Raw genomic sequence first — 144,179 nt, forward strand, 5'->3', positions numbered from 1 at the left:
TCGGCACCCGTTTGGGAACACGTTCCCCAGCCTTGGCGGCGGTGGAAGGCCCTCCTCTGGTGTTTGCAGTTTTCTTTGTTTACATTCAGTTTAGAAACATTGGCCTTCGGCCAGAAGAGAGCCGGTCCCCCCCCTCCCCTCCCGGGGGGGGGGCGGAGGAGAAGAGCTTTCTAACTTTCGCGACCCCCGAGTCTTAAAATGTTTTGGTGGTTGTTTTTCCCCCCCCCCCCCTCGATTTAACCCTTCGGCCACCTGGGAAAGAAAACGGGGGGTTGGACGATGAGTGCACCTGCCCTCGGAGCTTTCAACCGAGGGGGTCTCAACAGGTTTCTGACCGGGGGGGGGGGGGGGGGATGGAGGTTGGGGGGGGGGGGGGTTACCGGCGAGGCGAGGCGCGCCGAACCGAGCGGCGGGGCCCCGGGGCCCCGCCGCTCGGTTCGGCGCGCCTCGCCTCGCCTCCCGCGGGGCGGTGCTGTACGGCGGCAGCCGGGCGGGGAAGGAGCCCGGTTCTCCCCGACCGCCGCACCGCTCCGTTTTCCCCCGCCGTGTACGGGGAGGTTGCGGAAAGGGGGATTGGGGAAGAGACCTGAGATCGCTTCTACGCGCCGGGTTTGTGTGTGTGTGTGTCCGTGTGTCTGTCCTCCCCCCCCCCCCGCCGCTCCTCCACCCCGATATCTTCTCCCCCCCCCCCCCCCGCCGCCTCGGCGAGGAGTAAGTGCCACCGCTCCGCCTTCTCCTTTTCGCAATGTTGACGCAATCTATAAATAGTGGAACAAAAGGACCAACTTCCTCGCAGCTTTGCTGAAACTGCACAAAAAAGGCAACCGGGGGGGGGGGGGGGGACACACGGTTATATTTTGATTTTATTTTTCTCCGGTTAAAAGGCGAAACCTCCCTCCACCCCCACCCCCCCACGCTACTGGAAGATTATTTTTTTTTTTTCCTCGCTGTCTCCTATGCTGGCAACGTCCTGCGAGTGGCTATTTTGCTTTTGCACCGAGAGAAGGGCTTCCCCTCCCCATTCCTTTTCTGACAGTAAGTGCCATTTAGCTACTGCCTTTTCTCCGGGGGAGGGGGGGGGGGTGTTGCCTGCTCGCCTACCTGCCTGCTGCCCCGGAGAGCGGGCAGGAGCGACCGGGCGCTCCGGGGACCGGGGGTTTGGAGGAGCTTGGGGGCGGGGGGCGAGCGGGGATGCGCGCACGGGGAACGGGGCGTGGGGGACCCGCGGATTTGTCGGGGGACTGGGGCGGGGGGAACCGGTGAAATAAGGTGATCGGGAGAGGGGCCGGTTGCCGCTGCCCGCCGAACAAAAGCTGACGCTGATATTAAACGGGCTTTTGTTAGGGGGAAGTGTGTGTGTGTGCGTGTGCGTGGGCGCGGGGGGGGAGGACGGGACACCCCGCCCGCAGCAAGTTGCCGTGCGGCGGAGGGCACCTTAGACTTGTTTACCGCTCGGCGCGGCGCTCACCGGCGTGTTTACCCTGCACACACGACGCGGGGCTCCCCCCCCTCTACCCCATTCCCCCCCCAAAACGCTTCCCTCCTCCGCGCCCGGGGGAGGGGGGAGCGGGGTTTAAAGGGGGGGGGGGGGTGCGCGGTCAGGAGATGCTGATACGATCACGCGTAAAACAACCCCCCCCCCCCCAGCTCCCCGTTGCCAGTCGGATCGGTGCAAGCGCAGGCAGTTACTGGCCGGAGGGAGAATTACATCATCCCCTGCTCCAGTGATGCTACCTTTCGTGCCGCTACCATGCGCGCAGGGAAACAAGCGGGGGCGCGCCTCCCCCCCACCCCGGCTCGGGCGCAAGCCCGAGCCGGGGGGGGGGGGGGGAGGCGCGCCCCCGCGTCACTCACACACACACACGCCCGCCCGAGTGTTTACAGCGCTCACACAGGCGTATTGTGACGTCGCCTGAGTGACAGCCCGCCGCGCCAACGGGGGGGGGGCGCGGCCCCCCGACGCCAAGGCAGAACACGGGCCGTGAGCGGTCCCGCGGGGGGGGGAGCCGAGCCCCAGACCGAATACTCCAAAAGTTAAATCAAACTTAGACGCTCCGGTATTGGGGTGGTTTACAGGATGGCGATTAGTTTGCGTTTATGACGTTTTATGACGTTTTAAGCGCTGGCTCTAGGCTCGAGGAGGGATTTCTGGTGAGAGCGGCGAGGTGTGGTTGTGTCTGCGGGCCGTGGGCGAGGTTAAAGCGCTGTCCCAAGCCTTGGGGACCCCGCTGGGGGCGAGCTGGGGCGCAGGGCCGCCCTCCGGCTCCTGGCGGCGTTTGGCACGGGGAAGACGTGAGCGTAGAAGCTGTCAGAGCGGTGGCCTTGTACACCGCATTGTCCAGAGTGGACAATAAAAAGCTGATTTGTTGGGGGTTTGCTTGGTTTCTTTTTTTTTTTTTTTTTTTTTTTCCTGAACGGGAAATAGATTACAGCACCGAGGACAAAATCTAAATTTCACACATCATACGCTTTCCCCGGTGCTACGAGTGTAATGTTAGAAACTTGTTGCAATACGCTGCTGGGGGGGAGGGAAAAAGTGGAGGGTCTTTACTCAGTCTGTGAAAATATTGAAGTAGTACTTACCCACTGCAAAGCCAATAAATCCGTATCACACTAAAAACAACAAAAAGTGCTTTACAAACTGATACTTGTCGAGAATTGTTTGCCAGAACGCGGCGGTTGTAAAATCATTACTAAAACATCAGCGTTTGCTCACTGCAAAACTCAAGTAACCGTGAAGCCCTGTTTAGTACTACACACTGTTTTTAATGTGTTAATGGTTTGGGTTTCTTCAAAGTGTATTACTTTTTGAAGTCTGGGTGTTTCTATTTGTGCAGAAAATAGACTGAGAAGCTTTGAGCTCCTACTGTTACAAAAGTTAAAAGGAAACAAAGTTGAGCTGCTAAGTCGGCAGTCTGGAGTGAGTCAATAGTATCTCCTTTGTCCTGCTAGCTTTCTCTGCCGTGGTGTATCTTTGCTCTATTTCCTCCGCACAAGCAAACGAGCATTTCTACCCTCGGTACGTTTCATGGACTTGATAGGTCTCCTGGCTTTGAAATATTCTGACCCACCAGTAAAATTCAAATGCATCTGCCTTTCCAGGCTGCATACAACAGCTGCAGTAACGTCAATGACAGTACGCGCACTTCTTTAACCACGTAGATACTTACACATTTTCCATTATCTATAATTAATGGGGCAAATTATACTTGCTTTGTTGTAGTAAGCCTTCATAAGGGAACAAATATGCCTTTTGAAAGTGTGCCATCATCTCTCGTTTTTACAAAAAAAAAGACAAAAACCAAAAAAAAGACTGGGAGGGAGACACGAAGGAGGTGTAAATAACTCCCCCCCTCGTTTACTTGGGGATTCCCTGGGAGTCTCAGAGGGCAAGGAGGTAACATAGCTGGCTTTTACAACAGGATCACAGGTCCTGACACAGGGTCACAGAGAGTCTATGCTTGGCTAGCCCTGTGCTCCAGTTTTGTTTAGCTGCTAGCTAGTCCCTTGAGGGATCAATGTCAACTTAAGCATGCTAACTTCTACGAGCAATGGGCTGGCCAGTGACCGAGGGCTGTAACGGGCTCCTGGAGGGCTCCCGAGTTCTGCCGCCCTGGGAGCCGGCGTGCTGCTGCCAGGCAGGCTGCTTCTGCGGCGCTGCAGCTTGTCACAGAAAGAAATCAACGTGGCAACGGTATAGAGCAAACCCCAACACTGCCTGTTTTCTGAAAACAAAAGGTGGGTAGATGTATTGAGTGGATTGGAAAAGCGGCTTGGGTAGGGATGTGGTTTACAGGCTGAGGCACAGAAACTGGAGCCAACTCCCATCACCGTGAGCTAAGTTTCTGTGCACCTCAAACCCACTTTGCTCTCAAATTCTGGCCTTGGGATTGGTATTAGTCGTTCTGCAGATCTGTCACGCTCCCAGAGATGATAAACACATGCTAATTCAATATCCCGCATGTAAAGCTATTAGTGTTCAGCAAATAAAATAGGAGCATACTTTCTCTGTATTACATATATGTCTTAAATCAATCCGTTAAGGAAGGAGGTACGTAAATAAATATGCACACACACATACATATCTCCTCACATTAATAGCCCCTTCTGGTTTAACTATCAAAAAGCACTGGAGACCAGAGTTGGGTTACTAGAGTACAAATAAAAATGAAACTGTATTAACTCACTGGGAGGTTGAAACCTATATTTTAATATATAAGGTACGTGGTTTTTACTTAATTTTATGTTACAATACAAAGGCTTTTTAGGTCTGCAAGATCAAGATAATTTTTATGTTTGTTTCATAAAAATATAGCTTCTTTATTATTAATTTATCTAGGCCTGCTTTTCTTTCAATTACCTGAATTACATAAATGAGTAATTTAGCATATGATTATCTGAATGATCATTCCTTTCCCTTTTCACTCTTGAAAAAGATTATCAGTCAACTTCTGCTGTAGTGTTGTATCTGTGACCATTCTGACTGTATCATTTGATGTCTGATACTTTTTATTTTTTAAATATAATTTTCTACTTCCCCCCCACCAGTTCTTTTAAAAAATGCAGCCTCATAATTCCTAACGATAACAAGCAGTTTTCCCTGGTGACCATAAAGGCCTATGCTATGAATTTCTACAGCTTTTGTTTAAAACTCTAAACACATTTCTATCTTTTCAGTTGTAAAGGGTGTTACTGACTTATGTTTGGAAATTTGACTGACACAGGCAGCATAGTCTTCCTGGTTCTGCAAGCAGGCAGTTCCAGTGTTTCAGCTTTTGCACAGTAGCACTTTAACAAGCAGCAGCCATGCATAACTAACAAGACTGCAAGTCCAGTTACTGCTTTTTAGAAGCCTGTACCCAGTGCTTAAGTTATCTGAAATGTCCGTTTTATGTTGTTGCAGCCATATGACAAAACTATTAACAGCAGGAAAGTGCAGTAGTTACTCACAATGGATAAGATACAGGGGGAGAAAAAAAGTTTTAAAAAATGGAGCCTGAGGCGCAGGAAGAAAGCAGCACAACTCCAGCTATCCTTTTATAGTAACTGATGTTTTATGGAAAGTGAGAAAGAAAAGAAAACTCTCTCTTCCTTCCAGCAGCTAGCCAGTGATGGCATGACCCTTCTAACTGAAGACTGATAGCATTCTTGGAGAAATCTTTGTGCAGGCTTCGTTTCTAGTATCTGGATATGAGAAGTGTTGTTTTCCCCAGTTCCTTCTCTTGAACCTACTTCTGGATTCTGGGTCTTATCCTCTAGCTATATTGATGGATGTCTAACAGAACAGTTTTCAAGTTTGGCATTAATGCTTCACAAAAAGTAATATATTTTTCAGAATATTTTAAAGTACTGTAGTAGTTTTCATTAATATTTTCTACACGTAGAGTTAACACTCTGAATACTACATATGTATAGATGATGTTAGCTCACCAGGGCATTACTTTAAAATGTGTCCATAATGTGTACACAAGATACACCTAGCACAGACTAAAAAAGTGCTTTCAGCATGGATTACAGCTACAAATAAATCTTTTGTAAAAGACGAATGGAAATTAGGAAATCAGTAGTAGTTCATCAGATGAGAAATACGCCCTTTAGACTGCAGGAAGAAGTAGAAAATAAATACGCTGAAAACCAGGCAACACTAGCTGGCAAACAGAATATTGAAACCACTGTACTTTTTCAGGACTCTTAGTATCCTTGTTTCTGGCTGAACGTGGTATGTTCATGAACATCCTTTCTTATAAAATAATAAATTTCACAAAGATTCCACTGTATGACAGTGTACTGATTGGCTGTCACAGCTACTGACTAAATATTAATTTTGGTAGTCTTTCCAAGTTAAATCTATGAACTACTATATCTGGATAACTTTTAAATCCCTACCCACAAGTGAAACTCCAACAAACCGATTTCCTGACTTGCGCATTGTCTGTCCTTGTTTGTAAAGATTTGTTTAGTAATTTACTTTAGTTCGTCAATTTTACTTTTATTAGTTGGTTAGAGAAATATTAGATAGTCTCTTTTGATTTTATTTCATTTTAGTTTCACAACACTAAACAGTGCAAGAAAGACTGCAGACTAACTAGAAGGAGCTCCACATTAGTGCAATCACTTCAGTTTCGTAACTCCTACAGATTTTTATCCCTTACAAGCAATGATTTACATACCAGTGAGGGAAAATGAAAATGAGGGGGAAGCTCATTATAACCCTGTAAGTGCACTTAGCTTCTCCTAACACGGACTAGATTAAACCTGGCCTATGTCACAAGGACTGTGAAGGGTGAGAGCGAAGGGTCCTTTCTCATAATGGTCATGCACAATTAATGCTCTCTTCACTCAACAGAGAAAACCAGACCCAAAATGGGAAGGAGGATCTGGGCTACTATTCTTTCACCTTTGCTCCCCACCCCCACCCTTTGAGCTGTAAAGAAAGGATCAGGTTGCACTATTTTAAAAGCTGGTGCAGTACGCACACTTCCTCGGTGTACTGGAGAGCACTGGGAGAAAATCTCTCTCAGAGCTCCCTGCAGGAGCGCGTACTGCTTCACAACATCCTTTACTCAGGGCTGTGACTTATCAACAGAGCTGAGCCTTCAATTAAGTGATGAAAACTTCCCCTGTAAACGTACGATATTTTTAGGGACGTATACAAGTAAGAATATTATTGAACCAACTTACCTTTGACACGTGGTTTTGAAAGCTTCACGCTTGACGCAAGTCATAAAAACCAATCACAATAGCTCAGCACTACAGGTAAAGTAGACCTGTAAATAAATGAAAAAAGAAATTAAGCGACTTAGCATAATTTCCTGAACATGCTTAAATAAACTGCATTGATTAACGCATTAAAGAATATAATTGCTCTCTCTTTCATCCCACCATCTGAGCGCAGATTGCTAGTTACTGTTCCCACAGACATTTCAAGTTAAATCATACAGCTGATGTTCAATCTATACCAAGGTGGAAGATGGATGGTGTTTTGGCCAAGGTTTGGAATGGGAGTTCAAACGAGGGCCATAACCCTGTCCCCGACTCAGAAAGTCACCAATGGCTTTTTGATTCTAAGACAGGGACAATTAAAACTGTCCTACCTCTCACTGAATCTAAGAGACAAAATAATGCTTACAGGATGTCCCAAGGCTACATATACTAAGGTTATAAAAAGTCTAAAATAACCTAAGATGTGAAATAAGTGTTCAGCAATGTTTTGTTTACCTGTGTATTTGTCTTTTCGAAATATAAAAGTCTTAGCTCCAGAGGCAAGGTCCTAGTTAGCAGTGCCTACCGAATGTCAAAAGGCTAATCCAGCTAGGAAGATCTCCCTTAAAGTTGAGTTCTCATGCTGTGTCCTATCTCCACATAAAAGAAACAAAAACTACAGTGACTGAAATCCTCACCGGTCTTCCACACTGTTCACATTAGATATGAAGACCTGATTGGGAAAGGGCACTAAAAGCCTTGTTATCTCACTCAGGGAAGGATCCTTCTGTAGGAATTGTGGAAGGAAGCCGTAAGCCTCCTCCTGTTGGAACGGGGGAAGCTCTGGGTGCTGTGGGAGAGTCTGCACAAAGCACTGCGTGGATGCTGGGCTGTGAGTCAGGGGCAGCCAGGGGCCAGAAGAGCTCTATCGTTATGGTATCATCTGCCAAACGGCCCAACAGTGAGAAGGTATACATGCTGTTTAATATCGCCTTAGCCACTTCTACCTGAGCTCTGTGAGTTTTAAAAGGAACAAAATCTCATCCCAGGCTTAAAAAAAAGGTTGAGATCTACAGATAAAAAGCTGTGTGTTAGATCTAGGTGTTACTATTGTAGTTCTTAATAATACACGATTTCAACATACAGACTGGCAGACATTTCACTTGAAAGCAAGAATTAAAATAATGACAGGTTGTGTCATATGACAACAAGTTTACAAGTAGCAGCAAAACTGTCCTTTTCTCGTGCATAAGATTCATCGTTATGGGAGAGCCTGGTGGAAATATGCAAGAGGCACGTGAAAATGGAGGGAAAGATGAGAAAAGAAGTTTAATGGAAGATGCTGAGTTGGATGACTGAAGTCTTCATCAAATAAGAAAGCAGTATCCTATTTACTTCCCAATGCTGTGTAAATGAATGAATCAAAGCCCACACATTCTCTTGCAAATCGTGTCACAAGGATTCTACCTCTCTATGCCCCTGAGGTCATGAGTGACCATGTACTGACCCCTGACAGACTCCTGCTGCCTTTTCTTTAATACACCAAGCATACACCTCTCTAACCATTTGAGCCCCTATGAGTGCTATATGTTGCATGCTGCCACCCCTTCCTTCTTTTTTTTTAGCAACCTACACCCCCCAAAAAAATTTTCCTATCATCTTTTATGTCTCTCTCCAGCCTTTCTTGCACCGAGAAGTTTCTCGATACTTAAGCAGACGTGTTAAAGGTATAAGGAAAAACATTAAAAGATAAGATTATTTCAGGGAGAGAGTCGGCAGCTTTTCAGAAAAAGGAATACTTTATTTCAAAGAAAATAAAATCTTTTTTTCAACTGAAAGAGGCTCATGTTTATATTATCACTAAAACTTTTGCTGAAAGGGGAGGAAACAGTCACCGTAGACAGGAGTTCAAAAGGAAGTTCTGTTACAGTACAGACCAAAAAATTTAAGTTCTTACAGTGTATAAAACATGTAATTAATGCTGAACTTCTGCATATGCCTTAAATACCGAGCTGTGAGTGTGGACTGCTCTTTAATGTGTCCAACAGCCTTAATGCTGAAACCTATACAAGGAGATAATTAATACAATAGCATTCGCCAAGCAGAAAACTGAGATATTCTTTCACTGAAACTTCTCCAGCTCTAACAAAGACACCATTCAAAAATTAAAAAAAGCATTTCAAAGACCACTGTAGATGCTGGACATAGACTGATTCTTGAGTTAAAGACAGACATCCGCTAGCCAAAAGGAATAACTCGAACAAATGAAGTTTCAGACTTTCAAGTTTGAGACCTCTAGTTTGAACTTATCTATGTTTTCACACATCAGTAGGTTCAGTGGAGTCAGAAATATCCAGTATGTGTAATGAAAACAACCTCTATCAGTGGATACAGCATGAACATGATAACATATGTTTTCCAAGCCTAGAGCAATTGTCAAGCAATTACTACTTGTCAAGGCAACACACTTGATAGTCAGGGTCATCTAACCCTAGGTCATCTCCTACCTTATTCTGAGGCAGGTCTCAGTAACTCAGCTGCCCAGCTTTCTTTAATTTGCTCTGAACGTAAGTTGCAGGCACAGGTTTCTCTCGCTACAGGCAGCGAGAAAGCCGAGGGAGGCAGAGGCAGCGGCAAGGGGTGCAGCTACTGCACCGTGATGGCTCACATAAGCAACAGCTGCCGGGGTTTTGTTCCAAGACGAAGGAGGGCCGGCGCAGGTCAGAGGGGACTCCTGGACAACTGATTATTAACCAGGGCTTTCTAAAGCACTTTCAAGGCCCATATTGTGTTTGTTTAGGACCCAGAACTGCAAGTGCATGTTATCACCAGACTGGGTGGATTGGTTTGTGTCTCTGAGTTAAATTATCAATTCTAGCTATGTTTTAAGACAGAAAAGAGAAAGACCTTGTCTTACGCGGTCTATTTTGGTCCGGTTTTACATTTGCCCTTATTCAACTAAATATACCCTCTTTACAAAATACGATTCTTTTTGCTATCCAGATTGTTATTTCATGCCTGTACAATTTTTATTTAGTCATCTATATAACTAACCTCTGCTTCTTAATTTTTACATTTTATGATAGAAAATTTAATGGCTTTTCTTTACCACATGATTCAGTCTTCCAATTATAATTTGTAAACTGTGTGTAGATGGAAAATGGAATTCAATTAAAATGTAGTGAAAGAGCATTTCATTTTTTATCGGTTACATTAAATCACCATAGATGTACATAACATGTAAGGGAAAAAAAAGTTATCAGAACATACTGCACTGAAAACTGATTTATTCAACGAGGACTAATCACTGCTAGTTGGTGAACTTAAGTGATTGTTTCTGGTCAGCGTGACCTTCAAGACTTTAGAACTAGTACATCTCATCCTCTTGCAGCTTTCATTTATGGACTTGATGAGAAAAAATGAAATTGCCTGCTTTTTCATTTCCCAGTGGATTTTTCAATTATTTTGAACATACTAGTCATTCATATAAAGTCGATGGGTACATTAAAAGAGAAAAAAAAAAGCTATCAGAAGCAGGTTCAGCATTCCATAGGTTATAGTTCCAACTGCTCTGCCAGTGACTTCCACCCCTTCAGTGGTTTGACTTTCTCTAAAACTTTAGCATCAAAAAATGTGTTGCACAGTATTTTTATTGTGTTATTTTAAAATACTATAGTAAATTTAACCTTACTACCAGCTGCCCTACTTCCATACTTAACTTTAAGTGGTCTTGTTAAAAAAGAAACATTTAATTTAAATAAAGCGCATATATAGAACTCATTAAACATATATTAATCATTCCAGGAGGCCACACGAGTATCAGAAAATGTGGATTCCTTCCTTTCTGATTTATCAGCCATTTATGCTATAGTATATTCAAAACAGAATGGGTTCCTACTGTGCCTGCTGGTGTACATACAAAGTTAAAGAGACAGAGCCCTGGCACAGAGGTTTGCCTTCATTTGCTCAACACCTGAGGTGTTAAAAGTAAAAAGCCAAGCAGGAGAGGCTTTTTTTTTTTTTTTTTTAAAGCACTGGCTGTTCAGGTGCAGATTTACCAGCAGCAGGAGGCAGAGGGTGAAAGGATGCTAAGAAGGGCTCTAGATCCTCCCCTGTTCCTCCATCCCTTCCTATTCCCCTCGAGCTCGAGCTCTAGCTGCGTTCACCTATACCCATCTACTGAAAATTGGAAGGATTTTAAGCTAACCAGGGAACCGAACGTAAGCATCGACTACCTTAATCTCTGCTAAATATAGAGACTCCCCATTGAATTTCCTTGTCCTTGCTAAGTGACTTAGGAGGATAAACCTGCTATCAGGACAACTCCACAAGTTGAAAGGAAGAGAAGGGAAGTTATTTCTGAAAATGTCCAAAGGTTGTGATCCCGGCTTGCTGAATTCTGGAAGATGACTTAGAGATGGGGCATTACAGACCTGGGGATTTGATTTATTCACTTAACAAGGATCAGAATGAAATTCCTCCTCCCAAATTATTGTGATGGAAACAACACTATCCCATGGATTTTCTGTTAGTTTTCTTGCTCTCTCCTTTGGCGGGCTCAAAGATTTCCTCTCTGTAGCATAGAGAATCTGAAGGCCAGCATAAGGAACAAGAAAAGTCACTACTCAGAATTACAAGGGAAGCAACAAGTTTCTAAAGAGACAGATGAATGAAGTTTGGTTTAGGTAAGGGCATGATTAAGTGAGGAAAAAGGGGGGAGGTAGAGGCATCTCATTAACATATGTCATAAAATCTTTGAAATACCACAGACTATGTAGTTAGCAAAGCTGACAGTGCAGTAAAAGGAATGAGAATGGCTGACTAAGGTTGCTTTTAGTTGAATTTAAAGAGGGGAAGGTCCTGAAAGTATTTGTTTCATTTTTGCAAAGACTGCGAGTAGGCCAAGATTCATAAATAAACCTTATTTTAAGAATACAGGAGAGGTCAGACTGGTTCAGGCCAGGCATACGCTTGGCCCGTTTACCCATCATCTCCAACAGCAGGCATCAGCCAATTCTTACCCAAGTACTCTCTCAGAGAACAGCAGGACCAGGACAAGCACATTTGATAACGCCCATCGGTTCCAGCATCCAACTTTGTTTTAGCTCAGAGGGCTTCCTGAGCCTGGTGGGGTTTCTCTAGTCAGTGACCTTTACTAGATCTCTCTTCCAAGGTCTTATGCAGTCTCTCCTTAGATCCATGTGAACTTCTTCCATCTACACTGTCTTTAGGCAAAGACTGTCATATCACGCACGAACATATAAAACAATGTAATTTATTGTATTACTTGCTTTGAACCTGCCTACTGCCAGCTTCATCTGATGCACCCTCATTTTTTTATTGATAGAGAAGGTGAAAAGTTGATCCCTGTCCATCCTTTTCAAGTGTGATTTTAAAACATTTATTGCTGTTTTGAAGAAGTGTTAGAGGGGTGCTGTAATTAAAGTCTCTGAAGAAGAGTCCATTGCCCCTGTGCTGGAAATCTATTTCTTCTTAGCTCTGCCAATCAACCACCAGTTTGCCTGCTATCTGTGGCAGATGCTGAAGCTGCTATTGCACAGAAGTCCTTCCAAGATCCTGGGGAACTGGAAGCTTAGATGAGCACATTCTGAGAGAGCCATTCTTTCCCACTGTTAGGAAAGATGCATTAGAGGAAAAGATGCAGTCATGCATATTGTGCTCTTAAAACCCTGCTGGTCTTTCTGCAAGCAGAATCTAAAAGAATAGTAGGGAGTGGAAATGAAGAGAAGAAAATTTGCCAATATACAGAAATCAGCCCCATTCTAAGAAAATCACTTGCTAAGAACTAAAGCTCATGGAATCAATGTAAACTTTACCTAAAAACCGAAGTAGAAAACTGAAGATAAAGTAGTTCAAGCTTCCTCTAAAGGAGGAGGGCATTGTTTCTGGAGTTTGGCAGTAGACCTTAAGTGGGCACAGTTAACATCATAATTAAAACAGCTTAAGCTTGTAAGAGTTTCCTATTATTTCAGTAGGAGATTCATAACCCATGCAGTATACTCCCATTTTCCCTGCTATGTGTTTTACAAGGCACAGGAATATTTCTCAAGCAGACAGGAAAGCCCAGTTTCTATCAGTAAAAAAATATACAGAAAGGTAAGACAGGTCTCTATTCTTAGGTAAAAAAATAAACAAAGGCCTTTCAGAAATCTTACTAGAAGGTAAGGTATATCGTATCCCTGTACAGAAAAAGATAAGCAGCTAGTGCAGAAAAATGCACTTTTAGAGAAATTATGTAAACTCCAGTTAGTGTCAAAGCTATTAAACAGTCCCGTACTATTGAAGAGGTTAAGGGAGACTGACAATGCTAGGATACTCAAACAGAAAGTCTTTTCATTTAGGTCTGTGAGTAACTCTAATTAAAGTGACTCTATTTGACACAAAATGATCTGTACTTTTGCAAAATAGTTTCTGCCAGCAGATTTCACCTAGGCAACGCCCAGTCTATCAGCTATAATCATACTGGGTTTGGCTGCAGGACCTGATTATTATTTTGGAAGAGTATGTTTGGCCAAGCAGGTAAAGAGACTATACTGAAAGTTTCACAAGACACAAAGAAAGGTAAAAAAAAAAAGGCATACAAACGCCATGTTATTAAACAGGTAAACAGAATATTTTTTCAGGAGCTTTCAGCATCCCTCTAGTTAGAATGGGACACCTGTTAGGAGCAAGCGCACGTTTAGGAGTCCCCACTTGAAAAAGGTAACTCTGGAAGAGAGGTCGTTGCTGTTGACTTTCTGCTACGATGGTTAGATACGCTGAAGGTTAGAAAGGCTCAGAGCCTCTAACGTTACCAACTCTAACCCCAAATGTTGCCTGGTTCTGACTGGCTTAATTCAGAGCCATACGTCACATAAAAGTTCCTGAAGATGGTCTTGCCCTTCACTGGCTTGTTGACAAAACATGTAATTATCAGATTGACTATCAGCACCTGTTTGGTAAGTCTCTGAAAAACAAACGCAAATGTAGTTCTTGTTCAAGGCAGAGGGTCCTGACTCTGAGATGTTCAGATGGAGACAAAGCATCCCCTGAGCATCACAGAGATTTTGAATGTGAGCAAATCCCTGTCTCTGCATCGACCTGTCTGTCACCCAGACCCCTGGTACCTTAAGGTATGAAGACAACACTGTACTGAGTATTGTTTGTTCAAAGCTTAATGAGGAGAGGACTTCTTCGTGTACCATAGGCATCTGATGCGGCATGTAGCAGGTAGTTACAAGGCTGTGGTTTCAGTCAACTTTGTGCACAACGTCGATAACGTACAGAATGTTTTGTGCGAGACTATAAATGCTGAGATGTTTTCACTGATCTTAAAAGATGACCTAGAAGCTGATTTAATGGGCCTGTCACTGTCTAGGATCTCTCCTCTGGGAAGTAAAAAGCTCTTGATAATATGATGTATAACAGCAAAATCATAACCGAGTGTTTCAAATCAATGTTGCTGTTTTTGTAAGTCTGAGAACTATCGATCATATAGTTTTAGACCTGTGTGAACTGAATCAATCATCTGTTGCGGTACTACACTTCAGTCCTGTATCTTCTGAGACAGGCTGTGATGATGGCTACTTTTTCTGGGAGGAGGCAGAGGGAACACAAAACCAACAGAAAATTCCTCCTTGGTTCACGAGAAAGACTGAAGGGTAGCACTCTGTAATGCAGTCCAGTGTTCCTATGAGGAATCTAATGTCTTTTCTCTGCTGCATGGACCCCTATGTAAAAACAGACATCTTGCAAGCTGGCAGTTCAAAATCCCTGAGGATTAGTGATTGGTTAGGAGATTACGGATACTACTCCAGTCTGAATTTGAAATAGCAAATGAAAGTGCTGAGGCACTGATAGTTGACACTGAACTGCTAGCCCCCTCACCCTTTCTGTAAAGTTGTAGGTACGGAAGGCTCTGTCACTGATTTGTAATGGTATATTTGCTTCTGCAATCAGTCGCAAAAGGGAATCTATTTGTAGTGTTTATTGTTTCTAATAAGATGGATAGCTTGTTAGAGAATAAGAGAGAGAAAAGCCACGCGACCAGCAAGTAACTCAGCACTATGTACAACACAGTACTGAAAATACAAAGACAATCACTACTATGGGGCTATAAATACATAAGGCACTCAACACAAAGCCAGTCACTATCAAGGTCCCTGCAGGGAGCATGCAAGTAATAAAATAGGTCTTTTCAGGCCCTGCATTTTAAAATACATGAATCAAAGACACGCCATATTGCTGATGAATCTTTTATCCCTTGCTATGTGCATGGGCAGCAACTTGTGCTGGGAATCATGCCTCCATCAGACCTCCCTGTGAATACAAGTGGACCTTGGTAATGGATATGGCCCAGAAGCTCAGAATCACAGCTTTTAGGACACTGAACAAGAGACATAGTCTTAAATCCTAACTATAGCTTTACTTGTGGAATTTAGAAATAAATTGATTTCTGTTCAAGGGAAGTCTTCTCCCTCCTTGCTGTATGTTTCCTCTTGGAAAAAGGAAATGTTACTATGGGACATGTTGCTCTCTGAAGAATCACACTAGGGAAAATCTTAAACCCCAGTAACTTATGACTCCTTTATCCATATATAAAGAGATGTATCTAGTATGTTAACTCAAACTATATTTTGCTAATGGTCATAAGGAGACCTCATTTTCTGCATGAAATTAATTATACTATTACATATAATGTTAAATGAATCAGACAGTACATATACTGCATTATTTCCATCTTTGTGGTATGATGGAAATAATGAAATCATGAATGTTTGTACTCATGTCGCTATTTAATGACATGAGGATAGTGGACATGAGGGTGCTTCAAGTAGTAGTCTGCTGATACCATCTAACGGACTCTGCTTGTCCAAATAATTTGCCCTCGCACTCATGGGGCACATACACACCAGCAATGAAATCCATCTACACAACCGCTCAAAGCAGCAGCCAAAAGCATCCCAGATGAGTTATTCATGCTCTTTATAAAAATTGGGCAATTAAAATGACTCTCTGTGCTTTGGCCAACTTAGATGGAAAACTGGGCTATAACAAATTAACAGACACACAAACTGCATTAAGAAAGCAACCATCTCTTTATACTGTTACTGTACATCACGGTATTAGTCTGGAGAGCCCCAAACTACATACAAATACACTTCCTGGTACTCCAGAGAAAATATTTTCTTAATTCTGACATTTTCTTATTTCTTTCTCAAAATAGGCCAAAAAACTTCCACACTCTTAAATGCTAACACTTATACTTTCCAACCTATATCCAGCCATAGGATTGTCTTTCTGAAGCACAGTTTCTACTACTTTATCCAGTCCAATTGCGGTTATGTTAAATAAGGGGATTACCACCACTTTTAAAACATTATTAAATCTGCTAAAATAGAACAACTCAGAATAACTACACAGAATGTTTTCCCAATTCTACCTCCACTTATACATTCTCCTGCCAACTTAAATAAACATTATATCATTCCAGTTTCCTTGTATATGGTTGTTTACCTCCCTTAATCAAACTGCATATATTCTTTTTCTTCCTAACCACCCTTAAATTATTCTTACTGTTTCTGAATGTCCTTATTTAATCTGTAAGTAATATTTTCAAAATGATTAAATGAGAAATTCATTGGCACCTTTGAAAATGGGGGTTAGATCCTTCTATATTATTAGCTTTATATTTTTCTGAGTATCATACTATCCAAAATAGACACAGGCACCTTGCTGGGGGTTGATTTATGCAGTAGCTGCACTGGGCCTCTGAAGATATGCAGGAAAACTAAATTTCCCATCATAATAAATCCCCTCTGGTTAAGTAAGTATTTTCTTTAGTCAGCAAAAATTATTTTTAAACTGTGCAATAAAATATTAAATGGGAAAGCTGAAAATATAGTTTGCATTTTATAACTTCAAACTGTAAATATAAATGCGAATGTTCAATTACAAAAATTATTAAATTAATATACATGTTGAAAAGCAAGTTCTGACAAGTAAAACCAGACAACCTTAGATTTCAATTGTAAGTAAAAGGAGCCTTAGCAGTTTTTTCATTTTTCTCAATTTGTTCAATTCATTAAGGCATCTCACAATTTAGAACTATTATTCTCTCTTCACAAAACATCTTGGATCATAAGCTACTTCTTTGACTTTCATGAGAAGTCAAGTTACTCAACTTTCAGAAGCCTTTTTAAAGCAGTATTTCACTTCTATCCAGGAATTATATTTTCCTATCCTTGTAAAAAAGTGTGAGTTAAACATTCTAAAGTTATTTGCTAGACATGTTCCTCCAGAAGCTTCTCTGACGCATATTGTTTTTCTTCTATATAAACTGTATTAATATAAAGGTGTAGTGGTATGTGATTCGTATTCTTGAATAATTCTATTCAAGCTGACAACAATCTTTCTCCAGATTGGCCTGTATTATAAAGGTTTTAAGACTTTGGTGGTCTCTTTCTAAGTTAATTCTCAAATGGCATAAGTAGATGTCTCCTACTTTAAAAAAAAACAAACAACATAAACCAAAGCCAGGTAAATCTAGATGATTCAAGTGCAGTATTAAACAGAAAAGTTATACTGGAACCCCTTGGTTCTACATCAAGATAACAAGACAGAGTGAGCTACAAAAGTGAAGGGGTGCTACTTCTCTTACTTAGATCTTCCTCTCTGGGAGGTTAACTGACTGAAAGCCACTTGATTCTCTGTACGCTATTCACATTTTCAATACAGCTGCTTCTAATAATTGAAATGTTTCTAACACAATTTGAGGGAAGAAGGTACAATAAAATGTTCACAGCCTTTCCTGTCGCAAACCCAATACAAGAAAAAACACTGGAAGATAAACACTTTAATATGAAGGCTTTAATTATTGTTTGATATCCACGCGCAAGTCCTTAAGCAGCTAACAGATTATCACAGTAATAAATATAAATGGTTTTCTCATCGTCCTTCAAATTGAATTTCTTTGAAAGAACAGACATACTACCCAGTATTCTGAACAGACTGAATTCTGTCAGTATTCTGAATGGGCAAATGACCTTCATTCCTTCAATATCCTTGCTCTCTTATGTTACATATTTTATGCTCTAAGAAAAGCACATACATGAATGATTCACATTATAATCAAGGCCCTGAATGTTGGTAACATGAAGCATACGTACATACTCTTTAATGTTGTTTTTGAGTACAGGAAAATAAAATATCTTGAGGTTTGGAGCAGAAATACAAGTGATACTTTCTAATATCACTAACTAATTTCACTTTAGGGTTCCATTATCACAGCATAGATACTAGGTTTCATTTTTATTACTAACAGGCTTTACTTATCACAGTAAAAATAGGCTGTTAACCACAGAAAGTAAAATTCATCATCAAAGTTCTGGTTTTGTTTAGGAATCAGACTTCTTCAGATACTCTGTCAAATAATAAACTCTAGTTATCTATATGTGACTTAAAAGAAACTACATGTGTTTTGAATGCAGAATATTTCCCCGTAATATCTACAAAGCTATACATACCTGAGGAGCATGTGCTAGATAGAATTAGAAGCCAAGGAAAAAGGGTATTGACAATGCTGAAACCAGCTTCCTGCCCGGAGGATCAAGTAGTGTAAGCAGAGTAATAGTACTGCTTGCATGAACAGGTAAAATGCTGTCTCTTTATCGATGATCTGTAAACAGAAATTATACGTATATGAACTTTAAAATTGAAATATAGAAAGGCATACAAAATACAAGAATACATCTATTGACAAAGAAAGGATACCTGCATTTTTGATGATTTATCATGTGTTCAGACTATCCAATTTCATCTCCACATTCCAAATTTATTTGTCAAATTACTTCTTAATATTCCAAATTATTTATTGAGTGGAGCCAAAAGTTTTGAAAGAAGACAGATGTAACAGCATTGTGATGACAGAAACTTTTTGTCTCATCTGTTCTAAATTGCCAGTGAGGAAGATGCTCCAGCATCGCCATATAGCCTGGTTCCAGTCTTTAATTGTCCTTGTACTTAGAAGGATTTTCCAAACATGTAGCCTGTTCTTCTTCACTGTAAATTCAGGTAATTTTTTCTTGTCCTTCCACAACTGGGTACAAAAGACAATTGATGACCATCTTCTTCACAATAATCTTTAGATGTCAGATTATTTTCCCCAGTCTCCTCTTCTCTAGACTACACAAATACAATTCTTTCAAAATGTGCCTTTTAAATCTTGCTTTCCAAAAATCTTTTCACTCATGTGCTCTCCTATGGATTCATCTTTACCTGGACATCGAAATAATTTTCCTTTTCCAGATTTTATTTTAACACAGAGATACATCAATTTTATTCATTGACTTTTATTCTGGCTGTTTTGCATGAGCATTCTTTGATTTTTCTCCATCTGTAAAACTAGGTAGCATCAATGTTACTTGGAATTTGTGGTACTCTAGAGCAGTAAGCCCCACAGACTCTTGAAACAAAATGCATCTGTCCATCTCTTCGGTAACTTTTTTTGAAATCAGCAATGACACTTAATTTTCCTTGAATAATTAACTTGTTCTTGGTTTTTTCCTTTTCTTCAAAGAACTGGATAAAACAGGGATTTTGTATGCCTTCTACTTAGTAATACTATAACTTTTATTTTTACGTTTAACAGCTAAAACAAGGATTACAATATTCTTAACAAATAAGCGGACAGATAGATGGATGGACAGGCAGGCATAAATCTAGTTTTCTTTGAGAATCAAGCACAATAGAAGGAAGATTTGACTCAAAGCCTGTACCTCTCTCTGTTGTCTCAAAATAGATAATGTCTGCTGAAATGGAGGCAGAAGGATGGTGCTAGCTGAAGTACCCTATGGAGTCTCTTTTTGATGATTACACCACTATTAGTTCCTGGCAAAAGTATGTCACGTTCTGTATTGTTTTCAATGAGATTTGTCTGAATAAAGCAGAAATATTCTGGACCAAGAAAAGTAAAACAAAGGATGTAAGATAGTAAGAAGTGCTCTAAATGCTGCAGTGGCTGGTTGTCTTCACATTTATTTCCAGGTGCTTGCTTCTAGAGAATCTAGTCTCTCTACTTTTTTTAACCAGAGGTAGTTTATCTCAGGAATCTCCAAATTATTTCAGTGGAAAGAAGAAGAAGAAGAAAAAGTTAAAAACTGGGCAGTGGTTTATGACGTCTAGCCCAGATTTTCTGCTTCTTTGCTCTACTTCACTTGCACAGACTATGCAACTATACCACAATCATATATGAAAGTTCTTCTAAGAAGTGGTTTCTACGGTTTGGTTTTGCTTTTTAATATTCATATAGTTTATTCATAGGGTACTTTCATAATGAATTCCTGAAATTTAGTAGTTGTTCTTTGTAATCTAGTTAATCTATCCAACTGCAAAACGTCCAAATCCCATGATACCTAGGTGTGCTCTCAATATACTAAATCCCAGCAGCCTTACACTCCTGCTCAGAGCCACTCATTCCCCATCTCTGGAAAATCCTTTTTACAATTCCTCTTCCCTTCAGCCAAAATTCTGATGTAGTCACCTCCTCCTTGCCATACTCCAACGTAGCTTCCAGCAGCTCCTAAAAACTATGTCCCCCCACTTCCTCAGGAAACATAGAGAGGCAAAGCCCCAACAAGTGATTATTTAAGCAGGAGCGATGGGCACAGAATGTATTTGCAATGAAGAGAGAAGTTTATGAACACTCCTCTAGCAGACAGTCGTACCTGCGCTATCTGCCGTAACGTTTTTCAGAATCTCTGTTCATGAAGTCTTAAAATGACTTTTTTCTTCAAAACAGGAACTACCAGTTCCAGCAGTTCAGACATTAGGTTTAGAATATGCAATGTATTCAGAGAGAAGTGGACGACTTCAAATATTTTGTTTGGTTGTTTCATGTCATTTTCTAAAACTATGCTTGAGGGGATCATAGTATTAGAATTTTATATAATGCATTTGCATTTCAAAATTACAAGGTCATTATAAGAAAGAACACTTCTTTTTCAGCTAGGTATGTAATATATGTGGCAGATTTGCTTTATGTTTTTCTCCATCTATGTGTATATAATTCTACTTTCTTCTATTTTTCATTGATGTTCTCTTGCTTTTTTAATGTAGCTTCTATTATTTGCAAGAATATATTTCTATTACTTGCAAGAACATAACTCTACTGAAGCCAAAGCAAGGCAAAGGTACAGAATCGTACGTTCATATTAGAGAAGTGATTTTTTCCCAACATAGCTCCCCGCTGTGCGCACATACGGTTGATGGCAATACAATAAAGCCAGAGTAGCCAGTTAGTTCCTCCAGGAAAGTTGCCTGCATTTCTGTAGGACTGCTTCTCCAAATAAATTATGCTACTTAGTCTATAGGTAAATTTATTGCTGAATAGTTGTTATGATGGTCTACTTGCTTCCCAGTGTTGCATTAAGAATCATCTCGTATTAAGAATTGTTTCCAAACACCTACCCCCAACCTTCCTTCTCAACTTCTGGCCATTTTCCTTTGATCTATAGCATCCTAAAATTTTGCCCAATTGATTTATTTCAATTATGTCCTTTATACACTGACTAAATTTAACATTAGTCAGTATTATATATATAAAAATGTTAATCACCCAAAATCACTTTGTTTGGGGATTACATACATTTAGTAAATTTAGCACGTTTCTCATGAGAGTGGTTACCTTGTTTTGCATTTATCTATTTTCTTTTAAACTACCTGTGACACCATACCAAAATGCCTTGAGCATTATAGGTGTGGTTATAACAGCACTATACAGAACAGATCTAGTAGCTCCTTAATTTTATATTTTCACATGTAACATACAAACAAAAATAGTGACAGCTTTCTTCACATAAACCCAATGGCGTTGTGATACCTTTCTTGAGTTTACCACACTTTAGACAGATATTTCAAGCGCTGATTTTGCAAAGTAAAGTAGGAAGTAGAGATCTTCAGCACTCATCAGAGGAGCTGACCGCCTTTCAGAATCTGCATGTAGTTTTTATCTGAGGAGTTTATTTCCTCTCTTTACCTCTGAGTAACTTAAAAGACGATATTCAACTAACACATTATGTTCCAACATTTTCTGACTTGCAACATTTTCCCTTCCCTTTTTATTTTCTGTCTTCAGACTTAAGCAGTTAATCCTAGGTCACAAAGTCGTCTATGAATCTAATTTTATTTCTTCTTTTTGTGCATCCTGCACATAGTTTTCTACAACCTGTAAAATTAGAAATGATCATGAAAATAACCGGTAGCCTCACTAGGTCAAAATATGACCTGGAACCTAATAGTAATTACATCACATACTGTAAAACTGTCCAAGTAATACAGAGATTGTTAATCCCAACATATTACTGCATATCGCTTTTTGAAATCTGTATAAATATTCAGTAAAGCACTTATCCCGTCATGTGCATGATCAGGTCACTATTTCATATTGAAGTATGCCCACTTCAGCATCAGGTCCTTCTCAAAAGTCTCAGAATAAAACACCGTAAGCAAATGCATTATATTTCAGGCTATTATCCTACAAGGAGGTCCACATAGGCTAGACCCAAACTGCATTTTAATAATGAACTAAATCTATTTACCCAAATGGTCATGTACTGACTCTTTATTGTAACCTTGCTTATTTTGAAAAGAACATTCACTCATCTAACTGGCTTTCCAGTTTCCATTTAAAAACACTTCCATATCAGATAAGTACTGTTTTGCTTTTTATTGCCCTCTTCTGACTGTCTTAATTTACCGATTTTTCAGATTTTCTATGCTTTCTTTCCTTTTTATTAAGTCACATATTACATCCAAATTTATACATCCATTGACATTTCTGTTCAAGAAACAGTAGTCTGAAAGATACCTATAGATTATTGGGTTTCATGCCATTGTGATTTTAATTTACAGCAGGCTAGTACAGTTGTAATTATTGCCAACTGGATATTGTTCATAAGGTTACATCTGCTTTACTGAGCTAAACAGGGCCCAGGCACATGCTTGAGCTCTACCATGTGATAATCCATGCCGTTTAACTGTTAGCATGCTCATTGGTATGCTTTCGGCTCAGGCCAACGAGCGCTCACGTAAGACACAGCAAGATTTGGGGAACAGCATGGGTTAGGGACTGTTCTTAGTGGGCAGTATGAACGAGGCCACCCTGCTTCAGGAGAGCAGACGGGTTAGCCATGTGAATGTGAACTGTTAATTTGCTACCAACTCTTGACTGGGCTGTGGCCCATTTTGTTTTCGAGTACAGATGTCCTCTAAGAAATTCAATGCACCTGAAAATTGGTAGAGAGTAGGCGTACCTTCTTATGCTCCCATTACCAAACCTGCACAAAGGATGAGAGCTGTTGGCATGGGAGAGAGATACGCCAGTGTTAGGCTGACCGTGACTTCCCCACGGCAGGAGATTTTTCAGCCTGTGAGCAGGAATGGGTCTTGGCTACCTTGTGCTACCTCCAGTGGGCAGAACAGGGGTACAGAATCTAGACCCCTTCATATTTTCAGGTACTTTTGTACATTTTCAATTACCATTTTTGTTTGTTGTCTCTTCAACTATTGTTTCAAATAAATGATCTGATTTGTAGACAGTGGTCTCAGATTTCCTTTTATTCAGTATTACTCTACTGGAAACAAAGAGAAAAATTAAAAGTTGAAGAAATTTGAAAAAAATCTGTTTTCTAGTGTTTCTTTAAAAGTTTCATATATTTTCAGACTATATTAGCAAAACTATACTAAGCAGCTAATTAGGCTTTCTCAGATAGCATCACATGGTCTGAGCTTTCTTTCCCTTTTATTTTATCTTTGCATGATGGCAAGCTTAAAGGTCCCATTTCCAGTTCTGTTTTCTTTTCTCCTACTTTATACTTCACTAAACATTTATTTACAGTGGAATCTTGCTCTTATTCTATTGCAATGTTATTGCTGAATTACCTTTCTGCTATTCCTCTTCAAACTCTTTAAATTTCTGCCTGTGATTTTCACAATATGTTTACCCTTTTTCTGGTCTGTTTATTAAACCAGAAGTATTGTACCTTCATAAGGTCTTCATTTTAGATCTAGTGTCTTTTTTTTTTTTTTTTTCCGATCACTATCAGATCCAGGACTGAATTAACTCTCATGACTTCTTCCAGTTGTTTTAAGTACTATACAAAAATATCCTCCTGTAGCCTATTTTGAAACATTTCCTGCATGTAACTCGAATTCCTCTTTTACAGCTTCTCACACATTTCATATACATAGCAATATATGTATGTATAATATACATATATTATAATATGTGTGTGTGTATATATATATCCTAATTGTAGAGATCCTCATAATGCCAGAGAAAGTCAAATGAAACAAACCTTCAACACAGTCTTCATGGATTTTGCATCTTCCATTTTCATTTGTGAAATTATTTCTGTGTCTGCCAGCCATGTGAACTGCAGGATCTGCAAGCAGGGTGGTTGTTTTATAAATTATGCTTCCCTCACCTTATCTTCCTTATATAGCAACAGATAGTTATATTCTATTTATGTCTTAGCCAGACTTGTTTGTAATGCGATCAAAGAACATTTCATGGAATTTGTAGTGGTACTGTACCTCTCAAGACCACATGTACCTAAGCTGTGTTTCTGAACAGAAAGACCTAATTTTTCATGATTATTTCCTGCAGGACTTTATAGATGAAGTATGTTTTCACATCTTAATGTAGCAATATTCACTCAACTTTATTCTACTCTTGCAAGTGTTTCCCTATGGTTACACTTACTCATTTGCTGAAAAATCTTTCCTGTTTTGTTAGTATTTCCAGCTATGCTTTCCTCACTATTCTTCATATATTAAAAAGATAGACATTTGGTTGTTTTAACTGAGACATTATCACCAAAAAACTGCAAATAAAAAATACATAAATTTGAGCATAAAAATAATTTTATCTTCAAACAACAACTCTAAATTTTAGATTAGTAGTACTATTAAACAAGCGGTAGTTTTGTAACTTAACAAGCAATATCAATACAGTACTCTCAAAACCAAAGTAATTTTCTAAAACTATGCTAATTCAAGTCAGTTTGATGTATTTCCTTCTAACAATAATATGCCATTGTTAAAATTGTATTATTTCTCATGATGAGTAAGACCTTATTCCATAACTACTCTACTGTAAAATGAATACAAGTATTAAGTAAGGGACTATTTCAGGATCTGTATTGTATTATATAGTTAATAGAAAGGACAAATCTTCAGTAAGCGGTGGTGACTTAACTTTATGCATGCCACTTTATACCATTTGAGGATATACCCCAGAAAATCCTAACAGGTTTTACAAAGTTTTTAATATTCTTTCTTTCTTTTTCTATGGATGATTTTCATGTGGTTCATTTTTACAAAATTAGTTGCAGCTGATTCATTCTAACAAAAAACTCACTGCTCCTACTGTACAACACAAAAACACATCATCAGTGTAACTGTTTTAGAGATTCCAAATTTCCTCTGCTTTCTAATCCTTGTCTGTAATGTCATCCTCATGCTCAGTAAATGAATATGGCAAAGAAGGTACTTCTTAATGGGCTCAAAATTATGCAAAGTCCTGCTAATAACTACACCAGTCAAAAACTTTTAGGCACCATAAATGACGTTCTCAGCCACACCTCCAATCATTTTCTAGTAAGTTCCTATTATTACTGTTATTGCAAATTACTGTAAGTATCAGAAGAGGCTTCAGACTCTTACACATCTAAACTGAAAAGTTCTGAACTTCACTACTTATGTTTTATCATGTACTTGGCATTCCTTTTATTGCAATCCAAAGAATTCAGATTACCTAAAGAACATTTAGTATAGATAATAAAATATGTAGGTATCTACCTCTCAGAAAACATTAACTTTTATTTAATATTTCTGCTATAACAAAGCATGATTTGCAAAAATTCTCCTGATTTTACGGATGTACATCTTTTAGTTGTCCTTTTTTTTTTTAAACTTTAACTGCTTATGTTACTATCAATACAAAGCGCTCTTTCCATTAGCATTTCTCTTTGCAAATAAAATCTGAAAACTTCTGCCATACAATTTATGAATGCAGCATGTTTGCTTTCATTCAGACGCTCTTTCTAAGTTAGCATTCCTATATTGAACAAGTACCGTAAGTCTATATTTTTACAGGAATGTTTATCTCTGTCCATAATTATTATTCCATTGATGTAGGAGGCAAGGTACTTTGATTCTATGAAGGCACATGTGTCAGAAAAAAATTAAAATGCTGTCATTGAATTGTTAAGTTTCTTATCTGGTTTACTGAAAGTCCTAAAACAGCAGATCCATCCAGTGTTTAGAAGTAAATATATTCCTGAATATATATGATCATGCTTAAGGCAATATTTTAGGCAAACGGATGCATACATGAGCGAAAAATGGATCAGTATTGAACCAAAAGAGTTAGGAGAGTCCAGTGCAGAAAGGAACAGGAAACTTAGGTTAATAAAAGGAACAAAAAAAGGGAGAAGATAGAGAACTCAAGAGAAGGAGAGATATCAAACAGTTATAAATCAAGAAAATATTACCATAGAGAGGAAGAAAATAATTTTGCCTTTTAATAAGTCAGACTTTACCAGTACACAACTTTTTAAATCTATCCCACCTTTTGCAAGTGAGCCACGTAGGACTAATTTTTTAAAATAAAGACTAATGCTATATTTTGTTAAATTTATGTGTCTTTAATATGGATTTTATATTCTTCACATATGATTTTACATTTCTACAAACATCTTCAAATTACAAGTACATTAGGAAACCAGCACATTTTATATGAAGACAGAAGAACAATACTTCTTGACTATTCAAAACCATAAGAATTCACGAGTGCCATTTTCTTCTTTTTCTATGTCTTCACTACAATACTATCTATCTCTCACAGAAAATACTAGTATCAGCATCAAAGGAAAGGGTCAGCAATCTTCCACATCAGAAGTTAGGACAATACTCTCAACATGGAAAGTAGGATGGTCAGAGAGGTAGCAAGTGAAAAGCTTCAGAAGAGATGCTAGCTAAAAAGAGTCAGGAAAAAGAAAAAAAAAAAAAAACAGGAAAAGATAAGATAACAAGATCGAAAAGGACAGGAAAAAACAAAATACACAGGAAATAGCAACAGTAACAATTGTGCTTATTCATTTTAGAAACAGTACAAGAAGAACACTGACAGAAAAGGTGAGGAATAAGGCAGCCATTCTTAAAAAGAAAGAGGACTGCAGAAAAGCCCTAGTATGGTATGAAATGGTCAGTTATTCCTCTCTTAAGGTGACAGGCCACTCACTTAACTTTTAGTTTGAGCTAGTCAGTTCAAAGCAAGATTCCTGTGAAGTCAGTAGACTGAAATGGGCACCTCCAGAGGGCGATTCATCCCATCCTAAGGTCTGAATCTTAGACTCTGAATCACATATTTGAAATGTAATTAATTTTGTGAAGTTCACTAGGTATTTGTGAACCTAGCAGCATATCTTTAAGCTGAATACTTATGGATAACAACATATGGATTAAAATAATATGAGAAACAGCTATTTTCAACTTCCTTTACTCTGAACAAAGAAAATTTACTAATGACTTTCATCTGCACAGAACATGTAATAGGTTTGTGCTGCATAATATTTTTTTTATTACTGAACATTATTCGTCTTCACCATACTGAGCACAAAAATGAAGTCTGACCCACATAAAAGAAAGTTTGCTTTTCTATTAGGACTAATTACGTACTACTGGGGCTCTAAGTTTATCTGCTGTAAGCAAAAATCAAAGCTTGACATCACTGGGACTCTGTATTCCCAACATTAAGATCTGATTCAGGAAATATCACATTTAACTGGTACTTAAAATGGCACTGCTGATATTTCAGTAATTTGTTACTAAATACAGTAAATACTGTTGTGAAAAAATGCTGAAATCCTATGTCATCGTCATGGATACTTACATTATAATGGTATTTTAAATGAACTATAATTAAATGCAAGAGTCACGGGTGAAGGGCTGGTTTTAAAGTTGGTATATAGCCCAGTCTCTGTGCAGGAAGCTTCAGCGTGGGGCAGGTCTGCGGGGACAACCTCTTCATAGCACCTTCACCAGCTTGCCAGCCCAGACACAAAACCACAACTGCAGTACCAAAGCATAAATAACCAAAGAAGAGGATGGGAAAGGGAGCTTTCCTCCTGGGCACTGATCTGGGGGCTGGAATATACACCAAAGAGACAGTTCTGCACTTTCTTGTTAGTACGGAAAGTCTGAGAGACATAGTCCTGGGACTGTGCAATTCATACCTCATTGGAGACCTATGCACACTATGGTCTCCCATTAGTGACTACTGCAGAACACGGTCATCCTGATACTGCCTATTACATGAGGACAACAGAGTTGTCAGTTACAATGCAATTAAAAAGACATCTTTAAAATATAAACATTGGTGCACTTGAAATGTGATTTTGCACTGAAGAATTTATACGATCTAAACAATTCTAGAGCCATGTAACATAAAATAGTGTAACACTAATGCAAAACAACATAATGGTAAGGGCTATTTATAAAATACAGCATGAAGTGTCTTATTTAGAACTTCTAAAAGTTGTACCTGCATTTAATTTCACCTTCCTTTTAGAACGAATATAAAGAGTACAGCTATGTCAGTTTTTCGGTATTTGTGTTTTCACTGGGCGCCCTTAAAAACTGCTGCCCAGTGACGCAGACGCTGCACAGGAAAGGGAACCCTATCACACAGCAATTTATAGCGCAATTCTTATGCAGACCTCTCTCTCTCTATCAGCAGAAATTAATACACTACCTTCCAAAAAAGTAGACGTTACCACTCCAGAATTATTTGTGAATTGGCACCATGAGGCCTCTCACGGCTCCACCCATTTTCACTCTTTCTGTCCCCAGTCAGCAATGGGGCAGTTTTAGAGGGGATGCTACTCTGCTGTACATCAGCTCAGGGCTCAGTTACACTAAAGCGTTGCTCAGGTGGACAGTTAAGGCGTTTTATACATACCAGCAAGCGAATATAAGAAAATGGGAGGTCCCTATCTCTGTATTTAAAAATAAACAAGTTTTTAGCATGGTAATTCATGAAGATCAGTTATAGTCGCTATATAAATATTAGTTAATTGCTCAGTTTAAAAAGTACATAATTTCCCTAAACATTTACTCTGCTCTAATACCATATATACTTATGGGAATCATGCAGTAACTAAGCACATAAATGAACAAATTACTAAATTAAACTTTTTTTGCCAGTTTCCTAATTTATTTTATTTTATTACAGCATATGGATGAAATCCACACACTGATGTCTAACCTGCAATGAAAGCCAATGTAAGTAATCCATTGTTCTACAGCTACATTTGGTTATGAATTAATTGACTTTGCCTAGTCATGTTGAATAACGATTAATTACCAGTTTCAATTTTCAATTTCAGCATTAATACAATTAGGTTTTGCACACAAATTTTGCCACCCCTAAGTGTTATTGCCTGCCCGCCTGCCTGTGCCCTGCCCCAAATGCTAGTGACTAGAACTAACAACAGAAATGTATATAAAAAACTGGTTTTGATTTTTTGATGTCTAATAGCGGGTTTTTTAAGAGCTAACTTAGGAAGACAAAACATTGGGGCAGTCATCGTTTTCTAGTAGGATAATGCATTCTGTGATTCAGGTTGGCTCTGAAAGCCAATTTAAAGCCTTCCTTAGAAGTAACTGTGCTAAAGCAAAAATGCACAGAAAGTATAGCTCAGCACAGCAGTTAGTCAGAAAGCTGAAGCCTCAATCTGTTTTCCATGCAAGCACAAAGCATAACATGTCTGAGCACTAAATACAAAATATTAGTGCGAATACTTACCTGACTCCTCCCTTCTCACCCTATTATTTCTCCTATGCTCATTACATTGTTTTTCATCCTTCCCTTCCTTCTGTAAAGGAAAATAATTTCCTCCTCTCCATTTCAGTTTCTTCCTTTCGCATTTGCTTTTTCCTACTCACCTGCACAATTTCTGAAATTCCAAAATTTAAAAGGGCTATGGATCCAGTCCTGGGGTTAAATACCAAGTCCTGAAAGCTTTTAGCATGGCTGAAGATCAATGACTTAAAATTTAAGTGTTTGTGTTCTCTCATTTCCATCTAAGATATAAAATCACCAGAATAAAGTTTAGCAATGAAAATCTATTTAGATAACTGTACTCTTAGAATGAGATCATCATTCTGTGAAGAGCTCTGCTCATACAGCAAAACATAACAATGATTTTTACTGATTTGGAATTATATTATTACCTCTGATACCTTATTTTTATGCTTAGCTGTTACGAGAAGCACATGTCCACTTCTCTCCTTTAGTAGCCATTTTAAATGATGCACACTGAATGCTTCAACAAATGAAATGATTCATGTCTTTTAATACTTTATAACCAGCTTATGATATTTAGAAGGAGATAAAAATAGCTGGAGTTAAGACTAGCATATTGTACACAAATGTAAATATTTTTCACCTGTAACAATTCATAAACATTTATTACCTGTATCCATGACACACATTTTTAGATGCCAGATCTTCTAAATACGAAATCCATCTTTACAAGATTTTTTTCAAGTAACTTAACAGCCATTATATCAAATGTTGTTCCACACATATAGTATCAACATTTGATGTTTCACTGACTTGATAACAGAAAGTCAGCTCAGTATAAGTTACTTTGTAGAGGATAGGGCCAAAACTTCAAGGTGTTACCTCTCAGTAATCATGAACTCCTGCCGTCTTTAAAGATAAAACGACATATGACAAGCAACAAGAGTAGAGCCAATTTTTAGGGACCAATGTTGACTCATTAAAAAACTAATCTCTATATCCACTATAAAAATCTGCCCAAGAAAGAAACACCAAAATAGTTTTCCATTAAAATGTACCTTCTAACAACAAAAACAAAAAAGTATTTTCTTATTTTCTTTATTTTCTTATTGTTACAGTGATCTTGCTACCTAACCTATTTGTATTGTCAGGAGCTGAAAGGCTTATCAATTAATTACTGAATTTGAAACTTTTACAGAAATCATGCTTCTGGGCTAGCTTAGTTTAGTCAGAGATATAAGTATGCAATCATATATTAAGAAGGAAAACTGTTAAATAAAAGCTTAAGACTTATGAAAAGATCTGTGCCAAAAAAAACCCCTGCATTTAAAAAAACCCTTGCATTTAGGGAGATGCCCTAAGACATCGGCTTTCAATCCTTCTGCAGACTCTTTAGTCTTCATGAACAACTTTTAAGGGAACTGCAAAATAATAATGAAGAAAAGCAACCATCCTATCAGTAAGATTCAATTTATCACCAGTAGGTGCAATCATCCAACAATTAATTTATTTATTTTTAGGAAGGTCATAGATCACAGAAAAATGCAAACCAAAGGGACCAGGCTTTATAAATCTGAGATTTTTTCTGCTGTTTAGTAAGACAAACGTTATCTAAAAATTCATAATTCATCATGCGGAAAAAAATCATCATATTCTAATGAGTACTACATGAAGAGGGGGAAAAGAACAAAATAATTCATCTCTAATAAGGAGATTTCAAATGATGGGACATGTCCCACTTGGAAAAGGTGCAAACTGTATGTTGGAAAGGAGAGGCAGGATACTATTTTGCACCCAGCACTTCCACAGCATGTCATTTCAGTCCCCTTTTACTCAGCACTGGTGAGGCCGCACCTCAAATACTGCGTTCAGTTTTGGGCCCCTCACTCCAAGAAGGACACGAGGTGCTGGAGCGTGGCCAAAGAAGGGCAACAAAGCTGGTGAAGGGTCTAGAGCACAAGTCTTATGAGGAGCGGCTGAGGGAGCTGGGGTTGTTTAGCCTGGAGAAGAGAAGGCTGAGAGGAGACCTTATCGCTCTCTACAACTCCCTGAAAGGAGGTTGTAGCGAGGTGGGGGTTGGTCTCTTCTCCCAAGTAACAAGCGATAGGACGAGAGGAAATGGTCTCAAGTTGCGCCAGGGCAGATCTAGGTTGGATATTAGGAAAAATTTCTTCATGAAAAGGGTTGTCTAACACTGGAACAGGCTGCCCAGGGAAGTAGTTGAGTCCCCATCCCTGGAGGTATTTAAAAGACAGGTAGGTGTGCCACTTAGGGACATGGTTTAGTGGTGGACTTGGTAGTGTTAGGTGTACAGTTGGACTCGATGATCTTAAGGCTCTTTTCGAACCTAAATGATTCTGATTCTATTTTATGATTCATTTGTCTGTCTGCACCTGCAGTGCAGAACCCCATAGGCAGGAAGCAGAAGAAAGTATAGTGGGACAGAAGAGAAGCTTTAGATGGGTGGGTTTTGTGGGACCATTTGTACCTTTGCGTGTAACTGTTCCTGGAGTAAGTAGGAAGGTAGGTTTTCCTCTTAAAAGGCTCATGTGCAGGAACTGGAGAAGAAGCTGTGGGTCCAGAAGACACAGGGAAGGGCGTAGCTAGGGCAAGTGTGGAGTGAGCTAGATTCAGATAGAGAGCTATAGCCATGTTCTGTGGTAAAGTGACTTCCAACTGACCCAAATATATTTATCCAACTGGAGAGATCATCTCCAACTCTTACAGAAACCCTGTTCTGATCCCTGTTCCCAATTCTTTGATCACATACACACATCCCCAGTCCTACCCATACACTCCATCACTGCTTCCGTACCCATATGCCTTCCCTAGGCTCATGAATTCCTCTCTCCCGTCACTCACAGATGACACCAGGACATAACTGTTTTCCACACTACAGCAGAAGTCACTCTCTCCTCCCTTACATGTTCCTGTCTGATACAAGGCAAAGGTTTCCCTTGATCTCATATTCAACTAGTAGCTTAAGCCTGAAGAAAGACAACTTCAGAATCACAGAAGTTACCAACAGGTATTTAGCAAGATAATATAAAAACATTCACAAACCCCCTCATTTTCCATATATGTATCAAAACACACAAGTAAGAAATATGGAACAGAAAAAGGTTACACAGAGCATGCTCGCCTACCAAGTTTCTTTAGTTCTTTTTAAAACACTATTGTCAATAACATTTGTTTCCAGTATTTTGTTTAAACTTCATAAAATACCCTATAGTAATTTTAGATTAGACAACCAATTTCTTCAGGATAAACATATTTATACCGTTTGAATAAGACTTATAATTTGTTATTTCTCAAATTCAACACCACCATAATTCCTAACATAAAGATGCGCAGTATGTTAGAAAAGACAACATCTCTACAAATTACTTATGGATGTGCTTGTATGGTACTCAGGACAATGGGAAGTAACCTATGTCAAGGGCAACTAAAAGCACTGATAATACAAATACTTTATGATTCTGGAAAATTTTCAGTAGGAAAAAAAAAGTAATGAGAGACCTGATATGAGGACAAAGAAGATTTTTACAATGTAAAATTACCATTCAGGGAGCTGACATAAATTAAAAGAAGTTGGTCAAATAGGATTGGGATTTTATTAAAATTAATAAACAGATACTGTAATAAGACATGCTAATACTTGTAAGGAAAGTTTACATCTGTTAAAAATGACAGAATAGAAAATTTTACAATCTGTTTTTCTGGCAATGAGAAACCAGGTATTAATTCAAAGAGATGGATATACACTTTTTAATCTGGTGGAGTTGACAAGCATAATCTTTGTCTGATGAGGACGCAAGACTTGAAAAACTATACTCACTTCTCAGAAAACTAAACCTGCTAGTCATGAGTATATATTAAAAGTAGGGGTAGCAAAGACTTTCAGTGATACTCAAGGACAACACAATGATTAAGAACCCCACAATTCTGTTACTGGGGAGGCTGGGGGGGGACACAGAAGGGTTAATGCTACCAGACTGCTCTTCGCGGCTCCTTTCTGGGAACCTCTCCATGTTGCTTCTGGTGGGGAGGCATGCAACCTATCTAAAGCTGAGAAAGCGGGGAGTGCTCTCTACCTTTTCATATACTCCAGAACAGTGGTTCTCATATTTTTGGAACAACAGATCATTATCAGCCCTTAAGATTTTTCAAAAAACACCACACACCCATCTGATCAAACTTTTAATTGGAAAGAGTATTTAAAACACTGTTAACTATGGTTTAGCCAAATAGCTGTTCAACTTACCATAGCCTTGTAGGGGGTTGTGTGGACCACAGCTTGGAAACCATTCCAGCTGTTTCAAAGGTACAATGATGTCTTCTACTCCATCCCTCCCTCCAGACCTTCTGGTTGCTGTGTGAAACATTTCTCCTTCTTTATCTGATTTCCCCTGGGATTAATTTTAGGGCCTGCTACTGCTTTTAGCTTTCTGCAGTAGCGGCAAACTGGGATTCTCCATTGCCCACAGGTTTGCAAACAACAGAAGTAAAACTGATCTGCCCATCCATAATATTGCTACTGCCACATAAAGGAACAAACAAAAGCAGAGGATAAAAAAATATCTGCAGATTTAGTAAAATGAGACCAGGTTACATTTGATTCATGTTTGAAAGTTTATCATCAATCAATGAGGACTACAAAGTTCTCTGTTTCAAATACTATTTTGCCACTTTTTGCTAGCAACAACTCCCTCCAGAATGACTTTAGCAAATTAGCAGGAGCTGCTAAAAATCCATGCAAACACCAGTAAGATGGCTTGAGAGCCCTGGCTTCTCACAGCAGCAAGATACTACCTATCAGTTTAGCGGTGATATTCCACCCCTGTGACAGGCAGGAACTCCAGGATCAGAATCTGTACTTTAAGCTTGTCAGGGCTATGAAAACCTGAGAAACAGGGAGGAAGAATCTTCTCTTCAACTTGCAGCCCCTGCTGTGGTTAGAAAGAACAGCTACAAGTCCCTGCCTTCCCGAGCGGCAGGACTGGTCACAGCCTGCTGAGCTCACAGCTTACAGGGTGACGGCTGCTGTAATCCAGCAGCCACTGCCTCTCTGGGCTGATAGATACGGCTGAACAGCGGGGTCAACGTATCTGGCCTGTGTGACAGCCATGGCTCCCAGATCACCACAGGTCCTGCTGTGAGATCCTTCTGCAACTCTTCAGGGTCAACATTAGGTCTGACTCCAACTGAATATTTTCCTTTTATCATCCGCAATCTTTATCACTGCACTTTTTCGGACCATTTAGGAACAGGTGGACCAGCAAAGGTGCCAGTACAAATCTTTGTGAGGTGGCATTGTTAAAACTGCCCATTAGTTGCTATACTGTTCCTTATCTTGTAACCCTTTACTAATCTACAAAGAATGCTAAGTAACTCAGTACTTCATTTTGTTAACAGTCTTTGGTTACAGAGCTTTTTTAAAACTTTTGGGTCACCCTTTCCTGTGTATCTGTTGACTCCTTCAAGTAACTAGCAAAGCTCTAAGACAAAACTACCTTGTACAAAAGCCAAGGTGATGGTTGCCTATTACACCTGTCCATGTTCCTATTAATTATATTCTTTATCACATTCACTGGCATTTTGTCTGTCATGGTAGTCAGACTTATTAGTCCATTAGTCCACGATCATCCCTAGAGCCCTTTTTAAAACTCGTGTCACATTTGTTACTCTCCATTCCTCTGTTATGAAGGCTAATTTAAGTGATAGATTATACAACACAGTTCATGGCTCACCAATTTCATTTATGAATTTCTCTAGGACTACTGAATGAACAACATGCTATCTGGAAATCTATTTATGTTTATTCAATTAATTTGTTAAAAAATCTTTTACTGATATTTCAAATCTCAAATATTCCCTATAAAGAACAACTTTTATGCGGGGATGTCCCTAATGGCCCTGTAATAAAACTTGCCAATGCAAAATGTTCATTTGTTTCTTTCTGTGATGGCTTTGTCTTTAAATATTTTCTTTATCCGCAATTATCTATTGAACTCACCTCCCTATTAGCAAAATTTACACTTGAAAAAAAAAAAAAAAGGGGTTTGGTTTTTAGGATTTTAGCCTGTTGCATTTCAAAATCTTTTTTTTCTGCCTTATAATAGGTCTACATTTAACTTGCCAGAATTGTGCTCTTTTCTGCTTTGCTTGCTTGGATTTCACTTTTTGAAAAACCTCTATTTATTTCTAGCAATTTCCTTTACTGTTCAGTTGTGTTGGACAATTCTTATTCAATTGAGTTAGAATCAGAAAGCAAAGTCCTCATGTCTCCTTTAATATTTATTTAAACTGTATTTTCATTTGTATGCAATTCTTTTTTAAACAATACTGGACTTTTTTTATTTTAATCTTTTTCTCTCTAACAAGAATGAGAAACTTGAGTATGACATGAGATAGCGCTACTGAACGGCTCTTCTATAGTCACTTCTTGTGTGCTAATCTAGACTAAATCAGGGGCTGTCCCCCCTCTTATGGATTCTCTAGCTGCTTTGCTCAAAAAGTAGTTCTTGATGATACTTAAAAATACAGCCTGTGCATGACGGCCTAATGTGGCCTAATGTTAAGTTTATCCAGTCTATATATAGATAACTGAGAACTCTTGTTATGATCAAGCTTTCGGGTTGTACAGCCTCTCCAGTCTCCCACAGTCACTATCTCCATCCTATCAACTAGTCCAGAGCTCTTACTAGACTTTTCCTATTCGGACATAGAACCATTTGTAATTATGTTTTGTGGTTTATTCTGATAAAATTAACTTATTTGACTATATTTTCTTTGGTATATGCAGTGCCATGTGTCTGCATAGTCCCATCTACCATCTCTGTATCAGCTAGACACTAAACATTCTACCATCTGTCTATAATCTATACACTGACATTTCAGCGCCCCTTTGAAAGAAAGAAAAGGGATACATGCAGACCCACTTCCAGCAAGAGGGTGACATACCTGGGGAATTCCTGAAGGAATTCATGCTTACCACTCTTCTGAAGAATCATTACCTTCAAGGCACAAAGGAAACGGAGCACTACGAGATAGCGATATGTACCAAGATACCAAATCAAAACTAGTGTAGGTCCCTTCTCAACAGAGATCAGATGGCATTTGAAAAAGGACTGACCAACAGCATGGCTGGATCAACTGCCTGTAGTTATTCAAGATTTCTGTACCAAGAGATGCTGTGTCAGGAAGGGAATGCACTAAGGAGCGGAAGGGCACTATGGAAGTATAAAAAGTCCTTTAACCTCTTGCACATACTGCAGAACTTTTTAATATTTGCATTTACTTTCTTCTATGAGAAGGGAGAGTCTGTTCTTACTGCTGTGGAGAAGAGAAGAGAGGGATGCTTTGAGGACACAATGCCAGGAGCTATTGACTTGGGTTTGACAGTTGAGAAGGCCTCTGGGGCTAGCATTTTATCTGTTGGCTGCAACTCGCTTCTTTCCCTTTTGTGAGGCCTCTAGTTGGAGCACCTTCTTTCTACATTAAATATGATGTGACATTAGGCACAGCAGAATCCAACAGCTACACTGCAGTATCCAGTGGGTATTCATTATTATTTATTTGTATTACCATAGATCTTGGGAGCCCTCACCCTGGACCGCTTCTCATTATGCTGGGCCATAAATAAACACACAACAAAAGTAGATGTGCTTGAATTCTACATAAAGAGACAACGGAGAAATTATGGCAGAGTACAAATGCAATGACACGGTACTACTGTGATAACCGTTGGCATTAATAAACCTGCAATATAGCTATTGTCTAGTTGGATTGTTTTAAGCTTCACAGTACACAAAACTTTTAAGAAGATATTTAAAGGAAGACAGTAAACAGTTTTGTTTATGAAAAAGTCAACCAATACATGAGAGGCAGCTGAAGAGAAAATATCCAGTGTGGTCTGAAAATTTAACGACCGAATGATGGAAGCTGGCATCATATGTTGATCAAAACCAGAGTCAACCTCTTGATACTGAAGGAGAGATATCAGGTAGAAGTAGTCTTGATGGGCCTTGAAAATAAAGACAGATAGCTTATCTTTATTGCTTTAAACTGAAGGAGGAAATTGAAAATACTAAAGGAGTAAGTTTGGAAACTGATATTTACAGTAGAGTAGCACTTTGACTAGATAATGAGCATGGCAAGACTGCATTTATCAAGGCAAAAGAAAAAGATTTTCTAATAAAGAGATGGTCCATGGAAAACCTGGACGAAAAATATAATCGCCTGACAGAGAAGAAAGACAATCCTTAAAGGGCTGGAAAAAAGATTCCCCAAACTCAGATTTAGCCTAGGTTTGATGACTTAAAACATACGACAGCATGATGGTGTCATTCACAGAGGATGCAGAGAGGTTTTGTGAGGCCCTCAACCTAAATATGAAAAAAAGCTACTAACAAGAGACCAATAGTTGTAACTGGAAATAAAGAACTGAGGGCACTACTGAAAAAAATTTTCATGCATTAGATCTGCTTACGAGTGGAAAAGAAGATGGGAGGAGGTATATGAAACACATAAAACATTGTTTTTCCTATAAATACTGTGAAATGAGAAAATTCTTTCATGTCACATTTATTACTAACTTATTACAGCTATCTATGCTACCACGTTTTGACTTTCAAGGGTTGAAGAAAAACAATGTTCGTGACATTATAATATGATAGGTGCCTCATTTGACATAAAACAAAAACATGCTACATCCAGCTTGAAGACAGGACAGTCACGATACAAGCCAAGCACAAACAGCAGCAGAGAAAAAGATCTCACAACTTAAACTTACAACAACTAACATGCTGAATGTTCAGGCACATTCCTTTGCTCTCCCTTCTTAGTGCACAGAACCAGGGCTATCACCTCGGTTTGCCACTAAACGAAACTTACTCTCTGTTGCTGTAGTTTGGTATTCCAGCTCTTGAAGTATTCCCAAGCCCACACAATGTGTAGCTGTGTAGCAAATGCCCACTCGCTACATTCCACAAAATCAACTCCTCCTCTTGGTATCTGCTTTCTTGCTGTTCTCCTAGTTTCAGTCATTTATGGCGTCATGGCATGGGTTAAACCAAAGAAACAAACAGATCAGGTGCTCCACAATGGGGTTAGCAGCAGTGAGTAGTGGAGAGCTGGTTACAGCAGGAGACAATTCAGAGTTCCTTTTCTTCCAAATAGCATTTGTAGCAGCACTACCGCAGGCAGAACAGAGCTGTGCCCCAGCATTACTTCCCTCAAAGTACTGGGAAGTTGCCATCACAGGAAGGAGAAGCAGTCACACCTAGGTGATCTGCCTCTCAGTGGTGATGAGTGAAAAAATTGGATACGTATGAAACATCCAGGGGATTCCTCATACCCCACTCCCTAGCATGTCACTTTCCTCCCTTTTCTCCTCTGAAACTAGATCTACTCTGAGACACTTCTTTTGATCTGGTTTGGGGTGGGGCGGGCATGGCTAGAGGGCCGTGTTTGGGGTTTTTTTGCAATCACCTGATCTCCCTCTCCTTTTCTTTCTTTTACCCAACTCAGTGCGAGTAAGAATAAATATGGCCAATAGGATTAAAAGGTGAAAACAGTAAACCATTAGGTTGAAACATTTTAAAACCAAAATATGCTGATCAAGATTTTTTTGTGCAAAATTAAACATCCAATGTTCTCACATATTGAATTCATTTTATATTGAAAAATGTCAGTTTCATTTTATATGGCAAAAGCTCAAAAGAATCACTGTTAAGTTTTTAAACTAGAACTTTGAAAATTCCCATCCTGCAACGAACATAATGAAATTGTGTTTTGAGCTCTGTTGAAGATGATACATTTCAAAATCATTAAGTTTTGTGTATGAACAAGAAATTATGGCTTCTGCTTAGCACTAATTGTAGTTTAGCATACATAACACATTGTCCTCTGTTCTTAGTTGTAACTGTCATCTTGAATCCCCAATTTATACAGGTAATTCACAACTAGTCACTGAGTCTTCTTCAAGGCCCATATACTCCCCTCCATCAGAAAACAAAATTTAGAGAAAAACACTTACTGAAAGTTTTAAACTTAAATCTATCATATATTCAATGCAATGAGAAATACCAGTAGCTATGGATTTAGTTCTCCTTTCAGGCATATTTTTGCCATCCATTTTCTGGTTTTTGGTTTTGTTTGGGTATTTTTGTTTGGGTTTTTTTGGGTTTTTTTAAATTGGACACTCTAGTCTGCTTTTGATCTGAGTTTATGATTTCTTCTTTGGTCTTGCTCTTTCTTCAGATTACTTTCATTTCATGCTGCTCTTGTGCCAAGCAAAAAAAAATAATCCTGTCCTCCTTAATCTTTACTCACCAATTATTATGTGTGTCCTTGCTCCACAGGAAAGAATCTCTAATTGTCCTTACATACAACTCCTCTAGACCTTTACAGCCCCTTAATAATTATTTACAAATTCAATAACATTCCCAGTTCTTCCATTTTTCAGATACTAAGACCCCATTGAAAACATTCTTGTATTTGAATACCAGAAAGGAAATACAGCTTCAAAAAAAAGGGCATGGAGTTTATAATACTCCTTTTGTTATACAGGGAAAATACCTACATGTAGTTTTTGCTCACTTGTATATAAAAATAGAAGTCATAGCAATGACTGTACCCATAGCTACAGGAAAAGAACTTCCTCCTTAATCCAAGCATCATGTTTATAGTTATTTTGGGTGAATCCACTGACATATGATATGGGTAATTATTATTGATTAAGCACAAAGTACTTAGGTACAATAAAATATGTAGTTCCTGCCTAAGACTACAGCTAATCAGCATGCATGATCAAATTCACTCATAATGCCAGCTCGGTTTAGTTTAATTTAACCAAGTTACATTGACACAAGTATAAGTGTATATTTATTAACATTTCAATGTTCAGCTCAGCAAGACAATTATGTTAGTAAATCGGTTTGCAATATCTACAGAAATATTGGTGGTATAAACAGGTTTTATAGATCTATGAATTTCAGAAAGTTTATGGGTGAAAATACAGTGCAAGTCAGAGACACACCATTCTGAAAATAAAGAAAACAAACAAATTAAAACTCCCTACTTAATAGCGGTATGGAAGGACTCCAGGTTCACGTGGTGAATGACCCAAGAATAACGAAATCCTTAATGGATATATTGTATATATTTTCTAAGAAGAGCTGAAGTCAATTGACATAAGCCAAACCTCTTGATTCACCTTTTTATCATTATTAGTTTGTCAACATCAGTAAAGACTAACTATGGAAAAAATCAATCATTTCAATGTACTTACAGCTGAATTTTCTCATCATGTGACCAACTATCCACAAAGCCTCAGTGCCATTAAGAAGTTTTGAGGAATATATTATTTGGTACTGCCAAAAAAACATAATTAAAAGAATGCATGTAAATGATATTAATTTTCTAATTAGAAATGTTTTATGATTATTTCATGTCTAAAGTACATTTGGGGGAAAAGCAGAACTTACATTATCCCAAAAGGCAGGTTCCAGCACAATCAATGATACACTGACAGAATTCACAGTAAGGAGTCACAGTAGGGTCCTGATCTTGCAACTGAACTTTCACAAAAAGAACCCTGCACTATTGCAGAATCTCCTTAATTTCAATAGGGCCCTACCCACACATAATCAATTACAGAGTCCGCCTATGTGGGAGTAACAACAGCGAGAACAGGACCTGTTCCTCCACACACCTGCAAAAATATCAGGATGAAAAAATAAAATTAGTAACATGCAGCAAAACCTACTGATAGTCTGTTTTATTACAGCATTTAGCACATAATAAAGGAGTTCCATACATCTTTAAGTTGCATATCACTTATAGGAATTTTTAGCTCCTTCTTTAAAGAATGCTGGCTTAAAATTGCTTATGGATTTTACATGTAGTGACAGCACATTGTAGGAGCTTTTACTGATATGTATTTGAAACATAAATTTTTAATTATTATTTTCTAAAAATTAATTATCCTAGTTTTTTTGGTCTATGACACAAGTTGCTTTTTAGTGCTTAAGCCTTCTTAAAATCTGTCTCACAACACCCATTCTGGGGACATAGTATAGGCCTGTGAATTTATTGAGGTCTTCATGAACGTGAAAGTATCTGACCACATATAGCAGCATCCAAGACCAAGGTCTTTGAAAATACATCATAAAAAGTAGTTTAGTATTAGTCATTTTCAGACTAAAAAGGGTTGGCTTTTTTGAAGAAAAAATCCTTATGAAAATCAACTATAATTATTTGCTGAGTTCAAGCTCTTAGTGAACACCATTTAAAACATAGGAAGCACAGAATATAACGTTAAACAAGACTTACCACCACTTTGCTGTTCACACAAAACTTAACATTCATGATTTGAACTTACTGTTCTTATTAAAAACACATCTATGTTGATCTTTCAAAGGAAAATATTATAACTTACAATGTTTTTATACATTATAAGCCATTTAAAAACAGGTTAGCCATAGGTTCCATGAAATAATATTTAACTGGTGACCCTGGTGATAAAGGTTGTAAGAGCAATCACTAGATCCTAGAAACATGCAGAAGACATTTCTTCGTTCCTTTAATACAGATAGCATTAGGGAAACAACGATATTTTTCTAAAAAAGAAAGCTGGGACCAAACAAAAGGATTTGAGAATCTAACAGAAGAACCAAAAGTTCCATATAAATGGAGTGCAGTCTTTTCTATTTTTTTTTTTTAATGACCAGTTGTTCTCTTACTGGCTTTGATTTCATGAAACAACAGACATGAAAACAAGCAGAAAATGGAGAGAAGAGTATCACAGTTTTTCATTCCTTGCTGCCAGCTTGATGGTTTTCAACTGGGCAGGAGGACAAACAAAAAAATTTAAAATACGCATTTCAGACTTTGTGACAAATTTCAAGGCAGTTGTCTTACAATATTGAATTCTAAGTGTTTCTTCTCATGTTACTGCTTTTAAATTTTATGTTTCATATGCATGACTCTTAGGCTTCTGTTATTCTGAGAAATTCAACTGTTTCTAAAGAACAGTGCTACAGTGCTAAGTTCTGTTTAAAAAGTGTTATAAGCTATCTTGACCCCTGTCTAACATTATGCAGAAAATTTAAACACATCAGACATCTGCCAAGTTAGTGCTGCCTACCTGAGCCTGTGAAGTGAGTGAACTAGTACCTCTGGCAAGTGCAATCTGCCCATTTCTCATTGACTGAGAAGAATGGGCAGACCATACCTTTCAGGGCAATCGTGGTGCCCATAATCACGCAGCTACAGATTTAGCATTTCCCAAGCTGCAATGCAACATGGTAACTTGATGCAGCCAGATCCTAATATTGTTTTCTGTCCCTGTGCCTAGCTCCACAGCTTTCTTCACAAAGGAAGTTAATTGGAATACAATGCATGTTTCCTGCACTGCTCCGAGAGTGTAGGTTGTAGGATGGGTCAGGGGTACATAGCTGCAGTCTAAATTACAGTCAGTTTCTGGGGAGAGCTGAAAACACAGTTTTACAATTTTGACAACCTAAGAAATAGCTCAGAGCTGACATCCAAACAGTCAAAGAAATGAAATACTGAAGCTGTCTCAACAGTTCCCTTCTCTGACGTGGACAGGAAAAACATGCATCTAATCCAGGTATAGAAACTACCATAAAATGGAATGATTCACAAGTGGTTTGGGAGACTAGAAGGCCTTGGCAAAAACAATTTTTTTTTCATGACTAGCAGAAGTAATGAAGCCTAGTTACCTATCAGCGTGCTTGTACGTGCCACCAACACACTTGTGCAGTAATCCCAGGCTGACACTAACCTGGCTGGTTTCCCATTCCCTTCTAAACAGATTTCCCTAAATTCCTGCAGAAAACACCAGCTTCTGACTTCTAGGAGAACAAGAGGCAGCTCACATTGTGGCTAGGTCTGAGCTACACATGCATTGACTGGCCGACCAACCAAGTACACAGACTGGCAAGTCAACAGGTTGAACACAACAGAAAATTTCTGAGTCCATGCTGCAGCTTTTTCTACCCCAGGGGCACTAATTTGAGTCCTTTCTCTACTCCCAGCTGCTAAGTTTCACTCAAATTGTAGAAACTTGACTTTGTGACCTCTATCTGTATATCAAATGCAGCTGAAATTAAGCGGTGGATTCAAAAGTTATTAGGAGACAACATAATCCTATATATCTTGTTTTGTTCAGAAACTGGGCATGAAAACACTGTAGCATAATCACTGTGAAAATAACTAATGAATTTGATGTCACTTATTGTTTTCATTCAGGAGTTACACCACAGACTCAGCTATAACAGAACACAGATTTTTACATGGTGATAGCATAAATCAATCCAGAGAATGTAGAGACTGTTTCAATAAAACTGGCTTTGCTCTGCCATGGTGATCAAGGCCCTAAATATATGTCGCTTCATAAAGGTGAAAATTTAACAGAAGTAAAATTTTATATATATTTTTTGAACTCACCAAGACTGTAGGAGACTGCCCTTCATGGAGATCCCTGCTTCTCTTCCAATTCCATGCTGTCTCTCCTAAGGCTTAAGAGAAGTTCAGTGATACATAGCTCAATAAAAGAACAGTACATTAAGTCTAATGAATCTATTCAGTACACCTGGACTTTTCTTTTGTGGGGTTTTTGGTTGGATTTTCTTTTTTTTTTTTTCTTTTGGAATAAGCATAGTGATTTTTAAAGAATCACCTTAAAATCCTGATCCTACTGCCTGGATCCAGATACTGATATCCCAATTTAGGGAATAATTTTTAATAAAAGGCAAGTCCCAGTTCCCTTTTTTATAAATGACATTCACAGAGCTCTGCTTACCCTTTCTATTGATCTAGCACTAAATTTTTTACTTGTGCATTTCTCACCAAAAAGGCATAGTTGAAATCAGAGGGGTTTATTTGTTGTTGGATTCCAGGAACTGATGAAAGAAGGAAAGAAACTGAAAAAGTATAATGACCTCTCCAAAACTCCAGAAAAATAAGAGAGACAGAGAATAGTCAGCGTGGAAAAGTTAATAGAAAACTGGACATTAGAGGAAAGGTTAGCAGGAAACAATGGTTATAAGAGTTAGGGAAGTGAGACTGACTTAACCAAAAAGGGGATGGAATAAAAGAAACAAAATTATCTTCTCAGGAGAGCAATGAGAATGGGCTTTTCAAAACTGTTTTACATTGGCCTATCTCTTCTTCTATTGAAGTAAAAGAATTGCATTGATTCCAAAAATGCTTTAGGAAAACTTTTAAGCCACTTAACCTGAACCATTTAACTTTAAGCATGTGGAATATCTAAACTCTGCCCAGCTAAACAACTAAAGAAGTGCTTAAATTTGAAAATAAATTTAAATCATCTTGTAATCATTCACTATGTCTGTAGTATCGAGCATGCATTCAGATCTGAGCCCCTGCTAACATGCAGACTCACACTTTGGCGCTAGCCTGGATCCAGCCTATTGGTTATCCGATAGGCAAAGCCAAGTACAAGACGCAAGGGACTAATGTGGATTCAAACTCTTCTCTCAAAAGCCATACTCATGCAAGTATTGTGACTCAAGTACAAGGTTAATTGTTTGATGAAGCAGAATGTAAATAATTAAGTGCTTAAAGTTAATTCAAGAATCGGGTCTCAAGAAGAAAACTAAAGAAAAAGTGGCTAAGAAAGAGAAATAGATTGTTGAATCTGTATTAAAAATAAACGGTCTCTGGGTTATATCTTAATGCACTCTGCCTGAAAACTACTGCTTCTTTCTGGCTTAAGTATTAAATTCTATTTTTAATACACAAAATGGTAAATAACCCTGGCAAAAGTTAAATTGGTTCAGTGGTTGATAACAGTACTAAAGTAATTCTTAACACAGGCTGTAGTTAATTTATTGGTATAAAGGGCTCACCATCTCTCCTGCCTATTTAAACACACTTGTACTTCCAAATCCAATTTGGTAAATAGCTGGGAGAGGGTTAATATCCCGTATTCCAATCTCTATGGTAACAATCACAGAGATAGGAGAAAATGTGGAAATCATAAGCCGCTAGTAGGGTTCTGTCCCTTTTACTCCTTACTCTACAATACAGTTACTAAAGGAAAACAGAAATTGAGCCACCTTTTGAGATACCAAAAAAAGGTCTGGGCCATCTCTCAGCACCCTGTGAACTTCTGATCATTGTGATCTGTCTCCTGAACTAGGGATCATTCTGTGCACCATTATGTTAAGCTGTCACCTATCTAAATGACCAGGAAGCCAATATCAACACTCAACAACTATATTCTTAAACACACAACCCCTTGCTACCAGTATTCCATCCTTTATCTGTAGCTGTAAAAAAGGAAACTCCCTGTTTTTAAGATGTATGCTTAATAAATCCATACATATAAGAATCATTACTTAATGAAGGCAGGACGCTAGAGTAAGATTAAAGACCTGATTAAGGCAGTGAGCTAGAGATAGAATTAGTTCCTCTATAGATTCAGTCACCTTTTCATAAAACGGTTAAATAAAATAACATTTTGTTCTTCTCAAGAGAATTATGGGCATTACTAAAATTTTATAAATGTTTTGAAGCTCAGATTTCAAAATTTCCCAGAAATTGGGAAACTAGAGAAGCAAATGAACAACTTACATCAAGCTGTTTTAAAAGAAATAAATTGAACAGCATAAAAGCAAACAAATTAGTACTAGCTAAAGCATTTCCAGAACCCTCACTCCTGCATTCATTTCAGTAGCATTTCATTTAAATGCAGGCATACATATCTGCAAAGTTTAAGCTTCAATCTTTCAAACAATTCCACATATCTGAACTTCACTCCTCTAAGTGGTGCTACTGATAAAACTACTCATGTGAACAGAGTTAAGCACATGCACAGGACTAAGGCTAAAGCAAGTAAGAAAGAAATTAGTTAATGAATTCAGTGTATCACTAACAATTATTTTTGAAAAGTCAAGGACAGCTAAGAAGATAGCAAAGCTTGAGAAATTAACAGCTGAAATACTGGGGGAGGGGGAGAAATTAGGTTATGGTCCCAGCAATTTCCCTACAAAAATCTAACTTCAATACCTATTAAATAACAGAATCAATGGTAGGAAGAAAAAAAATAATAGAGCATCCCCTCAATAACTTAATAGTCACGACAACCACACTATTTTCTCACCATTTGATGAGTCCTCTTCAGTTCAAGGCAGAAGTTCATGGGTGCTGTGTAGAAGATCACTTGGCAACTGCTGTGCTGTAATTAATCCATGAATAAAGAATGGGCTTCAGTTTTCACAGATACCAAGCCAGCACTTTTCACAACCATTAAATCCACAAAATATTAAAAAATTAAGAATTTACAGTTAGGCCATTTTAGCAAAACTATACCACAGAACCTAAGTTTAATAACGAAGCTTTCTTAAATCCTCAGGGATATGTTCATTATTATGAGTCAGGCCTATAGCCATGTTAGAGTCAATATTATAAGATCTGAATGAAATACAGTAAATCCAACCTTTCAACTACACCATTAGTCTTTATGCTACGTTGAGCATTTTAGGGGCTGAAAAAAAACCCTAAATTGAAAGTTGGCTCTTGAAAAATCAGGAGGTAGTCTACAGTAAAAAAAAAAAAAAGCTAGTTTTTTTTTTTCATCTGGAAGTTTATAAGAAATCTAATAAAGTAGATGCAAGTCCTAAGCCAGCACATACTTCTTGCAGTCCTTACTGCCTACAGAAGCATCCCTAGATCAGGTCTATACTGGCAAATTCAGAACTCTGTTTTCACTGTACAATAGTAAATCCTGTCCACTTCAGTCCTTTCTAGATTACAACCTCTATCATTGCTAGCAGACTGAAATTGCAAAAGTAATGAATTCCAAATCCTATATTTGTCAGGGTAAATCAGAGACTGAACGGCTACAGAAGGAAGTAGAAAACTCATACATGAAAGAGGACGTTCAGCTGCAGTTACTAGGTTATTAAACTGAAACTTTAAACTTCAACTGATATCAAATTTACAGAAGAGGTCTGCAGGGAGGCTTAGACGAATCTATAACAGGGATCTAGGAGGCTAGACGAGCATCAGGGGCAAGGCAGGGCTCAAATTAGAAAAATAAATAGAAAAAAACTTTTAATTCCCACTGGCTGTATGTCCATATGCCATACAAACACAAACAGAATACCAAAATAATATGTAGATGCGCAATTATTGAAAAGATTATTATAATTACTACATGTGGGTGTATCTTGGTGTCCTCCAACCGGTCTAACTTCCCTAGGAACCAGACCAAATGAAGGTAACGGAATACCATGCAAGTACCCAGGCAAGCCAAAGAATCCAGCTAAAAAGTTACACGGTAATGACACAATGCCAGTTTTCATTACAACAAATTCCTCTAATCCTCATGGTTGTAAAATAAATCTTAGAAACACATAGCAAGGTAATTTGTAATGTGTGCTTGAGTCAGAAGACAGCCTCCAGCTTTCTAATCATCCTTGACTAGCTAAAAGCTTCTGTGCCATTTTGGCAGATAAGCACCTTGCTTCGGTTTTGCCACCTCTCAACTGGACCTAGGCAATTCAGTATATCCAAGCACAAAGTCTGCTGCATATAGGAAACTCCAAGTACAGGGAGATGGGGGGATGTCATCTCAGCAATGTGGGTTATTTTAAGTCCCTTTCTGCCACTCTATACTGATTTTCTCTAGAATTTTAAATTACAAATTCAGGCTCTCTAGATCCTCCAGGGCCTAAATCCAGGATTCCTAAAGAAATGCCTACTAGGTCTCTGGATCCAGTTGCCAACAGTTTCCCTCTTCTGACGTTAAGAGAACTTGTGCAACACAAGGGGAAAAGCTATCATTTCTAGAGACAGAACTTTCTCTGGGCTGGTGCAAATCTATGGAATGAATGTGCCTAGGAGCTAAGGGCCATCAGAAACCTAACTGCATTTTGCTTGAAGAACAAAACACATTACTTTGACCTTGCCTCACTAACATAAATACATAACACGTATATGGAAGAAAAGAGAGATAAAATAAACTGAAAACATTCAACTGCACATGCTCCTTCCCCTGGCAACAAGAGAACAGATAACATGACAAATGCTGGTCATGTCACTTATTACAGTATGAGGAGATTCCCTGACAATATAATGACGCTCTCTGAGGAGAAGAATCTGTAACAGAGGACAGGCACTACTAGAAGGTGTTCAGGTAGTGCTGTACAAGGAAAGGAGTCCATTATAGAAACTGCAGCTTAACCTCATATTTGCTACCACAGAAGATAAGACTTCCACCATTCTGATGAGCCCAAGTTGTTTGGAATGGAAATTTGATCTAAGGAATGGACATCGCTTTTTTGTGAGGCTCAAAATCCCTTTCTCTCCCTTCTGCCCTCAGCTGTGTTCCTGCTGTGACTTTTTGGCTTCACTAGCCGCTGAGGAAACAAACTGATGATCCTCTCCCAGATGCTACAGCAAGAGAATGCAATACCCACCTCGTATTACATGGATTTTTAGACTATAGCGATTGCCCTTCTCACTTTTTCTGATACTCGGTTAAATATTTACCCATTCTGATCCTTAAATCATTATAATTGTGCTTTATTTAACTTAAGAGATATGAATGGAAGATGTAAATCAAGACTGTTACATGAGGTTTATGTTTCCTGCAGTCCTAAGTAATACTGAGAATAATGATTGTGTAATATCACTATTAGCTTCTGAAGTCCAAAATACAAAAGCATAATAATGAAGAGAACTACTCAGTGTGCTTACACATAATAATATACATTTCAGTCTATACAGGATCAGGGCCTATGTGCATTAAGTATGGAATCTGAGAGCAAGTATTAAACATTAGGGCATGTAAAAATTTCACTTTCATTAAAAATCTTAATGAAACCTTAGGAATGACATCTGAAAGCACAATAGTGTGATTCATATAAGAGAATACCATGTCCTGTTAAATAGAATGACATACTATCATCTTCTATATCTTATTCTTTTATTACGGTTGGAAAAATGGGTGAAAAATAGTAACTAGAATTATTTTAGGGCAAAACTATACATAATCTAGGTACAGAGAAGTGGTATCAGCAACATAATAATTTTATATTTTTATTTACTATTTTCATTGCTATTTCTACTGCAAAGTCCTCTTTTCACAGGCACATAACTTTCAGAAAAAAAAAATAGAAGACATTTACTATCATTCTTTTCAGCTGAAAGGCACACTTTTTGAAAATTTCACTCATGGTAATTTTAATAAAATAAGAGAAAAAATGTAAATACACTGCAAACCATTTATATTTCCTCCTTTCTAACAGAAAGGTTTTACGAACTGAAGTTTTTTTCATCTGGCTAATTTTCACTGAGAACCTGGTTTAAAAAATTAGGAATCCGTTTCTTCAGCAATATCAAACTTCAAATCTGAGGAAAATATAACAACATGAAAGCATAATATTAACTATGTGATTACTTACATGTTGCCTTGCACTACTTTTTCACTAAGGAGCTCCAGAATTACGTATTTTCTGAGTAGCAGTAGTTTTCGTAGCCATGATGGTCTAAGCTTTTTGAGCCCAAAAGCTTGCTGTTTTCAACTGTGTCAGTTGGTTTAAAAAAAAAAAAAAAAAGAGAGAGAGAGAGAGAAAGAAATTACCTCTCCCTTCAAAACTTGTTCTGCTTATATTTTTGTCAGTGCAGCTCTAGAAGGGAGCAGTGGAATCATGAGAAGCATTAGGCCCTGAGCCTGCTAACGTTCGTCTGCAAGTAGTCCAACTGAGTTTAAGAGGACTAGCTCAGAGACGTGAAGGGAAGATTTTGAAAGTCAGTGGGAACTGAGCTCCCAAACTCTCATTATGTACTTTTGAAAATCTTCCCCAAAGTCATGGGAACGACAGCTTGCAGGTCCGAGGCCTCTGCTTTTGACTGCTTTCCTTTCCCTTTTTAAAAACGTATCTGACAAAAAAAACCGAAACAAAACAACCCACTGAGGTCAAAAATCCTGAGGAGCCGCTCGCAGGGATGCGTTGGGTCTCTCTACAAAGGCAGGGGTCCGCACAGCCCGAGGAGAGCTCGCAGCAAAGAATCCTTCAGCAGTCAAAAGTCAAGTGCAGGCTAGCGTTTCGGGCGGCACTGTAGCCTGCCCTGGCTCTCAGCAGCTCGCAACCTCCATCTCGGTTTCCCCATCTGTGAAATGGGGATAGGAGCACTAACCCGACCATCAGGTACCTTATGGTCAGTCACAACTTGGGGCGGAGAGGGGTGGGGGGGTGCGGCGTGAAAATGAAAGTTCACGTTTTCCCCTGAGCATTGCGAGCAGCCGAGGCGGGAGCGCTCTCGGAGTTGAACCTCGCTCCGTCAAGTTCCTCGGAGAGATTATTTTTTTTCAAATGACCAGCGTACGGCACTCCGGGCCCAATCTGCCCCGGGATGCGCCCACACGGCACCGCTCCGCTTCGCTCCGCCACAGGCTGCTCGCAAGCCCGGGCGGGGGCGGGGAGGGGTGGTGGTTGAGGCGGGGGGGGGGGTGGGGGGGGGAGTCGCCGGGCCGCTGCCGCCGCGGCGGGCGGGAGCCGGGCCGCTGCCGCGGAGCCGGTGCGGCGGGAGGGGGAGGGGGAGCGGCGGCTGCCAGGGCGGGATCGGGCCCGCGGGCTGCCTCCGCGCGATGTGGGCAAGCGCCGAGCGCTTCGAACCCGCCGGCTTCGGCGGGGTGCGCGGCTGGGGGGGGGACGGGGGGCTGCAACCTGAGCGCTGCGGGAGCCGCGGGGGTCCTCGGAGGCGCGGGGGGGGGGGGGGGGGGGGGGGAGGCGCTCTCCTATTTTCCTCAGGTCCGCTGGCGCACATCCCCCTCCCCCCGCCGGCTTCCTCTCCCTACCTTCCCAAAACGCGCTGCCCCCCCCTCCCCCCCCCCCGCCGCCTTTACCTTGACAAGTCCGCGGGGCCGGCGGAGGTCTCGCTCCCCCGCGCTCGCTCTCCCACACACATCTCTAACGCGCCACCGCTCCCCCCGCGGCCCGGGACTCCGGGTGACATTTCTCTCCCTCTCCCTCTCCCTCTCTCCCCCCCCTCCTCCTCCTCCTCCTCCCCCCCTCCCCATTAGTGGCGGTTGGGTTGGTAGCGCGGGAGCGCGCGCTAGCGGGGAGGGCGTGGAGCGCGCGCTGGCTGCGGGGGGGGGTGGGGGGGAGGGGCGGCATTGACAGCGAGCGCCGTGTCCGCAGCGCTGCCTCAGCCCGAGCGGCGCTCCCCCCCCCCCCCTTCCCGGCATGCCCCAGGGCGGCGGGGCTGGCTCTAACGAATTTGAATGAAGAGCCCTGCTCTTTCGGCGCCATTTTCGAGTGATGCCCGATCGCATCGCTGCCGCGGGGGAGCCGCGGTTCGCGGGGCCGCCCGCCGCCGCGCCGGCTGCCGCCAAAAGTCACCTCCCTCCCCCCTCGCCTCCCCTCCTCTCCCCCTCGCCGCCGCCGCGCTTCGGAGCGGGTGCCGCCACCGGCATAGGCGGTAAGAGCCGGAGGGACCGGGCGCGGCTGGGGCAGAGGGAACCGGGCGGGAGGGCGGGCGGGGGAAGCCCGTCTTCGGAAAACGGGGGCAACCTGCACCCCGCCGCCGCCCGCCGCCGGGAGAAGTCGCCTCAGGAGGCCGGCGGGCAGCGGGCGGGAGGCTCCCCGAGGCGGCGGCAGGTCTCGCCGCTGGCTCCTGGGCGGATCTGTCACTCGCTTCCCTCAGCCTTAGAGGGTGGGAGCGGGCGGGAGCGGCTGCCTCCTCCGGCAGGTAACCCCGCTTCCCCGGGGCGGCGGCGGCGGGCAGCATCTCGCCCAGGCGGGGATCCCGGGAGCCCCGCTTCCCACCCCCGGCGGCCCGCCCCGGGGGAGAGCGGCGCGGAGGCGGGCGGGGGGCGCTCGGGGCGGGCGGGAGGCGCGGGACAGCCGGCGCGGAGGGTCGCGCCGCGGCCCCGGTGTGCGCCCCGCTCTCCCGTGACATGACATGACAGGCTTCCCTCTGATCTGCCCCCCCCTTGCCGCCCCCACCCCCCCGCGGATCCCTCCCTCCCGCCTTCTCCCCCGCCTCTCCGCCGTGGAAATTTCGGGGCAGCGCTCGGGACGCGGCGGCTCCCGCTTCCCGGCTCTGCAGCAGCAGCGGCCGCCAGGATGACTTCCACACTTACATGCACATCTCCCGCTCTCGCCCCCCGCGCCCCCCCGCCTCCTCCTTCCTCTCTCCCCGTGTTTTCGTAACCCGGATTAATGCCCCTTCGCTCTTTCTCTTCTCCCTCCCTTCTCCCCCCCCCCCCCCCCCCCCCAAGAAGAGGACAACCTTCGCTTTTTTTTTTTTTTTTCGCCGCTTGTTTCCTTTCCATGTTAGCAGATGAACTTCTCTGTTTAAGCGCTTTCTCCACCTCCCACTTAAGCGCTTAATTTCCCGTGTCACGATATCGGAGCCGCCTTTAGCAGAAACCTGGGTGACGGTTATGCTGCCACATGCTATCACATTTATCATCTCTGTCCCTTTGGGTATTAACGAAGGACCAAAGTGCTGTTCATCGCGTATTGCACGGGGCTATTTTTCCCCCCCCCTCCCTCTCTTAGCGTTAAAACGCGAGTTTCCTTCCTGAACTAGAGGGGGGGAAACATAATCCGAGGCCATTTGAATCGTGCCAGCTATTTGTAGGTGTTTTTCCTCTCCTCCCACACACCCCAAAACCGAGTAAATACCCTCCCCATAGATAGCCTAGCCTAATACTGTGATCAGAGCTGGCCATTCACCTCCTCTTCTCCGCCTACAAAATTCTCTGTCTCTGTCACCCGGGTCGCTATTTGTCATTGGCTTAGCTATTTTTTGGTGGCTGTTTCTATGTCATTTCTCGGTGGCCAGCAGCTCTCGGTCTCTCGTAGCTGTATAAGCGCGATCGGGCTTATTGTGATAGGCGCCGAAATCGCGCTCGCAAGTCTATCTGCGGAGCGATTCCCCCCCCCCCCCCCCCCCCCCCCCCCGCCGCGCACACACACACACACACACACAATATGTGACACGGTGCCTTTTCCTCCACGACGCCGTTTAACCCTCTCGGGGCCGGGTTTGGCGTGGGCGCTGGCGTTTGGGAGTCGCGCACAGGCACACACAGGGACACGCAAGACATCTTCTCGCCGCGGCGGTGCTTCGGTGGGAGCGCGGGCGGGGATAACACCGGGTAGGGAGCTCCATAGCAGCGCGGTGAGCTCAGGCGCTGGCAGGCCAGCGGGCTCCTTCCCAGCTACAATTTCTAGCGTTACTTTTTATTCCTCTTCCTACTTCCCTCTTCACTTTCGGCCGCCCGACCTTTTTTTTTTTGTGTGTGTTGTGGGTTTGGGTTTTTTTATATTTTTTTTTCCGGCGGCAGGAAGGCGTATGGATATTTTCCCCGATGCCGTGTGATCGGCGGGCGCTCGGGGCTGCCGTCGAGCTGGCGGGGCGCGCAGGATGCGCAGCGAAGGCGGCAGCATCGGGCCCCCGTTAAGGCGCCCGTTCAGCAGAGACTGGACCGGCTGCTGCCCCCCCTGGTTGCCTGCGGGGACGCGGTGCTGGGGCCGGGAGGTTGGACCGGGTCACAGCCTTTCCCCGCTCCTCTCCCCCCTCCACCCCCCCCCCCATCACCCCCCCCCCGCACATCCCTCCGCAGCGTTCAAAGCCAGAACCGGCCGCTTTGCGCTTAGCACCCTCGCCACCGAAAATAACGAGTTAACCGAAGAACGTAGGAGGGACGTAGAGAAGAGTTGGGGTGCAGAAGTGCTGTACAAAAGATTTTCTGTGTACATGGCTGAGAGCGTGTAGTCTTAAAGTGAAATGCAAAACTTAGCGTTTCCAGCATGGCAACTGGATTGTGATTCAAGGTATTTTCTGTGTAACGCAGAAATACAATAGTTGAAGGAGGTTTTTCTGCCTTGAATCCTTAGTTTCCCTGGATTCTTTTAATCCAGTACACAAATTACACTTTTTCAGTCCTTTTTTATTGGGAATAGCTGCTTCGTTTGTCTCCGCTATTTATACCTTTATGCTCTGATAGCTAGAAAATTCAGTTTAATCTCTGAAATTGCGATACTAGTAAGATCCTATTGAAATTTAGCACTTATTTCTTTAGATTCACATCGTTACTTTCAGAGTGTTTTCAGAAACGTTTTTAACAGTTAGTATGGGAATGTGCACAAAGCTGTTTCATTGTAGCTGTGTATACTTCGAAATATCAGGATTTGAAGAGATTTACACTATTCAACAGTGGAAGTGCACTCACAGACACTGACTTTCACTTTCAAGGAGATAACTGTCCTGACTCATAGCTAATTTAGAAAATAAAATTCTATAATTCAGTATTGTACAGGTGCGTATGCATTTTTTTCCCCACTATTCAACAGTCATGTTCAATAGCATGCAATTTATACCTGTTTTTCATGTTAATTGAAATCTGTGCTTAGCACATATTTGACTACATAAAACAACTGTTCTTTTCTGCTTTTTTATTTCTCAGCTGCACCATTCCCATATTTTACAATTACATAAAGGTGGGTGTGGCTAAAATGAAAGCAGTAAGCAATCTAATATCAATATATAGTGTATGTTAAGTAGGTTTTCCTTTCTTATATTTGATGTACTCCTTATTTTAAGATATTTGGGGGGAAAAAAAATCATGTAGCTTAAATAGATCCTTGTAGAACTGCTTGCATTTTTCACCTTAGTTAAAATGTCAAACATTAACTGGGATTACTTGGCCCTGGAAAAGTTACATTCGGGGAAAATATCAAATGAAGTTAAAGATCTAAACATATATACTTATATTGATAAATGAAAGTTAAAGTTCTATGCTTAATGGAATATTGCTTAGGTATACCACGTAGCATATGGTGTGGTGTTTTTTTTTTTTTTTTATTTGTTTCTTTTCAGTCTAATCCTTTATCTTGATTCTTAGGAAAAAACATCCAAATAAGCTCCACTTGGGGTTTTTTTTTCCTGGTTTTTTTTGGTTTTTTTTTTAAGCCCACTAAGTTGTACTGAAAGTTTCCAAGAGGCACCCTTTCATTTTATAGATATAAGTCTACTGAAGCTTGGAGTAACTCTGAGATTTTTAATTTTCAGAAATAACAGTAATCTGAAAGTGTGACTACATAACTATGTGACTTTTTCATGTGTTAGGGTAGTATTACATAGGAAGCTTAGTGTAGTAACATTTTAAAGGCAGGCTATATATACGATAACAAGGTGTCATGGGGGTTTTTTCTGTTTTGTTTTTTTGCTTTGCTTCTGGAATTCTGAACTTCTTACTATTCCACCCAAAATGTAATGTCATGGAAGGAATTTTGCTGCTAAATTGTAGTCTTTATTTCCTTAATTATCCTTATGACTAATAAGTCAGATTCTGTAGTGAAGCACAACTGGAACTGCATACACACTACCTGTCTATGTACACCCTGCCTGTGAACACTGTAGGGAAGGTGCACATCTCATCCATCCTGAATGTCAAAAGCCATCATAACAGGTGTATCAATGCTTTTCTGTAACACTTTTACATATGTGCAAGCACACGACCTTTCTTTACATAAAAAGTAGCCACGTAACAGTTAGCATTTCTTTTATAGGACCTTACTGTTTTTTGTTATTTGCACTGGGAAGCAATTAACTACTGAATATATAAGGGAGAACTGAAAAGCTTATCACTGTATTCTACAAATATGCTGCAGGTATTCTGTTTTGTAGATACAGTCATCCACCCACACCCAAAGGCCCATTGCAAGTCATTCCAGTAATTTACATTCATTACAAACTGTCAAAGGTAGAGTGCATCTTGGACAGTTTTGACTGTCTGTGAAAGAAATAGGGAATGAAATTGTAGGCTTTTGTGTACAAACAGAAAATTATTTTTATGATAAAGTTTTTAAAACTAGAAAACTGTATGTACACCAGTAAGTGTTCTCAGCAGATTTTTTTTTTTTAACATATATGTATTATTACAAGTTCTAAACACTTAACATCTAACACTGGAACCTGATCTCCAAAACTATGATCTTTTCTATTAGTAATACTTGGAAAATTTTGTTTGAACAGGCTGCCCAAATTACTCTTGTGACTCTTCTCACAGCCATCTTTTTTTTAATAGAACTAGTAATGTATTTTAACAATTTTTTTTTTCTATCTTTATGCCCCACAAATACGAAGGGGACATCAGACAGTGGAGATGTGTAGCTACAGCTTTTCGGTAACTTTTTTTACTCAGTGAAAATGTTGCTTTGCAATTTTATTTTTGTTTTGTGCATTATTGGCAGGAGTTACATGGAATTTTTAGGTAACTGATGTGTTAATACATAACAAGCTAGATAAGTTAGGTTTCAAAAGGAATCTCTTTCTTGAAAAATATCTCAATTTTGGATACTGGACAATTTCAGAAGTGGTTAGAATGAGCTAGGTATAAAAATTTCTGCCTATGTTTAATAGGGTGTAAGACAATGTCCATACTGATTTATTTTTTTTTTTTAACCCTTTATTGTAAGTTTTTAAAACAGTCTAATAAAGAAACTTCGGGCTATATCTATTCCCTAGACAGCTGATCGTACCACAATTGATTTTGATGTTAGCTTCGTATGTTGTTGTGTGAGAACTCCAGCAGGCTTGCATGAATATTAGAGGAGGGCAGCAGAACTTGAGCTCTAGTGCAGCTAACACTTAAAGTTTGGCAATTCTTTACTTTAATATTTGCATCTAATAATATCTTAGTGTTTTATAAAAAAAAATAGGTTCTCTTTACAGAGAATACTGAGTTTTATAACTTTATATAATTCTAAACACTTTTCCATATCTCGGTAATGAACAGTTGCTAGTGAAGTCATCCTTATACACACACACACACACACACATATTTATTACCACATACACACAGCAGTAGAAAATGTAAATTATGTACATTTAGCGTTTATTTTGTTAGAAGTTTCCTGAGATGTCTTCTAAAACTGAAGACGATATTGTTATATTGCTCAAAACTGGAAAATAGCAGTGACTTTCAGTGATCGTTATTAATGTCTAAAGGAAACCACTGTTAGAAATAGGACCCCCCCACCCCGTGACTATTTAGTTTGTTTTCAGGCACTGCAATGAGTGTATCCACAGTAAATAGATTATTAATAAACTTTTCAACATTGATTCTAGTTGCAACTAATTATTTTATTTAGTATGAACTAAAATTCACTTGAAGATTTGCTCTGAGAAAAAGATAATTACACATCGAGTAGGGCTTAAGCTTGTATTTTCATTTTAAATGTTTTTATGTAAGTCTGGTTTCAGTATTATCTTTAAGTATGTTAAATCTCAATATAAGCATGGGGGGGAGGATTTTCAGAAGAAATTTTGTGTTTCTGGTTTAAGAACAGAAACTTTTTTTAAAAAAGGTGAAATAGAAGATGTGTGGAATACATGAAAATAAAGACAAATTTATTTTTCTTGTTAAAGCAGGGTGCATATTATAGTTCTATAGCTGTGAGGGGGGTTTTAGTATTTTCTGGAATACACTTAAAGAATAAAGAACAAATTTATGGAAATATTTGTAAGCAGGTGACCTGATCTAGGCATCTGCTACTCGTTTATTAGGCATAGGATGTATCTTGTCATGGTATCTACAGTGAAAAAGTCAAAATAAAGTCAAAATAAATTTAAGAATTTGGCTGTGTGAATGCATTCTTTCCTCCAGTAGATATTTGACTCTAGTTACTACCTCTATCAAGTTATACTTTGTCCTTACCTGATCATGGCTAATTACTCTCATAGCTTTTTTTTTTTAAGTTTTAAAATTTTATTTCATCTCTCACAATGTATTATATGACTGTAGTATTTGCATTATATATTTTAAAGTGGCTAATATTTGTAGGCTACTTTTTAATAAAAGCAATAATGGTACTGCCTTGAAGAAGAAAAAAAATTAAACTCCTTAAAGAAAAACACCAGAAGTTAAATACTTAACAGTCAATAGCATATTTTAGGAATTATGACAGTAGTAATCACACATCCATTAAGTAGTTTATACTTATCTGTTTGCTTGTTTGAGTGTGGAGGGAGAGATGGGGGGGGGGGGGTAACAGCCCCCCTGCCCCCCATTTTTTTTTTTTCTTCTTCCTCTTACTTTCATCTTAAAATGCTGCAGGAAGAATGAAAGCAGAAACATGCTAATCTTATTTGTTTCAGGAGGCTTCTGATAATAGAGAGGCATATCACAGGTGTTCCTAATCAAGTCAGTTTGGTTAAAAAAAAATAAGTATTTTTAAAATTAGGATTTCCTGTAACATAGACAATGCGAGGGTCAAGCCGATGACCTACATCCATGTTTGGGGATCAACCATGAAACTGTGGGTGTTGGAAATATGTTATAATACATGACATTTTTATTGCAGGTTTCGACCTTTCAATAGAGAGCTGATTTTGGAGAACGGCTTACTCCTGTGATTGAAAAACTCTCTCTGGAAGGTTGATGGAGCATAAGCATGGTATATATTATATTACTATTTCTCTTATTACATATGTTCTTTATTTTAAAAAATGTATACAGTAGTACAACTTACTAATATTATTCCAAATAGGCTAGTTCTGCTGGGTTTGTTCAAGATTTTTTTTATTTGTTAAAATAATTCTTCTTTACACTCCTTCTGTAAAATTATAAAAGACTAAGTAGTAGTATTCGCACAAGGTGTGCTCAGAAGGAAATGAAGTGGCCAAAAATATGTATAAAAAGCTGAGTTTGCAACAGCCTTGATCATTGGAGTTATATAAATTCTCTATATAGTATTGTTCTCATATTCTTGTCTTGGGAATTACACCAACTGAAATGTTGCTAATCCAAAACCAAAGTATGGATGATATAGTGTTTATTTTTAAGTAACTTTATTTTTTTGCTGGGAGGGTGTGTTAAAGAATAGAATAGAGAGCTAGCTGAGTGCATTTCAAAGTACTGTACAAAATTTGTTTTTAAAGGCATTAATAAACTAGCTACCTGACAAGCAAAGAAGCAGAAAACAGGAAAAAATGGTCTTCAGAGCCCTCCACCTGTATCAGAATAGTCAAAAACATTATTTATTTTATCAATTTGTCAGTAGATACATGCTATATAGTAAAACAGTGAACATTTAAGAATAATTAATATGGACTATGCTACACTCATATTGCAAGTCCTGCTTTGCACTAAAAGTACCAATTTGGCTGAAACTGAGAAATCCATTCAGAGTAATCATAACCTATCTGCTTGTATATGAATAATCTTAACTAACCATTTACATAAACAATTCAAATTAAAGTAGTAACTGCTCTTGGATTGAGTAAATTTGTTTAAATACTAAATGGAGTAGTAAAAACTGTAAGACTTTATCTTCAGCAAGCTATATTACAGTACAACAAATTTTATGAACATGTTGTGACTTTAGCAATTCCAGCTTTCAGCTGGAATCCAATTTTTATCCTTAATCAAATCTGTCTGTCTTCAAGAGCACATTTTTTTTGTAGGAAGTAATTGTACCATAAAATAAGAGAAGTTTTAAAAAACAAAATTTTAGATTATCCCAGTAACTGCTAATTTATAGCAAGAAAATCCAGTGAGGTGTAAATTTCATATTTCCTCACTGCTGTAACTAGTGGCTAGTGTAACTGAAGATTTGCTGGCTTTTACCAGTAATACACCTCCTGTTATAGAAGTATTTGAGGCAGACATGTTCTGAATATATTTTTCATATAATACTATGATTTTAGGGTAGTTAAGACCTCCTGTGGAAAATTATTAGTTGAGAAACAAAACTTTGAATACAGAAAGTATAGGAAGTGAAACATAGCTTTTATATAAGCTTTGCAGTTTGTGATTAGTGAGTAGGTAATTCTTTAATTTTTAATCTTTTCTTTCTTTCTGTGATTAAAAATCACAGTAAAAGTATTTTTATTAATGCTGTAGCAGTGTTTGGGTAACATGCCTAATATGCTCCCAAATAAATAAATATTTCACAGTCTGTCCAGAAATTCTGCTCTGAATGTACTGCATTTCTGGGTTTTTTTGTTTCTTTTTTTTTTTTTTTCTTTTCTAGTTCTCATAGGAATATGAGGATTTCACAGAACACTTCTTTGAATTTGTTCATTGTTTTTCTTTTTTTTTTCTCTGTACAAAAGCAATTACATTCTTGTTAATGAAAATCAGGATTATATTGCAAGGCAAAGGTATCTAAGGCTCCCTTGTGACATATTTAAAAGGTGAAAGTTTGATGGAGTGTTCCTTGGTCTGACACAAGTTCAAAGTATTTCTCATAGATTCTTATTCAGCAAAAAAATATGGTTTCTGGTTCACAACTGTAAATCAAAGGGATTTTAAATTTAGGGCCTAATCCTGCAAACTTTTAAATACACAAGTAGTCCTAATGACTCACTACCATGAATAAGGATTTGCAGAATCATGCTCTCATTAGATGCAAACTTTATTTCCTTTAATGAATAAAAGATATTAAAGTATTTCGAACTTTGAGACAAGTCTATATAAATTTTATAAAGTCCAAAGAGAAGAGTTCTGCAGTAATGCAGTAATTGAGTCTTACACATTTACAAGCTCAAATATCTTTCAGGAGTTCTGCAGTTGTCAGTTATCATTAGAATCCACTTTCTAAGTGTTGATTGGCTCTAGAACATTTTAATGCTGAAATTTGGCCCTTTTTTTTTTTTTTAATGGAACTGTTTTATATTTGGTAGTCAGCATGGCTGTTTCATGACCCAAAGTGTAGGTGAAACTTTCAAGAGAGATGGGGGGGGGGGGGGGGGATGGATGTTTTATTTTCTTACTCTTAGCCTCTGCTATTGCAGTTCTTCTTTAGCAAAACTACCATTTCTTTTGTTGGAAGTTGAGCTTGAAATAAGGGCTGCAGTGCTGGCCCCTTAAAAAATTGTTGGTGTGGCTATTGCAAATTGTACGCTTGACTTCGTAAACTGTTTTGCAATATCTAATTGTAATGAGGCTGAAAAGATAAAAATGTACAGACTTCTTTGCTAAAGTGTTTCTCATGTAACTTTTCATGGCCGCTTTTACTATTCGTACTATAGGTATACACTTGAGGCTCTACAGACCTTCTTGACTGAATCATAATTTGAAAGCTGACAATGCATATTTATTGCTCATCTAAAAGAACTGTTGCAGATTACTTTGTCAGCTCATCTATGCTTTCTTTAAGGACTTCTCTTGCTTTTCAAAGGCAACTTAAATAATTTTCCTGAAAGAGATACGTAGCTATAAATGCAACCCATGTCTAGTTATTACAACACATGTAAAATCAGCCATTGTTTGAAACCCTGTGCTATCTTAGGCATGGCTGTTTTAAGTTTTGAAATCTGAAACAACTGAATTTTCTGGATTTTGTTAGTTTAAACTAGATCCAGCCCTAACATTATTTTAGAATTGAGTTTTGTATACTATTAGATTTAAGTAGACATTAACTTCTATTATTAGATTAGGCATTTAATGAAACATGTATATAGGAAGGATTTAAGACTGGTATACTTACACCTCATTTTTCCTTGTCTGTTGATAAAATGGTCTTGCAAGGCAAGAGGAAAAGAAAAACAAATGACATACAAATTCTTTAGGAAAAATAGTTAAAACATGCTAATTGAGATATTTAAAGGCTTATTCTTCTCACTCAAATGCAAATATATGAAAGTAAGGTATTGCCCCTTCTTTATTATTTTTACTTTTATGTATTTATTTATTTATTTCAACAAAAACCTAAGTAGTAATTTATGTAAACCTGTATATTTAAGCTGTGGGTGGGGGAAAGAGAAATGTAATCAGAGTTCTTAAATGTTCAACTACTGTATTGATGGCTCATTAACCCACCTTGTTTTAGACTGCCGTTCACACACTGACATAAAAAAGGGCATGTATGAAGATGCAATTGCTAATTGAGTAGTGTGTTTGAATAAACTACTGTTTCTAGCTTTGTTCATTTTGAATTTATTTTAAATACATGGATATTCACAGTACATTTTTTTTCTAAGTTTGTTGGGGGCAGGATTTTTTTTTTTTCAGAGCACAAGTTTTCCCTGTTACATTATTCTAAATTTTTACAGCAATATTTTGAGAAAATTGGTGCTTTTTAGCAGAATATACTACTAAGACAATCTATTCAAAGCGAGAAATCAGCAATATCTGTTTTTTTAATTTGTGCAGTACTTAAATCTTAGTAATGCGCAAATGTCTCTGAAATATTTACACCTTTCAGTTAACCCACTAAATTTTAAGAGCTTGCTTTTTACTTCCTATGAGTGTCCTCTGGGTTTTTTTGTTTTGTGGGTTTTGTCGGGTTTTTTTAAGCCTTCAGACCAAAGATTTTCATTATTTTATCCCTCCACTTCATAGTTGATATGAAGAGTGATTTTTTTTTTTTTTAATCCCCCCCTCTCCCCACAGAAGAAAGTGGATTTAAGTATTAATATGAAAGTTAACATAAACATTTTGAAAGTATTGTAATTATGAACATGATTATGATCTTCCCAACTTTAACTGATGGTTTCCTACTTGAAAATAGATAGAGCATAATACAAGTAATTTTTAGACTTAGACAGGACTTCCAGTGGATCTGATAAATCAAAACATTTGCTTTACAATTTCTGTATTCTTTTGGAGCAAAATTTTTCTCTTGGTAGAATGGGTGGATACTGTGGTCTTAAGTGTGTTATCACTTTAGTAATTCTGAAAACACTTTTCTTCCTCCTGTTACAAGCTAGTCCATATTTTAGTCAAGATTAAGAATTAGAAAAGTAGGATGCTCCATCTGTTGTGAAACGTTGTAGTGGCTCTTATGAGAAAGTCTATCTCTAAATCAAAACGTATATTCAAAAGTCTATTGCAGAACAGAGTTCTCTGTTGATACTGTCAGGCTTATGTCAGTATCTTGCACAGGCAAAAAAACTCCTTATCAAAAAGAATGGTTATGTACTGGTTACCCTGTCACCATGCTCCCCAAAACCAGAAGATTTTTTCCAGGTTGTCAGGAGAAAGGAGAATGATGCTTTTAATGCCAAGCACAGGAGTTACACAAGCAGCAGTCAAATGTGTATTTTTCTTCATCTGTTTCATCACCTAACTCTAACAATATGTTTCCGTTCTCAGGCAGAGTGAGTATTAGTTAGGGATTGTAGTTCTATATGACCAGAGTATTTTTTTAAACAAAGGGTCATATGCGCATCTTTAATGCTATGTGTGTGGAAGTCCATAGCTTGTATGATACGCAAGTGTTACTAATATGTTCTCCATACTTCTTTAAGTGCTAAATTCATGGCCTCTCTAATCAATTCAAGAGTAGATAAAATATGGCTTGAAATAAACTGACAGGAAAATGCTTGCACTTTTCTTTCTGGAATTACCAGGTTTAAAATCTGGATCTTCATTTACATGGTGCCTGTTTTGCATCCAGGTTTAGAGTGTAACTAGGAGACTCTTGAATTAGCAGTGAGAGAATAATTCCTTCCAGGGTATTAGTACTGCTAGACTGTGTTCTGTTTTTACACCAGCAGCTCTTCAATTTTCATTAAGGTTTTGATCCCAGCTATGTCACTGTAATTACAGTGAATTTGGCTGTGAATACTGAGTGTTTGTTTCAGAAATTGGTATTTTTGTGAAACTGCATAAGAAACTAACAGAAATGTAAAATACAAGAATGTTCATAAGTTATGTCTTAAATTTATTGTCCTTGATTTCTTTTTTTTTTGCTATTTAGATACAGACTTCTTCCTTTATTTTTGGTGTGTAATACTTAATTTGTCAACCTCACAGTCTTCTGACCTGAAAATGATCATTCAACATGCTGTTCATTTTTTTTGTTTGTTTTATTTTTAGATTAATATAACTTATGTTGCTGACCCACTTTCCATTATGTAAAAACCTGAACAGAATTTGTCATTGAGGTAGGAATTCATGAAGGCTAACACTAGAGGGCAATTCAAAGCAGCAGCTTACCCCAGGACAGTTATGGGTGCCTGTGGCCCTGTGTTGAAAAAGAGGGAACCTATGGAGACTTTCCCAGGGTCTCCCCCAGGCAAAAGCTGGTCTTTGTGATTACTCTCCTAAATCGTTTATTTAACTCACTTTTCATATCTTTGAGTGCTCCACTGAATGAGGAGGAAGTTAAGCCAGTTCTTATGCTTTGCTGAATTAGAAGTTAAGAAACGTCTTCCACAGCGTCTTACCTCACTCACTCTTGCCACCCTCCAAAAGGCATAACTTACTCAGTGTGGTTTTTGTTTGTTTATTTCTAATTTGCTGTCATGTGCTACATTGAACCCTTTGCCTGAAAGATACAGGGGTTTGGGAGGTAAAGTAACATTGCATTGAAACTTAAATGCCTTTTGTTAAGTATCAAGGGAAATGGGATATATGGTGAGTAAAATATTCTTACAAATTTTTTTACAAAATACTGCAAAGTTATGCAAATTAATAAGACTATAAATAATCCATTTCATAAAAAAAAAATATCAAACCACACCACACACAGGATAAGGCATCAGACAGGTACTTTGTGTCCATAATTTTATCAAGGAAAATATATTATATTGAATGTAAAAAAAAAAAAATTAGTTGAAGTAAGATGATCAGGTGCTGTATATAATATTTAACTGAGGAGGAGAGATCATCTGTGTATATTGTGCACAATTTAATTTATGTAACAGTGCATTACATAATAAATTACAGTTTTCACAGTCGCAATGTTCATTATAGATTTACAGAACATCCTGAATGCTTGTAAATAATAACCTGTAATGCAAATGGTGATGTCACGGTTCTTGAAAAGCACTCAAGAATTCTTATTTTAGCAATGCAAATTCTCTCATTATATTGAAATGTATGCACGCAGTCATGTAAATGCTTGTGCCACAGTACAAATTTCAATACAAGGGCATTTTATGAGTGTGTTTATACCTGTCTCTCTATCTAATTTTATACACATATGTATCATATATTAGTATATATTTTATGTCTACTTGTATGTAAAAAAGCTAATCTAAGATTAAAATGTTATGATTGTTCCAACACCCTGTACCGGTTTTTCCAAGTAGTATTATCTTTGCATTCTTTTGCACAACTTACTATAAATGTCTAAAACTTATTCTTGCTTTAACTGCTCTCAAGTTTGTTTTTTTTTTTTTTTATAAAGAATACTTACTTACAATCACTCTGGCAGTGTCACAAATCAATAGAAATACCACAATGCATTGTTACAGTAAACATTTACACCTGTTTTCTGCAGGTCTGATCAGCAACTCCAGTGCAATTTGAAAATATGTAATCTGCTGGCAATGATGTGCCCAACCTTAATCGGTGCTGGAGCCTTTGGAAGAGGGATTGTGTCATCACACAGTATATAGTCCAACAATGACTGACCTTGATGAATCTGAAAGAAGAAAATAGTTTTCTCACTTCTTAATTTGTAAAACGCACAAAAGAAAAAAAAAAAAAAGGAACATGTGGAATTTAACCCACAGAACTTGTTAAGAGTCTCTGGGTTCTAGGGGAGGTTTTTTGTTTGGGGGGGGGGGGTATTGAGGAATTAGTTGATAATCATGTATGGTGATAAAGAGGTCTTAATCACACACATGAACTCTTGATTTTGAGAATGTGAATATTTATACCAAATCTAGCTGAATACTCAAGTGCTTAAACCAAGCATACATGTAAGCTTTTAAGGAACTGAATCCTTAGTCTTTTGCAGGTAAGACACTACCAATTTAAGAATAAGCATTTTCATGCCAACGTGACTCTTGTCTCCTCCTTTTTTTTTTTCTTTTTTTCTTTTACCAGCTTGATTTTTGGCCCTAAATCAAAGAGATGAGTTCTGTTGTTAAGTTAATACTAAGGCTGCCTTCAGAATTTTGTGTATTTGAGCAAAGCAAGAACAAATGTGTAAGTACCAGCAATGTGCAGACCAATATTGCAATATTGGTCTGTTCTGTCTTTAAGCAGGTGGTTTCATGTGGCAGGCTGGAAGAGAGACTCTCTTTCTTCCCAGCTTTTGACAAAAAGATGACGCATATGACTCAGAATTAGCAGGGGAAATCTGCCAGTTTGCATCAATTCCTTAACTTGTGGGCTGCTATTCACCACAAGGAAAATCAGTATACTCGCACCAGTGTTTCTTGAGAGATGAGGAGTAATCATTTCCTTCAGAAGGTGTAGGATGATTGGAGTAGGCCTTTCATATGTTACACTAGGCTTTTCCTATAATAAGATATTTTTCAATTGTATTAAATTTTTTCAGGAATTAAAAAAACAAATAATGTTCTTAAATGCTACATTTCATGTTTAAAATAGGAATCAGACATATTATAGCTTAATGCAGGGTAAAAGCAAAGGAATCTGCTTCCTTTTGAAAAAATAAAACTTCTATTTTGCTGGCACTGAAACTCAAAAACCATTGTAGATCTCCACGGTTGAAAGGTAAGTTGTTTTGATTTGGTTTTTTAACCTAATTCCACATATCTGAATCTCCAGTTCTAGCTTTTAAGTAAGTTAGTAGGACTGAAAACAAATTAAATATAGTAACTTTGAGGGCAGAAGCCATCTGTTTTGAAGGGGAAAATAATTACTTGAAGTAAGGAAGATCTGATTTTCAAAATGTCATGCTTTAGACCTGCTAAAAAAGATAATGCACAATTTAATGATAATTCCGATTCTTTCATATAGGTTTGGGTTATGATGGAGAGAGAATTCTTGCAGTACTGATATTTGCTCAAAGAATATACTGTCAACTAGCCTTTTATTAAAAAAGAAGTCAAATTCTAATTGTTCAGAGATTAATGTCTTCTTTTTGGTTTGTGAATATTTACTAGGCAGCTTGATAAGGCTGAAAATACAATTTTGATTTTTTTTTTTTTACTACTAGTGTGCTTTAGGTATTGGATTATAAATCTTTTTCTTAATATATTAACTTCTAGTTAATTCAGCATGGTTTTACTTTAAGCTTGTTAGTGAAATATTGAAAATCTAGCTTAATATAAAGCCATAAGAGGCACCCAGCATCCTTATCTTTTTTCTTTTTTTTTTTTTTTTTCTCTCAGTGGATAGAGTTCCTTTTATTTGGCAAAATTATTGTTGTTGTTTTGAAAAAGCATATCCTAAGTGAAGTTCATTTTCTAGCTGGAAGAATGAACTTCATTGCTTAGCAATCTGTGTCAGCCTTAGAAAGCACCATTTTATTTTGCGTTAGCTCAGTGCTGTGAGTAGTGGGTCTCACTGATGGGGAAGTGGGGAAACAGCCCATAAATATTTTTTAAAGGGAATATACGCATCTGTGTGTTAGCTGGTATCTCTTCTATGAATATTTCGTGGAAGGGTGGGGGGAAGATTAAAACAGCCTTCTGAGTTGCTGCTCCTGCATATTTCCTCAGCTACCACTGAATAAACAATAATCGAAGTAGATAATATGACTAGGAATCTGCACCCTAAAGGTGTTAAGGACACTTGAAACTTCTGTTGAAGTGACTAATTAAATCATGAAGTTGTAGAAATACAGTTAAGGATCGGAAAAGTTATAGCAATTACTAGGAGGTGTTCCTCTGCTGTTAACTAGTGGATTCCCTTAACAGTTGAGTTGATTTCTTCTAACAGTTCAGTCTCACCTTTCCTAAGTCATACAGTTGTCTGGCATTTTATAGAAGTCATGTAGGGATGATGTCAAGAAAAAGACAAATTTACTGTCTGAGCCAGAAGGCAGGCTTACAAAAAGCAACTTCTTCAGGACACGAAAAGCTCTTTGTTCTGTGGCCTTGGTCTTTTTGTGCTTTGACCCTTATTTTATAGCATTGTCACTCTGACCCTAAATCTTTGGAAGCAGACATGCAGCAAATGTAGCCCTTTACAAGTGGGGTTGCATTCTGAGCTATGGGCCTGGTTTTTGTCTTTAGGCATTATAGTTCCATACAATGCTGAGATGTAACAAAATCAAAATTTAAGATTTGTGGTTTTCTGCGGTGCAAGTAGTATTATTTACATATCAAGCCAAAATTTTTAATATATATTGGTATTTTACTGTCCTATGATGTATTATTATTTACCAATGTCAGATAAGATAGCAACTAGGAAGGCAGTCTGGTTAACACTGACTAATGTATTTTCCACTTTCCCAGCAGTACTTTGGAAACTGATCCTGTGCACAGATCACCAGGGTTCCTGCAAAATGCTACTCGAGTATTAAGTATTCTGTTGAGGACAAGAAACGCTTTGCTGTACGTTATAAAGTTAGAAGACTTAAACAGCAATACCTGCATGGCTTGCTTTCATAAAAGACTGGGTGCCAGCTTAGGAGAGCACAAAATTTTACACTAGGCCTGGCACTGCTACCTGGGCTAGATGAGCAAGTCTTCTGAGAATTTAATGAAACTAACTTTGTTTTTTTCATTCTTTAAGAAAGCTAGAAATGAATGAAAATGACAGAAAACTAATAGTTAGCTGATATGTTTTGAAATTTTTTTTTAAGAATCTAATGTATTTAAGAGGAGAACCTGTTTCCCCATCTTAATAACTTTACACATTACATCGCTTATCTGTATTGTATGGGTATTGTTTTTTTGGAGAAGGATTGTTCCATTTTCTCTTTTACCAGCAATGATTCTATATACTTCAAGTTTTATAAACTTGGACTATAATCACAGGATAATCTTTTCAGGGGTAATAGTGTAATAATATAAGGATATGTTTATTGGAGAACTTAAAAAAAAAAAAATCAAGATACTTTTTTTTTGTCTGAAAAGCTGTTAATGAAATTTTTTAAAAAACACTAATATAGAAACTGGAGTTGTATTTTAATACAGACCTGGCTTTCTTTTTGGTAGATCCACTAGACTGAGTATTAATAATTTTTGTGATAAAATCGGGGGTAAGGAACATGTTAATGGCCACTACAATGAAATATAAAACTTACTTTGTAGAACTTAAAAATAGCTTCTTCATTTTTTTTAATTTTGTATGTGTCCTTTCAAGCAGAAAGAATGCTGGTACAGATTGAAAGTGTTCACACAGTTTTCTTCCTGTGTGCATGCCAAAGGTGCAGGGAAGACGGATTTTTAAAAGTTGTGTGCAAGCTATACTGGTGCAATCAAGAGGGATCTGGAAAGTTTTTCTGAAATACAACTTTTACAAACTCTGTTAGAACCCAGAGCTTGTTACGCTTTACAAGTTCCCTGTAGAGTATTTCATATAGTAATCTAGTTAATGCATCAACATCTGACAAAACACTCTTTAGAAGCTGGGAAAAGAGGTGGGAGGAGTTAGTCTTTTTCAATTTTATTTTTAAGCTAGAGTTGATACTAAAATATACATTGATAATATACTAAAATATACATTGATAATATTTGTGTGCTATATCAGCTTCCCTTAGTTCTGGTTTTTCAGCTAGCAAGCTATAAATCTGTTTGACATCCTGTACTTGTTCGTCAGAATGGACTACCTTTCCTTTCTTGCCTTCCACATAAATCCACTGCATTTTGGATGCTATTCATCGCTCCGATAGAAGCATCAATATTGCAGTATCAAATAATTGTCTTCACTTTGGTTTGTTTTCATGACTGCAATGGTGGGGGGGGGAGTGCACCTCGTACAAACGAATATGTGAGTCAAGCTAGTATAAGCAGTGGTTGGAGGGCTGAGATGAAGTAAAAAGGATGTAAAACTGAATTTGATGCTGATAGACCATAACTGCACTTCCAAATTTCCAGGTACTTTTATACTTCTGAATTTCTTAATGGTTTTACTTCCTGGTTTTTATTTTTAGCTGGCTTTGTTATTTTATGTTTATCTTATGCAGTAGTTCTCCAGCTAGTCTAAGTATGTTTGTTCATGATCCTTGGAGGGATGGCTGGACACATGATATAGATTCTCCAAATTTAGTAACAGTAGATTTCAGTAATCAGCAGTTATCTGCTTAACTTTCATTATTAATATTTTATATTGAAAACAGCTTCTGTAGTTCCCCCAGTCTTTCGCCATGGTTACATTGGGAAAATTGTTGGCATGATCAGGAAATAGTTAACAGACTATCTCTTTTTTGTCAAAGTTTGTATGCTCAACCTTAGCCATGATTTACAACCAAAACTCCAGATCAGTGCTAGTTATCTCTGTTTAAATATTCATCTTTGTTTGTGTTCAGAAAATTATCCAAAGCATTATTTGTGACTTTTTAACACAGATTGATAATAGTCTTAGAAATATTCAGCTGGTTGCTGGAAGGTATGGGATACATGGAGAGTGTGCATAAGCTCAATCCTGAATGACTGCTCCTTTTTGAGGTGAAGTGGGGCTAATTTATTGCTGGATTACAGTCGTTTAATTCAAACAAACAACCAACCCTAGCACAGAATTGCTAGGTTAGAGACAGACTGTTTTTTTTAGAACTGCAGTCTTAAACATGAGTTCAAAATCTTACTGTTATTTCAGGAAAATAGCAATTAAGGTATATAGCTTATTCTCTTAATTCTTCTTCCTCTATGACCACAAAGTAGCCTCAATTAGGCCGAGTGAATTGACTGAATATCATAGGTTATACCTGAACCAAATAATAATAATGCAATAGTAGCCAAAAGTACACTGATACCTTTAAAGTAATACTTTGAAATATTTCAGTTGAATCTTTTCTCCTTTTTTAAAATATATGCGTATCACTTTAAAGGCTGCTGACATTAAGAATTAGGGGGAAAGAGGGTTCCTTAACAAAAGCAACCAGAAGGCGGGAGTAAAAGAATATTAAGCTTGCATTTACTTCTAAATATAAGTTTAAAGAATGAGCAAGAGTTATAAATTCCAGTGTGTTTGCAGTATAAATATTACAGTGTTGAGTAAGCATATGACAAAAATAAAGTGAAACTACTATTGTTTAAACTGGTGGGGGCGGGGGGGGGAAGTAAACAGTGTATTATCAAGACACAGCTACGTATACTTTCAGATCTTACAATTTTGATATTTGAGAACGGAACTCTAGATTTCTTAATAGTGAAGTGAGAATATCTCTTTAATTCTGTCTTTTGCCCAGATGAATTTAGTAAAAAAAAAAACAAAACAAAACAAACAAAAAAAAAAAAAGGCATTTGCAGCAAGAGTTGAACTGTCAGTGTGTTTGTTCATATTGAATGGTGTATTAGTGGCACTGAACTGTGAGCTCTGAGAAGAGAGCTTTGCAAATTCACCATCCGTTGTCAAAAAAGCTATCGCTGCAAAATGTCCTGTCTACCATATGAGCAAGTTACTCTCTTCGTGGAATGCATGGTACAGGACACACTTGTCAAAACTGCCCCACCTCATACTGTGCCACCTGAGTGCAAACCCTGTCTCATTTCTAGTTTAAACAAAGAAGCTAAACTGGGAAAACTGAGATATGGAGATGTACTTTCTGATGTGACTGCTATGGGGAGACTAGCACTGGTGGACAAATAATGTAATGTTTTAGACTGCAGAACACGAAGAGTCTTTCAGTGTCTTTCACCTTCAGATTTCTAATTTTGAACTGAAATAAGATTGGGAAGGGGTCACAATGAACAGTGAAGCAATTGCCTTGCATTCATAGTGGATCTGTGTTGCTTTGCATTAATGAGCAAGTAACACAAGCAATGGAGTATGGTTGTGTGCAAATGATGTATAACACTATCAATGGGGAAGGTGTTTTTGCCAAGAAATATCAAAAGAGGGCTTTTGCTGTATGAGCAAAAGACACAAGGTAAACGTTTAATCTTATGTCATGTTCTTGGGCATCTGAGACAATATACAGTATTTAATAGAAAGGCCTTAATATGTTTTACTCCAAGTCACTGAACTGTCAGACTGCTGGCTAGTGGTACCTTTTTGGATACAACATGTTACATAGAATTTAAGAAGCTTATTAGTAGTTATAGTAGCATTTAAGGAGCCTATTAGTAGTTATAGTAGCCAGAAATTCACTTGTAGCTGGTTTTCATGGGGTCAGAAAAAGATTGAATTGGGCTTGGTGTTGTCATAAACTCTTAACTATAAACCAATAAAAACTGAACAAGGTATTTTATATTAGTCTTGGTCTTTGATACATCAACTAAGGCATACTGAAGTCAAGGAAAGCCTCCTTGATTTGAAACACCCCAATAGTACAAACACACTTCCCCCCCCCCCCAACAGTTTAATTGCTTTTTCTAACAGCATTCCTGACTTCTGTGTATGTGTGGAGAGCCTGCTTCTATGGGTTTTCAGTTCTGTGTCTTCAGGATCCTTCCATCTTCCTCAGCAGAGCTCTTGCTTTCAGGGGCTTGGGAGCAGGGATCTAATGGAGCTGCCTGCATACCTGATTCCCAGCTTTTATTGAGGCCTCCCCTCCTCCTCCCCATCCCCCCCATCTTAAGACATGAGGATAGAGGTAGGAGAAGCACTTGATAATGTGACTATATTAGCTTTATGACCAAAACATAGAGGTAAAAAGTTTTGTACAGACACTCCTGGATTTCAGTAGGTTTCTGGCTTAGCTATCATACACTTTTTATCCTCCTTTCATCCTTCTCCTGTTCTTCAACCCCTTCTCTCACATAGTCTCTTCAATTTTATGTGAAAACTTACTTATTCTCCTTACAGAGAAAATATATTTTTAATAGCGACATAGAAAATATACAGTCATGGTGTGTTTGATTTTTTTTTTTGTTCGTTTGTTTTGTTTTGGGGTGTTTTTGGCAGTGAAGTTTAAAAAAAAAAAAAACAAAACACCACCTCACAATCCTGTAATGCATGTAATGTTTTGTGTTCATGTTGTGGGTGGGTGGAATTACCTGCAAGTTCTCTTACTAGTGTACTTACTGTAGAAAATAGCATAATAGTTCTGCCAAGTCTTCGTTTCATGGTGTGTGTAGTTTAATTTTAGAGGGATTTACTTATGCAACAGAAAAAAACTCCATGCTTAAGCTAGAAGCTAAAACCAGCTAAGCAATTGAAACAACAGTATCTAGTTAAACACGTAGTTTACAAATGGAGAATTTGTCCTGAACATACAAATGAGAAATGTACTTCCAAAGGTATTAAATGTTGCAGCTGTCTTATTTCCTTTCAATCTTTTAAGGTAAGTCTACAAGTAAGAAGCAGTATTTTCGCTTGCTGGAGAACATCTTTCATATTCTTTTCCCAGAAAAGTTTAAGTAAATCTCTTAACTGCTGGCTAGCATTTTTGCTTGCATCTACCTTTTTCTTTTTAATTGCCTTCCACATTATGTATGTATGGTGGAGATTTTTCTTTCTTTTCCTCTCTTGGATTATGCCTAGCACATTTTCTTCAGGGGGGAGACCAACTGTCACAGCATACCTTTACAGTTAGGTTTATTTTGACTTTGCATTCAGGTTTTACTTCACCAAGGTATTGGGTAAGCTGTGCCTATATAATCTAGCTTGCCTATTTTAGCTGTCTGATTTAAAAAACAAACATAGGTAGTAAGAGGGGGAAAAAAAGTGTAAATACGGTTGTGCACATATAAAATTACTGGAACTGGCTCTTTTATGTAGTTCCTAAAGTAGCATTTGTACCTAGGTAGCTATATAAAAACTTCAGTGTTGCTGCAGCTACCTGTAAACTTACACTGGGAAATCTCACTTTAATTGGCACATTTGTAGCAACAGACCCTTCTAGCGGAGATTGTCCTGCTGTATTATTGCGGGAGCAGAAAAAGGAAGGGAGAAAAGGAAAACTTACCAAACTTTCCCCCTTTGTGGCCTGCCAAACTTTTTTTTGCTTACAGATAGGCCTGGTAATTCACAGAATTTGTTTTATCGTGAACTGACTAGAAGGCTCATTACAATGGAACGGAGTGCTTGGGTCCGTGCTGTGTAAGTAGCTTTTGTCTTAATAATTTGGTATAAAAACATTAAAGAAATCATAATTCATGTTACGTAGGGAACCAGTGAAAGTAATGTACACGCTTAAAACACTGGCATACTTTAGTATAAGAAAAGGATACCTGGTAGGGATGTGAACTCCAAGTCTTTTGCCTACCTCTTCAAGTAAAGTAGCGCAGTCATTCTAGTCTGGGGGCAGATGAACAGGCTCCTAATAACAGATAAGTTACTGTTCTTGCTAGCAGTTTATTGTGGGGGTTTTTTAATATATTTTTTTTCCCTGAAATGGATTAAGAAGCATTTATAAGTCTGCCCAAAAATTGTGGGAAGGGTAACCTGCAGAGGTAACAAACAGCTTGAGGACTAATATAGTACTTGACAGAAGCTTATTTTGAAATTAGCTCTTATTCTCTTATATGTAAAAGTTGGTTTTTTCACAGCAGAGGTTTCCAGATGACTAAAAGTTAGATTAGAAAATAACCTGGACTTTTTTGTTTTGTTTTGAAGTAAACATCTGCATAATCTTTAGTTCCTCTAATCAGACACACAATTGTCCAGTTCCTGATTCATGTCCCATTAAGGTATTATGCACAGTTGACAATAAAGTCTAGAGCTTCACTGTAAATAAACAGTCAGCTTGGCAATGGACAAATGTTTTATAAACATCTTGTAGTTTATTAATACAGCTGATGTCAGTACATGAAAACTAACATTCAATAAGACAATTCTGCATTCAGCTTTCATTGTATGTTTCTATTTCCTTGAAGCATGGTAGACACCTTGGCATAACGTAGCAGCACATAATGGTTTGTGGGTTTTGAAAAGGTGCAGGCCATATTGTGCTGCCTCAAAAATACAAGGATTTCATCATCCTGAAGAGAAATACCACTTATGAATTAGTCAATCTTGTGATGCTGATGTCTGTCATACTTTAGCAGCACGTAAATATTGGTGTTAAGACTGTAAATATCTCCAGTATTAACTGTGCTGCTGAAGTAAGGCTAGCCACTTCTGCATGTGAGTCATGAAAAAGGATGTTTCATATATAGATGCCTTTTTGTTGTCATAATTTATATGTGGATTGTTTATGAACACTTTCTTGGCTTTTGTTTGTGTTTTCATCTATTCAGAAACAATAGTTAGGGCTTCATAGTATCTGATGGTAAATATAGAATAGACATACATATATAACTTTGAATGCTTTGGTTTACATGAAAGCTGAATTTATTAAAGGAGCCATCTCAAGCTGCACCTGTCTAACAATGCTTTGGTAAGTGTCTTTATTTCTATATATAAAAAAAAAATAAAAATGGTGTTACTTTTAAATGTCAGTATTTCTTTATTAAAACTCTTAAAACCGTGCTCATTTTTATAACATTTTCTTAATGGAACTGGGAAATGTTTTGTCATGTTTTTAGCAAAGCGAGCACATAAAGTAGAAGTGTCGTCCAAAATTTTTAACAGAACTTATTAAACACTTCATTTCTTAAATCACTGTGTCTATAGACAGGTAACAATTTTATGGCTAGAAGTTTAAACTGTGTATCTGACTGTGAATTTACTATTTTTTTTTTTTCCTCATCTTCCACTAAGATATTTCTCTTGCAGGGGAATCTTTTATTGAGATGATTGAAATTGCTGCAGTGAGAATGGAAATTACTGGGGCTCCTTCCCTTTTAAAAGCTGCATGCAAGAACTGTGTGGTGAGTCAAATGTAGACTAATGGTTATGTAAATGTCACTAATTTTAGATACAGTCAAGATCTGAAAGTGTGTTTCCTTTTAAGATTTTATTTTCTTCACTATCATGACTCAGTATCACTTGCTAATCTCATTTTATTAGCCCTGTTATATTTCACCATTAAAATACACATGCCTTCTTCAAATAAGCGCTCACAGATTCAAGTTTATATACCATATAGATGTTTTAAAAGGAGAAAAAAAGCTTATCTGCACTGGGGATTTGTTTTGACTTCAGGCTTCACAGGCCTGCTACTGGTGCAGTTGCACAGGTACAAACATGACGTAGATGAACATGAATCCAAGTTGTTATAATTCATAAATCTGCATTATTTAACCATATAGAATTTCACCCTGGTGTATGTGCTGGTAAGAATCACACTTCTCTTGTCTGCCTCTGCTATGGATTTGAACTGGTGAAATTACTGATGGCTAAAATTTCCAATTTAGTTCAGACCTGAGCAGTTCTCAATAGTAAAACTACACAGTATTAGATAACCTACAGCTTTTCATAAAGTAAACACTTCCGTCTGTACATTTACCTCCTACAGGTCTCTTAAGATATGTGGCCAAAATGAGGTTGACTACTCAGAAAAAATATCTGGCTCAAAGTTGGATAGCTCTCTCACTGAGGCTTCTTTAAGTAGCACTATGTTATATTTGCTTATCTGTAACTGCTTAATACTAAAGACCTGCGCATACATTTCAGCCATTTGAAAACTTAGAAGTGCTTGGAAAGACCAGACTCTGTGGGTTGGGTTATAAAAGAAAAAGACATTATTCTTCCACTATTCCCCTTCCTTTGAAGGTCACTGAATATTGTTAGCACACTACAGACTGTGGTGCTTGCAGAGGGCCATCCATCCTGTTACTCCTGTAGATCCAGTATTTTAATGTATCTAGACTTTTTTCCACGGCTTCTGTGAGTAGATGTGAATCTAAAGAGCTGATCAGAAAGATTTGAGAGCATGCAACAAGTAAGTCTGTTTGCATGGCTTTGTAAAAGTCCAAAACCATTTGTTCCTGACTACTTCGCTGTGCCAGTGCAGGCCTTCGTGTGAACAGTGAAACAGACTGCTTCCTTCTGGTTCACCATGCAAACCCCTATAACTGGCACGAGGCAGGGGATGGCAAGGGGTGGGAAGAAGTAGGAGGGGAGAGGTTGGACTGCCTTGTTCAGTGGCCCTGGCAGCTTATAACAGTTTAGGGACGTGATGAAAATACAATTTGAGGCTTTGCAGAACCAGAGCTTAACTGAGGAACCAAAGTTCCCGTCTGGATTAAGAAAATGGCTTCAAGGCCTACTCAAATTATTCAGTTCCTTAACCTTTCAAAAGAATGTCGTATTTCTCGTGCGGTTTACAGTTGCCTTAAATAATATTAGCAATTGTATTTTCCAGAGGTTTACCTGCATGGGCGGTGCCACAGCCCATGGCTGAATGGAACCCCCTCTGCATTGCAGCTCTGGGGTCCTAAGGATTGTGCCTGATGTAAGAAAGGAAGGCTCACTGTTTTCAGTTCAGGTGCTTATTTTCTGCTAGGCTTAGGAACTGTACAGGAAAAAGATGCTTAATTCATATAAAAGGGAAAGAAAAGGTAGGCCTGCTTGAAAATAAATTGAGACTGGTAGCTGTATAGGAGTGAAGACAACTAGTGAGAGAAGCATATCTAAAAATCTAAGGTTGAAATGTTGGAGCTGAGAATTGATAGGGGAAGGATAGATCTGATGAACTGGAAAATTGGAAGGATTGGGACAGGCTGGGCAAAGGTTTGGGGATTTTGTTAGTTTCTTGAAATTGGAAGAAGCAGCAGCCTGACAGAAGGGATCTTGCCTGAGGCAAAGAGAACGAGTCAGGCTTGGGGAAAGGGGCTTGCACGCCTGGGATCATTCCTGACATTCACTAAAGTGCTCTGCACTTCAGATCCAGAAGGGAATGCAGACTGTTAAGTAGTAGCTTTTGCTGTCATCTGTGAAATCACTGTCAGTTTCGCCCCTCTCATCATATTCCACACAGAAGAGGGCAACCTTATTAGTGTCCTCAGCTACTTCATGAATGTTGGTCCTGAAAAGGAATCCCAAAATAACAGAGTAGTTGAGGTTGGAAGGGACCTCTGGAGATCATCTAGTCCAAGCAGGGTCAGGCAGAGCAGGTTTTTTAGGGCTGCATCCAGTCAGGTTTTGAATACCTTCAAGGATGGAGACTCTGCAACCTGTCCTGTTCAGATAGAATTTCCTGCATTTCATTTTGTGCCTGTTGCTTCCTGTTCTGTCACAGGACACAACTGAGAAGAGCCTGGCTGTGTCTTCTTTACTCTTCCTTACCCCCATCAGCAGGCATTTATAAACTTTGATAAGATCACACACACACAAGGCTTTTCTTCTCCAGGCTGGGGTCCCAGCCCTCTTGGCCCTTTTTCATGTGAAAGATGCTTCAGTTCTCTCATTGTCTTTGTGGAGGTAAATAAAATGTTTCAACTAATATGGGAATTGGAACTCAAAGGGGGAAATGCTTTTGGGGGAAAAAAACAAAACACAACCTAATAACTGTAAAAAAGAACACAAAGATCACAAAGTGAAACACTAAGAAGTTAGATAACTCCTGCTTTAAGATTCTGCAATCTTCATTTGCCCCCTTGTGTTAGCTTACGATGAAGCAATCTTCATGATCATACAGAATATTTAATCTAACGATAGGGTGGGCCTGCTGTGGTGCTGAGCCAGGGAAGATGTTTGTGGGCTGTACAAGCGAGAAGCCTGATGCTGCTATAGGTGCTGCAGAAATTGGTAGAAAATTCTGTAGGCAATGGAACAAAAGACTGCAAGTAGAAGGAACCATGTCTTCATGGTTATGTCAAATAAGAATTCCTAAGAATTGGATGTGATGGGGTTTTTTCTGCCTTTATTCTTATATGATGCTAAACAAGTTACCAGGCCATTGTTTTCATAGTCATTTGAATTAAAATACTATGTAATGTTATGTCTGTTGACAGTCTCCTGTCTTCTTAAACAGGGTACCTCAAACTGTGGCATACTACTGTCGTTTCTACACCTCCGTGTTGCACTTAAGTGTCTATTACCCCTATTTTATCTTGAGGGCTGTTAGTTTTTTGTTTGTTTAAAAAAAGCCCTACTTTTTTTTAGTAGCTGTACTGCAGTAATGCATTTCCTCACAGAATTCTCTATGGCATTTATTAATTCTGATCTCAGAGGAAGAGGTGAGTACGGCGCATCTTTTTAAGGCCAGATCTGCAATCAACTTTCCTTGTTACCAGCTCAAGCTGAGAAACTGAGTTTCCATGTTGTTGGTTCATGGTCTATTCATCCAATCTTGTGAACTCCAAAATACTTTGATTTGTGTCCTGTCTTGTCACTGATTCATTTTGCATATATAGCTATTATTATTAAACACTTGTTTTCTCCCATTTTTGGAATGTGGTTTCATGAGTAACACCTTCAATATTCTGCAAAATCTTTTCTACACTAAAGGTAATATTCATGTTTGAACTTTAGTGGGTTTTACAATAAATTTGCCTGTAAAGATCTATGTTGCAGAAAGAATGAACTATTTAAATTGTAACGCTTAATTTCTTATGTACAGTGGTAAATAATGCTTCTTTAAAAACATGAAGTGACTTACACCTGTGTATTTAGGACTTCTACAGGCCATTGTTCTTCAAATTTCAAAAGCAGTTTTCTTGGTACTGCATGCGGCACACTTTACTGAGTAAGAGTGGTTCTGTACTTGATATTCAGATAGAGACACCTGAAATGTTTCAGCTTTTCCCTTAATCATGGTATCTTGTTAAGTATTGGGGGAAGTCTCTCCTAATGAGGTAGTGATACAAGCAGTAACGACTGGAATTTGAAATGTTTAGACTCCCTTTGTGTTCTTCGTCACCACCTCCTGTCACAGAAGTCACAAGAAATAATTGATAGAAATATATCCGAAGTGGTGAGCTACTATTTTACCACAGTTTAACTTGAAGCAGAGCAGCAATTCTTCATTTAAAACAAACAAACAAAAAGTTTAAAATGTATTTGAAGGAAAACTTCTGTCTGAGATATAAGTGAATCTCCTTTCTAAGGTGGCAGTTGTAAGTCTGTATCAGAAGAAAATGTTTAACTATGAACAGGAATAAGAAAAAATGATGGAGAAAATGCAATGGCACGAGTGACATGGCTCATCTTTCTGTGAGGGGGGCTAGTATCACTGAGGTATTACTTTTTCACTCTAAATTAAACAGTTTGTTTCTGTTGGAAGTTATTTAATGGCTCTCAGGTACAGCAATTCAATATTTTTTCCAAATTTGATTCACTTATAATAGCTCTGTGTTAATAAATCAAATGAAATTTATCTAACATTGCTTCCGTCTCTTAATGTAAAATTTGAACCCTACATTCAAACGTTCTGAAATTAACAAATTATAGCAGCATTTATCCAGTTTGAATCTTCAATCTTAAGTATACAATGCTGAGTAGCTAGAGGCTGACTTACTTAGCTTCTGTTGAGAGATGGGAATAATACATCCATAATGTTTTCTTCTGCTGTTTATAGCCATAGGAGACAGCCATGGACAGAAAGTTTCACATTTCCCTATGGTCTTTGCAGGGCAAGCATGTGGCTTTATTACCTATAAAGGAACCTTCTGTCAGCAGCTTTTACACTTTTAAGTGGTTTTAAAAGTAAAACATTTTGGAATCTCTTGTAAAATACTCAAAAAAACCTTAAGTATTATAAAATTTGAACTATATAAGGCATAAATTATAGAATATAAAGTCTCAAATGTATACATTTTTAATATTTTATTGAAATAAAGGCAAAGGAAAAGCTTCAGGGATTATGTTATCGGACCAGCTAGAATAGTCAACAATAATACATGACTATGGTTCTACAGTTCTGTGATTCTCAAGCCAGACAAGTTTGGGACTGACAGAGTCTTCCTGTTTCCTTCAGTATTAGCCTGGCTCTGATGTTTCCGTGGTGGTTTCACTGAGTGACTTTGGGTTAGGTTTTGGTAAGCTCAGCCAGCTGAATGCGCTTGCTGTGTGAGCAACAGTGCTGGCACCAAGGAAAAGTTCCCTCCGCTCTCGAGAATGGCAGTCCAGTATGGAAGTTAATTTCCGTTGCTTAGACCAATGTTAAGGAATATTCAGGGCCTTATTCTTCCTTTTTTGATACGCCTACAGACAGACTTTGCCTATCTGCTCTTTAAATCAGTATCAAAGGGGCTAACAACATCCTGGTCTACCTCTTTCATTCTACAGAAGATTGGTATCTCCATATGGAACTCACACAAAAATGCTCATATAGATAGAGCTTCTTGGCATATGGAAACAGCTGTGACACACCTTTCCTCTCATCAAGACAATGGGAAAGTCTCCCTCTTTTCCAATAAGCAAGAGCTGTTGTTTTCAGACATATCAATAAATAGATAAACTACATTATGCATCTATGTATAATGAAACTTCAGGCACAAATAAGAAATTTCCAGTGCTATCAGACAAAAATGAAGAGAGCTCTACTGTTTTGGAGGTATGAGATCTGTTAAATGACCTGTGCGACAATCAGTTTTAGGAAGCGTGCGTGGATGGTAGGTTGTACAGTCAGAAAAAGGATTTCACTGCAGATTCGATAATATCATGTAGTCAGACAGCCCCCTGTTGGCTGCATTGCTGTGGAGGTTCCAGAAATGAATTGTGCTTGAATTCAGCAATTCATTGCACTCCACAAGCTGGGTTTTTCATTCCTGTATCACGAATAGAGAAAATGGGGGGGAAAAAAATTGTGTGCATTTGTAAAAAAATATCTTTGAATCAAGTTTTATCCCTTTTGTGCATGAGATAAATGTCAAAGCTTGGTTAAATAGAGTATCTGCACTCAGTTTCTTAATGTCTTTATAGAAGCTTATTTTTAAAGAGCTGCAGTGAAAATGTAGAACAATAGTTTGTCCTTGTGATCAAAACTTAAGACTAGCATAATTTAATATCCCATTTACAGCCTGGCTAATGCAAAGTATTTAGATAAACTTCTGTCAATAATGCAGGTAATGTATTTTAAAACATAAAAGTTTGTAAGCTAGCAGCGAACAAGCCAGACATAGGCTCCAGCCTTATTTAATGACTGGGACTCTCTTGCAGGCATGTCTGTGAGAGCTGCTGCTATTTAACAAGGTACAGTTTTAAGTCATGTTCACTTTTCTTTAATCTCTTCTTTTTTACGTGGCTTAAGTTGCTACCAGTGCAACTAGCTGCTTACCACCAGTTTGCGATTTCCCATGTGTTAAGACACCAAAAACCTTGTTCTTCAAAAGAAATGGGTGTCTAAAATATTGGAAAGTTGAAGGACACCCGTTAGGTATTTTGACTTTTTTTTTGTTGAAGTGTTTGTAAAGGGAACCTAAAATCTGCCTTGTAATGGTCACTGTATATCCATGTGGTGACCGAGTGCTGTAGGTACTGTATGAGTGTATGGAAGCACTTATTTTTTAGAATCTGGTGACGTATGCATGCTTAAAAGGCACTATTTCTGGTGGAAATAGGTGCCCCACGGAAACTTCCCAGGAAGAACTCTGTCTCAGAGGCACAGGATCTTCTGCTCTGCGATAAACAATACAGAGGTGATCTCTTTCTGCATCGGGTATAAAAGCTGAGTTCTAAAAGCTCATCTTCTTTTGAAGAATTTGATTTGTGGCTCAAAATCCATAGCTGTAACAGTAGCAGAGAGATAAATGTGAGGATTAGTCTTTTACTACAACACAGAACAGAAGAGCAGCATGATGCCGAGAAAGCCAGAGTGCTTAAGACCTCTTTTTCTTTCTCCCCTTCCCCTCTAGTACACATTAAAAGATCAATTGTAATCAGATATCTTATAACAGCCGGCAAAAACAACAGAGGGTAAGAATACATGCTGTGATTGAAGAGGAGGAATGGGAGAGACAGGGGCAGACCAAAGAGCTGCTTAAAAATTGTCCTGACCTACTAAAATCCATCAGAATAGTTTAAGAAACTGGCTGAAGCAATCTCAAGGTGAGGGGACCCTCCCAAGAAATAGAAAGCCTGAGTTTCAGGTTCTTCAGAAGCCCAAGGGGATTCAAATTCACATCTCCTGCTTCCAAAAAAGTGCCCAGTGGAAGTTGCCCACAGATGTTCCCCATCTTGTTAAATCAAGGATATGTGCAAAAAAAAGAATAGAAGTCACAAAACGGTTTCCTTCAAAGGTTGTTGGCAGTGATAACTCTTACCGTTAGCAGATGAAAGCAAGCTGCAGGTAGGATTTCAAAGGGTAATGGAATTTGCTTTTATTGGACTAACTGTGCAGTTCCTTGCAAGCTCCATATTCTTTTCCTAAGATGTTTCCTGAAGTAACAGTAAAATGAGCATACAATAAATATAAGTACCCATTAAAGCTCGCTAAAGGAATACCTTATGTTTCCAGTAGATGAACACTGAGATAACTGAATATTTGTGAATTGCATCACAGACCGCTATTATGCCAAAGTTCTGGGTTTTATTGCTAAAGAGAGCACCAGTAAAGGTGGCTTTAAACTGCTTTACGCTCCTACTTTCTCTAAAGAGGGAAAGCGGGGAGCAACTAGCAGCGTCGAAGAATTTCATGGCTGTTCAACAACCAGCAAGGGGATTCCCCTCTTCCCTCCTTCACTCTACTGTCAATTATTTTCTTTTTTTTTTGTTTGAGGAGGCCTGGTGGGTTTTTTTTCCTTTTTTTTGCCCCCTTCCCCCCCACTTTTTTTTTTTTTGACAGGAAGGTTTACAATCTCTCTTCCAAGTTAGTGGAATTGATAAGAGCCTGTTCTGGGTGGAAGAAGATTCAAATAACTTACCCTGATCAGAAAAATCACAACATTTTTCCTCCTCTGGGGAGTGGTTACTTACTCCATTTCCAAATTAGGATTAAACTTTAGGACTTCCTCAAGGCTCTTGGCGTATCTGTAATTTTTATTTTCTTCAAGCAATTCTAGTAGCTTAGAACATAAATGTTACTTGCAGAGCTGTGATATTGTGATCCTGTTACTTTATGCTTATTCAGGCATCAAGTAAGTAGCCCGAGAAAGGCACTACCTTACGCTATGGAAGTATCCTCAGTTACCTCTAAAACTGCACCTTTTTCACTTTAGCTATGAGCAGTTGTCCAGAGCAGTGGATATTTTTAATGCTAATTGACAAATTCTTAACTTTATTTTTTCACATTTATTTCAGAGTTCTTGTAAAAATAGCATCTGGTCCTGGTGATTTATAGTGTTTGAGCTCCTCAGGCTGCCAACAGGCTCCTTCTTTGAGATGTCTAGGCCTGGTGAAACTACTCTGATTCCCCATAAAGCATGTCCTTGGGATAGGAATTTGTCACCCTCTGTATTAAAACCAAATAATTTATATTGAGCTTCTTTTCTTTTGCCAATTTCTTTCATCCCCCTCTTGGTACTACATAGACAAAACCAAAAAACCTCCTGGATTCGAATATCTTTAAGAATACTTGGACGACTTCTCCGTGTCTGTGCGTTTGTACGCAGGCACCGCAGGCAGCCGCGGGTACCTGTGCATCTGATACTCTTGTGCGGGAGAAGGTTGTTCAGCAGCGCCCGTGAGAGCAAGACCTGTCTGTCTGTGTGCAAGAGCAGCGTTCACCCTGCCATCCTCTTGTGTTAGCCCGCTGGCTACCACCAGAGCTTTTCGCTAGCCAATGATATACCAGGTAGTCTTTTGTTATTCACTAATTTATGCTTATGTTAACACTTAAATAGGTGTTAAGATGGGGTTTAGGTTTAGAAATTGGGAGCATTTCTGTTATTTTTCGGCTGGAGAAATTGCTGCATACCAGTGCATACCCCAGGAATGAGCCCGACCTCCCCAGCGTTCGCTTACTGCGTAATGTAGTGGTGTCATTAAAGACTATCTGGATAAGATACATTTTACTTGGCTTGATGAGTGTCACATGAATCTTCTAAGAAGGCTGACCAAGCAAAACATCTTGCCTCAAGATGTCACAAGTGATACAGGCACCTGGCCTCTGGTTCTAGTTTGCCTGAGCAGAAACGCTGAGAAAGACCAGAACTCTTTTGCTGTTCCCACTTCTTGCCCTAGGCTGTCAGCAAGTCTCCTAACATGGCTAGACCTTGATTAGAGGATGACAAGGAACAGAACATTTGCAAAGCATCCTGATTTTCTCCTGCATAAATCCTTCTGAAGTTAAGCGCAGCTCAGACCTGGGAACACCGGGCTGTCCGATGATGCAGAGTTGGAATTACCTCGGATGTTTCGTGGTACGCGGTCTGCAGTTCTTGGATCCCTCAGCAGCCATGGTGCTAGAGCAGAAATTATCAGTAACAATGACACCAAAATTCATTTTGACAAGGTCAAATCACCTTTGGATCCTTCAACTGAAAGCAGACAGCAGCCCAGCACTCTACTGTCAAATCAGGCTCAGAATCACCCTTTATAAGCCTCTGTGGATGTCCAGCCGTGGGTATCGATTCAACCATTCCCTGCTCTGCTGGTACTGAGACAACATTTTCTGTAAGCTTCCAGCATCCCGTAGGACTAGTTCCGTAGAAAACACTCCTAGGCTCAGTCAGAACCAGAAGAGGACTGAAAGGTTTTTCGGTAAGGTTCTCTTTAGCAGGACCTTCTACGCTAGGTAGAGAGGTCAGGTGTGGTTCACACTAGGGCAGAGAAAACTTATTGAGTAACAGCAGGAAACATCGTTAGCCTGACCAAAGATGGGAGAAGGAGCTCGGTTACATCGGGGGCCGCGCAGTTACAATTTTTCATTTACGTGCTTGACGTGGCCATATTAATCATTGAGCCATTAATGTGTTCCAGGGATCCACAGTTTACTGAGCCATCTTCAAAAGATATTCTTTCAAACAATCACAGGTAGCAAAGGAAAATTATATGGCTTAAGGATCGATTTGCAAATGGGGAAAACATAAGGTAAACCAGCCTGTTCCAGAAGATACATTTCCAGCTTGTGGAAAATTAGGAACTTACTGATGGGGTTACTGCTCACCATACTGCAACTGGAGTTGAAACGAAGACCACCAACAGGACGTATCCAGTAATTATGCAGGAGGCTTATAACCCCAGTGCTGCCAAAGCAGTGCCCGTATTCTGATCTTCAGAGTTTGTCTATTCGGCCGCCAAAAGCTTAGCTTCTGTTTCCAGATGTGAGGTGTCAACATGATTAACCCATCTTATGTCTGGATCCTGCAACATTTCACTTCATAGCACAGAGGCAGAACTGACCTCCGAGAGAGAAATTTTGTTCTTCAGGCGTGCAAACTATTGATGTAAGATGTTCCACAGAGCCACTTACCTAAGGCATTGGAAAAAAATAAAGCGTCCCTGTAGTCTCATGAATGCTTAAGTCTCCATCTAAGTCATCCTGTGCCTTTTCCACGTTCCCTTAACAGCTATCACCCACCCATTCATTCACCCCTGTGAGATCTTCTGCTTTTCCTTCTCCCGTGGCGTTGAAATTTCTGACAGCTCTGTTAACTGTCCTGCCTTCAATACAATAAGTTGTGTCTCTTCGGTCCCACAAAGGCAGCGACTCTTTCCAGCTGAATTTTATTCCTTAACTCCCTCTCTGTAATGGGAAAGGAGTGAGTTTGCATTCTTCTGTGGATCTCTGCTTGCCCTTATCACGTAGGCTTTTCCTCTACTCCACCAGTGACCAGGCCGAGGCGTGAGCTGAAGACGTAGTAAAAAGACGCAAAGCTTAAAGGACAGAGGGATCCGCATGCCTTCTGTTTATTGTTGAATACAACACTGTAAATCAAACGGTATGTCAGCAATTATTTTATTACTCAGTTTAGTTATCACTGGGGAACAAAAACAAAAAAACCATAGACCAGTCTTTTCAGAAGGCCCTCAATGAAAGCTACAAACTGCCTTTGAAATTCAAAGAAAATTGAGTTCCTGACACCAAAGTACTAGTAAAATCTGAGACTTGATGTTTCCAATCTATTGCCTTTTTTTCCAATGGAGAATTGGGATGGAACGATGTTGCAACGTTTAATTCTTCACAGTTTCAGCAGGCACTCAGCTGGCTGGTGTAGCAGAAACTTGCTTAGAAAGCAAAGCCCTAAATCGATTCTCCAAAGTAGACTTGTACACATTACTCTTTCCAACCTTTAGGGCTGCATTCATCATCTTTCTGACCAGAAAGAAGCCACCAATTATTGAACCGTTGCATTAGAATGGAAACAAAGTAGAAACGGAGGAAGGATTCTTGGAAAAATTTACACATCGGATCACACTTCAGGGGGTTATTTCAGCAGAAACTACACGATGGTCTAGAAAACCGACATTCCCTTTTTTTTTTTTTAATAGAAGTCAGATTTATTTGTATTTTATGCGATGACTAGTGATTTACATCCCACCCACCCATTTGAGAATATTCAGGGCTCCAGGCGTATCTCCAGCCGGTTCCAGACTATTCAAATCACTGTTGGTCCATCCATTTACTAGTCACAACAAGGCCTTCTGTGACTAATTATGGCCTGACTGCAGCAGGAGAGGCAGCTTCAAAGAATGGGACTCTTCAGATGCACTAGCAGTTCCCTTGGTTCCCAAATTCTTTATTTATGTGCATTACATTGAGTTGACAGATTTAACTGGGCTGTTGAAGATATGGTCAAAGAAGCAGAGTCACTCCCTTCCCTTTTATTGTTGTCTGAAGACATAACAGTCCTACGCCTCTGTCACTAGAGAGAGGAAGTTCTCCATCACCAGGCTTGATTGGGGCTTTTAGACGCTCTTTCAGTAGCATCTGGGAATTGATCAATATAATATTTGGTAGGGAGTTGTATTTCCTCGTGATGCGCTGTAAATCTTTTATTGTAGATACTCCCACTGTTTATTGTTGAAAAATCAATAAAAATAAACCTTGTAAAGTTAAAGCCTGGCAATGGTTCAGCACGGATCAGAGGGAAGGAGTAAGAGGCAACGAGTCTCCCTCCCCCTCTTGGATAGCTCCCAGCTTGTTTCCCAATGAATATTCACTAACACTTTCCAGCAATCTGGGAACAAATTTAAAAAAAAAAAATAAATATTCAAAGTTACGAACGCTTCGTTGTGATCTCAAACAGGACTTCTGATCCACTCTGGCGGCTTGCTGGTACTGAATTCAGCTGTGGATCAAAACGGAGTATCACCCAGATATCGCGTGTTGGGTACACCTCGGAATTTTCCCTCCCAGAGACAGACAACAGCACATCAGCCTTGCTCAGCTCAGGATAAAGGACTTCTTTTTTGAGCATTGGAAAACTGGAAACTAACCAAAATAGGTAAAAAGTGGGAAGAGCCCAATGTGGAGAAAAGTTTCTCCAAAGTCAGAAGTTGCTACCCCTGTTGGCAAGCCTGTAGAAGCAGGGCAGGACGCAATGACTCCAGCATCATTCTTCTGGCTGTTAATTCCTCATATACTGCATCTTAGGGTGGAGTCTTCTACTATTTTCACGAGATTCAGCTACGCAGGGAAGTGAAAAATGGTTTGGAATTATTTAGCAAAGGGAAAAACTTGCCAGTACTAAGGCCAGCGCTGAGAGACCAGTCTTTTTTAGTTTAAGCATAATATCAATTGCAATAGCTTTATTTAAACTTCTGTTCTTAATCAGTTAGTTACACAATCTTATGAGCACTGACTGTAGAACCTATAGGAATGCAGTGACTGCACTTCCTAAAAGAACAAAAACCCTCATGAACTGTCGTGTTGAAATCAATACCCAAAGAAGCAGAAGGTGTTTCACGTCGGCCTCTCTCCTTCCTGCTATCAGCAGAGTCCTGAACAATTCAGGTGGTAAATAAATGACATGTCCCCAAAAGAGATAAGAAGGACGTAAGAGAACTTCCCAGTATGTGAAGAAGCAGACAAAAAGTTACTTAAAAGCACAAAAATGTGATCGGTTGCTATGAAAGGCAGTCAACATGGTGCAAGAACAGGGGGACGGAAAAAGTGTGGTGCCTCTATCCCGGTGGGATATCCAACAGGCGCCACAAGACTGTATTGATAAAGCCCTTGATAGTCTTGAATATAGAAATACAGGATGAAATCCAACTATAAAGGAGGGAGAAGTGACTAAAATAAGAAAGAAAATATAAGACAAGTAAGGTGTGGTCTTTCCGAATCATCTGCCTTTCGCAAATCTAGCAGCAAGCTATCAGACGATCAAGCTATTTAAACGATCTGCCTCTGCCATGTAAGCTGCAGTCCGCGTAGGACAGAATGACGGCGTTATCTTACCTCTTAGTTTCCTTTCCCTCTAGTGATTTGACTGTTCTGGGGCTCTGCTTGCATGTTAAGAAGCAGAATAAAGTCACCACTCGCCGTAAGCGAGCGAGAGGGCTGCCCCCGGTGCTACGGCAGTCAATCTCTAGCCTCTCAGGCTGTGGAACAGCTTGTACATTTTTGCTGAATCCAAGGAAGAATAAAAAGGCAAATACAGCAGTAAGTTTACTGAAATCAGCAAATCGTGCACCTTCCCAGGAAAAAGGAATTCTTTTTGAGACAGTTGGCAATGACTGGAAGAAGTGGAGCGTGTCAGTGGTCACAAATTCCAACTTCACTGGAAAAAAAAGATGACTAAATGTTTCAAAATCCCATTCCTATTTAATCAAAAATAGAGCTAGGTGTGAGCGATCAGAGCTCCTGGTCCTGTCGTATGCCAAAGCAGGACCAAGTCACCAACACTACGCTGTAGCCCAGCAGAGACCGTATTGTAAGGTACCGGAGCTGACTTGCCCGCCAAGATTTGGGTGAAAGTACTCAGTTTAACACATAATCTGGTTTTAGACCAGGCAGCTTTTAAAATCACTCAGACTCACAGCTAATCTGGGCTCCTATCAGCCAAAGTCACTTCTACTTGTACAGCTGTCATCTTCGGTGGAAATGTGTGAGCCGCTCTGCTGATGACACACGACAGAGGCCGCTCTCCGCTGCGTCGCTGCCCGTTCGGGACCTCGGAAGGGAAGGCGCAGTAAAAATATTGGCCGCTATTTCTTTTAAATAACTGCCTCGCTGCCTGCGGGATGCGCTGCATACCACTCCGAAGAGGGCACAGAAAAATTGCCATCCTGCTTCAGCAACGCTTTGCAGCAAGATAAATAATCTTGCAAGGTGGAGGGCAGCAGCCACCCAGGCCAGCTGACGATCCTCCTAGTAAATTGATGCTATTTTTATATTCATTTGTCTGCAACCAAACATATTTTCACCCCTTCCTCCGTCATTACTGCCCTTTAGTTGTAGCTTGAAGCTACAACACCTGTAGCTCTGCCATCGCCGCTTCCGCTTTGTGTATAAAGAAAGAAACCCGGGAAGGTGCTTTCCGTGGAAGAACCAGCTCAATACCAAATTATCTTCAATTAAAAGTCGTGGTTATCCTACCGGTCTCAGTCAGACACTTTCACCAAATTTCTGTCAGGTTACTCACACACACACACACACAAACTTACTGAAGCAACTATCACTTAAAAAAAAACCAACCGCAAAGCAAAAGCATTGTGTAAGAAAGAGCCCAGTCACGTTCCCTGCAGGTGCACAAGTGACAGAAGGTGACGCTTCTCAGGTCAGCGCTAAGCAAGACTAAACGCTAGAAGAACTTTGGGAATCCCAAGGTGCTGACAGTCACGTGCTTCGCTTCGAAACGATTCATGGTACGCCCTTACCGGAGGCCAGGGTAGAGCGCGTATGGTTCTTTACAGGACGGGAACTTGCACTGGTATATTTTTTCCAGAGCCAAAATAGTACATTCACAGAAGGATGTTTGTGCTGAATAAAAATTAACCCATGAGGGGAACCAGAAAGCGTTCAGCAGGAGCCCATCACAAGTTGTTAGTGAAGGGGTTGTACCAAATATTCATCTTGCCAAAGCCATGGAGCACGAGTGATGGCATAGGTTAACACTCCAGGGCTTTTTAAAAATGGAAATATTTCATATTTTCTTTCACTTTATGTAAAAAAAAAGTAATCCAAACTTCAATTTTCGAAGTGGCTGCTACAGCAAGGAAAATAATCTTATTACTTCCGCGGTAGGTGAAGTAGCCTAATTTTGTTACTACACAGCGTTCTGAAACTAGTCTCACTGAGTTTACACTGCTGCTATCAGCGATTATTTAAGGCCTGATGATTAAATACAGCCTCAAGTCCATTTTTTTTCCTTTCCCTGTAAAAATCTGTCACTTTTGTCTTGTGTTTCTCGCTGTTGTTGCTAAGTCTCTTCGCCAACAACGGTCACAGTCACTGACTCACTCAATACTCATCATTATTGGTTTCAGTTTTATCCTCATTTGAAGAACGGGAACTTTTCTGGAAAGTCAATACGTGGACCTCAAAATGAACTTCGAAAACAAGTAGTGTTGTCTTTGAGTAAAAAATGTTTTATATCAAGACAAATATGAACATATTGATATTACTGACGAATATCCCATTTGAACCTAAAGCATCCACTCATTTATTGAATTCTATAACCTGCGAGCAGCTTCGGAGATGTAGTCCCATAACCACATTATTCTCAACCCAGAAAGCTCGAGACCAAGCAAAGACGACCTCCTTGTTGCCGCTGAACGTCTGAACTTGTGTCAAGCTAAAATGCACTACAGCGGTAGCAAAAGAAAAGAGGTGTCCGATAGGGGCACCACCGGTCTGGGAAGATCCATTGCATGGAAACTCCTAAGAGCAAGAAACAGATGGGTGATTCCCACCCCCCACCCCCATTTTGAAGTGCTGCAAATGAAGTCATAAATTCACATTTTAAGCTAATGAAAAGCCAGTCAAGAATTCAGAATTAGTCAGCCAAGAAAGCCCAAATGAGCTCTACTTGGCTGTTTGTAACTTTGGAAAGATGGTGTTTTATCAACAACAAAAGTCAGGTTCAAATAAGGCATCCTTGAAGCTGTTGCTATCTTCTTTCCCTGCCTTGAAGAGATGACAAAAGATTCTTAATTTATAAGGCCTCATTAACTTACCTCTCCTGGTACCTGAGTTAATTTTGGCACCTTTACAAGGCATTGTACAGGGCTAACACTCCCAAGGCTCTTAAAGCCACTTCTGCCAAGTCTTCCTCCTAAATATGTTTTGCACTTAACAAGCGTTAAGAAATCCTTTGTACTATTTTGTTTAAAATTGTACTAACTCTTCCACCTGAAGGACCGTTTATCACATTTTCGTTCTTTTTATAGTTAAAGCTCTAAAAATTAACTGACCCTTCGTTCACAAAGACCTTTATCATTTAATTCTCAGCACTGAAGAGCAGCTTAATGCCTTCGGAGTGGGAGGACAGAGGAGTTTTCTGCAAGAGACAGTAACACGTTATTTCATGGACACTGGCAGTGGCTTCACAAAGCCACTTTCTCATGTCTGGAGCCACACCGCAATGCAACTTGGGATGCTTCCGTTACGTTGCTTTCAGCTAATCGCAAGCGAATCGGCGTACGCGTACCTTTTGAAAGTAGAAGCAATATTCAATCGTTGAGGTTTGCATTCCTCCTCCAGCCACTTCTCCAAACGGCTGGGATGACAGTTGTGTCAAGCTGTTATTTCTTCATGTATTATCATGTTTAAAATCTACTTAGAGATCAGCACAGAACATCGAAACAATTTTCTAGAAGGAATGGCTGATTTTTTGCGAGTCCTAATATAAATTTTAGCCACAGAGAAAAACAAGAACAACCCTTGAAAATGCTGGAATCTGGTCCACAAAACCAGTATTGAATCTGTGGTTCTTTTATTTAGAGTTGAAGAGGGTGGAGCAGTAAAAGGCAGGAAAGCAATTTTTTTTTTTTTCCAAAATACTTGGGAAAAAAAAAAAAAGTTGTTTGTTTATTACTTCCCTCAATAGTTGCAGTTTCAAACAAGCCAACAAAAAAAGGCCACTAGTGCTGACACACCCCTCTCCCACCTTCAAACGATGAAAGGAAAAGCTGTTATTTCCCTTTCTGCACTTGGTTTCTCTTTGCCTGTGCTACCCCGGAGCTCCCTGGGGTTTGGTTCGCCGTGACGGTAAGGCCTGCTGGCCTCTTCATCCTCTCAAAACTGTAGCATCCGACTTTTTCTTCACTGGAGACTGTCCTGGTGCTTATGAGGCGAAATCCATCTTTGAGTAAAGTGTCAAGCAGCAGGCCTAGCACGTTAATACCGTTAATCAGCTTTCTATTATCAGGCTTTATGGAAACATACCTAAAATAAGAAAAAAGCAGTTACAACACACTTTAATTACTTCTTGAAGGATGGAATCAGGTTTTTTTTAAAAACAAACCTGGTCCTCAGATGGTGCAGGTCAGCACAGTTGCATGGGTTTACAGCAACCAAGGTTCTGGACATTTGTTTCCTCCTTTGAGGACAATTTAACTCTTTCCCTCATTGTGAGAATAGTAATTCTCACAGTTCAGCCAGTTACAGGTTGGGGAAGAAGCACTTCTCTTTCACCCCCACACCAAAACTTACTTAAGAAATAGCTGTGATAACCTCCATCTCGTTTCATTTAACGGAGGAGAGGTGGACGGCACGCTCTATATAATGCTGCAACAGGTTTTCAGGTAAGAGTAACTGATGGAAAGGACAGCGAAGTCACATTCACCCCGACAGCGTCACCTGTCACTGCACGGGATCTCGTCTCTACAAACAGTGACATTTATTGCAAAGTTACCCTGTACAGCAGGTCTTGTGGTAACAAGTACGAAAATCATTTTCACGTTGCCTCAAATGATTTTACTTGATAGAAAGTACAGTTTAAGAATCTACCCAGACATTTCAAGCAACAGAAGTCAGGTAAAAATACTATTATTACAAAATACATAAGCTGACAGGGGTGAAACTGTCCCACAGTTCACAGGAAAGTACACCAAACATTCATGGAAAGCACAAAAAAGGCGAGAGAGTCCATGTCACCACAAAGACTAAGTCGGTAGAAATTCAGCAGGCAACATAATCAAACTCGACTTGTTTCATTACTCAAGATAAGCTTTTCTATTGATCTGCAGAGGAAAATTTTTACCAAGTCTTAAGAAATAAAGGAAAGAATCAGGAATGTTTTCCCCACTGTGTAAGTTGCCATAACCTACTCAACCAATTGTTAGTCCATTAAAATTAGTAATACATTATAAAGTTAAGGTTTGGCACATAAATCTATGTTGCTTCGCAAATGCAAAGTAGTTTTTCTTCTACTTGCTTAGCTAAAGAAAGCTAGAAGAAAGATAAACTTTATTCATTTTTTTTTAAATAATCAAAAGACTGCTGTGTTGATTCATATATTCAGAGAGAATAACCCTTTCGGAAATATTTCAGTGATATTTCCTTAAAATTCCAGATGTTCTAACAGCCACAGAGGACAAATTAGGTTGTATATTCATATACAATAAGAACGTGTCTCCATACAATAGAGACATCCAGCAAAAGCTTGTTTAAAAAATGTCAGTTGTCATTAGAATACGATACTGCTATCACAAAAATCACTGATATACAGTAATCTTAATAAAAACAGAACCTGGCTCTGAATTCAAAGAAAACCCACCGTGTAGCACATACGTTAATAATCTAGCCCTGAATTGCAAACTTAATTCTACTGGTGTTTTCAACCCTGTTCAGGCATTCCTTTTTTTCCTCTTTTCCATATGAAAGTCTTTTGGACCATGAGCTAGTGGAGATTTTAGGCTTCTCCAGTAGTTCACTCCTTATTTATTTTGTTTCCTCTGCTTCGTTTTACTCCATGTTTTTCAAGTCTTCTAGAAGGTCATTGATGCTGTGAAATTCTAAAGGCTGGGAGAGCGAGTGAGGAGAAAGGGCAGAGGGAGACAAAGACCCAACAGAACTCAAAAACAAGCATCTAGAACATTATTTTAGAAAGCTGAAGAACAGGCAAATCAGCGTAACAGAAATTAAACTGGGTATTTCAGGACTAGAAAAGATAACATTAAACTAGCAGAAAGACGGAAACCTATGTCTTTTCTCTCAGACAGCTGTCCGATAGTTTCTTTAAAATGAGCTTTGCTAGCACGTAGCGTGTGCTTCATGAACTACAGGTCACGAAGACATTTCCATAATGAACAGTCACACTAGGGAGAATACCTGGCCACAAACTGGTCACCAGCAGAGTACTCAGTACCACACTGAAAAACCATGTCGTGATGAGAGGGTCTTTCCAAAGGAACTGGAACGAGTGGTTTCTGAGAAGGAAAAGGGCTGTTCCAGCTCTGTCCTGGCTGCTGCCCTGTAAACACAGTGATCTGTTCAGCTAGCGTCTCAACAGTGGTACTGCAGGAACCAAAGATCCGGAAAAAGGCCTGCATCTCTTGGAGAGCAAAACGCACTTCCAGGATCTCCAGCCTCGGCTTCAGCAAGTGTTCCTGGCTCAGGAGGTCGGCCAGAGGGTAGAGCCCATAGAATTCTGCTTCTCTCTGCAGCCTCTGATAGTCTGAGAAATCAGTAGGTAAGGAGACCTGGAGAGTCCTCAAGAAGTCCATGATGTAACTAAACAAAGTTCCATCTCTGTCCACAAAAAACTCTCCATTCACCAGTTTAAATTCCCGGTCGTCATCGTTCAACATCCGTGCTAGCCTGGACTCAGGGAACTGCTGCAAGGTAGAAGCCCGGGTTACAAATCTCACACCTCCCACGCTCAGAACGACCACCTCTCGATTACTCATCGCTACCTCAGCCACTCAAGAATTGTAACTCTCCGGTCTACGTGTTCGTGACTTGATCTTTCCTAAACTGCAAGGCATCTGCAGCTGCAAGAACCATTCAGTGCTTTTAGCAAGTGTTTGGAGCGAGGTGTGGAGCAGCAACAGGACTCCCAGGCAACAAAGATGTAAATATCATGTACAATAGTTTTGTTTGCAGGGTTTGGTTGCTTGGAAACTTTGATTCTTGGAATTTAATGTTTTATTTTTGAAACGAACAGCTTGCAAGGACTACTGGAAGACAGTGAACTGACCGTCACACCTTATTAAACCTTGAGAGAGGCCAACGAATACCCCCAAAGTATGGCACACATTAAGCTTGTTTCCCAGAAATGTCAACTAAATGTTTTCATTCTACATGTTGCTGTTCACAGGATGACTGCAAAAACAGGTTAGATCTGCTTCAAGCAATATACTTCAGTATCATATGCTCTTAAAGAAGGGCACTTCAGAGAACTCAAGCTTACAGTTCACTTTAAATCACTGTTATCCTACGGCCAAGTCAATACACTCAGAAAATTCAATTAATTCCTGAAACAAGGTACACGAAAATACAGTAACAGTAGAAGTGCCTATGTATTTTCCAATGCTAAAGCACTTTCAAACATCAACGACATCCACACTCCCGTCACGTTACCCACTCTGTTCCAAGGAACCATCCCATCATTTTTCCTGGCTTTTGGAATGATGATCTGGAGAGACAGAGAGGGACAGGAGAGAAACTGCTCTACCTGCCCCCTTTGAAGGGCTAGAGCAGGAGCTGCCTTCCTGCGGCTGACCCGTGCGTGCCTTTCACCGCACTGAACTGGTTACAATAAGGCCACTTTTTAAGAAAGTGTGGCTTCAGAGAAACACGGATCTAACACCACAGCTTAGTTACCCCAACAATCTGATGCTGGAAAAGTAAACTGCAAAGTACGTACTATCTGCAAAGTACGTACTATCTTGCAGCCTGTTCTTCTCTTATCAGCCTCAACTGATTTCTCTTTACCCCCAGAATCTATGCTTGCCCTGAAGATATATTTTTGTATAGAGCATGTAAACAATAACCGATACCTACAGTAATCTGAATGCACAGGATAATTGCAATATTTGGTTATACAAAACAATACATATATCTATTTCAGTGAGAAGTAACATCCTCAGATAGAAAGTGGTTCCAGAACGTGAAGGATGCACTCTGTATTTTGCAGTGGAAGGGCAGTCCTCAACAAGCCTCTCAGTACAGCGCCCTTCTCAATCACAACTGTTCCTCCTCTTTCCAAACCACCTCCCAGTTAGAAAAAAATTTTTTTAACTACGACCTTTTAGGAAGTGACACTTTTTCTCTTATTCTACAATTACATTAACATTAAACTAAGTACACAGTTTGGCCCTGTATTTTGGTAAGAAAAATGATTTACAGTGAATAATACTCTCATAATCACCACTGAAAGAAGAATCCAGAAACAATGCGTTTTTCAAAGCTCCATTTCATCTTCCAGTTTATCAGTGCTCAAAGTATGCGAGCAGTATGAATGTTTTGGAAACATTTTGAATCTTTCAATGTTTTCACTGGAAGTCTTAAAAAACCAATTAATTTTAAGAAGTTCTATGTTTTCTTCACCAGATCTCTCTTAGTTCTTATATTTCAGCAGGGACTTCACAACAGTTTATATTTGCACACAAACTGTGCAACATTATCCAGTACAACCAATGTATAGTTTTTACACTTTTCTCTTAGAAGTGAAGCTCCATCTGTCATCTGTTCCCAGTAAAAGACTGCATGATCTGCTATCTCCACTGTATCTGCCAAATAGGACAAGCTAATTGTAAAGAACTGAGATTTCCAGCACTGGAGATTGTCGACGACTGACTCCACAAAGGACATTCTGGTGACAGCAAGAATAAGCAAGCAAATAAGAGAGGTCACTATAAACCTGCGTGAAAAGACTGAGGGAATCTTGAATTTAAGAGTGTTATTTTCCTGAGGCAAGGAAAGTTTGTCCACATCAACTAGTTTTATTCCATTCCACTGGCTGGTATCAAAGCTCTTCATTGTAGGGCTGATGTCAACACTGGAACAAGGTAAAGGGGTTTCTTTGAGCACCTTGATTTTTTCCCTGAACTCCTGCATCTGTTGCAGAAATATAATGGGTTCAGACACATCTTTGAAGGCCTCTGCGATGTTAAAAGCCATCCGTTGCTCTTGCAGAATTGTGTTGAGTTTATTGATTTCTGGATCGTAGGCCTGCATCACTGCAAGCTTCATGGTCTCAAAGTCAGAGAGGATCTCATTTCGTTTCTGCTCCAGCGTGTGCTGCAGCTTCTCAAAGAACTCCTTCACTTTGTCAGAATCTTTGGTCAGCATCTGCAGAGCTTTCCTCTTACTGGTTTCCAAGGTATCCAGCCGCGAGAGGGCATCTCCACAACGCCAAGTCTCAAAGCCCTGGAACAGGGTTTCAAAAGCCCGCTTCTCCTGGGAATAAGCTTCTTCAATAGAACAGAACATGTGCTTTGTGTGGTCACCGCGGGTGGCACAAACCCCGCAGATGAGCTGCATGTCTGTCCGGCAAAAAATGTTAAGGGGTTGCCCGCTGTGCACTTTGCACACAGGCATTTTCGGAGTGACTTTGATTTTGTTATACTTCTCCACGATACCTTTCAGGGAATAGTTGACTTGCAAGCTGTTGACTCCAGTAACAGGAGTTTCCTTCCTGCACGTGGGGCATTTGAATGGGGACGGCCTCCAAAGCACATTCCGCATGTTTCCCTCAAGAATTCCTTCGAGACACTTTCTGCAGAAATTGTGTGAACAGGGCAGGACACGAGGATCATCGAACAGGCTACAGCAAATGGGACAGGTGAGATCTTCCTCTAGGAGCTCCATTGTATCCTAGGAAAGAGAAGAAAGATGGTAACAGAACTTACAAAATTTATTTCTCCTCCAGGGAAACCATGCAAAAACCAATCTCCACCCGAGACACAGCTCAGTGAGAAAAGGATCTACTTTTTTCTCGAGTATCCTTAAGACAGAGCCTCCGCTGGGTTCTTGCAACCAGTCCAGTTAGCTTGTGGTATCTGGCCACCAGATGGCAGGCACAAGAACGGCTCAGTGTCCAGGCAGAACCATTTTTGGATTCTCAGCTAGAAATGCAGGAAAAGGTGGCTTGCCAAACCCAGCAAGGTCTTTGAATGAAAATAACGCATGTGCTCATAACAGTTCAAGACTTGCATCTTTCTTCACTGATGCAATACCCAGAAACTGGATTTTCACAAGAGACACCCAGCCGATAAGCCCCGCTAAGATATGATTACTCTCTGCTTGCTCAACTCATCCAAAGCTTACAGTTTCAAACGCCATGCACCGCTACGGTAAGAAGGCAATATTAAAGGTGACTGAAAAAGCCCAGCTTCAGAATTTCTCCAGCTACAGAATATGTGATGTGGCTCTTTGCTCTACCTGCAAAGACAAAGGGGAGTCACCACTCACTTAAAAAGTTAGCTTTTCTCTTGCTTCTGCGGTATTTGTAAACAACGAAGTGAATGTGTAATCATTGAGCTAGTTAGCACAAAGTTAAAACATTTCAAAGAACAACTGCCCATAATCCTTGACAATTCATCATGAAACAAAACTGTTAACCAGTTTTACTCATCTGCAATCTCTATTTCCATTTCCATTTTCACAGCATTCATGCCTCAGCAATTGCTTTTTGTGGACAGGACCTACAGGAAGGGGATTTATCATGTACTCCTTTGCACTGGAAAATCTCAGTGAAGGTACCCAGCGCGCTACCCTCCCAGTGCCTCTAACCAAAGCCAAGTTCTTGGACACAGACACCTTGTAACTTACAGCATGCTCTATGGAAACAAATAGCTAATAAAGGCCAAAATGGGTGATGGTTTGTATTAGCCAAAACTCTCAAACACTTAGTTTTGAGCTATAATTAGAAAGATACTTCCCTTGGATAAATTCCTTCCATATTATACCATATGTATTCACACATATATGTGATAAAATTCCTTTTATAAATTAAAAGATGTATCACAAAAAAGAGCATCAAGGTAGTCCTGCGACAGTAAGGCATGTGAATGAGCTCTTTTAATTAGTTTTCATGTTATTAGTAAGGTTCCTGTCCCCTCAAAAAGATACAAAGTGGCAAACATGGGAGCCAAGAGGAGAGCTACAAGGGAAGATCCATGCTGCACAGGACAAGAGGAGCAATAAAATCAACACCAAAGCAAAGATAACTACAGGAAAGAAAGGCAAGGTCAATTCTGAGTTTCTTTCACAAGAGGTCAGATACAGTCCCAGCAAGACTTCACACTAAAAGAGCCATTCTTGAGAGGTATAAGCAAACCTCCCATGCTTTTCCAGTGATGAGAAGGAGGGGTATTCCCCGTGCTTGTTTGGATAAGGAGAGTTTTTAGAAGTTGCCAGTTTTTCTACTCATCCTCAGGACTAAGGTCATCAGGCAGAAGGCGGCCACCATTACAGCTAGGGACAAAGCCCCAGAGAAAAGGTCTCATGACTCCATCTACCACCTAAGGTTTCCTATAAGATCGCAGATCCCATTCAGAAACTTCATTTTCTGTGACAAGAAAGTAATTTTGAAGCGCCTCTCAATGTTAGTACAATCAAGGTTTCTCTTCCATTCTCTTCCTACTGCTAAAAAGAATGGGGTGACAGGAAGAGGATGATTTTGCCTCCATACACTTGAGTCTTCCTCTTTATGAATAGTCCCCTCTTTCCGACTTGTACTCACAGCTTTTAGCCACGATAGCAGCACAAAGATCAGTTTTGCTCATGTGCTAAGAGGATAATAACTACAAAAATAAAATAACAGTTCTCCATCTTCTAGTAAATGGAAACTCACAGCGCAGAAAATATTTGCTCTGGTCCGTCTCCTTTACCAGGGAGGATTTTACTTCTTAGTTAGGGAGCTGGAAAAGCAGCTTTGCATGCCTGACAGTGAGGACTGCAAACCACTGCAGAAAATGCTTACTACAACACGTTCCATCAAAATTGCAGAACAAACATTGAAGGCTTTCGTGCTCCTAAAAATACGAAAAACATATACAAAAAGGTTTCATGATCCAAATAAAACTGTCCTGGTGCATTCCAACCCCACTTATCCAATTAAATAATTACGCTTTATAAATATAACTGAATTTCAAAACCATTATATGACATCATTAAAAACCTAGGATTTTAAAAAAAGAAATGGGCAAGTCTACGAGGTTCCCCCCCTCCCCCCCCTTACAACACCAGTAGCACCAAACTAAAAATACTGAAAACTTGTATGACTGGTTGGGGCAGCTGAACGTCTGTCTACTTTAGGACATTAATTTCAGAGAGTAAGTTGCCTGTGGATTGAAACATGCCTTTGTATTAGCAACTTGGTATTTGTGTGAGGAACCACAGCAGCATTTTAACTTCTCCATTAGCAATTTCTCTGTGCGACTTCTGATCCAGGTTTGGGTAGCCCTGGAATTCCCCACTCATAGCACATGGACCAAAAGGCACAGCAGTTTCTTCCTTCACCTGAGCTACATAAACTCTCTGGGTACAAACCCAGCAGATGTCACGCATCAGAAAGAGCAACTCACACAGTTTTATCATCAGAAAGAAAAATGGCAAAACAAATCAAACCATAAACACAAAACCAACCACAGTAGCTTTTTCCCACGCTCCAGAGAGAAGTTCATCTAGCATGCATCTCAGCCCAGAAGCTGGGTTTATCAGTCAGCAGCAGGCTGAAAGCAAAACCAAAATGTCACTAAGCTTCAAACAAAACAAAAAGATAGCTCTTGAATTACAAGTTTCCTGCAATGGCGTGCAAGCATTCTAAATAAAACTTGACCAAGTCAGGCTGCATTTCCACAAGCAGCTGAGCTAGTCAGGAGAGGTCTCGTCTCCCTTCCTTTGCAAGGGCCCCGGTCCTTGTCAGGACCTCCTACGAGCAATTTCATCAGCCTTCTGTCAGACCGGTGCATTGAATCAGCCCAAAAAAGGGTCCCGTGCAAATAAGACAGGAGGAAGGGAGATGGGAGCTTCTCCTTCCAGCTGCAATAATCTTTACTCTGCTCACACCATCGAGAGGAACTGCAACCTAATGGAGGGTCAGTGTAGGCATTTTAACATGGAACGATTGACCTCCAGGTGCAGTAGGGGTCCAGGCGGCCAAAAAAAGCTGAGGAACGCGGCCATGCTTTAAACCTGTTATTTCATGGCCAAAGTTTTTTCCAGGAGTACCGGGTAGATCCAACATGTTCAGCCTTCAGAAAGCTAGAAAGGCCTGGAGAAATAAGCAATTCTGGTTCAGTGCAGTTACAGCCCCAAGAACACCGTTTCATCGACAGGGTGTGACAAGCCGCCGAGCGCAGGACGCAGGGGCAGGGCCAACGCACGCTCCTGCGCTCACCTCCGTGTGCCTCTGCGCTGGCCGGGGGTCCCTCACCGCTCCTCCTTACGGCCCCGCTCCTGCCAGGGAGGGATCCCCGACACCCGCCTCATCGATGGCATTGCTGCCAGGCCCGGCCGCCCTCCCCAGCCGCCGGCCATGGCCGCCCCGGGGCTCAGGGCCGCTCCGCCGGGCACCGCTGCTCGGGGGAGGGCGGCCCTCGGAGTCACCCCGGGCCCCGCAAAGAACAAACCGGCAGCGGGGCTGCGAGCCAAACCAACGGCAACGGCGGCGGCCGCGGCGTTCCCCCCGGCCCGGCGGCAGCCCGCCGCGCCGCCGCCTGACAATGCCGCGGCCTTCGCTCGCCCCGCCGGGCCTGCCCCTCCTGCCGCCGCCCGCGCCGCCGCCGGCCCCCGCTACTCACCACCCGCGCCGGGGATCGCGGAGAGGCCGGCGGCAGGCGGAGGGAGCGGGCTGCCTCGGCCGCCCACACCGCGCGGCGCCGCGGCCGGCCCCAGCCGCCGCCGCCGTCTCCCTCCGGGCCCGACGCTGCCGGCCGCCGCTCCCGCCCCCCGCCGCCCGGCCCGGCCCGGCCCGGCCCGGCGCCCCCCTCTCACCGAGCTCGGCGAGCCGCGGCGGCGCGGTCAGCGGCAGCGGGCGATGCCGAGGGCCGCCATCCGCCGGCCGCCCCGCCGCACGCCCCTCCTCGCCGCGCCCCGCCGCCGCCGCTCGGCCCGGGAGGGGTGGGCAGGCCCCGGCCCCGGCCCGCAGAAGCGGTCGGCCGGGAGCTGCTGCCCGCCGGCCCGGAGGGGCTGCGCCCACCCACCTTGGCCGGCGGCCGCCGGTCCGGCCCCGGGACAGGAGCTGCTGCGGCTCTTCCCCCTCCGCTCGCCGGCGAGCGGCAAGGAAAGCCGCCGAGGCTGCCAGGAGAGAGCAGCGGCACGGGCGGCCTCGCAGCCGGGCGGCGGGTGCCGCTTGCCGAAGCCGGTGGCCGAGGTCTGCAGCCCAGAGCAGGCTGCCTCTTCCTCCGCCGAGATATTTACGGGTGTCTGTTGTTTATTAACTCTGCTAAATTAGACTTCAGGCTGCAGCTCCCAGGCGCGCGTTGCGCAGCCGAACAAGGAGTGCTGCTGGGTGGCAATCCCGCTGAGCATCTTCCACCTCCTGAAAGCACTTATCAACAAAAATAACGTCATTTTAGCCAGATACCCTTACGTGCTTCGTAAAAGGATGGAGACGCGTTCCTGTTTGCTTTAACGCGCTGGCTGTACCGTTTCTCACTGGTGAATCTGTTGGAGAGTAACGCGCCCTGCCAAACCTACGCAGGTCTCCCGCCATGACACCGACTAGTCCCAGGGAGACAGAGCAGGAGGGGTCCCGCAGCTGCCCGGGGTAGTCACAGGGCTACGAAACTGCGGCTGGAAGTGCTGAGACTGCGGAGAACCTTTACGGTTTTTATCTTTTCTTTGCAGTCCTTCTGTTAGCTCTCAGTCAACGTAACAGGTCTGACATCAAAGCCAAACGGAACTTACTTTCCAGTTAGACTTTGTGGAACGCGACATCAAAAGCTGTTCCAAAACACAGGTGCTCTGCCTCCTGCATCCCTGTTGCTCCCTCCCTCCTCGCCTTCCCTCCTGCCGCCTCCACCCGAGCGGGCCTGCCCTCTCAGCTGGACTCAACGGGAACAGTTTGATCAAGGACAAGTATTTTCGAAAACCCCCTTCGGAGTGCTCACACACCTGGGCACTTCATCCACATCTACTGCAGAGGGGCCCCAGAAGGTAGAGCTGCTGCACAGAAGCAACCAAGACCTTCAGGTGCACTTCAACGTCCCGCTTGTTTCTTCTTTATTGTCCGACATCTTCTTTGCCATTTATTAAAAAGAAGTAATTCCAGGTAGTTTCTGAAAAGTGATAGCTTAATCCATTCCTCAGCGACCCAAATTGCGTTCAAGGCATACCCCAGTGCTTGCGCATTTACGTCTTCCAAGTAACCCTTGTCTATGCTTTCCCAACACCCATTTTTATATCAAGAATTTCCTGTTCCTACTAATCTTTTCTGTAATTTTATGGTTAAAGATATTAACAACACCACAACATTTTAGATTCCTCGCTCATTATTAAGTTCATATTTATAATATTATATTTCTCATACATATTAATATTATATTTCTCATATAACTTTTCTCCTGATATATTTTTAAAGTACATTTTATTCTCCATTAATTCTTTGGGCTGGTCCTACTCTGTCTCCTTATAAATGAAGATGGAGCTGTATGGGCATAAGAGTGGACGCCTGCCTGCCCGGGATACCCCCTCTTCATTAGGACCATCTGAAAATGTTCTTGTCCCTCCTTGCCTGGGCTTTCTCCATCAAAGAGGAAAACTTAAACTTCTGGGCAAACACAGCACCGGATTTCTGTGCTTGCTGCGCAGAGACAGTGCCCAGCCAGCGCCGTACTTAAGTGCACCGTGGCTGTCCTGAGCGTGATCAAATATAATTTGGGCATTTTACTACTTCTATCGGACTGACAGAGTTGCACACAACAAACTGTTTTGCACACATGGAAGTCCATCTTTCTATACTCTTTTTAACTTTTTGTTGTTGATAGAGGTTTTTCAATAGCAGTTTGCTTCTGAGCTTGCACTCTGAGAGCACAGAGTGTCTTCCCAAAGCAGCATCAGAGGCCATTTGTTGGAGCTGCAGAGAAAAGTTCTGGCTGACGGAAAAAAAGCATTAGTAGATCTGTGGCAATATTTCCCTATTTAATAAGGAACCAAACCCAAGGGAAATCTAGGCTCAAAGGAGAGGCCCAGCTTGAAGGGAAGTGTTAGGATAAATGTCACTTACTCGTGGGAGGGTTGAAAATACAGGGGTAGGAGTTTGGAAGGAATTATAAAGTAGTAGCAACTTCCAGCTTTATGAGACAAACACCACGTTTGTTGTAAGACAAAAGGGATAGCGCCTATTGTCATCTTTAAACTACAGAGAGAACCCAGATCGTGGCTCTTCTACTAAGCATTATGACAGGAGATTTCTGAGACCGACGCCATACGCTGCGGTTCAGTCCGTGACCTCAGAGCCGACTGCTACTGCCCTCCTCGCCTGCACCAGCTCTGCCAGCCTCCGCAGATGCTTTACCGAGCTGATCCAACCCACTAAGCCAGCAGAACGCTATTCCCTTTTCTTTGCCAGGGTGAGTTTTCTGCTGATTCAACGAGTTAAACCAGTTCAGTGCAGGATTAGACAATCACCAGGTCTAACATCACAGGAGTGAGGAAAAGAGGAACAAGATTTTTCCCTTTCCGTGGAAGCAAGCCATTAATGTGACTCATGCTGTAACAGGTAATTTTACCCTGAGAGGTAGATTCACGGGGGGTTAAGCCAAGCTGAGACTGTGCTACTGGCAAAAGAGATAATTCCATCCTTTTCCCTTCCCTTAGTCATGCTTTCCCGATGCCTCCTCTCCGCTGGCTCTGACATTCATGCAGCCACATGTTAGGCTAGATCTGCTTGCCAACAGAGCTGAAAGCTAATCCATTTTTAAAAAAAAAAAAAAAAAAAAAAAAGTTTTCAGCAGGATCAATTTTGGCAGCCAGCTGATCCCGCAGCCGAACAACCACCAACGCCAGGATGAGCCAGGGAGGGGGCCTGTCTCGGTGGCAGCCTGCACGCACGTCAGCATAAACCAGAAGTGCCCCCACAGGCCATAATTTCACAAATGCTTCCAGCCAGCTATTGCCGGCGCTGCTGCCAAAAGTAACACAGCCTTGCCCTTCGGCCACACCAGCTGCTCATTCTCGGCCCCAGGCACCCCCTGTGCTGTGCTGGAGAAGATGTCTAACACAAAACTGATTGATAAATGTAGCTGGAGTTAAAAAGCAGCTTTTTTTTTTTTTCCCCTGGGTTTGTATTCCCCATCCATAAGGCTTCTCTGAAGCCATGCTACCAAAGACCTGTCAGATTGTAACTGTCTTCTAGGGTGAAACACCAAGGAAAAGAGGTGAGTTGAGGCCATTTTCCACTCTTATCCTTGGCTGCAAGTCTGCCTTTTACTTCCCACTGAAGGAGGTTAAGGCTTCACATCCCGTTGCAGAGGTGTCAGAGCACACACAGAGTACACTCCGGCATCGGGACAGTGACTTCTTGAAGCACGCTACTTTACTTGGCTGTGCTGGTGTGAGCACACCCTCACATGGAGAGAGACAATCTGAGATGTATGATGTAGATGCTCTGGGGACCTAAATACGGAAATAAATCTGCAAGAGCTTTGATGCCAATAGCAGCTTGGTAAGAAGATGGTGTAAGATAACACAAATAAAGGAACTATTCAAAATAGCTCCGTGTATCAAACACCTTCCTCATGTATAAACGTTTCACAACTATATCATGTCCGACTACATTTCTTTTCAACAGATACATCTGGACTATATTAAACACTCCAAACGAGGGATCAGAGAAAGCAGTTTCTTGTTATTGTTCCATAAAAGCTACTTTTAATACACATTGTAGAAATACCAGGCATTAAAAATCCATGAAGGATCGTCAGCGATTGAAATGATCAACTGCTGTTTTGAGGTCTGAATTTCACAGACTGCCTTGATATCTGCAGGGTCTCCGATGACTATTTTAGCAGTACTGAAAAGCTCTGTAGTTTTACATTCAGAACTTTGACCCACGCAGTTAACTAATATTCAGCACTTTGCCAGATTTTCCTGTGGCGGGTGGTGGTGAGGAATCAATGATGAATTCAGTTATCTCCTTAGCGTAATCCTATTTATTTACAAAGAATGTACAGCCACGTCCCATTTCCTTGCACGCAGAGGAAGCAAATGGGAGGGAGCACTGTGCGGCAGTCCAAGTTTGCTGCTCTAGCCAGGATGCCTGCCCAGAAGAAGCTGTCCCTTGGCTTTTTCTCAGGGCCATGCACCACTGCTTCTCCCACTGTCTGCTGGCTCTCGCGTGGTGTTTCCGGTCCCGGACATGCACACAGGCAAACACAGCTGCAACCAATCTGCGCTCTTGCCGCTGCGTTCACAAGCAGTCCCTAGAGAAATCTCTCTGACTTTCCCCAAATTAGTGCTTGCTCATACGAGTTAGCTCATCCTAGCGCTTGGTCATGTAGCCCTGTGCCGTGGGCAGCGGTTTCTAGTTTTTAGCTATCTTACGCCATAAAAGAACTTAATTGCTCCTTCCTGAACAAAGCATGGCCAGTGTGCCTGTCAGTTTTAATGAGGTTTGTGATTGCCGATAGATCAAAGCTCTGCTCCAGTAGGTTTTGCTTATATTGCATAAAGAGGAAAGGAGAAGTGACCTCCAAACTAAATAGAACAATGAGGAACAAAATTAATTTTCATATACCATTTCTTCTATGACTTGGCCAGCATCAGATTAACTGTATAAAAGAGAAGACGTCCTACAGAATGTTAATCCTTACAAGAACACATTATAATGAAGATTTCAAAAGTACAAGCACAACCTGTTTTTCATCTGAGACCTTGTCTGTATCATCTTCCAAACCACAGGCCTGACCCTGGGAGTGGAAGGACTGCTTTCAATAAACAAACCTTGACTTTCCAGTCCTGCACCATCATTTACTTCTGTGCAAGTTGCATGGAGACGTTACTAAACCCATTCCAGCATATTTAATAACTACTTTTTTCATTGGCTTTCACAGGTGTAAATGCCTCCACAAGGCTCGTGGCAGCAGAGAAGAAAGTCCCAGCGGTTTTTATTAGCAGGGCGAAGAGGAATTATTTTTCTGAGAACTGGTTAGTCATGTCGTATTAAATGCTGTAACAACGGGAGAGAGTTCCCCTCTTTCCCGCACACTTGGCGTTATCAGGGAACCTTTCTGAAACATACTTGTCCGCAGCCAGTAGATCTACTCTGCAGGGCTAATGAGAGACAGTTGTATTTTGTGAAGCTCTGAGCTAGAGAACAAAACAAGTCAATGACCATCATTTTCTTTCAGCAGGACCTTCAAATACGCCTGCATTTATGAAATGGATGGGACTGGTCTTTTTCCCGTCCTTCTAACATGCTTCCCAGACAAAATGTCTCTGCTGCTACTGTTCAAGAAAATAAAGTTAAAACCCTGTGAGCAACAAACATGTTTAGGCATGCTGAGCATAATTTTGCTTCCAGTGTGGGAGGGTCCTAAATACTTGGCCTCCCCAGTGAAAGAAATGCACATTCGAGAAAGGCAGAAGCTGAATTAACCCTTCACTACCAAGCACAATTATATTTCTAAATATTGGAGCCCAGATCTTCATTTCCTTGAGGCAGTTCTTTGTGCACTGTAAAAATTTTGGTGTTCAAATATGCTCTGAACAGGCTGATAAGCACATTTACAAATACGGTACTACCCTGCTGGAATTGCTCACCTCATCCTCCAAGAAAGGCACACGAATAAGCCATGTTTCTTACCAACTGACCGGCTGACTTTTGCCTTACTTCCACCAGACCAACATTGTTATCTGCTCGATTTTGTCCAGCGCCGGAGCCTTCACTCAGGGCACGCGTACATCTTTGCTGCTGTTCCTGCACAACCCATTGCGACACCAAGCTGTCACCAGCCGCTGTCAGGGTGCTCAGCAGCTGGGCTCTGCACCTGGAGGGAGACAGGATGGGCGCAGGGATGAGAGCTGCACTGACCTTGGTCCCCTGAGGCTTCCTGCCCACCGAGCACATAGGCGCTGGAGTCAACGTGCTCCAAAGCAGCACCGGCAACTTTTCCGAGCGGTGGCATGCACCCCACAAATGCTGCAGTCTGCTGGCCTGTAAAACCGGCCTCTCAAGTTAAGGAAGCAGTGGAGCAGGAAACTGGCAGCAAGGCACAGCCAGCCACTGCTCCCCAAAGCCCCATCCCCTTGAGTCCAACTTATTTGGCAATGCTGACTTCATGTGGTGAGATGCATTTGTTTTCCCAGTGCTCGTTTTGGGGAAGAAAGGACTTACACAGAGGAAAAAATGGGATGGGGAGTCACTTGGAGGTTGAGTCTCTCTCTAAGTTTTTTTTTATTTTTAAAATATATTAACATTTGTCATTCAGCATTTACTGTAACAAACCCGCAGTGTGTGACAGACAATAAAAATCCCGCAGTGACTTAAATGGGACTAATTATGTGAACAACAAGCTACCAATGAGAATCATGATGCCCTCCATACAAAATAAATAAACACCAGTTTCCACCTAATATTTACTTCTTAGAAGTTCAAGACTAATCCCATTTGGCATATTTTAAGGAAGTGAGCTTTTGACCCCAAATGTTTATGGGCTGTAACAGTAAGTCCAATAAAAGAAAGGAAGCATATTTTAAAGCTGCTCTTAAAATCAGATTGGTTTTAGGCACAATTTTGAGAAAGACAGCGTTTCACCTCATGTTTCAAGTAAAGGGGTAGCTGTGGCTGATACAGCCCATCCAGACCAATAAGATATTTCTTGCTATGAAGATTTCTTTTCACAAGGGTTTTTGAGTATCTGCTTAGCCCTGCATCCCCGACAGATAATGTTATACCACATGGGTTACATTAGTTGCATCATATTATATACTGTAATAAAATGCTAAGGGAGCTTTCTAGGTCAAATGTGGCAAAATAAGACACCAGCTGAAAATCGTGAGAAACAACAATTTCATCCCAAATTGGTTTGGAGATAAATAAGCCTTTAAATATATGTATTTAAATGATCTGCTGTCTGCAAAACATTCTAGATCAGCAGTTCACGGCACAACATTTATTGGATATTTTTCTATAGATAAATAAAAATGTAAAGTAGGTACAGGTGGGCTTCTATAGCCATGTTATCACTATTTACTGTATTTGTTGAAGCCGAGTTTGTGGCCCCTGTTCTGGATGATGTGTGCTGCAGGGACAGCTCTAGGGCTTTCGCTAAAGAAACACTTGCATAACCCAAAGGCCACAAGTCAAGCTACAGCTTTTTAAATTATGTGGCATTCTGCCTCTATGAAAGGCACGCACAGCTGGTCCCAAACTGTGCTTTTCAAAAAACTAAGTGCAATGAAGATTTCTTTCTTCATGCTGGCTTTTCACTGTATCAGTCTTTACAGTTGAGTCCAACTGGTTCTGAGTAAATCAGGAAAAACACTCTACCAAAGCTTCTGAACAGATGAGAAAGTACTCCAGAAGCAAACAGGACCCACAAAGTTCAGAGTGAAGACTCGCTAGCCGGACAGGTCTGGAAGATGAGGAGAAAGGGCAACGCATAGGGAGCAAACGCCATGGAGGCAGGCGGAGAGACCCTGGGCGGGAGAGGCGGCCGGCCCCCTCCGGGCGAACCTTTTGCTTCAAGGAGTCCTGTCTCTTCAACTTTTCCAAGAAAGAATTAAAAAAAAGAAGGGGGGCGGGGAGAAAGAAGATAAATGTGGTTCTTGTTACATGGAGCCAGGAATAACTGACCAGTAGATTTCCACGAAGGAGTTCCTTTCCACACGGCCCAGCACTGTGAAGTTCGTTGACGTGGTACTTACCATCTGCCCATCACGATCAGTGTCCTCTTTTTTATATATATTGTCCTTTATATATACATAAATTGTCCTTCAGGTGGCCGTGTGCTGAGGCTGCGGGCAGCCAGCCGCCTCAAGCCACCGCCACATTCAGACACAGTTCCTCAGCTGTGGAGGAGAAGGAGCAGGGTTCCGGCCGCATCCATTTTAATCTAAATTTTCAATTCCTGAGGAAAAATGGGGTTTAATGGGATTTTAATGGTATTTTTTTTTAGACTGGACTCGATTCCACGAGCCCCGCGAGCCCAGCCGCTGCCCGCCATATCCCGACACCTCCCGCCATGTCGCGCCGGGGCGGGCAGCGGGGAAGGGACGCCCGCCCGCTCCGCCGCCACCTCCCGCCCGCCAGGGGGCGCTGCGCCCCCCTCCGCCCCCGCCGGCCGCCGTTGCGCCTGCGCGGCGGGGTCCGGCCAGTCATGGCCGCCTCCGTGTTCTGCTGCTTCTCCTGGTGCAGGGATGGCGGCGCCGGCCACATTCCGCTGAAGGAGATGCCGGCGGTGCATCTCGACACGCAGCGCATGGGTAAGCGGGGCGGGTTCGGTCTTCCCTCTCCCCGCCGCGAGTCGCCTGTGACGGGCCGGGGCCGGGGCCGGGGCCGGGGGGCGGGCGGAGGCTGAGGGGCGGCGGCCTCAGGCGCCTCCCCGGCGGGGAGGCCGCGGGCCCGGGGCGCGGCAGGGGGTAGCCGCACGGAGTCTCGTCCGTACCGCTCTTTAGCTCGTCCTAAGGATGAGCTATCCACGGAACCGTGCCCGGTGTTTTGTTGAGAAGTGACCTGGGTCAGCTGCAGCGGAGCCGGGGAAGGAGCGGGGAGGAAAGCAGTATGGCCCACCCAGGGTCCAGTGCCCAAGCACAATTATTAGCCTGTTTGCATTCAGTTATATCGGTGGACCCTGACTGTCTCCCATGTTCTTGACCGTGGCAACACTGCCTAAAGATGAAGTCTTCCACTGGAGAAGGAAAACTTAGCAGAGGATTTTTTTTTCTCTCTGTATTGGCTGGCATGTTTCTAATAAAAGGATTTTTTTTGGAGAATAATTAAACACCTTGCAATTCCATCAAACGTTTCAACCCGATGTGCCTTTCCTTCTTTTTGCAGATTTTTTTTCTCCAGTGTGTGGACACAGGGTACAGGGCTTGGGTCTCACAGTGAACCCTTTCTGACTAAATTGTAAGTTATGCTTCTGATGTGGCTGAGCAAAGGTTGTAATCAGCATGGTGCTGTAAAACCCAAGAGGCAAAATTAGAGCAGAGTATAGATTTTAAGGAAACCGTAGTTGAAATGTGAACTAGCCTGTAAACAGCCTTCCTTTTCTTACTTCAAAGCACGGCCCATCATCATAGTTCTCACAGACTAATGAAGCTCGTACTTGGGGCAGAAAGAACAAAAACTGTTCTTGGTGTTTAGGGCTTTTAAGGGCTGCTTCCAGACTTTCCAAAATGTTTTGAAGTTTTGTGGGTTTTTTCCTTCTTGCAGGAACAGATGTCGTCATTGTTAAAAACGGCCGAAGAATATGTGGCACAGGAGGCTGCTTAGCCAATGCACCTTTGCATCAGAACAAGAGCTATTTTGAGTTTAAAATCCAGTCCACAGGTTAGTCAGCAAAAATGTACAACTTTAAATTTGGAAGGTATGTCAGATTGCCTGCTGGTGGTCATATCTCAAATACTGAGCCCATGCATCTTTCTAATTGCATCCTTGAACTTGTGAACATTGGAGAGTTTTATAAGTTATCATTGTGTAAAAGGACTTTTTTTTTTTTTTTAATTGTGGCTCTGAAATATGAAAAAGAATGGTAAGTATATTACTAAAGGAGTGCAAGTACTAAAACACCATGTTGTTTTGTGTGCTGTTATATGCATGTTTTTCAGTTAGCATAGTTTAGAAATGTTTTTTGGTAAATAAATGCTTATGACCACATAAAACACTGTAGCTATGAAGTATTGTTTTTTTCAAATAGTGCAGTTTATCCAGCAATATTTGTAGCTATTTGTCTACCTTCATTTGCTATTAACATGCACTGTGTTTGCCCAAGCAAGAGTAACACCTTGTGCTACGCTTTGCTCTTCAAATCGGATGTGGAGCACTTATTCTGACACCACTTTATCAAGAGGAGCTTTTCAGCACCCTGTTTCTTTCTTTGTTTTGCACAGATCTGATGCAAGGCAGCTGAAAGTGAATGAAATTTGGAAGCATTATGCTTTTACTAATACGGTCAGCTTTGCTATTACAGAGTGCACTCCAGGCTTGCCTGTATTCTAACATTAAAAATCAGCCTGTATTTTTAAAAACAACAGACGCTGTGAAAATGAAGCTGTTCTTTCCCTAACTGTGTAGCGGGAGGGAAGAAGAAGGGAAGTGTTATTCCAGAGACAGGCCTTACGATACCAGCTGGGGCTTGAACCCAGCGTTTTTTGGGTGAAGGTTGTTTGCATTCATTGGATTAGAGTGCAGGCAGCATGAACACAAATCTGTCCAAAACACCTTGCAGTCAAACCAGTTGTTTAGTTTTAAACTACATGTAAACCTCAGATCAGTCTTAACTTGGCAATTTTCGTATCCTTTCCGTTGAAGGAAGAATCCACTGCAGCTGTTGTTAGTATATGGTCATTATTCACACAGATAACAGTGTCCATGTTCTTATACTTCCGAGAAACAAGAAATAAACTCTCCTGGTCCCTATGAGCTGTGTCTTGTCTATTTCTGTGCCCCAGGGCATGAGAATTGTAGATCACTTAACTTAAAACTTCGATTCCCATAAGTGTCCCTGCACAATCTATTAGGGGTCATCTGTGGGGTCACCCTGACTATTGGAAAGTTTTCTGAAGGCTAAACTGAATCTTGTTCACAGTCTTGTCCTTTTCATTCTGGGCATGTAAGTATTAGAATAAGCTGTTCTGCAGTTTTGTTTTTTGAAACTAATTTTCTTATATTTTTGCCGCATCTTAGTCTTCTGTAGATTAAACAGTCCCAGTTTCTTTTTTTTTTTCATTGTCTCCTTATAGATGATGTGTTTACACTTTTGATTGGTTTTGTTGTTTCTTCTAGAATATCTCTAATTGACCTAATTTGTCTTGAGGTATGATGCTTAAAATGGATGCTCTGCTCCAGCTGCAGCAGCAGTAAATGTCCTTCATCTGCTCTACATACAATATGTCTGCTTTATACATGCCATACATCCAGAAGTTTTTCACCACAGTGGGGCACAGACTCACACTCAGCATGTGGTCTCTGATAACCCTCAAATTACATTCCATGAAATGGTTGCCAAGCCACTGTTGTATTTGTGCCACTTACTATTCCTACTTACCTGCTATTTTTCGTAATTTAGAAAAACCAAATGCATTTTCCTTATTTCAGACCTCTTAACCAATTTGTCAGGATCATTTAAAACTTGAGTGGCCCCTGAAGAGCTTGCAGTCCTGTCAGGTTGGTATTGGCAGAACATTTAATAAGCACGTCGTCACGTTATCCAGGTCGTTGATGTGAATACAGAACAGTATCTGACCTTCTGCATTCAATGCAAAACCTCAAACCCCACTTGAGTCATCTGTTTTGATTTGGCAGGGTGCTGCTGCTGAGTAGTCCTGGAATACGGTTTTCTAACCAGTTGTGCATTCATGTTGCTGTAACTGTCTAGACCATGTTTTCGTAATTTGACTATATAATGCTGTATGAGTTTCAAAAACATTACCAAATGAAGATCTATCATATTTACAATTTCTTCTTTTTCCCTAAGACTAGTCTAACCAGTTGAAAAAGGAAATGGTGTTGTTCACAAATCCATGCTAGTTGGAGTTATTTTTTACATCCTCCTACAGTCACAGAGTTTGTTTTCAATATTTTTCTGGGAATACAAGTTAAGCTAAGTGGTTACAATTCTCTGAATCCTTCTTTTTCAGGATAGATGCTGTTTTATCTTCAGTCTCTTGTGACAGCTTGTACTGGGTCTGGCTGGGATGGAGTTAATTTTCATCATAGCAGCTCCTGTGGTGCTGTGTTTTAGATTTGTGACCAAAACAATACTGATAACACACTAATGTTTTAGCTGTTGCTGAGCAGTGTTTGCACAGCATCAAGGCCGCTTCTGTTTCTCACTCTGCCCCTCCAGTGAATAAGATTGGGGGTGTGCAAGAGGTTGTGAGGAGACACAACCAGGCAGATGACCCGAACTAACCAAAGAGATATTCCATGCTGCGTAATGTCATGCTCAGCAACAAAAGGGAGAGGAAGGGATTTAGGGAGGTTAGCCATCTTTTGCTTGGGAATTGGCTGGGCATCGGTCTTCCTGTGGGAGGCGGTGAGTGATTGGCATTGCATAACTTTGTCTTAGAAACATAGAATGCTTTGGGACGGAAGGGACCTTTAAAGGTCATCTAGTCCATGCCCCCTGCAATTGGCAGGGACATCTACAACTAGATCAGGTTGCTCAGAGTCCCATCCAGCCTGTCCTTGAACGTTTCCAAGGATGGGGCATCTACCACCTCTCTGGGCAACCTGTTCCAGTGTTTCACCACCCTCGATGTAAAAAAGTTGTTCCTTACATCTAGTCTTGTTTTCTTTCGTTCTTCCACTTCTCCTTTGCTTATTAAACAATTTTCATCTTTACCCACAAGTTTTCTTGGTTTTACTCTTCCTTTCCTCTTCCTCCCTCCCACTGGGGCCTGTGGGGGGAAGTGAGTGAGTGGCTGGGTGGTGCTTAGCTGCCTACCAGGGCTAACCCACAATGGTCCTGATATTTCCAAGAGATACTTACTGGTAGTACTGCCTTGACACTAGTTAAAAACACATTCTTTATGCTGTTCTGCTTTAGTCTTCAAAATAATGTGTTTGTTTTTTTTTTTTTTTTCTTACCATGTTAATATCACATTTTAGGGATTTGGGGTATTGGAGTTGCAACCCAGAAAGCAAACTTGAATCAAATTCCACTTGGTCGAGATGTCCATAGCCTGGTGATGAGAAACGATGGAGCTCTCTACTATAACAATGAGGAGAAAAATAGACTACCAGCAAACAACCTTCCTCAGGAGGGCGATGTGGTGGTGAGTTTCTTAAGGCTTCTTTACTTCCCCAGCTGTTCCCAGATTCCTCTTATTTACAGCTCTGTGGTCAGACTGACCATTTCAGTCAAATTGTTTGGCTTGCATCTCCCAGTTTGGAGAGTGCTGATGCAAACTCCTGTTGCGTTTGAACGGATCAGCAGCCTGGATATCGGTGGACTTAATTCTCAACGTCGATATGTTTCTGAATGAGGGACAGACTTTACCGGTGTTTGAAAAGTAGCCTCTAATGCTCTGTTGCAATATCTACCTGACGGGTAACTCCCATCACAAGGATCCTACGTTGTTTGAGATGGGACCTTCCTGAACAAATAATGCGCTGGAGCGCATTACATAGCTATGCACCATGCCCAGCTGAACCCAAGATCCCGTAGCTAACTGGTTAATGATTAGAAGGACAGAGATGAGCAGAGATAGGTCCTGGGTGATAAATGAATTGTATTTTTAGCCAAACTTTTGTAGGGAAGGAGAGACATTAAGTGGGGAGGGGGTAGTGCTCACTGGGAAAATGACTAAGAATGAGAGCAAATGGAGAATCTTAGGATTTTTTTGTACCTTACTGTTCCAGGTTTCTGAAAACATATTTGAGTGACTTTGTTCGAAGGGTTGTGTTCTACTGCTGTCATTTCTTTAATGTCCTGGTAGCGATTTATTTTCAAAAAGACATGGCAGCAATGCAATGAAATTTAGACCATTTATCACCGCTACTTTTTCTTGCTGGGTAACCTTGCCCCTATATAGCAATGGTTAGAAATTTCATCTTTAGGAGCCCTAAACAGCTAATGTTGACGCCTCCATTCTTTACCCTCAGATACTATATTATTCTTTTAACCCCCGTCTAAAATTGTTTTTTTGGAGGGTTGCAGATTGATTCAGGGTTTGGTCAACCTATGCAGTCTGAACAGCTTCAACTAAACACAGAAAAGTAGCTGATGTGTTACTGCTAACTTGCCAGTTTTCATGAATTTAAATTTATTTTGTTCTGTCACGAAAATAGATTTCTGAAGTACTGAATGACAACACAAATTGTCACACTCGGCCATACCAAAACAGTGAGAAAAATCATTTAGCTAACAAATAAGTAATTTATTACCCTATTAGTGTTTGCTTTCTGCTCTGTAGTCAGCATATTTATAGCGTTGTGTATGAAACCATGTTCTGTTGCTGCTGGCAGAGTAAATGAGCTGAGTAGAGGTTTCCGTATGGAAGTATGGACAGATAAACTTAATTCATACCATCACTATTTATTAAAGTTATTTCCATGAGGAGATACAAACAAGAAGACTGCAAACTGCTTAATACTGAAAATAATTGAAAATTCTGTGTTTCTTTAACATGGTGAAGAATAGACTGGAAATTTGTTTTGTAAACTTAGTAAGATGTGGTGTGCAGTACTGCGCTGCATCCAAATTGAATGAGCATTAAGGAATCCTGAGTGTTTGAAAATACAAATGTTACTGGTCATTTATTAACTTCTAGTCCTTCGCAGGAATATTTCAAGTGAGGTTTTCTAGGATGCTGTGGTTTGCATAATGGTGTTAAAATTTGCCTGTGGCTAAGAAAGCTAAATTAAGTAGCAATCTTATGTGTGTAAACTTGTTGATACTTTTTTTGTTAATTTTCTGTGCTTTGTAGGGCATTACATATGACCATGTAGAATTAAATGTATATTTAAATGGGAAGAACATGCATTGTCCAGCTTCAGGAATCCGAGGGACTGTCTATCCAGTGGTCTATGGTAAGTCAGAGATTTTCAAACTGTTTCACAGTATGGACAATATTGTTGCACCAAGTCTGTCTTGTGAGCTCTGTGTTCTTCTTCTCACTTAAATGGAACACACATCAATCATTTATTTTTGGCAACTACAACAATAAATTGCATGAAAATGCAAACCTAGGAAAACAGAAAAGTATATTTCCACCTCGTTTTTAATGCTGCTTGATAGCTAGGAAAAAAAGCACCGCTTACTGACTGCTTACAGCGTCCACATCCAACAAGCTGGGGAGTTGCTGCACTCAGTCTAAAAATTACCAGGTAAAAAAACCTGTGAAACAGATGAAAAAAAGAAAACCAACAAATGCAAACTAATGTACACTTGTGGGCTAATCTGATTTATCTCTGAAGCTTGGTATTTATGCCTATTAATTTCACATACTTCACAAATGCATTCAGTGTTACATATGAATAGAGACTGAATTGCTGTTTGTATTTTCTTATGGAAGTAATAACTTCAATGTAGTACTAGTACAGCTGCTTGCTGTATAGTGGTACGGCTCTTTTGCTGCTATACCAAATTGATGCCCAGTTTTGAAATCCAACAATTGGTGAGCGAATTGTGGTAGCTGTTTTGCCAGCAACCATCAATACAACACAGCAGTTTTGAACAAGAAACAAATATCATATCCAATTAATCACTGCATAGGCAGTTTAAGAAAGAATTTATGAATTATGGAAGCTGGAATTTGGCCAAGACATGTGTTAACAATTTACTCTTCCAGAGCTTGGCGGTGGTTTTGTAGTTCCCAAGTAGTCAGAATTCTGTTTAACATCTCCTCTGAAAAGCAGCGCTTCCCCTCGTTCAGTGCGTAATCAGGGCTACGCTCTGGGTTGGTTTGTCACTGACAGCAAATGATAACGGCTCATCAGATTCCCTGTATTACACCTACAGCCGTCTCCAGTTTATCTTTATTCCTGCATGAGCTTCATCTAAGTAGTAGCATCTTCCAAAATCATTTTGCTCTTAAGATACCATTAGCTATGTGATGTGGATAATTTTTTCATTTCGTGGTTGGTTCCTAATGAAGTGTTGGCATGTTCCCGTTTGTATCTTGATACATTTATAATACTGAATTTTACAAACAGGAAGAAAATACTCTAGATGTGTTATAGAGCCTTTGAAGTGTATAAACGTAGCTGACAAATGATATCTTTCCGAGCTCTTAAGAGTGGAAATCGTTTTATGTGGTCATTTTGTGATGTGTTCTTAAGCCACGCGATGGCGCTGCTAAAATGCCGTGGCAGACAGTAGCCGCCCTGCAGCGGTGCGGGATCTCCTGGTGCAAAAAGCTTCATGAGCAGCGGGAAAAGAGTTGCTGTGTGATAATTGATTGTTGCATCTTCCCTATATTTTGGAAATGGTGTTACATAGCATGAAGAATGCAGGCTGCTTTCAGAAAACATTTGGTGGCATGTTAGCCTGCTGTAAACTTTTTCTCCGAGTTCTGTGCCTGGAGAATGCAGTGACCTTTTATTGCCAGGCTCTTATTATCATCTTCCACAAGTGGGCATAATTTCATCGTAATTATCATGTCTCCTACATATAGCTGTAACAACTGAAGCCTGCAAATTGCTTTTGCGTGGTACTTACTTGGTATAAACTTTAACTATAAATGTACTTAATTTCATGTGAACTTCTAGTCCTGTGAAAGGATTTGACCATAGAGTTTCTTAAGCATTTACCCTATCCATAATTCAGACTAGAACTATAGATATCTTTTCAAAAGAAACATGATAGAGGAGGCAAACACGGTGTCAAGCTTGAGAATATAAAACAGAAAAATGGACTTAAAGGTTGTTCCCTACAGCAGCTGTACCTCAGGCACTTTTGCAGAAGTGAGATGCAAACACTGCGTAAGTACTACAGAACTGTACAAATACACTAATAGGAGTTTTAACTGAGCCAAGGAGGAAAAAATTCCTACCTTGGCTCTGAGATATCTAACTTCCAAACCAAAACATGGAGATGAAGCTTTTCTGTTTTGATCTAATGTTGTCGTCTTGGAAGAAGTTGTCTTTGAAAGAGATCTTGCTTTTCTGACTGGTTGGGTATTTCAGTTTCCTAATGCAATACATGAAAGCTTTGCTCTGAAAATCCTCAGCGGTTTCTTTTTTATATTTTACGTTGAAGGTAGTAACACTTGTGTCTCAGGTTATTCAGGGGGTCCAAAACTGGGAGAGGTATTGTAAAAAACCATTAACTTCCAACTTAAAGAAGCAGTCAAAGAAGCTCTCTTTGGATCATCTGCTAGAACAGATGGTCTCACCCCAACCACTGCAGACATCTGAAACCTTGTAAATCTCTAGAAAAATCATTGCAGACAGCTGACGCTCCAGCAGAATTAGGAAGTGGACAGAAAAATATGCATCTGAGGAGGTGACAGCCCTGCAATATGTATCTGGTAGTGTTCTTGATCTGTAGATTTCCAGAGAAATAGAGTAATAAAATTGGAGGGAATGGCCTGAAGCCCTGCTAACACTCCCAATGAAATCAGAGGTAGCGTTCTCATTGACTTCACCAAGGACCGTTACCAACTGAAGTAAACAGCAGAAAAGAGAGGTGATTTGCTCTCCTTGGGTATGTGTGTAGGGCTTTAGCAAATTTGTTGAAGAGATTTCTTTTAATTGTATATATGTAATGGATGTATTGGAGAATATTCTTCATGGTTTGAGCGTAGTATATAATCTAGTGGGATGGTGTAATAGAAGATCAAACTGTAAGAGTTCCTTCTCTAATTCCTTCTGTTTGGTTCTATTCTGCAGTTGATGACAGTGCCATCCTGGATTGTCAGTTCAGTGAATTTTATCATACACCTCCACCAGGGTTTGAAAAGATCCTCTTTGAGCAGCAGATCTTCTGAATGTCTTCATACCGAAAATTTGCACCCTGCACTGTTACAAAAGCTTTGTCATCTTAAATAAAGTTTCACTTTACTTTTAGGAAACATATCTGTATTTTTAGTAAGTACTTGTGACTGTTGTCTGCAGAATTAATATGCTAACTGCAACACCAGGTAACTGTGTTGCAAATACGAGATTTCTGGCAATGTTTTGTCATTGAAAATGAGTGTTTTGGGGCAGGGTTTTTCTCTGATTTATACTTGATGCATAAGGAGACCAAGTATTACATTCAGTATTTTGAATAAACTGGAGCTCTGTAAAGCAAATAGTTCTTATGCATATAATAGCTATGGAGATGGATAGTTCTCATTATTTTTGTCCCAACTTTTTTCACACAGAAGTTAGTACTGTGTTTAAAGGCAGCACTGTGTTTCTAGTCTGTGATTTGGGGTTGCGGTGTCCCAGTTGTGCACAGTGACTAATAATACGATGGCATAACTAGCAGCTAGACACTCTTTTTTTTTTTTTTTGCAAGGTGTAATTTAATGCACTCCCTCAGTCTTAGACTGGCAAATATAACTTATCTATTTATCCTAGCTTTTCATTTGCCTTTATTGTGACAAATAATAGGACACTTTCTAGTAATACTTTTTTGTTGAACCTTAAAAAGTAAACCTGAACGCTACCTGTGTTTTTGAGGACCACCATGCTGTGTTACTCTGGTAGGAGAGTAAGTACAGATCGCTCAACTTGGGTGTGCAAAGAGCCAGGTGAAGGGTATGAGATGTTATGGTGAAGCCTTACATCTAAACTGTAAATTAGATTATTCTTTTATGGAATAGCATATTTAATTTCTTTGCGAATCATTTATAAATGATTAATGGCTAAGACATTGTTCTAAAATGTGATGCCCTTGAATATAAATTGTGAGATGTTTTTTTCCCCTCTTGTCATATTTAATATACTTCCTAGAAGAATTTTTATTGTAAAGAAAACCTTCATACTGGATGTTTGTTTTTTGGTTTTGGCTCTTCCTGGGTTAATGCATTTGCATAAATGAATGATTTTGTTTAAATATTTTTAGAAATTATCTGATTCTGAAATTTTCAAATACAAACAGCTTTCTCAAAGCCTTTCACCTTACGATTTTCTGCATCTGTCTTTTCATTCTGAGTAACCCATGTTTTCTTGCCTTTAGCCTTGCTATCACATGACAGTGTTGAGTAGAACTTTTCAACCTGAAAGGAATGATGCTCTTGTCAACATTATGGTATAAAGCTCAGGAGATTAGAGTGCAGTTTTATCGTCTCTCCTTGAAATCTGCTCTGCTTTGCTGTGGTCAGATATGTAATCTAAGTTAAATGAAACATTCATGTGTTTTGTTTCAGTTTCCCCAGTAGATGTACCCTCAGCAAGGTTGCAAATGACACAAAAGTGGGAGGAGTGGCTGATAGGCCAGAGAGTCGTGCTGCCATCCAGAGAGACCACAACAGGCTGGAGAAATGGGCTGATAGGAACTTTGTGAAGTTCAACAAGGAGAAGTGCAAAGTCCTGCAGCTGGGGAGGAACAACCCCAGGCACCAGTACATGCTGGGGGCTGTCCAGCTGGAAAGCAGCTTGGCAGAGAAGGTCCTGGAGGACACCAAGTTGACCATGAGCCAGCAATGGGCCCTTGCTGCAAAGAAGGCGAATGTTATCCTGGGCTGCATTAGACAAAGTATTGCCAGCAGGTCGAGGGAGGTGATCCTTCCCCTCTGCTCAGCACTGGTGAGGCCACGCCTGGAGTGCTGTGTTCAGTCCTGGCCTCCTTGGTACAAGAGAGTCTGAAGAAGGGCCACAAAGATAAGGGACTGGAGCATCTCTCCTATGAGGAAAGGCTGGGAGAGCTGGGACTGCTTAGCCTGGAGAAGAGAAGGCTCAGGGGGATCTGATCAGTGTATAGAGATACTTGGCAGTGATAGGTTAACAGTTGGACTCGATGATCTTAAGGGTCTTTTCCAACCTTAACAATTCTATGATTCTATACCTGAAGGGAGGGTGCAAAGAATACGGAGCCAGGATCTATTCAGTGGTTCCCAGTGACAGGACCAGAGGCAACGGGCGCAAACCAAAACACAGGAGGTTCCCTCTGAACATCAGGAAACACTTTTTACTGTGAGGGTGACTGAGCACTGGCACAGGTTGCCCAGAGAGGTTGTGGAGTCTCCATCCTTGGAGATACTCAAAAGCCATCTGGACATGGTCCTGGGCAACTGGCTCTGGGTGGCCATGCTTGAGCAGGGCGGTTGGACCAGATGATCTTCGGAGGTCCCTTCCAACCTCAACCATTCTATGATCCTTCCTTGAGGTGATGTTGCTATACTAGTTGACACAGACCATAATGTTTCTGTAATCAAGTTTGTCAGCTCTTCAAACTTGAAATTATTTTATATATATATATATATATATATACACACACACACACAGAGAAAGGGAAGGCATGTGTCCTTTTTCCTTTTGATATCTTTCAACAATGCATTCAACGGTGGTTCTTTGCCATGAAACACTACTGAGATGAAAATGCTTCTTGTGGAATTATATTTCTCATGTTCCTGGGGAAAGGAGGAAGTATTTAAAGAAATTCTCACCTCATCTAACTGCATCCAGCAAACAATTTTTTTTAAAAGTCTGCTGTTTTTAAGAATATTTAGCAGTAACAGCTGCTACCTTGAGCTTGATGTAGACTTGCTTTAAGATACAGAGAAGGCTGTCTTCTTTAAAGCTTGTGTTTGAAATGGAAAACATTTTGGAAAATATCAAATATTCAAAATAGCTGCTAAATTCACCAAAAATATGAAAAGAGCCTGCTTTTATAGCTCAAAGTTGCTCATTTCTCATCTTAAACAGAGTAAGATGCATTTGTAATACCACACAATATAACTGCACCTCTTGTGATAAAAATCAGAAGACTTCTTGTACTGTAACTGGTGACACAAGGAAACTGTGTAAAATAAGGGGGGGTGAATAAAAGATTATTACCATCTATTTATCAAAATAGAAAGAGAGCACAGTTTTCACCTGAAAATAAGTTTCGTGGTGATAGTTCATAAGAGAAGCAAAGGTACAGTTAACTCCATTGCGCAGGTAAGAAGAGGGGCCACAGAAATGGAATGTGAATTAACCCGTGTCTCAGCATGTCATTTCAGCATCTGGCAATAAACCCCGATGTCTTCCCAGATGTGTTCCCGGTCCCAACTTTGCCCAGAGAAATGAGATGCAATACCTGTTTCTAAAAGTCGCGCTAGAAAGCAATTTTCAGTTAAGGTTTAGCAATATATTTACTAGTAGCAAATTCATTTTAGTAAGGATGAATCATGCTTCCCAGTGAAATTGTTGAGGTATTTCCACTAACTGTTTGTACCCAAATGTTTTCTTAATCTTTGAATGTTACGATTTGGACACCCCATCTCTTTGAGTGCCAAACTTTGTATTGACTAATCCTGTATGTTTTCTGAGCCCTTTTGAGATTATACTGTGGCAGTAAGATATGAGGTCTGAACCAGGCTTTATTTGCAAATCCACAAACCAATAGAACTGACAGGGCACATAATACAGGTTGCATGTAGATCGGTCGAGTTGTTATTTTTATAATACTGGAACTGTTTATGGTGCTTCGGGGATAGATGAAGTCAGGTAGTACTATTCCAAGGAGCTTAAAATCCTAATTAGATACTATAAAGCTAGAAATACCTGTCAAGAATTGCCTGAAAAGGTCCTCTTCCACGAAAGAACCACGCCAGGAGATGGTAACATAGATGCTCTGCAAAGAGAAACTTTGCGATGTGCATTGGGTCCCTTAAATCGCGTTGAGAGCAGTTCTGCTCCCAGGCCTACAAGGAGCGTTCAGAGATGGCAGGACACACTATTCAGGTGCAGATGTTCATGAGAATACAGGCTTCCATGAGTATTCATGCTCGTTTTCCTTTCTGCAGGCTTTCTTGGGAATGCACTGCCGTGCATACAGCTGTGTGCAAAAAAAATAGAAGGAACGGGATCCTAGTAATGGACGTGAATTTCTTGACCTTACCTGAGTGAGTTCGTAGACTATTTTTGCAGTACTCATTTTTGTTATCAGTTGGTGTCGATGTTGTTTTGTATACTGACAACCAATCGAGCTCGTGGCTGAGATAAGGTTTCACACAGGCCCACAAGCGAATCAGCGAAACATAGATTCTTACATGTCTCTCTGAATCCAGGCTTTAAGGCCCAAGGATCCAGCTCCCCCAGCATCCCTTACATGTTAAAAGCCAATGTTGCCTTTGGAAATGGGGTTAACTATTACCTCTTGCTGTGGTGAGGAAACCCGGTTGCATAAACATGTCCAAAACTATGCTGGTAAGGTATTTGCAGGAAGCCTGCTAGGGAAGACTTGGAACAAAGCTAAGTGCCAAACGATTCTCTTCACTGCTCCTTTCCTCACCTAGTTCCACAATAAAGTACTTTTCAGGTTATTGACACCTTGGATATGGATTGCTAGGCAAAAGCTCAAGGGGTTAGGGCGAGCTCTCGGATGTACAGTGGCAGACCTTTTCTTGAGCACTTCAGGTAAGCTCTCTGTTAGGGCAAATCTTGGTGGCTTGAACACTGAATTTTTGCAGGTTGAATATTTGCAAGAACAGTTGGTAGGACCAATTCCTTCCTGGCTTGTTCGAGAGCCTTTTTTTGTTTGTTTTATTTTTTTCCCCATCTAGACATTTTAGATTTTAGTTTTTCCTAGCCCCTTTTCTAGCCCTGTGTTGGACCTAAGGAAGCCCACCTGGTCTGGCTGCCAAGATGAGTCAGCAGACAAGCTCTTTATCTCCCCACGTGGTCCGAATGTCTGACACTTCCAGGGAAGAGGAATAGTTGCCTAGACACTGGAATTTCCTTTGCTGCAGTCAAGAGAGGTGGGCTGGGGATTAAATGAGATTGAAAGAACGTTCTCGTGGGGAGTTATCTGCTAAAATGCCAGAAATTCAGTGTGAAGAGAAGTGCATAAATAAAACTAATGTTACTTTTCCCTAATTCCATGACATGTCAAGAAAAATTTTTTTTATCTTTGTGTATATGTATTTAGGTTGCATCGTGCCTGCAATCTAATTCAAGATAATACAGGGAGAGCAAAAATAGAAGCCAAGTCACATCCATGGAAAACTCTGGCACGTTTAGCAGACAAGACAGTTCCTAGCTTCAAGAAACATGAAGACTTGAGTCATATTTCTTGGATGCACTCATTATATTGGCAAGCAGTACATGTTAAAACCCCCATTGTTGAGAAATCTAAATTCCCTTTTGCCTTAAAATATCTGTACTCGGTATAAGATGGCTTATGACCTTTTCATAAGTGAAAAAGTATTACACTGAATAATGATTTCAGTAGTTCAGTGAGGATTTTGTGTGGAAAAAGTGCAGCTCTTGGCCAAAGTAAACTCTGGCAAAATCGAGATAAGCTGGTGGAAGCAGTTTGTTTCATGTAAGTTGGTAGCATGCTCCAGGCAAAGTCATCTTTTCCTCTATGTAGGATGGAAACAGTGCTTCCCGCCTTGAGGGAACGTCAGGAGAATGCATCTAGGGAGTACGAGGCAGCCGGGGCTGTGTTCAGACTGCTTGTACCCTAACGCCTGTCACAACTCCATCTCTCCATTGTCTGAGGAATCAAGTCTGAGCAGACTGAATCACTCATGACTAATCTGAATGTAGTAGTTATAACTCCTAAATTAGGCTCTCCGAGTAGGGGGTGTGAACACACCTTCAGACATTACAGTAAAGGGAGGGCCATCTAATTATCTTAAGAATCTGTATTTTGCCAGAGATTTCTTAAGGAGCGGATTGGGCTGCTTATAGTCTGTTTCCTTGCTTCTCATCTAATTCATCATCTTCATCTGCTCTAAAGGCCCATTTTCCCTCTAGTATGAAAACAAGTGATACACCAGCCATTTATTTGTCACAGGCTGACAATTCCCAAATTCTGGGAAACTTTGTCCCTACTTAAAAAGCAACGGTCAACATAATCCTGCCGGCTAAACCCCCTGCGGGAGACGCATGTCAGACAGCAAAAGAGGTCTGCTGATGCTGCTTGAATCATTTCCTCAAAGGGAGTGAGCAGTAGTGACAGACGGCCTTTTTTCCAGTGTAACTCCACGTATTGCTGAAGCTTTTCCTTGCAGAGCCATGCTGGTTGGGCTAAGGAAGCAAACCAAGCTGCCTGGAGGCTTCTCAGCAGCGTTGGCACACTGAAAGTTGGGGCTCCAGGGAGAGGAGCCAGAGCTGGACCAAACGGTGAGGGCAAACCCCCAAATCCTCTGCGTGTGCTGCGTTCGGCGCTGCTGCTGTCGCAGTGGGGTGGGAAGGGAAGAGGCAGCGACCGCAACCAGTGGGAAAGCGCACCGCTCCCACTCCAGCAGGGCTCTGGTAGAGCTCTACCCTAAATATGTTGTCCCAGGTCACCCAGAAAGTCTGAATCAGGTGAACCAAGCCAGCTCTGTCGGTGAGGAGAGGGAAGGGCTGATATCCCCAGCTAACACAGCCGTGCAAGTGGGAAGCAGCTTCTGGGCTAGTGAGTGTTAAACTGTCAAAAACGTTGCTTGTAGCTGCATCGCTGCTCACTGCATTCAGGAGGGTGTTACTCTGCTAAAAAAAAAATCCAGTTTTACTGAAATAGCTCTGTCGTTGCTAGACGTGCTTTGCAGGATAGCACGCTGCTATTCCAGTACTGATAAAGCCGTCCTGTTGTGCAGATAGCCTTAGTGCCGCTGCTATTCGTTCTCCTCTGTAGAATGGCAATCATAATATTCCTGTTCCCTCACCCTTTGTCTTCATCCTAGGAGCCAGGAATGTCAGATCCATCCTGGGGAAACAGCCAGATCTCCCAGGTTCGGCTGTCAATTCGGCTCTGCATCCGTCGCTCCACAATGAGCCTCCCACTGAGGGCGGTTGTGGGGGAAGGTAGTCTGTGACCTTGTGTAGCAATGAACTGCTTAGCCGTGCTTTATTGTTTAGTACCTTATTGTTGCTTTCAGGATTGCTCTGTAAGTAAGTTCCCTTTTAGGGCCATCTCTGTTTCTGCCCTTTGTTTCTCTTCCTTCCTTATTTTCCTGTCTCTGAATGTCGCAACGCACGATTTATACCGGTGCATACCCTGTTGCATTGACATAGAAGGATCTGCAGCTGCTGGTGTTGGCCTGACTGGTGAATTGGTCAGTGGCTTGGACTCCTCCTAGAGCCTGGAGTCATTTTGCAGTAGAGTAAGTTACGCTGCAGCCGTTGCTGCCCAGTTCCTCTCTTGGTCTGCATGATCTTGTCTTCGGGCGGAGTTGTGCTGGCCTGCAGCCAGGCTCCACTTCTTTGTGTCCATGTGCTCCAGAAAACACATCTAACACATTCCCCTAGTTAGCTCGATGCCCCACTGTCCTGGTTTCAGCTGGGATAGAGTTAATTTTCGTCTTGGTAGCCGGTATGGGGGCTGTGTTTTGGGTTTACGATGAGAACAATGTCGATGATACACTGATGCTTTGGTTCTTGCTAAGTAGTGCTAAGCTGTCTCTGAATAGGTGCTAAATGGCGCTCACACTGGTCAAGGACTCTTTCAGCTTCCCCTGCTCTCCCGGGTGCACGAGAAGCTGGGAGGGGGCACAGCCAGGGGGGAGGGCTGACCCAGACTGGCCCAAGGGCTATGCCATACCATATGACGTCATGCTCAGTATATAAGCTGGGGGAAGAAGAAGGAAGGGGGGGACATTGGGCATGATGGCGTTTGTTTTCCCAAGTAACCATTACGCGTGATGGAGCCCTGCTTTCCTGGAGATGCCTGGAGACCTGCCTGCCGATGGGAAGTAGTGAATGAATTCCTTGTTCTGTTTTGTTTGCGTGCACGGTTTTTGCTTTGCCTATTTAACTGTTCTAATTTATTTTACTTCAATTATTAAACTGTTCTTATCTCAACCCACGAGTTTTCTCCCTTTTACCCTTCTGATTCTCTCCCCCATCCCACTGGGGGAGAGTGAGCGAGCGGCTGCGTGGTGCTTAGTTGCTGGCTGGGGTTAAACCACAACACCCACCTAGTCACAGTGTTTTCACCTGCCCCTGGTTTCCTTATCCTCTGAGGAGAGGAAAAAGCACAAGTCCTGATTTCTCAGCAAAACTGCTTTGACCATATACAAAGATGCTACCATTGCAATGATTGAGCAGAGCTACAAGCAGGATGGTACCTAGAGAAGAACAAGCAGGAGGAGTCAAAGCTGGCCTGCAAGGAGGCTGAAAAAAACCTCCTGATCCGGGCACAGCTGGCCTCCCGGCCAGTTAGCCTCTTGCCCAGCATGGGCTTCCTTTCCCTGTGCCGTACACATGTTCCCAGTCACATCAGGTTAAAACGAGGACAGCTTGCTCTAGAAACACGGTTACACAAACCCAGGCGTGCCATGGCTGCGTTACGAAGCCCATGATATATTCTGATCCCATGAAGCATGCACTTAGACAAGAGCGTAAATCAGTAATCAACAAAAATTCCAGACACAGTTTCTCTTCAGTATGTCTCATCAAGGCCTTTTGTTGTTGTTTTAATCGGGAGAACTTTAGCAAGGCTTTTTATTTTCAGTCTGTATGAGTTTGAAAAAGGTGCCTTTTATCAGCAACCTTTATCTGTGCTCTCTCCCAGTCTGTTACCAAAGCCCATATTGCCGCAATATACAAAGTCCTGAAAGCAGTGCCCTGCACCGCACACTGTTCAGGCACTAAAAAATTAACTTGAAAATTGCTTAAAATGCATTGCAAACCAGCATTAATTGCATAATGAACCGGGATGGTGCCAGCTGGTTGATGCCAGCTAGAGTCAGTAGCAAACAACTGGCAGCAAGACTGCCTTTTTCCCTTTCCCAAGTTGGAAAACTTGGGAAAGGCACCCGGAATGTCAGGGGGTGCAGCTCCTCTGACTAGGGGTAACACGTATTTGCTAAGTCGCTCTTAGCCTCCAGTGTTAAATTGCCTGCAAAAGTTAAAACACACTCATTGGCTTATTTACACTGATGGCAGCATGTAAATCATGCAAACCCTTTCTACCAGGCTGTCAGTGGGGCAGGATCTGGCATACACTTGCCCGCTCATTATACCTTTCGCCCAGAGCATTGGTGGTTCTCGCTTAGGACATGATGCCTGAAGGTGGCTCAGGGCATCCTGAATTGCTCCGACTCTCCTTTTAACTACCAGTAGCCGTCCCATGTTCTTTTGAATGCCGTGAAGAAGACTTTTTTTAAGAATAAAATGCCCATATTGGGTGAAGCCAAAAGTCTGCTCAGCCCAGCATGCAGCCTCCAACACTGTCCAACAGGAGCCATAAACACAGCGGCCAAAAGTGGATTTGTAGGGAAGACCACAGCAGACAGCAGGCATGTGATGATGCTTTCCTGAATACCCGGTAATTATCCAACACTTGGGTAGTGCAAATCAGAAAAAAAAAGTCTCAGCACAAGACCCGAGATGCGAAGTGACCATCTCGCCTGGAGAAGGAGCCTGGTCGTTAATGGGTTGTCCTGGAGGTAGGTGGTTTGGAACTCCACAAGCCGCGGAAGAGCCTGGTTACCCATGTCCTGGTCAAAAACTGTGAGCGCAGAGCCAAAGTCTAAATAAATAAAGAGTGCAGGCAACATAGAAGAGGAACCACCGCAGCATTTCCACCCCAAACCAGTAGCGGTCAGCTATGACCCATGCAGCTTTCCAGAAAACATCACTCGGTCTGCAGCCCATTCCCAAGGGAGTCATTGGAAAAAGGTATCCAATAGTAGCAGAGGGAACAACTCTTTCAATCCCCATTCCTGGAAAACAGGCAAGGGCATATAGCACTTGTGCAGTAATTTCAGGGTCTTTGGAAAGACTCAAGAAATATTCACATAATTGACTTAAAAGTCCATGTTGGCACCAATAAGGGTGTTCATGCTCATCCTCTTTCTCATGCTGGCACTAGGCTTCCATAAAATCTCATGAGCTGTCCAGACCAGGGAACAGATCCAGCTGTAAAACACTGGGGAAAAAGTATGATCAGCAGTTATGTTGGCTCTGAGGGGAATGAGGAAGGAAAAAAATGTCTTTTTTTTTCTAGACAGAGCCTAAACTCCAGTCTGTACATCGCTTTTCTGTTGTTCAAGAAAAAGGCTACAGGGTTTGGGAGAGGGGTGGAGTTCTCCTCCGAAACACTTACAGAGGTGTAATTCAGGGCGGAATGCACAGGTACTTGGGCATAATAACATATTTCCCCCTTTTTCATGGACATAAGTTACACTACTAATACCTTTTTGCTGGAATATCTGCTTCCACGCTCGGCGAGGAGAGAAAGAGGCGTGGGGATTACACAGTACTAGAAGAATGAAAGTGAAACAACTTTTGTGTTTGGACAGGGCCTGAGTGTCTGTCAGGAGCAGCAGTACAATCTGGGAACTGTTTTGCAGAGCCGCGTGTTTCAGGCTAATTCTAGGCTGTCAATCTGTGGCAGAGATAGCTTTTGTTATTTTTGGTAATTCCTTTTCTAATGCATTTTGATGGAGCGAGGTCCCACAATTGAAGGCATTTTGCTTTTCAATCTGTTGAGAAAGTAAAATGTTCCTAATTCCAGTTCCAAGAAGCGTAGTTGTATGGCCGCATCTTTCATTTCGAAAAGGAGCAAGGGCAAGCCGCCCGCCTTGCAGCTCTGCAGAGCGACTGTGGTAGGACTTGTAATGCATCCATCTGTCTCGTAAACCACTTAAAACCATCTCTCCTTCACTGACAACTACCTGATCTTTTCAAAGCATAAGTGAAAATAAACCAAAAACCACAGAAAAAAGAGACTTAAATGCAGGCGCAGTTGCATCCTTTTAAAGACATTCATTAGTTGTAGCTAAAAGCTTGTTAAAACTTGGAACCAAAACTGATCATAATTTTTTCAGTACAATCTGAACACTGGGGCTGTGCAGGATAAGGGAGGATCCAGCTCTGCGGAGCACCTTCAGTCCTGTAGCTAGGAAGGAGCTCATCTTGGTAATGAGTTTCTGGACCCAGCATAGAAAATGGTCCTTCTCCCCTTTGCAGGAATCACCCGTACACCTGCAGATGACACCGAGCCTTCCTCCTGCGGTGCACCCAGGGGCCAGCTGCCTGCCTCCTCCTGCCAGCTTCACATGGGGATGGCGAGCGACAGCAGGGAGCAAGGGCTTGCTCCTACTCCAGCACTTTACTACTACGGCAAGACTGCAGCGGCCAAATCGCATAAGGCCCCAGCTCCAGCCGTTCCCCAAGCACTGCTCCTCCTGCGTACGCCTCCCTCCGCTGCATCTCCTTGTGGGGCCACAGCAACACGCCCTACCATGTGTAAAGGCATTATTCTAAATAATGTTTAATAGTCATAATTGGTATTGCATATAGATCCGTGGTGCCATTTCAGTACATCACTGTTGAAATCTGATTTATAATGCCATTAATGATGTTAATGAAGAAAAAACCCTATTTTTTTTTTTAATTGCAAGAAACAAATAGCAATCCTGTCTTCTTTCAGATAGGTCGTAAGACCTGAGAAAATAGCTACTAGCAACACTATTTGCACTTGCAAGAAGCATTCCTGTTTTTTTCCAGTATATTCTAACAAATTTTTCTAATGATGGTAACCCCTTCGTAAATATCCCACAGTGCGGTAGTGGCATTTTAATCAGTAGGCTTTGGTGGAAAGTGAAATATCCAAATTAAGTGATAAGCTTGAGTAGCAAGTGTTCTGGGGAATATGTGGTTTTGGGACAGGGTGACCTTCACAACCACTTTTTGAGATGAGCCCCATAAAAACCTTTTTAAAAACCTCTGCAAATGAAATGAGCTAATGTAGCAGTCCGCAGGAGAGGACAGGCTCGCAGTCAGATGGGAACGAAGGCCACAGGAGAGGAAATACAACTTAGCGGATGCTAATTTGCACCTATAAACTACTGTGCACAAAAGCAGCTGGGATTGAATTCCCCATTCCTTTTCGACTTACTTAAAAAAAATCTGCAGCAATATTGGCTTAATCACCCTTAGAGAAAGGCTCTCGGGGGGGAACTGAACAGGGGCAGAGAGAGAAGAGGAGACCCAGGATTTAAGTGTAGCAGCAGCAGCACCAAGAAGTCTGGCTACAGATTCCTGGAAAGGTGCTACTGCCTGTGCTTCTGCTCCCACCGATATCATAGGAGTGCAGCTGCGTGGCGGAGCACGCTTCTGCTTCAGCAACGAGATGGCATGTAATCAGTGAAGAATCTTACTAAAATCTCTGACGATTATTATTATTATTATTGTGGTTGCTCTCTGATAAACCTATTCTAGCATGCCAGCCTCTCCAGCGTGCATGCCCAGTGAACACACTCGATGTTGATCTTAAGTGATACATTCCTGGGTGTGCTTCGAGTCTTCACACCAGTATTTTGCTTGGAAAGGAGTGGGACACTTGAGAGGGACGAGTTGCAGCCTGCCTCAACCCGTCACAAAGTTCAGAAGAGTTGCGGTGCTGGGGTTCTTACCTCTGATGTGTAGATTGGCTCGCCAGCTCCTCTTCCCCCCTGAAATCTGCCTCATCTTGGACAGCAATCAGTCCTTTCCATTTTTCCTTGCGAAATTCCCTGTAATGCCTTCAGAGCTTGGATGCAAACACCTTTGTTCGAAATGCAAAATGAAAGCAGCAGATGCCTTTATAGACAGCAAAAGGCTTGAAGAAGGGCAGAGTAAATAAACAGCAAAAATTAAATATATAATATTGCCACACAGAGAGGAGCTTTCTCTTCAAAACGAAGCAATTAACATGTATGGACTCATTCTGCTGGGCTGGGAGGAAGCAGGAGGCACGTTATTTAAACGAATTGCCATGTAGCCCGTGATTATCATTAGGATTCATTCAAACCCAGGCATTCAGTAAAGCTTCTGCTCTGCGGCTGGCTCCGGGCTGCCTCTCTATCAGTACCTATTGTTTCATAATCTTGCCATACTCGACGCTTTTTTTATCCCAACCAAGTCTGCCTTGTTTATTACCCTCGCCAGTGACTAAGCCGAAGCACGTTAACAATGCGCAGTTTCATTCGGCTCTTTTTCTCATGTTAGCTGAAAGAGAGATGTGTTCTCCCCTAATTGCAGAGGATCTCTTCAGCTTTGCAATTTCTGTATTGAAAGCTTGTTTAGGGGAAGGCGCGGGGATATACACAAATCTGAGAACTCACTGACAGGGGAGATAATTGCTCTTTCCCTCCAAGCGTGGCAGAGCCCTCCTGAACAGCTCTGCACAAGCAAGCGTCCGCACAACAGATGAGAACCTCGCGCGAGGCTCAGCAGCCATGGGCTCTCTTCCTCCATCCCAGCCAAATGGTTTCCCTCTGCCAACAGCAGCCCAGCTCAGATGGGCTCTCCGGGGCCAGATCTGGCTGTTCCCAGCTGTGATCTCCCAGGCAGCTCCCACGTGGGGTCTGCAGTTGATCGGGATGGGGATGCGCTGCCAAGGGCAGAGCTTGCCCCTTGCACAGGCACCACCATTGCGTGCTTCCTGCAGGGAAGGAATCACTTTGGGGTGATTCCCCCTCTCCCTTGCCCCAGCATGCTTAAATATCCCTTGGCATCTTCCCTCACCCTTTCTCCTCTTCCATGAATGTCTGTGCCTCCCAGCACAGGCCGAGCACATCCAACACCGGGGCCACCCCACTGCATGGACACGCAGACTCACCATCTCTCACCTCTCTCCTCCTGCCAGCAACATGCTGCAAGACCACCCGTCCCTCCTGCAGAAAGCTGGCCCCATCGTCTTCCACAAAACCTCTGCATCTCTCCCTTTGAAACCTCAAAACAATGTTTTCAGGAGGAATTTGGAGCATCCCTCAGGGTGGATTAAACTGATGGGAGCTGGGTTGTGTTTTGCCTTTCTGCGTGCTGTGCTTCAAAGATGCAATCTTCACAGCATCAAAACCCATGACTGAAAGGAAAGCGCAGCACTAAGTACATAAAATACAAAATGTAACATAAACAAATATATATTTCATATATAATGTGTCTATATAAACAAAAATTATATAGGTTATATAAATCTATATATACACATGTAGAACATTTATATATGAAACATACTATATAATAACAAACACAAATCTATACTTCTATACTATGTTCATATACTTACATTTATAAAGATATATTAATGGCTATGCAATGTACTTGAGTCACTGTTTTTAGCTCAAATAAGATGTTTTTCAGACTAACCTTTTCCCATGTGTCCCAGAAGAGAAGCCTGCACCCAGAGGTGGATGCTTGTGGTTCACGTACAATGGATGGGGATGGAGAGGGGGTTGTGGAGGAACTTCGACATGATGAGTGGGGAGACCTTTAGCAATTGCAGGCCCAGGGCTTTGCTTTAAGATCACATCCCTTACGTGAAGGGAGAAGGTTCTTCATCTCACCCCACTTGCTAGCACCTGAAGCTGTCCCTCTGCAGATTAGGGTAACCTTGTGGTAGCTCAGACCTGACCAAGACAGGAGGAGGACCATGTCCAGTGGGACAAGGAGCTGCACTCAGCACAGTGAACCATCACCCAAAGCAGGTCTCTGTGCCCCAGGCCCTCCAGGGTGGGCTTGGCTGGGCTGCAGGTCGCTGGTTCTTGCTGCTTCTGCTTTCTAAACACAGTGTGCATCGATGCCATGTCCCCAAGTCTGAACCCTCTCCAAACTTCAGCAGCAGCTTGGGCAGGATTTTGAGGTTCACAACTCTAGATTTAGGCTCGCGAGCTGTGGGCTAAGCACAGCCACTAAATCCTCCTCTGGAGCAGGACTTGGTGTGGTGCACCCCAAAAGTTGCCTTCCACTGCAAAACAACCGCCGGGTGCTATGGGACACCAAAGGGAACTGGGATCGTGTGCGACACGGCTGCTGGCCAGATGTGCTCACCTGTATTAAATTAGCAAAAATGCTGAGTCACGAGAATCAAAAATAAACCCAGGTATCTAGGAACGGGTTTTACCTTCCGTTTGAGCCTTGAGAGCACAGCCAGCTGTGTTAACCCAACCTTCCCATCCTAAGGCTGCTAGAGCTAATACAGGCAGATGAAACCCCTAAACAGAGAGCAAGAGAGGAAAATACGAGAACCGAAATAGCAGTGTTTTGCAATTTCTGTTTTCTGAAGCATGCAGACATGCTAACAAGGACGTCTTAAGTCTGTACTCCCTCCAGAAGGGGAAAGACATAATAAAATACTAACAAAAGTGTCTTATCTTCACTGAATGTTGATTTGCCTACTCCTTATTTTCTCACCTTCATCCCTTGCAAATTTTTAAGTTCATTTCCATATTTTCTGACATTTCTATGCATCATCTGTAACTGAATTTCATAGCAATTAACTTCCCAGGACATATGAATTGTGGAAAGGAAGCCCAAGAAATAAGCTCAGGGCATTCCTGAAGATGGACATTGCACAGCTAATGATTAATCATAATATGTATAATAATAAGGATGGTGATGGCTATGTGAAGAGTAACATATGGCAAACGATAGTGTAAATATTCTTCACTCAGCATTTTTGTTTTTTGTCTTGATACTCATTTTGCTTCTTGGAATGTCAATATTAAGAAAGAATTAACTAACAGATTAAATTACAAATCCATCAGTGCAGAAGTATTGTGTTCCTGCAATTAGGATGTAAAAAAGACACAAATAACTTCCTAGCTAGTTATTTTAAAATATTTAAAGTAAAATAGCAAATAGGCATTAAATCAAACACTCCAGTGCTGATTGATTGATGTTAGCTTATCCAGGCTCAAAGAGATTTTTCTTCCTCGGATGAAACGAGCACTGCGATGTAGCATTGCCAAAGCGGGGGCTGACTATGGTTTCTTTGGCACAACTGATGCCACCTGAGTTCAGCTTTCAGCTTCCTGAATTACATGTGCAATCCCAGCTCCCGCGAGGGATTAACCTGCTGCTCTATGTCCCAACATCTTGCTTGGGGCTGGCTGGCTCTTGGTGTGAAACCCACAGCCCTACACACTGCAGCGATGCTCCTCGTACCGGCACAAACCCATTGGAGCTCATCCTACCCGGTGTCTTGCGACCTGGCGTGACCCAGCGCATCAGCTCAGGGTATCCATATTTTCCCATAAGACGTGAGCTCTGCCCGTCATCTCCCTTTGCAGCGGGCCACAGTAGCGCCCTTTGGGGACAGGAGTGTGGCACCTCGCAGACAGCATGACACATCCCAGGCCACCATGTTGGCCCAAAACTGGCCACCCCAGAGGGTTGGCCCTCATCCCCGGCACGCTGGAGAGGACAGACGGCACCGTAAATCCTTGGTGTGGAGGTGCTCAGCTCTGGGGCAATGCTCTATTGCATCCAAATAACTGTGAATGGGAGGGGACGGGGGGACCGGTCATGGGAACAAGCAGGGCAGCACAGGGCAGTAGCTGCCGCCCCACCGAGCACTGGGTGACCCCTGTAAGTGTCAGCCGGGCAGGGGTTGCTCCAGGCTCCCTGCAACAGCAGAGGCTACGGAGAGCCTCCTCCAGCTTAAACCAGACTCGCCTTCTTCAGCACAAGCCTAATGGGGATGTAAGCAGTTAAATCCCCGTGACTGTCTCAGACAGAGCGTGATTTTACACAGCCCTGCCCTCTCCTCCTCCTTTCTACCCCACAGCCTTAAGATCGTACAGTTTTCTTTCATTTCAACTTGGGTTTATTCAAAAGAAAAACAATTACTCTCTAGCCAGTTTAAACAATTGTCAAATAACCTGCCGTAACCAGGCAGAAAGGAAAAATGTGGGGGAAATTACCCCGCTCTCCCCTGCCAAGTTGCCTTCCAAAGCAATAACTGCTCCTCCAGCAGATTACAGGTGTCAGGTTGCCTCAGGATCCCTTGGTGATTTTATAGGATGATCCATCAAGGAAACACATTACACAACTCTGAGCTGATAGGTTTATCCGGGCGGCTGCCAAATACGTGCATGCAGAGATACAGCCCGGGCCACGACCTCCCTTCCCACAGCAGGGTGACTTTGCTGGAGACCTGGGATGGGCTTTGCGGTCCACGTCCTGCCTGGAGACCTGCGTGGCTGGGCAGACGTCCCGGCGCTCATGGGGAGAAAACTTCAGGGGAGGAGGTAATGCTTTTTGGGGCAGCATCTGAGGGAAGATGTTAATCCACAGCAGCGTGGAAACCTAGAAAAGGTCCTTTTCTCTTGGGTAAACTGCAAGTTCTCAGCTTATTGAAGATAAGAGATAGCATATAGTTATCAAAATATGGTAAAACTGTGTGATTTTTTGTAAACTTCTTTTTTTGTCACCCAGAAGAGGCACAAAAATGCAGTAGCTTTTCCCTGCTTTCTTTCCCAGACACACTGATGTTTGCTGTGCACCAGAAACAACCCTTGCGCTTCAGTGTCTTTCTTGTAAGCTCACCTAAAATCCGACGTTGTCAGCAGTTTGCCGTGTCCATCACCAGGAGACACTCGGTACACTGAAACAGTCATGCTGTTGCGAAACCGCTTTGGCAGATAATTCAACAAGTGTTGCTGTTCATTTAACCTTTCCATCCTGTGTTGCGCCAAGAGCCGTGAATGATTTTAAGAGGGTGACTCGCATCTCTCAGCAATTTCCAAGGACACTGTCTTCTCTTTAAAATAATGAATATGTGATTCATGGCCAATAATTTCATCGTTTATATGTGCTTCTCTGCTGGGTTGAGGATATTTAAATCGTCTTTGGCCCCAGAGTATGTGCGTCTGTGTTAAGAGGCTGAAGGTGACAGGCACAGCCCGTACCACCCACGCTTGTTGCTCAGGCAGGCTGGTGTGTGGTGGCTAAAGGAGACAATTTAATCTTTAATCTTCCTACTCTCTCCTGAGTTTAAATCAATACCAAAAGCAGAGGGGATGCTCTTGTGATTTGGTTTAAATCCGCTTCTGATCTGGGTAAGCTGAGTTGAGATCAGGCATTTTTATGCCATAGCATGTAGTTTCTTACATATAACCCCAACATTACAAGGACAGGTTGGAGATAGGAAGGGAAGGCAAGGGAAAAGCAACAGTCCTGCAGTGACAAAGCCATTCCCCTGTTTCCTGGGAAAACCTGATATGGGGGCCCATTAGAGTGGCCCAAAAAAACCCGCCACAAAGAAACCCAAGTGCAACAAAACTGGCCACCAGTGCCCTTTACAGGACTTGTGCCTGCTAAATCTAAAGATGATGCTTAGAAAATGAATTACTTGAGCCTTAATTGGGTTCTTTACTCTCCCTTGTGTTGGCTCCCTGCTGCTCAAGAAGAGATTTGTAGGACCAGGGCATGAGCTTTGCTGAATGTCACAAGCAAAATACCGCAGGCGAGAATGATGAGTGGGCAGGTGGCAGGGAAGAGTCCCTGGTGCCACCGAGTGCAGGGCAGATCGCGGAGCAGAGCAGACACTGTGCCTTTGGAGCCAAACTGTAGTTAAAACTCACGAGGCAGTGTTTGGAAAGGGATTGACACGGCATTACCCATTATTTTGAAGGGTATATAGGAGAGGAAAGGTGGCAGCCAGTCCAGGTCTGAAGCAATCCGACTTGTGGCCCCTGCTTCATTAGCAGCAAGCATTTGCTCTGGGTCCCTCCCCCATTTTTTGGCTTCTCACAGGTGGGTTAAAAAGCCAGTTCCTTGAGCCATGGACAGGGCTGGCACCTTGGGAAGTCACTGCTGTAATAGACTGGTTTGGACCTATGCTTGTGACAGTTATCCACGTTGCTGCTGGTGTTTCCCATGCCCATCACCGTGGCATCTTTCGTCACTGTGACTGGTCTTTGCAGAGATGTCCTGCTGACCTGCCAGAAATGCAGCCTGGGCAGCAATTAAGGAGAGCTGATGAAAGGCATCTGCCCTCTAATTCATTGTTTCATTTCTTGTCATCCTTTTGGGAAATGAACGGAAAAGTAGATGCTAAATAATACTCACTATGAAGGATTTATTGCTATTTTAATGCTATAAGTAACTTCAAAAAACTACAGCTCCAAATAACGTGTATATTGGTAAATATATCTAAGACATGAAGTTTTAATAGCTGCATTCGTCTTTCTGAATTGCATTTCTACTAGATGTACAAAACGCATTCGTATTTCACTCTCTCCCTACCAATATGGGTTTCTAATGGTCTGCACACAAATCTTATCATTTCTGCGTAACTGTTAAAATGTAAAAGTTAAATGTAAAGGGAAGGTGAACAGTGAGCAGCCTTCTTCCTTCCTCATAATCCACAAGGATTTCCCCTCCAGCTTCAGGACCCCGATGTATATTCCCAGTGCTTGATACCACTCAAAAATGGAACTGTAATTATTAGCAAACCACCACCAGCACCTAGAGAGACTCCAGACAAAACCCCAGACATACTAGCTATCAAACCAGGTATTTACATCTAACTGCATCTCAGTCTTCTGAGCCTCTGTAGTAGGCAGATATGTTCATTCCGGCACCTACGAGGTTTCAGATATAACAGCCATCAGTCAATGCAGGTTGAGCATATTTGGAGCAGAGAGACCCCCTGCACTGCTGTCATGGCTGTAAGCTTAAATTAAAAAGCATAGTTATCTCTTGTAGCCTGGAGCGCTGTTATTTCTTCAAATACAAGGAAGCCCTATTCCTTTTACACTGATGCAGCAATGCCAGGAATTCACCAAGTATGCTCTATACAACATTTTAAAAAAAAATTAAAATCTGTGGCACTGACATGATTACCTGAACTCTCACTTATTACCTGGCAGGACAGAAATCTGGTGGGAATTTTGGCAGAGCCAGCACTGATTTTCTGCCAGGGAAGAAATTCCCTGTAGCCAGGAGGGTGGCTTTCAATTTCTCTTCCACTTGGCCTCCCTCTTGTTTTAATACTGGCTTGCTGAGTGCTGACAAGGGACGTGGTGATGTGCAGAGCAGAGGGGGACGGCAGCTCAGCATTTCATCAAGCGAGCAGCGCTCCCACCAAGGGGTGAGAGGGAGCGTGTGGGTCTGCCCAGGGGCTCTCCAAAGGGGACCCACCCAAGAGTCACTCTGAACGGGGGCCCATGTCGCTATCGTTTTTCAAAGTGGATGAAGAAGTCTCACAGGGTTTTGGGGTTTACCACTGTTGTTTTTCCTCCCTGCTTGTATTTACCTTGGCAGCAGGGGAAATACCGAGTCACGTTGCTGCAGGTTTGCTGGAGGGTTTCTGGGAGGCCCCAGTGGTCTCTTGCTTAGTAGCTGGCTGAGAGCAGGAGAAATAGCCTGGGAAAAGAAAAAAAAAAAAAACTCTTTCCCTTCTTCTTTCCCCCCCCTGGATCAGTTCTCTGACCTGGCTCACCACCGGCCTGCCAGCCGCCTGTACTGGCTCGTGGTGGAACAAGCAACCAGCCCTCGTGGCTGGGCTGGCATGGGGGATGCTGCCCCAAAAGGCAGCACCTCTCTCCCCACCTAAATAAATTGGTATAAAATATCAACTTCAGCTAAATTTTAGTAGCCACACCGGGCTGGCTGACACCCAGTTCAACTCAGCCACATTTTACATCAACTGTGTTGAATCATCATAAAACTATCTGCAAACAAATGCTTACAGAAAGCTCCCTCCCCTCTCAATTACTCCACACTCACATTTTTTATTCGTGTTATGTTGTCATCATCATGCTTCGGCTTAGAAAGAGCATTGCCAACACTCATGCTGTTTGAGGTTGCACTTTAAATCCACTGCAGCTTGAGACAAGCAGTGAAGTAGGAATTACAGCACTCCTTATTAGTGTTCTTTTGTCCTTCTTTCCCTTCTTTTCTTTCCTTTCTCTTTTCTTTCTCTCCTCTCCTCTCCTCTCCTCTCCTCTCCTCTCCTCTCCTCTCCTCTCCTCTCCTCTCCTCTCCTCTCCTCTCCTCTCCTCTCCTCTCCTCTCCTCTCCTCTCCTCTCCTCTCCTCTCCTCTCCTCTCCTCTCCTCTCCTCTCCTCTCCTCTCTCCTCTCCTCTCCTCTCCTCTCCTCTCCTCTCCTCTCCTCTCCTCTCCTCTCCTCTCTGCCTTGCCTATTTTCCTGCCTTTTCTTGCTTCTGCCTGCTTTTTCTTCTTTCTCCCTTGCCTTGCCTTGCCTTCCTTTGCCTTGCCTTTTTCTTGCCTTGCCTTTTCCTTGCCTTGCCTTGCCCTTCTTTCTTTTGCCTTGCCTTGCCTTTTTCCTGTCTTGCCTTTTTCTTGCTTTCCCTTGCCTTGCCCTTTTCCTTGCACTGATGAAGAAAAGCTGAAAAATCCCTTTCAGGCTAACCCTGAAGACAAAGCCAAACTCAGGACTGGCTTAGCTCCACGTCTACTGCTGGAAACCAGCAGCTGGTGAGTCCATTTCACAAGCAGTTTGGATGTCCCTGCCCTGGGATGACAGCATCCATCGGTGGATGCCGGGGACAGGAGCAGCAGTCAGCTGCAGTGGTGCCTCTGGGATACAGCTGGACACCCCACGCCGAGCTTGGAGGTGATGGGCCCCAATGTCCTCCTGCAGGGCCCAAGCAAGACCGGAGTGGTGCATGGCATTGCTCCATCCTTGCGGGTGAGCCCTGGGGCCTCAGTTGCCTTGGCTGAGTCCCATGGGGATGCACTGGGGTGCCCTTGTGCCAGCCAGCCCATGAGAGCAGGGCAAGGAGCTGAAGACACTCGCATTTAAGCAAGCTCGGTCACAGCTGGTGAGATGCCATTGTAGCAAGTGGTTGTCGTCACCCGCTCTGCTGGTTGCAATAATAAAAAGAGACAATTTAGAGCTGTACAGCTCCAACTGGGAGCATTTCCCAGCTCCTGGCTCTGTGTGTTCTTCTCAGCCATGCCCCAGCTTTGCTCTGTGTCATGCAGAGCCTGAAGTGCCTCAACTTGTGCGATGTTAAGGGTCTGCAGCTCTGCAGCCTCCTCGCTGCTCCATGTCTCCCTCCCATGCTGCTGGCTTCCCTCCAGCCCCTGGGAGGTGGTTTTCCCTTGTCAGCCCATGTTATTCTTGTCTTATTCTCATGGCCCTGCACCTGCAAGCCCCGTTATGACAGGCTCCTATGAGAAGTGATGGCCACCAGCGTGGGAATCACCTTCCTTTCCCACCTCTCTTCTTATTCCTGGGCTGTCGCTCTTGGTTTACATTAGGGGACCCGACAAAATACATGTACAAAGCTTCACAAGCAACCAATGTGCCCCATCAGCGTGTGCTCCCATCAGCTCTAAAAGCTTTGTAAGCAGGAACAACCAACAGGGAGATTGAGGGGGTCAAAAAAAACCCAAAACCATCTAGTTACCGTGGGAAATTTGTCTGGAGGGAGGGCACCCACGCCACTAGAGAGGATGCCCAGGGGAAGACACTCCTCTGGGGACCTCCTGTTCCTTCTCCTCCCAGCTGGCCACAAGAGTGATTTTCCTTTCCCTTCTGTTTCTCTCCTTTTATTTTTTTATATCTTTCCCAAAAAGCAGCTATTACCTCTGGAGTCAATGCACGCCACCACCTACAGACCCCATATATAAATCTTTGCGCAGGTCCAGCTGTCTCAACATCTTCCGCACAACAACCTGGAGGAGGCTGCGGGCAGCTGAGTGCCAGCCAGCAGGCGAGCACTGACAGCAAATGGTGCCCATCTTCCCTCAGGACCTGGTGCCTGTCAGCCCCTGACACTCCTGCTTTGCGATCATGCAGGGGCAGGCTCCTGGTGTGATGCAGAGCTGGGCAACCAGGAGACGAGGTCTACGTGATACCTGGTGGCCTGTGGGAAATGGTCCATCCAGGCACAGCCCTTCTGGAGCACCCTCGCCAGACAAAGTCAAGGTCCATCAGAAAGGCAGAGAGCTGCAAGCAAAGAAACTGCCTGTGTAGCTGATTCTTCCGTCGTCGTACATTATCTTCAAACACTTAAGGCAGCATCAAAGATGAAAACAAAATCTTATTCTTAACCAAAACAACTCACAAGGCTTCCTGTTTTGATTAACAGCTCCAGTCTAAAGGGGGAATGCATGAGTATACAAAACAAGGCTAGGATCCATTTTCCTGCCTCTGCTCTTCCATGGCACCATTTCAGCAGTATTTCACTGGGAAGAGTGATGCCTAATGGGGTCCTGGTGCACGTGAACCACATCAGGTATCATCAGAAAGCCATTCAAAAGGATGAATGCAAGCCTGCTTTAAAAAGTGACAGTGTAAAAATAGCACTCCCTCACTTGACACATCTGACCAAGTAGAGCAGATCTCTACGTGCACTTGGAAAATAGCTATTTACTTTCATGACCAAAATGAAACCCTCTCCCTGCAAGCATGCACCCATATGCTTAGCCTTACGCATGTGTGGCGTCTGGTTTATTCAGTCAAAATAGCTGCACACATTGTTATTTTCAGGATTTGAGAAGCTATTGCCATGGGGACTGAAGATCCAAATAGATCCTGATATCAGATCACAGGAGGTTTTAAAATAAAATTGCCATTTCTGCCAATAATCATGTGAAACCAGCTTCAGTGTGTAAATGGGGGGGACTCACCGCTTTGGTGACTTCTTACAAATTGAAGTTACTGAAACAAGAATATTATATGCTGTTCGTAACAGCCTGGTACAAAATGTATAATTATTTGCAGGCTTTAAATATGCAGAACATCTCCTCAAATGAGCAGGAGATGGTGTCGGTAGCCAGCTGTAGCAGGTCTGTGTTGGTACCAGAAGCATAACTACACTTGAATTTTCTTCCATCAATGCACACAAAGGAAAGTGTCTCTTGTTCCAGATTCACATAGCACCGCATCTGTGATAAGCCATTATACAGAGAGAGAA

General features: G+C 41.2%; 3 protein-coding genes and 1 long non-coding RNA gene across 7 annotated transcripts; 2 read left to right on the forward strand and 2 right to left on the reverse strand.

Annotated features, from left to right (window-relative positions):
* Nucleotides 1-758: 758 nt before the first annotated feature.
* LOC309586628 lies at nucleotides 759-67,436 on the forward strand. Of its 2 annotated transcripts, XR_014227396.1 has the most exons (4): nucleotides 759-1,035; nucleotides 28,997-29,046; nucleotides 58,951-59,043; nucleotides 65,821-67,436. It is a non-coding gene; the product is annotated as an uncharacterized lncRNA (long non-coding RNA). The 2 variants fall into 2 exon arrangements; XR_014227397.1 differs by lacking the exons at nucleotides 58,951-59,043; nucleotides 65,821-67,436 and adding an exon at nucleotides 48,948-49,869.
* Nucleotides 67,437-92,981: 25,545 nt separating this feature from the next.
* Nucleotides 92,982-95,793, reverse strand: KCNRG (potassium channel regulator). The gene is made up of 2 exons (XM_082303827.1): nucleotides 95,215-95,793; nucleotides 92,982-93,327 (listed from the first exon to the last, which is right to left on the reverse strand). The coding sequence occupies exons 1-2, from the start codon at nucleotides 95,790-95,792 to the stop codon at nucleotides 93,075-93,077; spliced, it is 831 nt and encodes a 276-aa protein (XP_082159953.1). The 5' UTR covers nucleotide 95,793; the 3' UTR covers nucleotides 92,982-93,074.
* Nucleotides 95,794-97,461: 1,668 nt separating this feature from the next.
* TRIM13 (tripartite motif containing 13) lies at nucleotides 97,462-103,082 on the reverse strand. Of its 2 annotated transcripts, none has more exons than XM_082303825.1 (2): nucleotides 103,038-103,082; nucleotides 97,462-98,703 (listed from the first exon to the last, which is right to left on the reverse strand). In XM_082303825.1, exon 2 carries the CDS (start codon nucleotides 98,695-98,697, stop codon nucleotides 97,471-97,473), a length of 1,227 nt encoding a protein of 408 aa, XP_082159951.1. In that variant the 5' UTR covers nucleotides 98,698-98,703; nucleotides 103,038-103,082; the 3' UTR covers nucleotides 97,462-97,470. The 2 variants fall into 2 exon arrangements, with proteins under 2 accessions (XP_082159951.1, XP_082159952.1); XM_082303826.1 differs by lacking the exon at nucleotides 103,038-103,082 and adding an exon at nucleotides 98,818-99,384.
* Nucleotides 103,083-111,135: 8,053 nt separating this feature from the next.
* On the forward strand, nucleotides 111,136-122,763 carry SPRYD7 (SPRY domain containing 7). 2 transcript variants are annotated; one of them, XR_014230504.1, is made up of 6 exons: nucleotides 111,136-111,261; nucleotides 112,214-112,330; nucleotides 115,613-115,779; nucleotides 117,433-117,535; nucleotides 120,338-120,535; nucleotides 121,804-122,763. XR_014230504.1 is itself a non-coding variant. In XM_082333670.1 (5 exons), exons 1-5 carry the CDS (start codon nucleotides 111,156-111,158, stop codon nucleotides 120,433-120,435), a joined length of 591 nt encoding a protein of 196 aa, XP_082189796.1. In that variant the 5' UTR covers nucleotides 111,136-111,155; the 3' UTR covers nucleotides 120,436-121,520. The 2 variants fall into 2 exon arrangements, 1 of the variants encoding a protein (XP_082189796.1); XM_082333670.1 differs by lacking the exon at nucleotides 121,804-122,763 and having other exon boundaries at nucleotides 120,338-121,520.
* The last annotated feature ends 21,416 nt before the right edge of the window (nucleotides 122,764-144,179 follow it).

Source organism: Platalea leucorodia (assembly GCF_965183815.1).
Source record: "Platalea leucorodia genome assembly, chromosome: 2".
NCBI lineage: Eukaryota > Metazoa > Chordata > Aves > Pelecaniformes > Threskiornithidae > Platalea > Platalea leucorodia.

Excerpts from the sequence above, each read along its gene's own strand:
- TRIM13 (XM_082303825.1), bottom strand. The coding sequence starts at position 98,697 with ATGGAGCTCCTAGAGGAAGATCTCACCTGTCCCATTTGCTGTAGCCTG.
- SPRYD7 (XM_082333670.1), top strand. The coding sequence starts at position 111,156 with ATGGCCGCCTCCGTGTTCTGCTGCTTCTCCTGGTGCAGGGATGGCGGC. Across the intron at positions 112,331-115,612 it reads GTTTAAAATCCAGTCCACAG|GGATTTGGGGTATTGGAGTT; the intron begins GTTAGTCAGCAA and ends ATCACATTTTAG. Across the intron at positions 117,536-120,337 it reads TGTCTATCCAGTGGTCTATG|TTGATGACAGTGCCATCCTG; the intron begins GTAAGTCAGAGA and ends TCTATTCTGCAG.
- KCNRG (XM_082303827.1), bottom strand. The coding sequence starts at position 95,792 with ATGAGTAATCGAGAGGTGGTCGTTCTGAGCGTGGGAGGTGTGAGATTT. Across the intron at positions 93,328-95,214 it reads GGTGACCAGTTTGTGGCCAG|GTATGTTTCCATAAAGCCTG; the intron begins GTATTCTCCCTA and ends TTCTTATTTTAG.